Source organism: Alnus glutinosa, chromosome 4 (assembly GCF_958979055.1).
Source record: "Alnus glutinosa chromosome 4, dhAlnGlut1.1, whole genome shotgun sequence".
NCBI classification, from domain to species: domain Eukaryota; kingdom Viridiplantae; phylum Streptophyta; class Magnoliopsida; order Fagales; family Betulaceae; genus Alnus; species Alnus glutinosa.
In genome coordinates, this window is record NC_084889.1 from 8,360,859 (window position 1) to 8,503,745 (window position 142,887).

The 142,887-nt window shown below is 35.4% G+C and overlaps 13 protein-coding genes, 1 non-coding gene and 1 pseudogene across 15 annotated transcripts; 4 read left to right on the forward strand and 11 right to left on the reverse strand.

The window, feature by feature from the left end:
• Nucleotides 1–1,075: 1,075 nt before the first annotated feature.
• LOC133866639 (gamma carbonic anhydrase 1, mitochondrial) lies at nt 1,076–5,893 on the reverse strand. The gene is made up of 5 exons (XM_062303230.1): nt 5,618–5,893; nt 3,617–3,760; nt 2,846–2,971; nt 2,608–2,759; nt 1,076–1,732 (listed from the first exon to the last, which is right to left on the reverse strand). The coding sequence occupies exons 1-5, from the start codon at nt 5,730–5,732 to the stop codon at nt 1,448–1,450; spliced, it is 822 nt and encodes a 273-aa protein (XP_062159214.1). The 5' UTR covers nt 5,733–5,893; the 3' UTR covers nt 1,076–1,447.
• Nucleotides 5,894–8,299: 2,406 nt separating this feature from the next.
• On the forward strand, nt 8,300–12,172 carry LOC133867272 (protein RER1B-like). Its single transcript, XM_062303992.1, has 4 exons — nt 8,300–8,517; nt 9,207–9,578; nt 11,357–11,537; nt 11,676–12,172. Exons 2-4 carry the CDS (start codon nt 9,229–9,231, stop codon nt 11,724–11,726), a joined length of 582 nt encoding a protein of 193 aa, XP_062159976.1. The 5' UTR covers nt 8,300–8,517; nt 9,207–9,228; the 3' UTR covers nt 11,727–12,172.
• Nucleotides 12,173–12,848: 676 nt separating this feature from the next.
• LOC133866760 (phenylcoumaran benzylic ether reductase Betv6-like) lies at nt 12,849–15,912 on the reverse strand. Its single transcript, XM_062303391.1, has 5 exons — nt 15,677–15,912; nt 15,455–15,589; nt 13,798–14,035; nt 13,470–13,673; nt 12,849–13,284 (listed from the first exon to the last, which is right to left on the reverse strand). Exons 1-5 carry the CDS (start codon nt 15,857–15,859, stop codon nt 13,058–13,060), a joined length of 987 nt encoding a protein of 328 aa, XP_062159375.1. The 5' UTR covers nt 15,860–15,912; the 3' UTR covers nt 12,849–13,057.
• Nucleotides 15,913–20,331: 4,419 nt separating this feature from the next.
• Nucleotides 20,332–21,352, forward strand: LOC133867263 (uncharacterized). The gene is made up of 2 exons (XM_062303984.1): nt 20,332–20,538; nt 20,685–21,352. Exons 1-2 carry the CDS (start codon nt 20,427–20,429, stop codon nt 20,933–20,935), a joined length of 363 nt encoding a protein of 120 aa, XP_062159968.1. The 5' UTR covers nt 20,332–20,426; the 3' UTR covers nt 20,936–21,352.
• Nucleotides 21,353–34,207: 12,855 nt separating this feature from the next.
• On the reverse strand, nt 34,208–36,513 carry LOC133865886 (phenylcoumaran benzylic ether reductase Betv6-like). Its single transcript, XM_062302395.1, has 5 exons — nt 36,255–36,513; nt 35,988–36,122; nt 35,509–35,746; nt 34,770–34,973; nt 34,208–34,599 (listed from the first exon to the last, which is right to left on the reverse strand). The coding sequence occupies exons 1-5, from the start codon at nt 36,435–36,437 to the stop codon at nt 34,433–34,435; spliced, it is 927 nt and encodes a 308-aa protein (XP_062158379.1). The 5' UTR covers nt 36,438–36,513; the 3' UTR covers nt 34,208–34,432.
• A 5,295-nt stretch (nt 36,514–41,808) lies between these two features.
• Nucleotides 41,809–66,827, reverse strand: LOC133866098 (phenylcoumaran benzylic ether reductase Betv6-like). Its single transcript, XM_062302656.1, has 4 exons — nt 66,681–66,827; nt 62,984–63,044; nt 62,605–62,808; nt 41,809–42,119 (listed from the first exon to the last, which is right to left on the reverse strand). Exons 1-4 carry the CDS (start codon nt 66,825–66,827, stop codon nt 41,950–41,952), a joined length of 582 nt encoding a protein of 193 aa, XP_062158640.1. The 3' UTR covers nt 41,809–41,949.
• On the reverse strand, nt 46,252–49,568 carry LOC133866574 (phenylcoumaran benzylic ether reductase Betv6). The gene is made up of 5 exons (XM_062303134.1): nt 49,301–49,568; nt 49,060–49,194; nt 47,264–47,501; nt 46,748–46,951; nt 46,252–46,586 (listed from the first exon to the last, which is right to left on the reverse strand). The coding sequence occupies exons 1-5, from the start codon at nt 49,481–49,483 to the stop codon at nt 46,420–46,422; spliced, it is 927 nt and encodes a 308-aa protein (XP_062159118.1). The 5' UTR covers nt 49,484–49,568; the 3' UTR covers nt 46,252–46,419.
• A 1,373-nt stretch (nt 66,828–68,200) lies between the features above and the next one.
• LOC133865885 (phenylcoumaran benzylic ether reductase Betv6-like) lies at nt 68,201–71,000 on the reverse strand (annotated as a pseudogene).
• A 5,948-nt stretch (nt 71,001–76,948) lies between these two features.
• Nucleotides 76,949–78,156, reverse strand: LOC133866613 (uncharacterized). Its single transcript, XM_062303193.1, has 4 exons — nt 78,002–78,156; nt 77,807–77,910; nt 77,581–77,711; nt 76,949–77,287 (listed from the first exon to the last, which is right to left on the reverse strand). The coding sequence occupies exons 1-4, from the start codon at nt 78,051–78,053 to the stop codon at nt 77,152–77,154; spliced, it is 423 nt and encodes a 140-aa protein (XP_062159177.1). The 5' UTR covers nt 78,054–78,156; the 3' UTR covers nt 76,949–77,151.
• Nucleotides 78,157–79,421: 1,265 nt separating this feature from the next.
• On the reverse strand, nt 79,422–82,736 carry LOC133867227 (putative pectinesterase 11). The gene is made up of 4 exons (XM_062303942.1): nt 82,288–82,736; nt 81,983–82,171; nt 80,775–81,010; nt 79,422–79,765 (listed from the first exon to the last, which is right to left on the reverse strand). The coding sequence occupies exons 1-4, from the start codon at nt 82,672–82,674 to the stop codon at nt 79,552–79,554; spliced, it is 1,026 nt and encodes a 341-aa protein (XP_062159926.1). The 5' UTR covers nt 82,675–82,736; the 3' UTR covers nt 79,422–79,551.
• Nucleotides 82,737–90,319: 7,583 nt separating this feature from the next.
• Nucleotides 90,320–92,808, forward strand: LOC133865334 (tubby-like F-box protein 5). The gene is made up of 5 exons (XM_062301726.1): nt 90,320–90,724; nt 90,821–90,908; nt 91,683–91,815; nt 91,893–92,173; nt 92,295–92,808. Exons 1-5 carry the CDS (start codon nt 90,395–90,397, stop codon nt 92,603–92,605), a joined length of 1,143 nt encoding a protein of 380 aa, XP_062157710.1. The 5' UTR covers nt 90,320–90,394; the 3' UTR covers nt 92,606–92,808.
• A 1,539-nt stretch (nt 92,809–94,347) lies between these two features.
• On the forward strand, nt 94,348–97,281 carry LOC133865949 (CBS domain-containing protein CBSX3, mitochondrial-like). Its single transcript, XM_062302476.1, has 6 exons — nt 94,348–94,479; nt 95,354–95,632; nt 95,803–95,881; nt 96,774–96,847; nt 96,948–97,008; nt 97,088–97,281. Exons 2-6 carry the CDS (start codon nt 95,363–95,365, stop codon nt 97,228–97,230), a joined length of 627 nt encoding a protein of 208 aa, XP_062158460.1. The 5' UTR covers nt 94,348–94,479; nt 95,354–95,362; the 3' UTR covers nt 97,231–97,281.
• A 62-nt stretch (nt 97,282–97,343) lies between these two features.
• Nucleotides 97,344–101,594, reverse strand: LOC133865948 (pentatricopeptide repeat-containing protein At1g03560, mitochondrial). The gene is made up of 3 exons (XM_062302475.1): nt 101,440–101,594; nt 99,969–101,219; nt 97,344–98,664 (listed from the first exon to the last, which is right to left on the reverse strand). The coding sequence occupies exons 2-3, from the start codon at nt 101,097–101,099 to the stop codon at nt 97,612–97,614; spliced, it is 2,184 nt and encodes a 727-aa protein (XP_062158459.1). The 5' UTR covers nt 101,100–101,219; nt 101,440–101,594; the 3' UTR covers nt 97,344–97,611.
• An 837-nt stretch (nt 101,595–102,431) lies between these two features.
• Nucleotides 102,432–102,505, reverse strand: TRNAN-GUU (transfer RNA asparagine (anticodon GUU)). Its single transcript has one exon. It is a non-coding gene; the product is annotated as a tRNA-Asn (tRNA).
• A 415-nt stretch (nt 102,506–102,920) lies between these two features.
• On the reverse strand, nt 102,921–108,946 carry LOC133865553 (U-box domain-containing protein 5-like). 2 transcript variants are annotated; one of them, XM_062301973.1, is made up of 6 exons: nt 108,705–108,946; nt 108,026–108,101; nt 107,343–107,528; nt 106,577–106,684; nt 104,545–105,686; nt 102,921–103,926 (listed from the first exon to the last, which is right to left on the reverse strand). In XM_062301973.1, exons 2-6 carry the CDS (start codon nt 108,077–108,079, stop codon nt 103,137–103,139), a joined length of 2,280 nt encoding a protein of 759 aa, XP_062157957.1. In that variant the 5' UTR covers nt 108,080–108,101; nt 108,705–108,946; the 3' UTR covers nt 102,921–103,136. The 2 variants fall into 2 exon arrangements, with proteins under 2 accessions (XP_062157957.1, XP_062157958.1); XM_062301974.1 differs by lacking the exon at nt 108,026–108,101.
• Nucleotides 108,947–142,887: the final 33,941 nt, after the last annotated feature.

Sequence of the window (142,887 nt, forward strand, 5' to 3'; positions counted from 1 at the left end):
TATATTTTGAATGAAATTTCTTTTTGTTCACATTAATACCTCACGATATTATTAATATTTTCGTGGACCCTCATTCAAGAAACTCAAAACCAACAACCGATGGTCCAATCTTAGAGAATATCCAACTCGAATTATTGGATGCCACTCCCAGTTAAACACATCATATTGACACCATTGCAAAGAAACAGACAGCAAAACAAAAAAGCTAATTAAAAAAACCAGAAGAACACTGCGTAAGAAAAGACGAAAGATAAAATGTAATCTAGGAAAATTTGAGGCATCAATGATTTTCGATCGACGGAATGTTTCTTTCAGCTGACTCCTCAGCCTTTGCCAAAATCAAGGGTTTATCCATTCAAACAATTGAACAAAAATCAGTCAACAATATGGCGGTAATCAAGTTGAGTATTAAATGTTCAAGCTTAATTTGTTTAATTTTGTTTCGAACACGATCCAAGCTTAAGCTTATCAACAAGTTAGATAATATGTTCAAACTCGATTAATTTATTTTTCGAACTAACTCGAACATGTTTTCGTGCTGCTCAATTAACTTATCCACACACACATAACAACAGGCATATCTACATCAAATCTCACGATTACAATAATCCAAGCTATATCTACCACATTATCTACCACATTAAGAAAGAGATTTTTTTTTTTTAATTTTTTTTTTTAAAATACTTGAGGGGTTCTCATTGTGAAGTTAAAAATAATACTCTAAAAAATAATAAAAATAAAGTCATACGAGTTCCACTCGTTTAATAAATGGGCTTAAATTTTTGTTCAAGTTCAGTTCGTTTATTAAACGAAACAAACCGGAGCTAGGATTATACAAGTCAGACTCAAGTTATTTACGAACGGCTTAGTTCATTTACAATCCTACCAAGACTAGCCCTTCATTATGGGTGGTCAAGTTTGAACCATCTACGACTAAAATTCTATATATAAGGCCTTTCAAAACATAATCTAGAACCAATTAGGGTTTGCAAGCCCACAAGATGGGCAAAGATCATATGCAAAACTACTCAGGGTAGCAACCGATGGTAAGGCTGCATGTAAAGGACAATATGACTACTATCAGAAGAGTACTGCAAAACATTTAACTTCAGGGAGAAAATATTCTCATGTCGTGGCCTAGAATGAGTTGACACTTACAAGTACAGATCAATAAATCATCTGAAGAACAGGTACCTTAGACACAAGGAACACAAACATTTAACATTTGTGCAGCTTATGCCATCAGTTTCACCCAAAGCAGAAGACAGTTTCCAAAAAACTGCAGGAAGACTAGAGCAAAAAGCCAGAAAGAAGCCATAATTCTGCCCTAACACGTCTGGCATTATTGGGAAAGAAAATAATCCCTTTTTTCGTGTATTTGCTCATAACAACAAATATTCCTCGATGGAATTTCAAGCTCCGAGCTGAAGAAAAAACTTGCTAAATCTCATTTTTGAGGAGCCTTTGGCGCTTTATCTTGTAGGATGTTATCTGGAAGAATAAGTTCAGGGGGAGTTTCACGAACAACACCCAGCATTGAGTCATACTCCTCATCCCGATGAGCAAACTTCTTGCGGAGAACCTTCTCAAACTCAATCTCATCAAATGGCTTTGCATTCTCAGCAGCATGGACCTGTGCAAGGTTCGAATAATTGGTGGATGACTGGGAAATAAAGGCTATCTCTTCGTCAGTGAGCTTTCTCAGGAATTTTGCTGGATTGCCTCCCCATACCTGTGATTCATATTAAGTAAGCATTCACTAATCATTTTTGTCAAAGTTAAGCATCTGTTCCTAATGCAATAATTCAGAGCTGTGTATAGAATCACAAAAAAGAAAGGACTAAATTGGCCTTATGGTGTTACATATCAAATCCCAACCATGGGAATCATTAAGGAATCAATTGAAGACACAAAACAGAGATTTTTTTTTTCTTTTTTCTTTTTTTAATTTTGCCACTATGTGAAAATCAAGGGAGTCTATAGCCTAATTAGAGTGACAGTAAGAGAAGAGAGCAACAAAAGGAATAGGAGGATAAAGAAACCTTATTTCTTTTTAACCTATCATGCCATTTTCAGACCTAACAGAAGTTTATAAACCTCAAGAAACCCCCTTATTTCGACATTATGACACCATCTAATGAATGGGCCATTAGATATTTTGGACCAGTGTGGGGTCTACCATCAACATCACATTTACGGTCACCATGAGCACAGAATCCAACTCTGCCGCATGCCATTGTTGTGCTTTTGGATACTGAAACTATAATGTTACTATGGTAATAACTTATCAAAAAAAAAAATTGTTAGTATGGTAATAATCCCATTCCAGCTAGTGCAAAACACTTACCTGCTCATCTTTAGAAAATATGCTGATTAATCTGCTGTGGCACAAGGATTATTCTGAACAGTCTGAGCACAGACTCACCATCCTACTTATTTGCTTATGTTGATCAGCAATGAGACCATTTGTTGACACGTTACCACTAAACTTTTAATTATAAATTTATATACCTCTAAGTTACTTCAAGTATACTTGCATATGACATATAAACTCCCTTTCAAATAAATTGGTAGATTCAAGAGAGATAAGAGTATCAGCAGACGTACCTCACCAGAGGGGATCCTCGTATTCTGTCTCACAAGGGCTCCAGCAGCAACCATAGCATTTTTCTCAACTACAACACCATCAAGGAGTATTGCTCCCATACCAACAAAGGCCTCATCCTCAACAGTACAGCCATGTATAACAGCACTATGACCTGCCATGTTCAAATTTCCACTTTAATCCAGAAAAGAATGGAACCAAATTTCACATCATGCATATTATCACCAGCATATCACTCACCTACAGTAACATTGTCCCCAATGATAGTAGGTAAGACCTTCCCGCTTAGGTTAGACTTCGCCACATGCACCAGGGAGTTGTCTTGTATGTTAGTTCCAGATCCAACACTGATGCTGTTCACATCACCTACGCTCAGATTTTTAAGGATTATTACCAAATAAGAAAAAATGCAGTTTGCATCCAGCTAAAGAATGAGACTTGAAGAAGAGCTAGCAACTCCCCCATAATTGGGTTTCGAGAAGTGGAGGAAGGCTGCTGATTTGGGCAACCCTCAATGACAAGAAGGAGAAATCCCTTTAGAATAAGGTACTAAACAGTCCAGATAACTCCACCTAATCCTTCACAAGTAGTTAATCTGAGTAAAGACTCATCCACGACTTACTTCTGATGGATGTACTCCCCATCAAAAACATTATGGTCAACATAGTACATGCTTGAGAGAACAGTCCAAAACCAAAGAGCTAAATGAAGGTTATAATATTTCTGGAGAAAATACAACCAAGTAGCAAAAAGAACTCATAGTTTGCCATACTAGGTGGCAATATGCTATAATTCCACTGTCATGGAACAAAAATGAGGTGCCTCAGTCTTGCATAGTGCTTTTTATTAATCGGGCATTCAATCCCCTCATTCAGACAATCAAACAGTGTATTGGCTCAGTAAAAAAGAAAAAGAAAAAGATGACATAAAAAGGACATCTTTGAAAAAAATAGAAAGGAAGTCCAATTTCATAGTCATACACCACATAATTTATATATAAAAGTATCTTACCTCTCAAGACACATCCATACCAAATCGATGATGCTCTTCCAACTTGAACATCCCCAATGATAGAAGCACTAGGGGCCACAAATGCATCCTTGTCAACCACAGGAGCTTTATCAAATATGTTCATGAGAGTTCTATGCCTAGACACTACAGAGAAATTACAATCAATACTTTGTTGTATGGCAGAAATAAAGCAAAAGAAGTACAGCCAAAAATTCCATATGTAAGTCATAACAAAGCCGTGACATAAATCATATCAAAATTAAGGACAAAGATTTCCTCCAAACTGGGTTGGAGGAACTTCCTCTAAATCAGACCATAAAAATGCCTCAGCTGCATACATCATTGCACTTTCACTTGACACCTATCGTAATGATAAACTGCCCATCTCACCGTGACATTTTCTTGAATTCTCAAAACTTCTGTTGCTCCACATACTTTTTTAATAAAAACAAATTTCAACTTTGTCCTTGCTATTAAAAACATGTGCATTCCACATGCTCAAGAGACACGTGGCGTTTTTATAAACAAGGTTTGAGGAAGTTCCTTCAACCCAGTGTGCAGGAAAACTCTATCCTAAAATTAAAATATGAATGGAGAAGAAAATGACGCAGCCCATTTACACAAATTTCTGCAAGGAAAACAAGAACAATAATTCCTTTTATGCAATTCTAAAGCGCACAAGAAAACAAGATGAACCAAGTAAACAAACTATTAGAAGCATAGGGGATGTTTGGATGTGCGATTTTTTTTGTTTTGTTTTGTTTTGTTTTGTATTCTTTTAACTTTTTCAAAATTACAGATACCGAGGAAAAAAAGTAGAACCATTATGTTTGAAATGATGTTTAGGTAATAGTTGTTTTTGAAAAAAATGGAGAAGAATTGAGTTGGGAACGGTTCCATAATTACCCAGTCGTAGGATGGGATTTTGCTCAGGTACTCTACAAATAAAGGACAACTACTCGATTTAGAACCTAAATGATCAGCTGAGAACAAAATGCTTCAAATAATCTTATTTCAATATTTTCTTTCCCAATTGATTAGATTTGCACCTAGGACATAACCCACCCACCCCACCCCATCCCTATCCCTTCACTACATGAGCCAATGCCCAAGAGGCAATTCTAATTCAAGGTACATTGGCATCTATAAATGTTAAATCATTTAAATTTTTGGGATAAGTAATGATTTAATATGATAGCAAAATAGAGGTCCTAAGTTCCAATCCCAACTCCACAGTTTAACCCTCTACTTATCCCAAAACCTTAAGCTAATATGGTATCATAGCATAGCTCCTACGTTCAAACCTAACTCCACAATTTAACCCTTCATTTTAGTTAAATATTTTGCGTGTTCAGCTTTACTTATTGAGAGGAAGTTTGAGCCCACACGTGAGGGAATGTGTTAAAATATGAATTAAATGATTAAATTTATCATTTCCTGTAAGCTTAAGCTTTTGGAACAACTAATAATTTAAGAACAAGTATTCAATCACTCTTCCACTAAACATGAATGTGCTAAAGCATCAACACATCTAAAAGCTTGTGTTCCAAAGTATGCAGCTAACAATAAGTTAAAAATTTACAGGCCCTTTAGAATCATTTACAAGTCCTTCCTTCCATATCTTAGAGGTTCTTTCAATATGTTACGACTTAAACCATACTCGCTAATTATGAACATCACATCAAATCCACATTATGCACATGAAATTTCCTACACTAATACTAGTTCGTATACATAACACATTCTGAGATGCACTTTCTTCCTCATGCCTTCAGCTCAATGATGAAAAACACAGTACCTTTCCTCTATGTTTCAATTCGTAATTTTCAGCTTAATTTAGTTCAAAATAGCCCAAAAAATAATAATCAAAGACTTGCAAAGCAATAGCAATTCACAGAACCGATCTAATTAGAGAGGGAAAAAAAACCGAAAATGAAAATCCAAAATGAAAATGGATTTTGAGAATAAGAGATCGAGAGGGTTAGAGGGAAGGGCATTTACGCTGCTCTTGGAAGTAGTAGTTGCCTTGGAGGCGGCAGCCGAGGCGATCAATGGCCTGGCCGGTCTCGCGAATCCAGAATCCGACGGTGAATATCGCTCTTCCCAGGGTCCCCATCTTGCTTCGCTTTCGATCGGTGATAGCTTGGTTTGGTCTTCAAGGCCTAACTGTAAGAGGCTGAACTCGCTGGGGTTTTGGGGCTTTTATTGAAGCTTCAGCTCTCTCCGTTTGTGTGTGAGATGGAGAGCGAAGGTGGAGCGAGAAATGATACTGAAGCAGTAGGGTAGAATATCCCAGATTTTAAGACGGAAACGTCGTCGTTTTCTCATCCTAAGTTTTCGTGAATCCGTTGCGCGACGAAAAGTATTTTGAAGGCAAAAAATTTTTATAGTGCGAATAGGCAAAACAAAAGAGAGATAAAGTTCCTAGAGAGAGAGTTTTTTACCAGTATGATGTTCGCGGGGAAGGGAGACTTCTACGCCTCCCTTCCCTGGTGGTGGTGCCTCCTAGCCTTTTAAGCTATGGAGTTTTTTGTTCCTTTATGGTGTGTACTATTGGAGGGGTAGTTTTCTCCCAATCATTAGGGCTGTGGAGCTTTAATTTTCCGAGTCTTTACTGGGCTCTGGAGTTTGTGTTGGTTTTGGTTAGTTTTTCTTCTTATTCTTCTCGTTTTCTTTGACAAGAGTTTCATCTTAAGGCGTCCGGTGGAGAGTTTTGTTATCGTTCGTATCGCTGGTGGAGCGTTTTTGGGCTTAATATGCTTAGCTATTTTGATGCTAGATCTACGCTTATCTATCGGCTTCTGAGAGACATGCGCCACTCATGTGGGTCCACCGGTGTTTTCTGGTTCTACCGTTGTTTGTTTCGGCCGTGGGGATCATCGGTGACCGGCGCGTGATCGTCACACGCCAAGGAAGTCTTCTCTTTGAGCAGCGCGTGGAGGTCTCGCTCCGCCATTTTTCGCCCTGCAAAGGCGGTGCCCGGGCATAGGGTGGCTGATTTGTTGTTTGGCAGCTCCGGGGGAGGCGCGTGTTGTACACGCGCCGGTCTTCGGTGATGACAGTGCCCCCCTTCCGACGACTTGGGTTGATTTTCTGTTAGATGTGTTTGTGTATTCTCCAGTTGCTATGTACAGTTTTGCTTATGTGTGGCTCAAATTTTACTGGAATTTTCTTTGTTAGGGGGGCTTATTTGTAATTTTTGTAGAATTTGAGATTCTGCATAGGTAGCTGTTTTTTAAGGGTGTGTTTAGGATTGCAATTTCGTAGACAATAAATGTGATTTTAAACCAAATCGCAGAACATAAATCGTTTGGGAACTGCGTTTTTAAAAATTGGATTTGAAAACGCAGAAAATCTGCTTTTTCAAATTGCAAATAAGATGATACTTTTTTAAAAACGCAGAATTTTAAAGGTAAATTCGCGATTTTAAAGGCTAAATTATGATTTTGCCAAACGCTTAACTGCGTTTTTAAAAATTACTTTTTTCAAATCGCACATTTTAAAATCATTATTTTAAATCGCACTTTTTGAAATCGCAAACTCAAACGGACCCTAAGTCAGTTTCTTCTGGCTTAAGAGTATGGGGGGTATGTCCCTTATTTCTTAAGATGTAAGCCTGTGGGCTTTTAGAATTTATAATAGCACATGCTATTAGTTAAAAAAAAAAAAAAAAGAAAAAAAAAAAAAAAAAACAAAAAAAAAAAAAAAAGAAGAAGTATTTTGCAGGCTAAGGTGTCAGTTTTCGCGGCGACTTTTCTTGCCGCTATTAGTGTCAAATAAATTTTTAAACTCGTATCCTCAAAATGCTTCACTTTGATGCCTTCCCTTTGGGTTCATTAGAAGGTAAATTTTTATTTTTTTGTTTTATGTGATTTTTTGTAGTGTAGAAATTTAAATTTTAAATAGTATAATTCATGTGGAAATTAAGATGCGAACATTAAATGTCTTAATTATCAATCACAATTACCTTTTTCTTTTTTCTTTCAAGCTTCAATAGAGAAACATAAGTTAAGTTGAGAAATAATAAGAGAGAGAAAGTAAAGCAAATAAAATCAAACACGATTTAATAAATATTTATATAGAAAAATATAGTTGGTGTAATTTCCTTTTGGAATAAAGAGAATAATTTTAGAATTGTTGTTTGTTATTTTTCTTTTGTCCACGAAGGAGAGACATAAGTAATATTAGAAATTTTGAGAGGGATTTTTTGCTTCGAAAATGAGAGGGATTTTCACAAAAAAAAAAAAAAAAAAAAAAAAAAAAAAAAAAAGCAATGGGAAACAAAAATAAAAGAAGAGCTTTCTAATCGTAAGAATCTCGATCTAAAATTTTAGGCATACAGTCAACCAATTAAGTTTCATATTGTATAATGTATAAGTAATCTCGAATATCGTCTTTATCGGGAAGTGAACATAACTCAAATATAAATTTTAAATTTTAAAAACCCATGTAGTTATAAATGTTTTGAGCTATTAGAATTTGCACCAAGTGTGAATTTTCTGGGAAAAATATATATATATATATATATATATATATATATATATATATATATATATATATAAAACTTTTCAAATTTTTTTCACATAATTTGCATATAAATTTGCTGAGAAAACAAAATCAGAAAGAAATTTACAGCGTCGGCTGGAGTATATATTTCATCAAAACGGCACAAAAGAAGCCCGTTTTGAGTTTGCGGGAGAGACCGTGCGTTTTAGAGCAAAACGCAATACACATGAGAACCTTAACCTGCCACAGCGAGTTCGTCGTTTGACTAGTTTCTTTGAAAAGTTGAAGCAAATCGCTTGGAGATCCCATCGATCATCCCCTCACTATTCACAAAAAGTATCTCACCGGATCGATTATACAGTTCTTTAAAGCCTAATTTCACGGTTTTCTTGAAGGTGAGTTTTTCTCTCTGTTTTCACACATTTTCTTGTTTTTTTTTTTGGCTGTCTTTGATGTCTTACAAACAAAAACTTAAAATTTACAGTATTCCTTGTTTTACCCATGTTTTAATTAATTAATCTTGTTTGGGATTTTACTTTGTGATCTATCTGGTCTTGGTCACAGATTTTTTGAAATATTAAAGGGTTTACAGTTATATATAAGGTAACTATATCTCAGGAATAAGAATATAGTGTTTGATGTTTTTGGACAGTTTCTTTTTAGGTTATGTCGGAGGTTATAAGTAATATAATGTTTTGATTTTACGGCTTCGGCTTATCTTTATTGTATATTTTATGTGTGAAATCAATTGGGATTTGAGTTTTTAGCTGTTCTTTTGTTTTGAATCTTCTGTTGCCCAATTTCAAAGCCAATATGCTGTTTGGTTGCTGAGGAAAAAGGACTACACAACGATTGTGAATTAACCAGTCCTGGGTGCTGTTAAAATTGTTCACACATGGCCCAAAAAACTAAAACAAGTAGTAGAATTAACTTCACTTGATTGCCAAAACAAATGCTAGCATCAGATCCGAAATAGTGCCTTAGACTTGTACTTTCCTTCATTAACTCAGTAATTAATCGGGATTTTCGTTGCACACCTTTTGGTCATTGCAGTTGCTATAATTTATTGCTTTTGGATCTGCAGGGGATTTAGGGACTAATAACTCATGGAAGGAGTTGGGGGTGATGCTGCGTCTGCGGCGGTGCCTCTTGCCAAGTGGAGAAATGGTTTTGTGAGGACATTTCAGCACTATTTGGATCGGTCCACCCCTCACCCGGTCCAGCGATGGCTGGGAACTCTTGCCGCTGCCACGATTTATTTGTTGCGGGTTTATTATGCCCAGGGATTTTACATTGTATCATATGGCCTAGGAATTTACATCTTGAATTTGTTGATTGGATTTTTGTCGCCTAAGGTTGATCCAGAGCTTGAAGTCTTGGATGGGCCTTCATTGCCAACGAGAGGCTCGGATGAGTTCAGGCCATTTGTTCGCCGCCTTCCTGAGTTTAAGTTCTGGTAATCTAAGAATTCCTCTTCTGGAGACTAGTTTTGTGAATCGTTTCACTCTATTTGTTGCATTATCTTAAAGTATTTGGTAGCTGATTCTCAACTGGTTATATGATTGAGGGCGACAAACAAGCAATAGTATGTGATTAAACCTCTCCTTTTCAACTACACTATATTAGGGTTTGCTTAGGATGGAGGAGTTCTGTCCACTGCATTTCTTTCTATTCCGGTAAATACTTTTAAGCAAAATTTATAGGACTTGTATTTGATTGAACTATACCATTTTTATGGAGTTTAATTACCTATTACATTTAAGACCATAATTTTTTTATTTATATATTTTCCGTTGAGTTGTACACCTTTTCTTGCTTTTATTTTAGGAGGAAGGTCATCCATTTAAATCTTGGAAGCTTGAATATCAAAAGTTAATTTCCTGTCTAACTCTTGGAAGCCTAGGACCATTTTACCAGTAGTTATTTCTCAATCAATTTCACCGTCTCAATGGTGAGGGGTGTGTATGATCATGTTATGTTGAACCATCATCTTGTCATGTTTATCCTTTTGTTTGCTTTTATTAGTGTGGATATCTTGCAAGATGCAACACTAGAACCAGGGTAGAGGAATCGACTCAACTAACTTTGTTTTGCAATGTAAGTCAGTTGAGTGACAATATTGCAAAGTGAACTTGTATTAGTGGGTTGGTCTTTTCAGCCATTTAAGGATTTTACTTAGACAATAATTATGAGAAGTTTTGAGGAGAGGAATTTCTGTTTTATAATCAAAGAGAGTAAATGGTGGGTTTTCATACCAATAAAATTGTTAAATATGAGCAATTTGAAATTACCAAAGACGTCACAATCAATTTATTTTTCTTAGTAAAGCTGCTACTGTGGAAACAGTTAGTTCCGATCAGAAAGATAGAGCATGTTCTAGTCATGGTGGGTTGGATGTGGCCTGGGTCCACCTGTTTTTCGTTATTATCACCTGTGTACATGACTCATTGTGGAAGATATTTTTGAAATCATATGGTGTTGAATGATTAGAGTGGAGCAAAAATTTGAAGTCTGCAGTGCTCTTCACATTCTGCATTATGGGAAGTGTGATCAATAGAGAACATAGTTTTTGGTAAAAGTTCTGCATATCCCAGTTCGTTTTGAACTGTGGTGTGGAATTGGACTCTATGGAACATATGATGGAATCAACACTACTTGATTGTACATTAATAGTTTTTAGTCCCAACTACAAGTGCATCACTGCAAAAGTATCCAACTCATGGTAATTGGTTAATCAGAAGTTCTATTACTAACTTCATATCAGCTATAGCTGTTGTCGTTAGCAATTGTTGGTTCTTTCTTAAATCTTTTTGCAGGTACTTCTGGTGTCTATATTGCATACATAATCCTTTATTCTTAAATTTGAGACATTTGGGCATAGGAACAAGTAGTTGCACTTGTTGGAAACTCCTTTTAATCTCATGCTCACTGGAACTACTTCTAAAACTATCTTTGGTATGCAGCCTGTTATATAGCCATATATCTTTTTCATCATTATATGGTTTAAACTGAATGTTTGGCATGGACTACGGAAAGACCAAACAGAGACTGTGAGAAGAGACATGGTGGAACCGACTTCTTGTGTAGTTGAGATAAGGCTTTTGTTAAGAGTCGTCATTGTGTGCTTCCCTTCCCCTATTTGTCTGGCATATCTTTTTAATAGGAGAGTGGATTTCTGTGAGTTCTAGTAGAGGCTCAAAATTTGATTTTTTTCTCTTCGTTTTATGCTTTCAGGTATTCTATCACAAAGGCTTTCTGTGTGGCTTTTCTGATGACCTTCTTTTCTGTATTTGATGTACCTGTTTTCTGGCCCATACTGCTCTGCTATTGGATTGTGCTGTTTGTCCTCACAATGAAGCGCCAAATCACGCACATGATTAAGTATAGATATGTCCCATTCAGCATCGGAAAGCAGGTGAGAGCTTTGCCTTCTTCCATCCTGAATGTGTACTCTTGGTTCTCAAAATATGTGTTGCAGTTGGCAACTTTTTGTTCTTCTCAAGGGCCTCTGCAGTGAAATTTTGTAACTTGTCTCCTTGGTTTTTTTTGACAGAAGTATACGGGGAAGAAGTCTGCTGCGAGTAGCAGTGGCAGAGTGGACTGAAGCTTTGGGATATCCCCTTTAGGATGAGGGCGGAAAAAATGCAGCCTTGCAACTTTGATGCTGCTTGGGTTTTTCTTGGGTGGAACACATGTTTCATGCCAAAGCCACCTCCAAAGTTCACACATATGTTGAAGAGTCGACTTTGTTTATGAGCAACTGTTGCTTGCATGACTGGGGATTTTCACATTTTTTTTATTTCTTTATTTTCTTTTTTCTTGATATGCTATTATGCTGTATTTTATGAGGAATTAAATCTGAAAAATGATGAGCCTCTTTTTTTTTTTTTTTTTTTTTTTTTTTTGAGCAGTCAAAATGTCTGAACTCGAAGGGCAATTCCACTATTATATGGTTCCTGGAATCATCATAGGCCAAGTCTGATAGGATTCGTATCCTCTGTATGCACGTTATCATATACCTTTCATTTATATAAACTGATTCTGCGCAAAGTGGTCACATTTGTTTGTTTTTTTTAAAATAAATAAATAAATAAATAAATCATTGCAAAGCAGGCTGTACGGATACTAACTTGGGCATGAGATGCCAGATGGATGTCCAATCATACGTCAAAACAATATGACAGCCCTAGTAGTTTTGAATTCTATAATGATCGTTGTGTTCCTTAAATATGGCCAGCTACTGTACGTGTTCTTTGTCCTGTTCTCTCTGCCCCTGTTTCACTTGTATTAAAACTCTCAAACGTACACCCCATCAAGGTGCATAACTTTCTCCAACAAATGATGGAAAGAACCTTTGTGTTGATATTCCTCTTCTGGGCCGTCCTCACCATCATCACTCCCACACTTCGTCGATCTCCTCTCAGATAATTCTAAACTCAACTTGAATTCAAATAGTAAGAGATACTGTGAGAGAGAGACACAGAGAGTTTAATTTTCTGGTGAAGATTTTTAATATTCGGTGTTGGTAATTCCTCTACTATGCCGTGTTGTCATCCGAAGATTTTTTCTTTTTTTTCTTGTGTTTTTCTCTTACAATTAAGAAGATATATATTTGACATTCAGAATATATTGAAGGAAAAGATAATCAAATAGAAAAATAAAAGGAATATCAGAATAATAAAGTAAAGATAAAAAATTTTATGTGGTTCGGTCTATAACCTTCGTCTACAAGATAAAACCCTTTTTCACTTTTATTCTTTGATTATTTTACAATACAAAAAACTCATATTTATAAGAGAATTTATATAAATAAATATGATAATCAAATCTGATCAAACGTACAATATCATATTAATATATATAGCAGGTAGACATACTCCTTACTGTGAATGATCACATTTATTGGAATGAGAAAAATGCACGGCTTATTGTAAATTATGGTTCATTACAATATCCAAAGAGAGCAGGTACAGACAGTCCTTTTTCCATGAAGTCACCGACAAATGGGTCGAGGTATTCGTCCACAGTGGTGTAATTGAAATCTGGGTACAACTCCGAAGCCTCCACACCAAATGATGCCTCTATCTCAAAGCTTGTTTCGTCTCCCTTCACAAACACTGAGTGGATTATTGATAATATCGCATTCACTGGAAATTCTGACTCTGCATGCAACAAAACATCGATCTTATTAGCCATTGCTAATAATCATTCAAACTTGTGATTAACCTCTCGGGTTTGGTCTAATTATGTTATATTAATCACTCTTTAGTTTATTTTATCATCAAGAAATTTAATTTGTTGTAGGATCCTTGGGATTCAAGAAATTAAGATTAATTTTCCCACTAACCTTTGATGTCCTTCAAAATGTTCTCCTCTGAGACATGGATTTTCTCAAGGGTTTTTCCAATCTTCTTCTCCCAGAGGGCAACAAGCTCATTGAGTGAGTAAATGTTTTTGGGAGTCCTGAGGTAGAGTATCTTGTTCAATGTTCTTGGGTCATCTACCGCTCTAATCGTATAGCTTCCTATGTCCTCTTCCTTGTTAAAAATTGCTGCCCCAAAAAGAAAAAAGAAAAAAAAATCTTATCAATATTGCATAATAAGTTCAAAATAAGTCCGATCGATCTCCGGATCGTGCTTAAAAAAGAATTAAAATGAATGTAATTAATAAGTTACCCTTGGCATTTCCATCTCCGAAGATTATGACTTTGTCTCTTGGAGGAGCCCTAGCTCCTGGCTGTGCCAATGTAGGGAGAAAATAGCCGGCGAAGAGGTTGGATGTCACATAAGTGTAGGGGATCCCTTCAGCCTCAATGGTGCGGCGGATCTTTGCCTTTGTTGCAAATGCAGTCTTTGCTGGCCCAATAGCATGCACGCGGTCCACGTCATTTCCGAATTCCGACGGAAAGAATCTCTGAACAATTTTGTCACAGAAAAAACTCATAGATTTGGTGCATTTGAAAACTATGGTTAAATCATTTGTTGTCTTAAAAAATATTATATTTAATTTTTTTTTGAACTAATTATTAATATTTTAATATTCTTCTCAAAGTGTGTGCATGACTAAATTTTTCAACACATAAAATATTTATCTGAAAAAAAAATATATATATGAAATCAAGATTCGAACTCATCATTACAAGCTATTACTTTGAAATAATATAAACCAGTACTAGTAGTACTAGTCTCAACTTTAAGAAGCTTAATTAAGTCCCAAATTACTAAGCGTGCTGGGCTAAAAATCTTATATATATTGGCTATATTCTAGGAGAAATTGAACTATTTTCTTCAATTATAACTTCGACTAATTATTATAGGGTGTAACTTAGAGAGGACTATCGTTTTTCTATGCATGTATTAATTTATCATTAGGTAAAACTTAACTATATATATAAAAGATTATGGAAAAAATACATTTTAGTCTCTCAAACTATCACATTTTTTGCACTTACACTACCGACTTTTAAAAAGTGGCACTTTGTTAAACTACTTTTCTTAAACTACCACTCCGTTACAAAATGGCCACTCCGGAACAGGATCCTATCCATTTGAAATGGAGAAAATCTAAATTTGTTTGAGGGGTTTTAGGGTTAAAATAGATGAAAAATTGATTATGTACATGTCACGTGACTTATTTGGTGTTTTTTTTTTGAAAAATTGGTATGGTTGTTGTTAGTCACACTATTCTTGACATGGTTGATCCATTAAAAAAAAAAAAAAAAACTAAAATAAACCAAACTTTTTTTAAAAATAAAAAGAAAAAAAAAAAAAAAAAAAAAAACTAAGGGGTTAATGTCAGCCACCTCCAAAATGAACAAGGGGCGGTGATCTAACTACTCCCAAATCTGTAGGGTGTCCACCCCCATAATACAAAAACAGTGGCCGAAGTTTTTTGGTTTTTTTTTTAATATATAATTTTAAGGGTATTTTGTAAAGAAAAACACCAAATCAGTCGTATGTGACACACGTGACGAGTTTTTGTAACATAGTGTTAGTTTGAGGTCCGTATAAATAATAAAAGTAATAATAGCTTAGAAGGCCAACGTGTATTCTCCGAAATGATTATAGAGTACAATAATTGTAAATTTTTTATTTTTTTTAATAATAAAAAATCCTTTAAAACAGAGAGCCACTTTATATATCATTTTTGTCGGGTAAACTCTGAACAGTAGATTTAAACCTTAAACTTGATGAAGATGTCATTAAGACAAAGATGTACTCTTACGAATTAAGCAAACCCGGCCAGTTTATAATTACAATTTTTGAAGTCATTAATTAATTTTCTTTTCTGATGAGAGGATGTCAGGATTTGAGTAAAGTTAAGAGACGCAACCTTAACATTACCGGCTTCTTTAATGGCAGCAATGATCTTGACCTGATCTCCGAACTGCAGGCGGCCTACCGTCGATATCACCACGTCCACCTGCTTAATCGCCTTTACCAAACTCCCATGGTCATGGAGATCTCCCTGCGACACGTTACGGCACTCTCATACAAACAGAAACCAACAACACAATCATATATAAAACAGACAGAAACTGGTGTACGTACGTACATGGAGCAAAGTGACGCCTAGGTTCTTGAAATTCTCAACGAGCTTTCCCTTAACAGGGTCGGAGCGAGTGCTCTCTCTGATCAAAGCAAAGGTAGGATGGCCAGCCTTTGCGCTTGCCGCCACTATGAATTTTCCAATGTAGCCTGTCCCTCCGATGATCAGAATCCTGCTTTTCTGAGCCATTGCAACTTTTTGGCAAAAAGAGAAATTTTCCACGTGCTTGTGGTGGAGACAAGGGAATGCGAAAGTGTTGAATGATTCATTGGAGCCGTCGGGAGCACTATTTATATATAGAAGGGAGGGATGTGAAGTTACTATAATGTGCTGCAGGGTTAATTGGAACAAAATTGATTCATTCATAAATTTTAGTGGGACCGTAACCAGCCGACTCGATAAATTTTGAGGCATAAAGTGGCAAGTTTAAGTGAGACTACGTTTTTATATTTAAATATTAATTAAATTAATTTTTTTTAATATTTATATTATTATTTTTTTATTTAAATGTCAATTAATTAGAGCATTTTCTTCTATTTGTAAAATGTAGTTTAAAACTTTTTTTTAATAACTTAACAGATATAGAATAACTTATCACTTTATTTAAAGACATGAAATATTAATAAGATTTAAAGAAAGATAAAAAGAAAAATAGAAATAAGTTATATATATAAAGATTGATGTATAATAAAACATAATGTGGGAAAAAAATTGTTGGACATTAAAGACTCACCGATGGTGTAATTCTATATATTATTATGCACAACGCAAACAATGAGAATTTATGCACTTGGAAAACTTTTTATATTTTTTTGAACATTCAATTCAAATAAACATTGGAGAAAAAATTATGCACGTTGGACTAATTTCATGAATGTAAAAATAGGGCTTTTAAAAATAGTAAATAAGTGGGACTTTTCCAGAATTTATGTATATTTTTTCTGAATGTGAATAATGAGACTTTCAATTAGTAATTACTTTTACCAGAATTGAGGGCCAAATTATTTATTAAATTTCCTACAAACCAATTTGTAGGAAATTTCTGTCCATTATTAAGTAGGGGCCTTAGTTAAAGAGTATTTTATTAAATTTTTACCATATTAGAGCCTTAAAATTAATGCTTTTTTGAGCCTTACTTTTTTTAAAAAAAAAATATAAAAATTTATTATATAATTATTAGTTAGAGACCTTATTTAATTGGGAGCCTTAAACGACCGCCTACGTCACTTAAGGCTCTAGCCGCCATAGTATGTGGAAACAAATCATGGATGCATATGCTTTTAAACGTGATTTAAAATCTTCAATTCATGTGTGAACAAATTAAAAGGGCACGTTGGTTAATATTTCCTTCTTTTTAACGTGGAATTTAACTATAGAGTGAACCTGGCCTGCATGTAAAAGGTCCTAATCATGGTGCCCGGAATATTTTAATTCCTTGCTAGACTGGATTCACGTTTTATTTTTTATTTTTTCTGCTGAAGTGGGGTTCAGGCCAGGGTGAGGTATATATAAGTTTAACTCCGACATTTTTCTCATATATATATTTTCGAATTTAGGAAAGGGAAAATTATAAAGGTGGGTCTTTCCCACTATTATATATACTACATGGAAATGGTCTTTAGTGACCACTTTTTTAGCGACAACCTAAATTTCGTTCTAATAATTGTTTATCAGCAATGACAATTTGTGGTCGATACTAATGCCACACAAAAATTTAATATCAATCGTCTCTAATATTATGTGAGAAGTGGTCTATTTAGCAAGTTGATGTGCTCTAAAATTATTACTGCGGGGGGGGTCTTTGAAGCGGTCCAACCTTGAAAAAATTGGAACTGTTGTCGAATATTGTCTTTAATGATAGGAGCGAAATTTCGACAGAGAAAGTTTTGGCTTTATTGATAGCCAGAATAATAATAATGAGTGAATTTCCTTCTAAATGGATGGTCTATCATGAAACAACTCATTTAGTGAAACAGGTTGGACCCACAATTCTGACATGATCTATTTAAAAAAGTAAGTGACACAACACGGGCCGTTTGGCATAATATTTGATATACTCACATAAAAGGAGCAGTATTTTAATGTGTACCTTGATGGAAACGATATGGTATTTCAAACTCCAATTAAACGAAGAAAGTATTACGTTATATGTTTTATCTGTCTCTTAAACATGTTTTAGAGCATTTTCAATAATAATAGTCAAAATAACTATTAAGAAAGTACAACTCTCTACTTTAGCTACTATTTCTTCTATATTCTCTCTAACAAATTCTCTATTCTACTATTTACTTGCATTTAAATATTATTTATTATTCTTTTTTTTATTATATTTTTGCCAACACTCAATGAAAGAGAAAATATTGAATTTCCACACATTCTTTGAGCTGCACAGTACAACTGTTGCAGTAGTTCAATATTCTAACAAAATTACACAATTTATGAAAGCAAAGCAACCAAAAACAAAGCAATTGATTTTTTATTTTTAAAAAAAGGCAACAAAAACAACAATGGAAAAAGGAAAACATATCAACTAGCAACATATACTAAGACAAATAATTCTTAAGATTGACCATACAATTGCCACATGTGCTTGATAAGGTTAATTGGATTGCAGCTGAGAATGAGTTTGACCGTCTCTAATGTTCACATGCCTTTCAATGAACTCCAAATATCCAAGAGTATGCTCGTGAAAAATTTATACATAGAGAGTTTCATCGATTTGTTCATATTCAATGTCACAACTATTGTCAGTATTTCGTTCGTTTTCAATAATCATATTATGCATTATTATACACGCTTTTATAGATAATCTTCACTATTCATTCTATAAGGAAAGTAGCCACTTTGCATCATCTGCTGGATTAAAAAAAAAAACTTGATAATAGTCAAATTTGACTATTTTGAGGCATTTGACAAACTTGCTAGAGAAGCTCTTACAAATCTAAACAAACCCCACAATGCTTTGGACCTCCCTCGATCTCCCTCTATCGCAATATCACAAAAATTACAGCCTTGAATTTATGCCCCACTGAATTTTGGTAACCGCAACCTTTTATGGCCTTATCGGATGTCGAGATCCTTACCAAAACTACTAGGGCGGAGCTAGAAATTTTCTGGGGGGAGGTCCGAACCTAAATATATATATAGTCCCTCTATATGTGGTCGCATGTAAAATAAAAGCAGACAAGTCTTAAACTTAATTTCATACTAAGTCATAAGTTATAAGTATTGTATATAAAAGTTACATGTCCATAAAATTATCTTTAAAAATAATTTTTCTTACGAATAAAAAAGTGTTCTTGTTTGCTATAGACATATTCAATTGAGCTTGCATATACCAAGTTAGAATTCCTAGGACAAGAGAAGCCTGGGGTTGGAGGAGGCTGAATAGAAACTTAATCTTACATATCCCCCCTTCCCTTATGTTGTTTGAAAGGCATTCTTCACATCAAGTTGAAATAAGGGCCACTTTTAATTTTGATTGCAGCCGAGGCAAGAATGCCACGAATGGTGGTCATTTTAGCAACCCGAGGCAAATGTTTTCCCTATCTTTAAAGGGGTTCGACTCAATATTCTTGAAGGAATCCTTTAGTACTAATCTAGCTTTATATCTCTCTACCAAGCCATCTACTTTATGCTTGATCTTGTAAATCCACTTGCAGTCAATGGCTTGTTTCCCTGCAGGCAATGAGATTAAGTCTTGTTCTTTTTTTCCTGGGCATTGATTTCTCAATATAAATAAATTAAATCCCCCCAAAAAATTTACTCTATTAGTAAAAACTAGATTACGTTAGTAGAATAGAAGATGAGTTTCTAACAAATCATTTGTTGGGGCCATCATATGATTAACCCTTAAAGAATAATTTTTTTTTCAAGGGTTTTTAAATTTTTTGGGGGTTCCATGGACCTCCCACCCTCTAAGTGCCTCCGCCCTGAACACAGCATTCATATAATCACCACAATTTTCAAGCCGTTATATTCGTGTCAAATTTGTGAGTCATGTTAAAAATTGACAGTTTTACTTTTTAATAATGAAAGCGTTAATTCTCACATTCCTTCTCATTTTTTCTTCCAGGGCCGGTTAGATCGATCCGCCCTGTAGTCCTCTTCGTCGTTTATTGCTAAAAGAAAAACACAATAAATAAATAAATAAATGAGGATTTACGATGTTTGCGGGATCCTTGGGACACAAGTGGGACAAAACAAGAGATGATAGCTGCTAAGGGAATGAACGCTCTGCATAATCATATATATACATACACACATAAATTCTTTTGGGCTATTGGCTAATTAATATGATTTTTTCTTTTTCTTTTTCTTAATTTTCTCCTGAGCAGCTTACACGAACTGAGTAGGTTATGAGTCCTATTCTATGCAGATTTGTTATATATAAATATATATATATATTACTTGTAGTTAACTACCAATTTCATCTGCTAAATGGGAAATAATAATCAAATTATGGACCAAGTATAAATGACAGATGGATGTCCAATCAGAGATCTAAACTACATAACAACCCTCCACCAACTGAACAACCAAAATCACAAGTTTAGTTGTTATATACTTGACTTTGCTCATGTAACGATTAAAAAAATAAAAACAGAGTAATACTTCTGAATTTTATACTAACAATGTTCCTTAAACATGGCCAGCTAATGTGTTCCAAGTACTCTGCTCTCTCTCTCTCTCTCTCTCTGTTACTTGTATTAAAAACTCTCAACACTCCATCAAAGAGCATTAGTTTTCCAAATTTATGATGGAAAGAACCTTCGTGTTGATATTCGTCTTCTGGGCCGTCCTCACAATCGTCACGCCCACACTTATTCTCCTGTCAGAGAATTCTAAACTCGATTTGGCTACAAATGGTAAGAGATATACTGAGAGATGGGAAAATTTTACATTTGCTTTGATATTTTGTAGATTTTGTGTACGTATTCGGTGGGGGTGGTTCCTCTACCATGCCTTGTTATTATGAGAAAAGTATTGACATCTTCTGGGTCAAATTTTGCAGGTGAGAAACGTGAAGGAATGAAGGCTAGGAGCATGATGGGATACACAGAAAAACATCCAGCTGGAACAACACCAATAGCTCTACCACTAACGGAGGCACCGGCACCGGCACCGGCACCAGCACCGACACTAAATCCAGCTTTGAAGGCTAGAAAAGCTATCTTGACACGATTTTTTCTAAGGAGCACCGACAGTACTGGTGATGATCATGAGAGTAAAGTGAGCCTAAGAACACGCCCATACCTGATATAAGCTAGTAAGCTACCTTTGGAGTTTGGAGACACAGCTTTCTGGGTTGTAAATATGTAGCCGTCAGTATAGAGAAAAAGAAGAAGAAGCGTTCCATTGCTTTCCGAGAGAAGGTTTTTTGTCATTTTCAAAAACAGAGAAAAAAATAAAAATAAAAAGTTCCTTTCTTTTTGTAAGAGAAAATGTTGTGGGGGTTGTTTGTATATGTACATTGGTCGCTCGAACGAACAGAGAAATATTGGAAAATGGAAGATTCTGTTGTATTTATACACAGCTTGTTTCTTAAAGACAACAAAGAATTTGAAGTCCGGTTTTGTCCCCTTGCAAGTGGTTCGATTTGCTGAGAGAAGGCTGGGTTCCTATGTTTGAGATCCCCTGGAATTTGTTCAATCTCAACCGTTTGTTTGTAACAAACGGCTAGGAACGATCGATCCACGTCAGCAATATCAGAAAGAACCAAAGCCAAAAACAAACAAAAAAAAAAATTGTCCCTCAATCCTAATCGTTCTGGGCAGTTATGGCCACCTTCACCTTGTTATTTTGTGGTCGGCCACCCCGTAGTTGACCAACCCCCAAAACATGTTGGAAGCGGTTGAATTGTCCCAAAAAGCATATTTTGAGGATGAACAATCACCCCCGCAATGTTTTGTGTAGAGTTTGACAACCCACTACAAAAAAAAAATTGAGGATTTAGTAATGTGTAAATTTTCGTGGGTTACTAGCATTAGTAACGTGCTAACAATTCACACGTTACTAAAAACTTTAGTACCTTGCTAATTTTAACATGTTACTAATTAGTAACGTGCTAAAATTAGCATGTTACTAAATTTGGTACGTTACTAAAGTAGTAGTCCTAAAATTTTACACGTTACTACATTAGTAACGTGCATATTTTTGCACGTAATTAAATAGTAACGTGCTAAAATTTGCATATTACTAAATATTATGTCAATATAATTTTTTTAAAAAAATAATAAATTCTAAATAATAAGTAACCTAACTAATTTTGCACGTTACTAAAATAGTAACATGCAAAATTCTTGCATGTTACTAAGTTGGTATGATTTTTTTTTTTTAAAAAAATAATTCTAAATTTTAAATTATTAATGATGTGTCAAATTTAACACCTCACTAAATAATAATGATCGATCATGATCTACCATGATTGATCGGAAGATCTATCGATCCTATTGATCTATTATGATTTATCATGATTGATCGGATGATTTACCATGATTGATCGGATGATCTATTGATCCTATTGATCTATCATGATCTATCGATGATATTGATCTATCATAATCGATCGGATGATCTACCATGATTGATCGGAAGATCTATCGATCTTATTGATCTATCATTATTGATTGGATGATCTATCAATCATATTGATCTATCATGATGGATCAAATGATCTATCGATCCTATTGATCTATCATTATCGATCGGATGATCTATCGATCCTATTGATCTATCATGATCGATCGAATGATCTATCGATCCTATTGATCTATCATTATCGATCGGATGATCTATCGATCCTATTGATCTATCATGATCGATCGAATGATCTATCGATCCTATTGATCTATCATTATCGATCGGATGATCTATCGATCCTATTGATCTATCATGATCGATTGGATGATCTACCATGAATGATCAGATGATCTATCTATCCTATTGATCTATCATGATCGATCGTTTGATCTATTGATCCTATTGATTTATCATGATCAATCGTTTGATCTATTGATCATATTGATCTACCATGATCGATCGGATGATCTATCGATCCTATTGATATATCATGATTGATCGGATGATCTATCGATCATGATAGAGTTTGATCGACCAGACTTGACAAAGTGAAGGTTCGATCAAACGTCTGATCGATCCTAGTTTAGTAGACTGATCGATCGTGATAGAATAATATGATCGATAGACCATCCGATCAATCATAGTGGATTAATTAGTCCGATCGATCTTGATAGAGTTGGATCAATCATACTTGACACAATAATTATTCGATCGAACATGCGATTGATCTTACTAAGTACTAGTCCGATTGATCGAACCTATTGCATTAGTCTGATCGATCATGACAGGATCATAGGATCGATAGAATATATGTCACTAATTAATGACGAGTCAAATGTAAACCGTCACTAATTCTTTCACTTTTTTTTTGTTTTCTTCCTTCTTTAGTTACAAAAACACCTCAAATTGGAGCTGTTTTTGTTAAAACACCTCCAAATTAAGCAATTTTTTTTTTTTTTTAAAAAAAAAACTGAAAATAAAAATAAAATAAAATAAAGAAGCTAAAAAGACAATGTAATGGAACTAATTACCCCTCCCCACTTAGGAAAAAACCGACTCCTTTCTCTCTCTCTCCCAACTCCCCAACAAAGAGAGAGCCCCTCCAATGAGTTTGTTTCGCCCAGAAGGGGGAGGTTTCTTGCCTTCTTCTCCGAGTGCTCATGCCTCCCCTAAGTCTTTAGGGCTAGGGTGGTTTTTGTTCCCCCGTGGGCTTGTTTCCAGGGGTGAATGGTCGTTTTCTCCAAGCTTTTCTAGTTTTTGGAGGTTTTGTTCTTCCCGGTTTTTGAACCGGTGGAGGTTGTTGGTTTGTTTCTTTGGTTCTTTTTCTGTTGTCTCTTTGTGCAGGCAGAGCTTTTTCTGGTGTTGGGGTTGATTTCACCTTGTTTTGTGTGATTTTTGGAATGGTTTTGAGTCAAAATTTTCGGATTTAGATCTACGTTTCTCTCGCCATTATTGCACATCACAGGCCTCACCATTGGTTTCACCGGCGTCCTCCGAGTCCCCCGACGTTTGGCATGTCTCTCACCGCCTTCTCATCATCTGCGCGTGGTGTTCACACGCCTAGGTCCTCCCTGGCACGTGACGGCCTCGCGCCACTCTCCTACCTTCCACTCCCCCGTCTGACAGTGGTTTTTGGACGATCTAGTTTTTCCTGTTGGCGGCTCCCCCCTCCCCTCACCGGGCCTCTGTTTGGTGGTTTTTCATTTGTTTTTGTTTTTGTTCTTTAGATGTAGTTTTTTTGTTTATTTGTTAGTTAAGATCTACAGGCTGCCTTGTAGATGCTTGGATATTATTGTACTTTTTCGCTTTATAGTGTAGATCGGCCCTCTTTTATTTTTAGTAGGGGTGCTTATTTGTTTAGAGTGGCTTCCAATATATGTTCTTGTAATCTTTGGGTGTTTTTTAGGTAGTTTGCTCCCAAATCAAAATTTAGTTCTGATTTTATGTTTAGGGAGTCGTTGTATTCCTTAAATGTTGTAATTGGACCCTTTGGGTTTGTTGTTTGAATGAAAGCAGATAATTTGTGTGTGTGTGTGTGTGTGTGTTTTTTTTTTTTTTTTTTTTGTAAATATATTTACACCCAAACAAACAATATTTATAAATATATTTACATATATAAAATAAATTGAAATTAATTTTTTTAGTAACATGCTAATTTAGCACATCACTAAATTAGTAACGTGTTAAATTTTGCTACATCACTAATTAATTAATTAATTAATAATATACTTATTTTAAATAAAAAGCATTTAGTAATGTGCCAAATGTGGCACGTTACTAATGCAATGAAATTTTTGACTCCGCGTCCCTAAAAGGTAGTTCAATCGGCTAGGGACTACGCCTCATGAAGCGGAGGTTACTAGTTCGAATCTCCTTTCTCTCTCTTATGTGGACATGTCAAAAAAAAAAAAATTGACCCCGCAGGTGCCGCGAATTTGTCCAGCGTGGACTTTTTTTTTTTTTTTTTTTTATTAAAACACCTCTCTCTCTCGCACACACCACAGAAAAAAGCAAAGCATTCTCTCTCTTCCACACACAAATCCACAAGGGGAAAGGCAAAGCCCAAACACATCAAAGTCCCTGGATCTAACAGCTAGGTGGGACTCGCCCGTTCTTGATCCAAAGGCAAGTAATAATATCTCTGCCCTCCTCCAACTTAATCTTACATTAAAAATATTCTTTCCAAATTCCTTTTCTTTTTTTTCTTTTTTTGAAAAAAAAGAATACCAATTGATTTGTTTTTTCAGTGGCATTCAAGAGGAATCCTTCCCTGACGAAAGGAGAGATTGACGCTTACTGGAGAGCAAAGAAGAAAAAAGATGAGGAAGAACACTTTGGAGCCACTTCTAATCTCCCAGATTATATTAAGGTTTGCACAAAATTTTACATTCGTGATTTTTTGATTCATCGAAAAGCCATTCCTATGTTTAGGTCCCAACTAAGCAGAATTCGTATACTAAAAAAGGTATTAAACAAAACTCAGAACCAAAAAAGAAAAGAAAAAAATCATTAAATATACCAAAAAAAAATAAAGATTTCTAAGGAAAGCGAATCGGAGGAAGAAAACTATACCGATTGTACCAGAAATTTCCAGGCATCAAAAAGAATAAACGAGCTCTCTGAACAGCAACGTTTAGGAGAATTGATTTTTAAGTCAAACAAAGCTCACAGGGTGGTTCAACTTTTCAAGAACCCCATTACGGATTGAATTGTACACGCACTAAGGTTTATTGGTTTTGGATTATGGTTGATTTTTGTTTTGTTGTGGGTTTATAGAATTGGAGGTGGCGTTGAACAGTTTTTTTTATTCATTTTCATTTCTCCATTTTTTTCTTTACGCTTTTCTTCTTACGTTTTCTCATTTTCTTCTTACAGTTTCGCCGATGGTTGTTATGTGCATGTTAGTCTGAAGCTGGAATTCTAGGGAGTTCGTGTGTAGTGCAATAGGAGACATGTGGAGTTGATCTAATTCACCATGGGAAATGTGTGGGATTGCATAAGTACAAGCTAGAAGCCTAGAAGACAGCTGGGTGCCATCTTATGTTATTTAAAGTACACATCTGTGTTTCTTTTATGTGTTCTGTTATTAGGATGTTAATGTCCTGTTATTTGGTTTTCTCCATGAACTATTATTTCCCTAAAAGGATGCTGCCATTTGCCATCTTCTCCTAAAGAAGTGGAACGTGGTTACAACAGGTGGTTTAGTGGTGTTTAAGGTAGTTGTGTGCGTAGCAATAGGTGGGCTGTTATGCATAAGTACAAGCTAGAAGCCTAGAAGACAGCTGGGTGCCATCTTATGTTATTTAAAGTACACGTGTGTGTTTCTTTTATGTGTTCTGTTATTTGGATGTTAATGTCCTGTTATTTGGTTTTCTCCATGAACTATTATTTCCCTAAAAGGATGCTGCCATTTGCCATATTCTCCTAAAGAAGTGGAACGTGGTTACAACAGGTGGTTTAGTGGTGTTTAAGGTAGTTGTGTGCGTAGCAATAGGTGGGCTGTTATGCACGTTTGTTCTAGGAATGTTTCTGTTGTAATTCAACTAGTATTTAACTAGCAGTTGTGATCAATGAAAAGGCATCAGAAGAATTTCAAACCAAAAAGGAGGCTTGACCCCTCGAAGTGTCAATTTATCCAGTTCTTTCTATTATTTTACGAGAGCTTCTACACATCCCCCCATTATCACCCTTTTATAATAAAAATCAATTTTTTTAAGGAAAAGAGGGTGATAAGGGGGGGATGATGGGAGGATCTTTAGCATTTCCCTTATTTTACATACCTTGCAATTTAGGCTCATAACAAGTGGTTTTAGAGCCGCGTTCTTATGACTATGGTGGATGGGACTCGCTTTGCTCAACTATCTAAGACTGTAGCAGCTAACAAACAAGAAACATCAGGCAATTCAGAAACTCAACCTATAGAGCTCTTAAACAACCTAGTGGAACAAGTAAGTACCTTAGCAAGTAATTTTGCTTTCTTTAGCCAAAAGAATAGCCAAAGCACCAAAACTCCAGAGGGTCCAAATGGGGAGGGCAGAGGAGAGAAAAGTAAGGATAGCAGTGGAGGAGAGAATAACAATGGCAGGGAAGAGAAGGGAAAGGAGAAAGAGGGGGAAAATAGTGGAGAGAATAGTTATGTTGAGAAAGAAGGGGTAGTTCATACCCGACCACTTAAGTTAGATTTCCCTAGGTTTGATGTACTGAACCAAACAACTGGATCCTTAACGCCCAATAGTTTTATTCCTACAACAACACCCTAGAAAGCCAGAAGGTATCTGTAGTTGCCTTTCACATGGAAGGAAGAGCTCTCACATGGTATCATTGGTTGATAGATGCTAGATATGCAGGAGGATGGGAGGATTTTGTCAGTGCTCTTAGAACCAGATTTTCTCCTTCCGCATTTGATGATCCTGTAGGGGCTTTTACCAAGCTCAAACAGACATCAAACGTAGAGGACTACCAAACCCAGTTTGAAATCCTTTCCAACAAAATCCAAGGCCTTAGTGAAGAGTTCAAAGTTAGCACATTCTTGAGTGGACTGAGGGAGGAGGTTAGAATCGTTGTCACCATGCTAAAACCTAAGGATTTAACCACTGCCTTTGGGCTAGCTAGGTTGCAGGAAGAGGAGGTTAAGTTAAGAAGTAAGGGATACAAATATTCGGCCTGGGGAACCAATTCTCAGGGGTATACCAATCTAGCATCCACCCCAAACCCACCTAGAATCACTACCCCTAGCCAATCAAACACCAGCAGCCTTACCCCTTCATATAACCCCAACTGAAGGACTAGTATCCCCATTAAGCGGCTGACCCCAGCTCAGATGCAGGAGAGGAGAGAAAATGGATTATGCTACAACTGCGATGAGAAATTCTAACCGGGCCATAGGTGCAGCCGACCAAGGTTGTTTTTGTTGGAAGGAGTAACACTGGAAGAATATGAAGAAACAAGAGTAGAGGAAGTGGTGTAGGAGGAGGAAGTTGAAGTTGAGAGTCAAGAAGCCGAGCTGTTAGGCATTTCCTTGCATGCCTTGGCCGGAGCATTGGCACCTCGAACAATGAGGTTGATGGGAAAAATAGGAGGGCATCAAGTGGTGATTCTCATTGACACAGGAAGCACCCACAGCTTTGTGGACCAGCACCTAGCTAAGAGAATTCACCTTCCTGCCGAGGAGAGGAACCAGTTATCAGTGATGGTGGCTAATGGAGAAAAGGTCCCCTGCCCAGGCTGCTGTGTAGCTATCATCTTCAGCCTACAAGGACAATAATTTCAAGCCAATCTGCATCTTTTGACTCTTGGAGGCTGTGACATGGTGCTAGGAGTTGATTGGTTGAGTACCTTGGGTCCTATCTTGTGGGACTTCATTAAACTCACCATGAAATTCAAACACCATACCCAAGAGGTCACCTTGGAAGGGCTGAACCGGTCTACAACTCATTTGGAGGTGGGAGAGGAATTACCAAAGCAGGCAGGAGCTGAACATAAGGGCATTTGGCTGCAACTCTTAGGAGCAGAACCTCTAAGGGTCCAGAAATTGCAACACCCGGCAATAGCTGAATTGTTGGATGGATTTGAAGGGGTTTTTCAGGAACCAACTGGACTACCTCCCAATAAAAGTTTTGATCACCGAATTCAGTTGACAGAAGGAGTTTTGCCCACCTGTGTCAGGCCCTTTAGGTACCCTTATTATCAAAAGGAAGAGATTGAGAAGTTGTTGAAAGAGATGTTGTCAACAGAGATTATCAGAGCTAGTCAGAGCCCCTATTCTTGACCAGTTTTGCTAGTAAGGAAGGCTGATGGGAGCTGGTGGTTATGTGTCGATTACAGGGCACTCAACAAGAACACTATCAAAGATAAGTACCCTATACCTAATATGGATGAGTTATTAGATGAATTACATGGGTCAGTCATATTCTCTAAGCTAGATTTGAGGTCTGGTTTCCACCAAATTAGAATGCATGCTGAGGATGTCCCAAAAATAGCCGTTAGGACTCGTGAAGGGCATTATGAGTTCTTAGTCATGCCTTTTAGGCTGACTAATGCCCCTTCAACTTTCCAAGGCCTTATGAATGATGTTTTCAGATCCTACCTAAGGAAGTGTGTTTTAGTGTTTTTTGATGACATCTTAGTCTATAGTAAGAGTCTTCAAGATCACTTAAAACACTTGAAGGTAGTTCTAGGATTACTCCAACAGCATCAGTTGTATGCCAAACTTTCAAAATGTCACTTTGGTTGTCATGAGGTAGAATACCTAGGCCATGTTATATCTGAAGAAGGGGTAAAAGCTGATCCTTCAAAGATTGAAGCCATGCTTAACTGGCCAGTGCCTAGCAATATCAAGGCCCTAAGGGGATTCCTGGGGTTAATCGGGTATTATAGAAAATTTGTGAAGGGATATGGAGGAATAGCTTCTCCACTGACTAGCTTATTAGAGAAGGATTCCTTTAAGTGGAGTGACAATGCAAAGTTGGCATTTAACTCCCTTAAGAAAGCCATGACTACTCATTTGGTTCTAGGCCTACCCGAATTTTCCAAGCCCTTCATCATAGAGTGTGATGCATCTGAGGGAGGGATAGGAGTTATTCTGATGCAATCCGAACAACCTCTGGCTTATCTTAGTCAAGGGCTGAAGGGTAAAAGTTTGAGTCTATTTACTTATGAGAAGGATTTATTGGCCTTGGTTATGGCTATCAGGTAGTGGACACATTATCTGTTAGGGCATACTTCTAAGGTGAGGACTAACCAATAGGCTCTAAAGTATTTGCTGGAACAAAGGTTTGGTACCCCTGCTCAACAAAAGTGGGTATCCAAGCTCCTAGGATTTGATTTCACGGTTGAGTACAAGAAGGGAAGGGAAAACCGAGCTGCAGATGCACTGTCCTGGAAGGATTGGCCAGAAGAAAATCAGGAAGCAATTCCAGGTGCAGGTGAGCCAGAGGAGCTGAATTTGACCACTAACAAGGAGGTTACTACCATACACAATCAGGCTATTAGCACATTCCAACCATCTTGGACCAGGGAGCTTATCAGCAACTATGCCAAAGACCAGCAGCTTCAGGAGTTAATTACGCAGTTCCAGAAAGGGGAACTGGATCCAAAGAAGTACCAATTTCACCAGGGACTTCTTTTCTATAAGGCACGGATCCACTTGGGCAACTTGAAGGCCTTCCAGCAGCAGGTCCTGCAACAATTTCATAGTCACCCATTAGCAGGGCACATGGGAGCTCAAAAGGCCTACTCTAGACTCGAGAAAGAGTTCTACTGGCCTGGTATGAGGTAAGAAGTCAAGAGGTTTGTCAAGGAATGCGAGGCCTGCCAGCGCAATAAAACAGAAAATCTCCACCCTGCAGGATTGTTGCAACCATTACCAATTCCAGAGCAAAATTGGACTGAGGTGAGTATGGACTTTATTGAAGGCTTACCCAATTCTCAAGGGAAGGATGTTGTACTGGTTGTGGTTGACAGGTTAAGCAAGTATGTCCATTTCACACCTTTGAGCCATCCCTACTCCGCAGCTTCTGTAGCTCAAGCTTTCGTAGATCATATTTTTAAGCTCCATGGATTGCCCAAGTCCATTGTCAGTGACCGAGATCCTGTGTTCACCAGCCTTTTCTGGAAGGAATTGTTCCGAGTTACAGGGACCAAATTGTTGATGAGCTCAGCCTACCACCCCCAGACCGATGGCCAGACAGAGATTATGAACAAAGGACTGGAGGCCTACTTGAGAAGTTTCACAGGAGATTGTCCTCGTGGTTGGTTGAAATGGCTATCCTTAGCCGAGTGGGCCTACAACACTTCCGTGCATACCTCCACCAAAATAAGTCCCTTTGAAGCAGTCTACGGCTTCCCACCTCCTCGTCTCATGCCATTTGAAGCTGGAACCACAAAGGTGCAGGCCATGGAAAAAGAACTAAAAAGCAGGGAGTTTATTCTCAAACTCTTCAAAGAAAACATCCAAGACGCTCAGTCCAGAATGAAAACATTTTGCGGATAAATCTAGAGCCTTCCGAGAATTTGCAGTAGGTGATTGGGTCTTCCTCCGACTGCTCCCTTACCGTTAGATGTCGGTCTCCCTCCGCCGGAATCTCAAGTTGTCGCCACGTTACTATGGTCCGTTTCAGGTAACCCAGAAAATAGGTACTGTGGCTTACAAGCTTGATCTCCCTGCCAGCTCCAGAATTTACCCTATCTTCCATGTTTCGCACCTTAATAAGAAATTGGGTGATCACATCACACCCCTGCCGGAGTTGCCGATTCTCACCTCTGAAGGAACCCTGGCTCCCGAACTTGAGCCGGTGCTGGACAGACGTTTGAAGAAGAAAGGAAAACGAGCAGGATCTGAGTTGCTGATCCAATGGAAAGGGACTACCGAACAGGATGCTACTTGGGAAGACTTGGAGGATTTGCGGAGGATTTTCCCTGACCTTGTGGGCAAGGTCTTCTGAATAGGGGAGCCATGTTATGTGCATGTTAGTCTGAAGCTGGAATTCTAGGGAGTTCGTGTGTAGTTCAACAGGAGACATGTGGAGTTGATCTAATTCACCATGGGACATGTGTGGGATTGCATAAGTACAAGCTAGAAGCCTGAAAGACAGCTGGGTGCCATCTTATGTTATTTAAAGTACACGTGTGTGTTTCTTTTATGTGTTATGTTATTTGGATGTTGGTGTCCTGTTATTTGGTTTTCTGCATGAACTATTATTTCCCTAAAAGGATGCTGTCATTTGCCATCTTCTCCTAAAGAAGTGGAACATGGTTATAGCAAGTGGTTTAGTGGTGTTTAAAGTAGTTGTGTGCGCAGCAATAGGTGGGCTGTTATGCACGTTTGTTCAAGGAATGTTTCTGTTGTAATTCAACTAGTATTTAACTAGTAGTTGTGATCAATGAAAAGGCATCAGAAGAGTTTCAAACCAAAAAGGAGGCTTGACCCCTCGAAGTGTCAATTTATCCAATTCTTTATATTATTTTACATACCTTGCAATTCAGGCTCATAACAATGGTTTTGTCTCCAGTGTCTTGGGTCTTTGTCTCAGTGTCTTGGGTCTTTAGATAGGTCTCCGGTGATTGGGTCTGTCATCTTCGGCTTCGTTGCTGGCGACCACCCGGCTTCCTCACTCGACTTCCCGTTGGTTTCAATGGCAGTAGACAAGCTTCTTCTTTTTTTAAAAAAAAAAAAAAATTTACATAATTTTTTTTTTTTTTTTTTTTTAAATAAAAAAAATTAAATTTTTATTTTCATTAAATAATTTTAATAACGTGTAAAAGTGTTGGACGTTACTGAAGTTAATAACGTGTTAATTTTGATACATTACTAATTTAGTAACGTGCAAAAGTTTGCATGTTAGTAAAATTAGTGACATGCAACACTTTTGCGCGTTACTAAATAGTAACATGGTGACAATTTCCATGTTACTAAAATGATATTACTAACTGAGGGATTAGGAACTTGAGAATCACGCCATTGATTTCACATTACTATAGTTTACTAACGTGCAAAGCCTTTTGCACGTTAGTAAACCCAGGTTACTAAATCCAAGAATTTTTGTAGTGACCCCCGGCCTGTTTTTAAAGTGTTGGACCACTCCCAGTCTCCCAACATGTTTTGTAGTGATTCATTTTCTTTCTTTTACTTCTAGAGATGTGCTATATATTATTCTCTACTAACGTGACATTGTCAATCCACATTTAGATCAATTTTAATTTTTTAAAAAAAATTTCAATAGTGAATTGACAATGTTACATCAGCGGATATGAATGAAAAAAAGACAAGAGAATATAAAGTAGCATTTCTCTTAGTTTTAATAAGCTTCTTTCAAGGCATAGTGAATACTAAATAGACAGTATTAGACAGTATTGAAATACCTTCTCTAAGGCTCCTGTCATAACAAGACCAAGTCAAGCTTTTGGCCAGTTCGATCTCGTGTAAAAGATAGAAAGTGTTTGAAAGAGAATGGAAAAACAATGTTTCTTGCTATATTTCTCAATAAATTTTATGAATACACAAGGAGCATTATATACAGGTTCTATTACATATGGATAGCTAGGACAGCTAGACAATTCCACAGAATGAGAAATTGGCAATTACACAGCTACTCGACAGATTAGTCATTAGTGTATTCCTATGATCTGGTTTCCAAGCAAGGAAGAGTTCCCTTTCCTGATTGCATTGAATGGGATCTCTTGTGATACTTTCCTTCTCCAAGACTTGATGTGCACAATGCTTTGCTGTCAAATGGTCAAACCTCTGTTTACTGCATTGAGCATCATACCAGAAATATTATATGTTGCCTTATCTGATGCAGAATCACTGGGATGTGTTGGTATTGTAGAATCATGGTTATATGTTGCCTTGTATATCTGAATGCAGGATCACGTGGACATGTTGGTATTGCAAAATCATGACTTGCTGGTTTGGGAGACATTGATGAATCGACATTAATTCAGTGGGTTACCATCCTTAACAAAAGATGTCCTCAATTTAATTCCATAAGATAGAATGAACCATCCTTTTTCATATTTTGCAAATATTTTTCTGAGACAAATATTTCAGCTGTCCACGTACAACTTGTTACCCTCTGTTTTCATTTCTTGTTGTATCGGATGTCCTCGGAGGTACAGCCATTTTATCGAGCTTTAGAATAATTGGCTTGAGTTCAAACTTGGTTCTATAGTTTATCTCATATGTTTTAGTTAAATATTATACATGTTAAGACCCATTTGTTGAGGAAGAGTTTGAGCTCAACTTTTAAAACAATTGGTGATTAACAGCGAAAAACTAGAATACATTTTAACTTCCGAGGCTGCAAGCCAAAGCCACCCTGCATTCCACAATGGCCATTTTAGCTTCGAAGGTGTAACAGACCCGATTCTGTTACTGAGATTCAACACAGAAAGTAAGGGAAAATGAGGAAGAAGGAAGAAGAATTGAAGATGAAAGAATGCACTTTTATTGAAAGAGCCAATTAATTCGAGATGGCTAGTCTCCATAACCTTGGCATTCGAGGTGCCAATTAGAGCCTCCTGAGTTCCAAAGAACCAATTACAATCAGAATACCGAAACTCATCCCTTTCCCTCCTATTTATACAATACAAGAAAGTAACTAACATAACGGCTACAACTAATCAGAACTACTAACAGCCGTAAACTATTAACAGACTATAACTGCCACGCGTGGAAGCCTTCTTACTCCAGCTTATATCTTCTCTTCATGCCACATATCAGATAAGCCTTGTCCTCATGCATGCCACGCATCACATGCATACTGCCACCTCTTCCTTTCATCCAACTAATGGACTGTTACAGAAGGCCATAAATATCTGCTGCAAATCCAAAGATCCGTTCGTGTAATAGGTTTTTAATTGATCGAACCAACCTCTCTTGTCATTTTTGTTAGAATATAGGGCTTCTATATTAGTTTTCATAATCTTAATTCAAGGTTAAACATTTGAAACAATTGGTAATTTAACACTTTTTATTATTGATGTAAGAAGATATATGAGAGCTGGAATACATGTACCAAGAGAAATGCAGAGGAGTATGAGTAAAAAGGTTGCAAGCATGAAGCATAGATATTGGATTGAGAAAAGGTACAAGCACTCCTCTGATAAAGTTACTCACAGCAACTAAGTTTATTTATGATAATTATAATATAAACGAGCTGGCATGCTTGGGGTTTCATTTTCTCAAACAAACTGGTGAAGGTATTCTTCAACTGTGGTGTACTTGACATCTGGGTATAGCTCGGAGGCCACCACTCCAAAGGATGCCTCAATCTCAAAGTTGGCCTGATCCCCCTTCACAAAGACTGAGTGGTAGATTGCTAATATCACGTTCATTGGAATTGGAGACTCTGCAACAAAGTATCAGGATTCAAAATTATGTTGACTTCATTTGTCTTTTGTTTTCTGTTCTAAAAATAAAAATATTAACAAACAACTCAAAACATAAAACAATCAAAATCAGAACACTTTTTTAGATAAACTGTATTAGCTAGAAATCAGGAAGGGTTTTCCCACTGACCTTGGATGTCCTTCAAAATTTTCTCCTCTGGAACATAGATTTTCTCGAGGGTTTTGCCGATCTTTTTCTCCCAAAGGGCAACAAGCTCATTGTATGAGTAAATGTTCTTGGGAGGCCTGAGGTAGACTATCTTATTCAGTGTTCTTGGGTCATCCACAGCTCTGATGGTGTAGGTTCCTATGTCGTCTTCCGCGTTAAAAATAGCTGCAAGAAAAGAAAAAAAAAAGAAAAAGAAAAAGAATCAAACAGTCACATTTTTCACCACATCTACAACTGGGCTCATTGCTCAATTTCACCTCCTCAAACCTCGCACAAAGTACAAATAGAAAGGATTCATTTTACACTCTAAAATTTACATCTAATTAACCTGGTATATGGTGTTAATTTTAATTGACATGATAATGTATTTACCATGGGACAATAAATGCACTCAGGGACGGAGTTACATTGGGGCTTGAGGGGGTTGGCCCAAGCCACCATGTTTTACTTAAAAAATAAATTAAAAATTAAAAATTAAAATTTTACCTCTAAAAGTTTTTTTCTTTTAGTTTTGCCCCCCAATTATTATTATTTTTTTTTCAATTTTGCCCTCAAAATCCCAAACTAGCTCTACCCGGCCCTAAATGCACCGTTAGACCAAAGAATTAATGGATCTCCCCATTTCAATGATCGTCTTCCTAATGCAAAATGCTCAAAAGAAGAACTGAGAGCGTAAAAGAAATGAATTAATGTTAGTTACCCTTGGCAGTTCCATTTCCGAAAATAATGACTTTCTCTCTAGGGGGAGCTGTGAGTTCTGGCTGTGCCAACGTAGGGAGAAAATATCCAGCGAAGCAGTTGTTTACCACGTAAGTGTAGGGGATGCCTTCAGCCTCAATCTTGCGGCGGAGTTCAGCCTTGGTAGCAAATACACTCTTTGCTGGCTCAACAGCATGCACACGGTCCACGTCGTTTCCGAATTCCGAAGGGAAGAATCTCTGCATAATACCCACCAAAAATATTACTCACGTCACGCAAATATCATATAATCAGAAACTTTTCCGTAGAATTTTTTTCATTTCTCTTCCCCATTGTCTAGAACCTCTCTCTCTCTCTCTCTCTCTCTCTCTCTCTATATATATATATATATATTTGGCTAGTTTATCAAATATGGTCAGTCAATAAAAGAAAAATAATAAACAAATAGGCCAAAGTTTGAGTTGTTTAAAGACAACCAACCTTAACATTACCAGCCTCTTGAATAGCGGCAATAATATTGACCTGATCTGCTACCTGCAAGGTGCCTACCGTCGATATCACCACGTCCACATGTTTAAACGCCTTTACCAAACTCGCATGGTCATAGAGATCTCCCTGAAAAATGCCCACATTAATTCACACCATGGTACTCTCTCTAACGAGCAGAGCAAACTTTCCGATGTAACCGCCAACCGGCAAAACACAAAACACAAACACAGGCATACATGCAGAAATTGATGCACGTACATGGAGCAAAGTGACGCCTAAGCTCTTGAAGTTCTCGACGATTTTTCCCTTAACCAGATCAGAGACCGTACTCTCTCTGACCAGAGCAAAGGTGGGGTGGCCGGACTTTGCACTTGCTTCCACGATGAATTTTCCGATAGAGCCGGTGCATCCGATGATCAAAATCTTGCTTTTCTGAGTCATCTTGAAATTTTTGGCAAAAAGTTAGAGAATTATCCAACAAATTGTAGGGGAGACGAGGAAAGGTGAAGAAGCTCTGTTCTAGCTGAACCATGAAGCGGTGGGGAGCATTATTAATAGATTAAAGGAGTGCTGTAAAGTTACTATAATGGCCTTCTGGTTGGGACAAAATTGCTTGCCCCCTTAACAAAGTTACAAATACAATATATATATATATATATATATATATAGGGAGTGATCTTTACACTTACACTACACAACAATGACACAACACCAAGGCACAATGAAGTGGTGTAAAGTTACTATAATGGCCTTCTGGTTGGGACAAAATTGCTTGCCCCCTTAACAAAGTTACAAATACAATATATATATATCTAGGATTTGATTCTTGTACAACACCAATACAACAACTGTACAACAACCCTTCACATGAGGATGGGTCCCACATACTGGGACCCACCCTCATGTGAGAGATTGTTGTACGGTTGTTGTATTGGTGTTGTAAATCTAACATTTTCCTATATATATATAGGAGGAGTGATCTTTACACTCATACTACACAACAATGACACAACACCAAGGCACAATGGAGTTGTGTCATTATTGTGTAGTGTGAGTGTTTTAATCATTTCTCTATATATAGTAATGTTAATTATAACGACTTTTATCTCACTTCGCTTACGTGTATTACAAATTAGTCGTTAGATTTGTCCTTATTAAAAAAATAAATTAATAAATAGTTAATTGGTAAACTCAAATAAAAGTTTCATGCATAATAATTTAATAAAGACTTCTTTTTTTTTTTAAGATACGGGAAACAAAATTACAAGAAAGAAAAAACACTAGGGTTGGGCAACCCAAAATTAAAACTAAGAACGAAAGTACGCAGGAGCAATGCTTTCGAAGATGCTAGCCCAATAGTTTGAGACACGGATGCCACAAAATTGGGGTCACCAATAAATGTGATATTTAGAGTGTATTGAGTCACGAGGACCTAAATACCATTACATGGGTGAACAGGGAGAAAAATATCCATCAAAATAACCCAGAAAAACATAAAAAGAAAAGGAAAAACAATAACATAAACAACACAAACACAGAACATCAGCAACTGGTGAATGGCCGAACAGATGATTTGAGGCACGGATGTCAAAAAAGCTACAGAGATGGCTGGAAGAAAGTGTTCTACCACAAAGAACCAACTGTTGCATGGGTTAAGGCGGGACATGGTCTCACGGCCCGGCCAACACGAAAAATGGTCACGTACGTACGTACGTAACATATATTAAATTAAATATCTCATAAACCTGCAAATGAGCATGGCAATGAGGTCAGCAACCATCAAATTAAATTATTTAGTGATACATATAGAAACAGGTAGAACTTTTAGACGTAATCAAATACGAATGCATCCATCACCGTCAATGTGGACCATTGTTACAATTAAATTACTGAGAGATGAAGAAATCAACCTTATTTTATTTTGTCAATAACCGTATTTGAAATCTTAATAAATCATGCATGCATGTAGGGGTGAGCAAAAATCCGTAAATTCGCCCCAATCCGCACCCCCTGCCCCTAAAATTGCGGTTTTTGATTTTTTTTTTTTACGGGTACGGGTTGGATTTTAACCAACCCGTGCGGGGCGGGGCGGGGCGCGGGTTTAATCTTTTTTTTTTCCCGGGATCCCCGCCCCGGCCCGCCCCTCCCCTCATATATTTTCCTTTTTTTCTAGATTCTTCTTCTTCTCTTCTTCCTTCTTTTTCTCTTCTTCTTCACAGATTCACAACCACCGTCTCATATATTTTCTTTTTCTTCTAGATTTTTCTTCTTCTTCTTGCACCATTCTTCTTCTCTTCTTCCTTATTTTTCTCTTATTCTTCACAGATTCACAGCCCCCCCCTCTCATATATTTTCTTTTTCTTTTTCTCCCAGATTTTTCTTCTTCTTCCTGCACCATTCTTCTTCCTTATTTTTCTCTTCTTCTTCACAAATTCTCAGCCCCCCTCTCATATATTTTCTTTTTCTTTTTCTTCCAGATTTTTTTTCTTCTTTCTGCACCATTCTTCTTCTCTTCTTCTTCACAGAATCACCCCCCCTCTCATATATTTTCTTTTCTTTTTCTTCCTGCACCATTTTTTTTTTTTTTTTTTTTTTTTTTTTTTTGTTTAGGTGTTCTACACCCGTGGGGATCCCCGCCCCTCAACCCCGCCCCATCCCCACCCGCCCCGTGTGGGTGCATGGGGATTTTTACGGGTTGCGGGTTTCCCAAAGGAAACCCGCACCCCTGCGGGGCGGGGCCAAAAAAAGGGCATCCCCGCCCCCCCCCGCCCCATGCTCAGCCCTACATGCATGTATATGCCAAGAGGATGGTGTATGTTAGTTTCACCCAATGCTACGTATGGGCTTGTCGATGACGGCAATTGAGCTTGAGAATTTGTAATAATTCAAGAAAAAAAGTTAGGCCCATCTACGTTATCATCTCATACGGACTAGTCAATTTGAAACTTCTTTAGAATTTTTTATAAAGCCTAGTTTCACCTAACAACTAGGCAATGTAGAACTTAGCACTCATAACTATCTTTATAAACTACCGATTCTATGTGGTCGGGCTACTCCCCATCAACCCAATGTTGGACATGGGTGTTACAACTCACATATCAAAGGTCTAAAAAAGTAAGAGAAATACTAAAAATTACATTTTTATCCTACAACTATACTACAATCCTGACGTAATAGTCTCAACTATACCACATTATATAGCATTGTAAGATAAAATTATAGTTTTTCTAGCATTATTCAAAAAGTAATACTAGACCTATACTTGATTTATAATTTTTTTTATAACTTGTTGGCAAATTTTAGTACATGATTAAAGTATGCCGGTCACTAAAACTAATTTTAACACCTTTCAATCACATTCTAACAAGTATGAACAAATTTTAAAAGAGTTGTAATTATGAGTTTAACATTAACATTTTTTATTGAAATATATTTTAAGAGGATTAGCATCTGATGCGAATTCACTAGTAACAAAACGTATATAGAAAATGATAAATCGGCTACTTTGAGAGAGTATTGACCTTCAAAACACAGTAAACTGTATTATAAAACAATAATCAACTCATCATTTTCTTATTAATAGTTCCCTTTTAAATAAAGAAACAATATATTACCGATTACATAAGAGACCAATTACTCTAATAAGAAAAGAATCTAAATTAGAGATCTATTCCTTATTATACTATAAAATAATTAGAGATTTACTCTTTATTAGTCTCTAACTTAATTCCCAAGAAAATATTACATCAGCATTGCGGAAAGTTCATAAATCAAGATCGACTAATTTTATTTGGGCCTTGATACCTACACAATAATACTATAACAACTTCACAACACTCCTTCACACCCCCTCATATGGGGTGGGGTCCAGTGTGTGGGGCCCACCTCATGTGAAGGGGTGTTGACTTAGGGATGTAATCGAGCCGAGCCGAGTCGAGTTCGAAGATTTCAAGACTGGCTCGTTTATGAGTCGAGCCTAAATAGTCGAGCTCGAATTCGAGCCGAGCTATAAATTACATGTTCAAGCTCGGCTCGTTTAAAACTCGGGCAAGCTCGAGTTCGTTGAAAATGACATTCGAGCCGAGCCGGGTTACTAGACAAGCTCGGCTCAACTAGAGCTCGATGTAAACTATTAAATTTTTCAATGAGTGATCAAAGCAAAATTCAAGCCCAAGTTTATGAACAACCTCTATGCATTTATTAATAACATAAATATATAATATGTAAGTATATAAGGCATATTATAAAATATATTATATAACTATAGTTTATAAGTAACAAATTAATAATATGTTATTATATATAACTACAGAGTATAAACAATGGTATATGTATAATGTGAACAAATAGTAAGTCTAATATATTCTATATAACTAAGTAACTATAATATAAATATAATATATAACTATTGTTAACCATGTGTGATGTGATATATGTGTTTATATATATATGCTAACTATTTAATATTGTTATATTGTTATATACTAACTATTAATAACTTAATATGTTAATTTAACATACTAAATATTGTTATCAAAGTATTATAATTAATATGTAATACTATATATATTATACTATGTTTACTATTTACTAATATATATGTAAGATATGAACGAGCTAACGAGTCGAACTAACGAGTCGGGCGAGCGATCCGGTCGAGCTTTAAACGAGTTGAGCTCGCGAGCCCCTATCGAGTTTTGTCGAGCGAGTCGGGTATGTATCACTTACTAATCGAGCGGGTTTCAACAGTAACGATCGAGTTTCTACAGTATCGAGCTCGAGTTCGGATCGGGCTAAACCGAGCGGGTATCGAGCGAGCTGTCGAACGGACTGACTTATTTACATATCTAGGTGTTGTACAATTATTGTGGTGTTGTTGTAAATTTATCATTTATCATTTTATTTTAAGAGGCCAGGTTTGGGTATCAATTTTTTGTTAACGTACAATATCTCTATGTAGCGGGGAAGAAACCAAAACCATAGTCGGTGGGTCTAATTTTTCTGGCATATTCGCTTGATCCATTTGACCATATATATTAAATACTTTATTTATTTTCTAGGAAAAAATTAATATTTTAATTGATAGTATTGACGCCAAGGTCTGTGACCTAAGGCTGTATCAAATTTGTTTATTTTTTTTTTTTACTTTTTATAGATACATTAGAACTAATTACAACAAGAAATAAAAAATACAGTGGGCTTGGGCAACCCAAAAATAAACCTAAGAACATAAGAACGCGGAGACAATGTTTTCGAAGATGCGGGCCCTTTAACTCGAGGCATGGATGCTACAAAGCCGGAGTCACTATTAAAGGTGATTTGACAAGTGTATTGAGTCACAAGGACCCAAATATAAAAATAGGGGTAAACATAGGGAGAGGGATACAGCCAAAAAGCCCAGAAATATATTAAAAAATAAAAAATCACAAACAACAGCACTTGTATAGGTTGGGTGGGAGCCGTTCCTGGAGGCGCGTGAGAACCACGCGTCGCCCAAGGGTGGCCTCTCAACAACAAGGAGAACTAGAATCATTTGGAGCCGCCGGGGGCTGAAGCGGATGGTGGAGGAGGAGGCAAGCGTGAGCTTCACGTGCCGGTTGTTAAGAAGAGCGCTCAGGCGCATGGGAAGCACGCGCCGACATCCAGGTAGCAATGGATGTGGAGAAGACCACCGGCAAACTCCTGAGACTTCAAAGAATCCGTTGCCGACATCCAGGCGGCGATTGAAAATTGATAATTTAACACTTTATTATTGATGTAAGAAGATATATGAGAGCTGGAATACATGTACCAAGAGAAATGAAGAGGAGTATGACTAAAAAGGTTGCAAGCATGAAGCATAGATATTGGATTGAGAAAAGGTACAAACACTCCTCTTATAAAGTTACAACAACTAAGATTATTTATGATAATGATAATATAAACAAGCTGGCATGCTTGGGGGTTCATTTTCTCAAACAAACTGGTGAAGGTATTCTTCCACTGTGGTGTATTTGACATCTGGGTATATATAGCTCGTAGGCCTCCACTCCAAAGGATGCCTAATCTCGAAGTTGGTCTGATCCCCCTCTACAAAGACTGAGTGGTAGATTGCTAATATCATGTTCATTGGAATTGGAGACTCTGCAACAAAGTATCAAGATTCAAAATCATGTCGAGTACTTCATTTGTCTTTTGTTTTATGTTCTTAAAAATAAAAACATTAACAAACAACGCAAAACACAAAACAGTTAAAATCAGAACACTTTTTTAGATTAACTGTATTAATAGCTAGAAATCAGGAAGGGTTTTCGCACTTACCTTGGATGTCCTTCAAAATTTTCTCCTCTGGAACATAGATTTTCTCAAGGGTTTAGCCAATCTTTTTCTCCCAAAGGGCAACAAGCTCATTGTATGAGTAAATGTTCTTGGGAGGCCCGAGGTAGACTATCTTATTCAGTGTTCTTGGGTCATCCACAGCTCTGATCGTGTAGGTTCCTATGTCGTCTTCCGCGTTAAAAATAGCTGCAAGTAAAAAAAAACACAAACAAACAGTGACACATTAATTTTTCACCATATTTACAACTGATCTCATTGATCAATTTCACCTCCTCAAACCTCTTACAAAGTACAAATAGAAAGGATCTAAAATTTACATCTAACCTGGTATACGGTGTTAATTTTAAATGACGTAACAATATATTTTTCATGTGACAATAAATGCATTTAGGGACAGAGTTACATTGGGGCTTGGCCCTCCAAAGCTACCATGTTTTTCCTATAAAAAATTTAAAAATTAAAATTTTATCCCTAAAGTTTTTATTTCTTTTAATTTTGTCCCTCAATTTTGTTTTTCAATTTTGCCACCCAAATCCTGAATTAATGGATCTCCCCATTTCACTGATCGTCTTTCTAATGCAAAATGCTCAAAAGAAGAACTGCTCGGGAGCGTAAAAGAAATTAAATGAATGTTAGTTATCCTTGGCATTTCCATCTCCGAAGATCATGACTTTCTCTCTAGGGGGAGCGGTGAGTTTTGGCTGGGCCAACGTAACGAGATAAAATCCAGCGAAGCAGTTGTTTGCCACGTTAGTGTAGGGGATGCCTTCAGCCTCGATCTTGCGGCGGATTTCAGCCTTGGCACCAAAAACTACACTCTTTGCTGGCTCAACAGCATGCACACGGTCCACGTCGTTTCCGAATTCCGATGGGAAGAACCTCTGCATAATACCCCACCGAAAATATTACTCACGTTACGCAAATATCATATAATCACAAACTTTTCCATAGAGTTTTTTTTCATTTATCAAATATGCTCAGTCAATAAAAAAAAAAATAATAAACAAATAGGCCAAAGTTTGAGCAGTGTAAAGACAACCAACCTTAACATTACCAGCCTCTTTAATGGCGGCAATAATATTGACCTGATCTGCTAGCTGCAAGGTGCCTACAGTCGAGATCACCACGTCCACATGTTTAATCGCCTTTACCAAACTCGCATGGTCATAGAGATCTCCCTGAAAAATTCCCACATTAATTCACACCATCGTACTCTCTCTGACGACCGGAGCAAACTTTCCGATGTAACCGCCATCCGGCAAAACACAAAACACAAACAGAAATTGATGCACGTACATGGAGCAAAGTGACGCCTAAGCTCTTGAAGTTCTCGACGAGTTTTCCCTTTACGGGATCAGAGACCGTACTCTCTCTGACCAGAACAAAGGTGGTCACATTTGTGTTATCATCTAAAAAAGATTAATTAATTTAAAATTTTTTTAGAATTTTTTATAAAGTCTAATATAATTATATAGTAATTTGGCAAAATGAGACTTAGCACTCATGACTATTTTATAAACCGCCTATTCCATGTGGGCTACTCCTCGTCTTCTCAATGTGGAACATGGGTGTTTTTTATTTTATTTTTTATTTTTATGTCTTACATAGGTGTTAAGAAATGCTAAAAATCACATTTTTACTCTAATTTTTCTGGCATATTTGCTTGATCCATTTGACATATATATTAAATACTTTATTTATTTTCTAGGAAAAAATTAATAATTTAATTGATAGTATTGACGCCAAGGTCCGTGACCTAAGGATGTATCAATATTTGAATTGATAGTATTGACCCCATGGTCTGGTGACCCATGGTATGAGTTTGTTCGTTGACCCACGAGTTAGAGACTCTCAATTTTTTCTTTTTTATTAAATAAACAAAAAATTAATGAAGGCATTTTTGTCATTTTTAAGGCATATGTAATGATTGAGGGGGGACCGTCCCCCTCACCCATTTTTAATAAAAAATTTAATTTTTTTTATTAAAAAGGGAGTGAGAAGGGACGGTTAAAAGTCTCTCCTCAATCATTTCTCGTAATGATTTAATGTCAAACCTTAATGGAATGAGATATTTCGTCAAATTAGAAGTTTAATAGTTGAAATTGAAAGTTTTTAAATTTAAGGGATAATTTCAAAATGGATAATGATTTTTTACTAACCGTATCCGCATATACGGATGCGGATACGGTTAGTAGAAATCATCCCCAATTGTCTTAGGTGTGGCTTGGCCACCCCTGTTTAGCCTGGGGGTGGGTTTAGTCACTCTAGACTAGCGGGTCTGAGGTGGCTTGCCACCACTAAGGACCAACCCTTAAAAAAAAAAAATTACTTTGGCCTTTTGAGGGTGGCCAAACCACTCTAAGGGTCATGGGATTGGGTTCGGCCACCCAGACCGGCCGATCTGATGTGGCTGAACCCACCCTCATGACCCTTGGGGGTGGCCGAGCCACCCCCAAAAGGCTAGAGGATTTTTTTTTTTTTTTTGGTTTGATGGTTGGCCCTTTGGGGTGGTTCAGCCACCCCTAAGGGCCATGAGGGTGGAGACCGATCGATTTGGGGTGGCCGAACCCATCTTCAAGTTAATCGGGGGTGGCTGAAACCACCCACAAGGTTGTCACCCCCAATAATTTTCTCATAATTTTTTTTTTTTTTTTCATTTTTTGTTTAGTGAAAAAGGTAATTTTTTAATAATTTTTTCGTCTACGTGGCAATAAAAGCATGGGTATCACTTGTGATACACCTCCACATAGGATTCGAGACATGTGTCAATATTTTGGTGGGGGTGACGTGGCCTGCCGTTAAAAATTTGGATGGAATCCAAACAAAAGTACCAATTGGGTTTTTTCATAAAGACAAGGTACCTGTCGTGACACTTTTCGAAACCGGGTCTGTTATTTGATTTTGATCCAAACCATAAGTACCTGTGGAGCATTTAACCCTATATGTAGTATGTATAACTTTGAACGACAACGGCCCTTTATATATTGGAATATAAGAGATCCATTAAAAAAAAAATGAATAACATTAATTTACCATATAACATATGGGTTGCCATGGTTTCATTGTGATATGATGACAAAGAATTTTCTTATTTCAAGTAAAATGTAAATGAGTTATTTTATGATTAAAATTTTATTTTGTTCTATCTAACGGTGTATATTCATCACTTGTATTCATCACATGAGATTTAACATATTCATCACTTGACATCATATAAATCGAATAATCGATAGATGAAGTATAATAAAATTTTGATGATAAAATAATTCTTCTCTATTTGACTTAAAATAGAAAGAATCTTATTCAATGATTCTATTCTTCTCGTCAAATTGTTATTCCTCAAGCTAATAAAAAGCAACCAAATGAATTCCATTACAATTTCACGGGAATAGCGATTCAAGTTTCAAGCGTTAATCCGGATCCCAAACGTGCTAGATCACTTACCTCACACAGAAGACCTCTCTCTCTCTCTCTCTCTCTCTCTCTTTATGGGCCCTTTTGGGCCCAAATAGAGAGATGCTCAATTGGAAATTAAGTTTTTTGAATTTTCTCTACATTTAAAAAATAAAATTTAAAAATCTACTGCTAATGCTCTGGCCATACAACTTGTTAGCCCTAGTGAAATTTATTAAGGCCGCAAGCCAAAACCATCTCGCATTCCACAATGGCCATTTTAGCCTCGAAGGCCAAAAATCTCTCTTGCAAATTCAAAGATCCGTTCGTATCATAGGTTTTTAATTGATTAAACCGACCTCTCTTGTCCTTTTTGTTAGAAAATAGGGTTTCTATATTAGTTTCATACTCTCCTTATATCTATCTCAAGCTTAAACTTTTGAAACAAATTATAATTAAACACTTTATTTTATTGATGTAAGAAGATATATGAGAGCTGGAATGCATGTGCCAAGAGAGATGCAGAGGAGTACGAGTAAAAAGGTTGCAAGCATGAACGCATATATATATATATATATATATATATTAGATTGAGAAAAGGTACAATTACAAACACTCACTCGCATAAAGTCCCTCGCAGCAACTAGGATTATTTATGATAATAATAATATAAACAAGCTGGCATGCATGGGGCCATGGGGGGTTCATTTGCTCAAACAAACTGTTGAAGGTATTCTTCCACTGTCGTGTACTTGACATCTGGGTATAGCTCGGAGGCTTCTACTCCAAAAGATGCCTCAATCTCGAAGTTGGTGTGGTCTCCCTTCACAAAGACTGAGTGGTTGATTGCTAATATCACGTTGATTGGAATTGGGGCCTCTGCAACAAATTATCAAGATTAAAAAAATGTTTGTCTGTTGTTTTCTCTTCTTAAAACCAAGACATTAACAAACAATTCAAAACACAAAACAGTTAAAATCATAATACTTTTTTTAGATCAATTGTATTGGCTAGAAATCAGGAAGGGTTTTCCCACTGACCTTGGATGTCCTTCAAAATTTTCTCCTCTGAGACATAGGTTTTCTCAAGGGTTTTGCCAATCTTTTTCTCCCAAAGGGCAACAAGCTCATTGAATGAGTAAATGTTCTTGGGAGGCCTGAGGTAGACTATTTTATTCAGTGTCCTTGGGTCATCCACAGTTCTGATCGTGTAGGTTCCTATGTCGTCTTCCTTGTTAAAAATAGCTGCAAGGAAAAAAAAAATCAAACCGTGACACATTTTTCACCGCATTTACTACTGCCTCGGCTCATTCAATTTCACCTCTTCAAACCTCTCGCAAAGTGTGAAATTTCCAATTTCAGCAAATAGAGAGAATTCATTTTACTTTTGTTGTATCTAACTGGGAATATGGTATCAGTTTCAAATGACGTGGCAATATATTCATCATGTGACAACATATGCACCGTTAGATTAATTTGAACCATAAAACAGATCCGCTCTAGTTCACTGATCCTCTTCCTAATACAAAATGCTCAAAAGAAATAAATGATAGTTACCCTTGACATGTCCATCTCCGAAGATAGTGATTTTATCTCTAGGAGGAGAAGTGAGTCCTGGCTGTGCCAACGTAGGGAGAAAATATCCGGCGAAGTAGTTGGATGACACGTAAGTGTAGGGGATGCCTTCAGCCTCAATCTTGCGGCGGATTTCAACCTTGGTAGCAAATGCAGTCTTTGCTGGCTCAACAGCATGCACACGGTCCACGTCGTTTCCGAACTCCGAAGGGAAGAATCTCTGCATAACAGCCCACCGAAAATATTACTAAAATAACGCAAATATCATATCAAAGAAATTCAAGATTTATATCATATAATCAGACCTTATGAAAGTGATCCAAAGCAATTATCTTTGGGGCGGTTGACATATCTAGATTCCCACTAATTTATTGACCGAGTAGATAGGCAGGTTTCTTGATATCTACTACGACATATGAGTTACATAAAGACTTACATTTATCGCTACAATTATTAGCAATTCTGAAAGCAAAATTATTAGAAATTTAAGATTGACCACCCCTCAAATGATAAATCGAGAGGCCTCAATTCTTGAAATTGCAAGACCTTACAATTGTGAAGAATGGCATGTGCTCATGCCATGCCTCAATCCTCAGATCACCACCCTTTCTACAAAACAAGTCTTTTTTTTCTTAAACCGCCATATATCTTTTTGGCTCTGTTTGTTAATATTTTTTTATATGATGCTTTTTGTTTTTTTTTTTTTTTAAAAAAAAAACATATTAATATGATATAAAAGTAAAAATAATTTTGAGTATTTTGTGAATAATTTGTGTTTTGAACTTTTCATTAATGTTTTCATTTTTTTAGAAAAAAAGAACAAATTAATTAAAATATGTTATAAAACAAAGCCAAAAACTGGATGTGCTCATCATGACAGAGCTCCACCAAATTGGAGTTGGTGCGGTGGGTGTAGACGTGACATCTGGTGTGGGGGCACCGGCATCGGACGGATTCTTCACGCCAAAACTGGATGTATTTTCCTTCTTTTAAGTCATAGTGGAGGTGGGGTCCAAACGGAAATTTTCACCCGTCCTCATCAGTTATTATTCATTATGCTGGGAATTTCTATACAAGTGTGTTGGTCAGGAAAAATCATGGAGATTGCATATGTTGCAAGCCTATGATATTTTGGAAATTTTAAAAAATTTTACAAAATATTCTAGCGAGGGTAAAAATGAAAAAAATTGAAAGATTAATACTTTAATTGATATTTTTTAAAGTTTGAATACTTAATTACAAAAGTAAAGAAAAATAAAACTTAAATGACACAAGAATTTTTTAAGAAAAAAAAATTAAAAAATTACAAAAATTTAAGTATGTCAGAATTTAACGGAATTTAAAAAATACTCGTGCTCGAATGTTAAACAAAAAGAGTTCAAAAAAATATAAAATTATTTTGAGAGTTTCGATAAAGTTTAACGAAAAATTTTATCGAGCGATTGAAATTAAAAAATAAATATTCTAAATTAACACTTTAAAAAAATTAACTTGTTAATTACAAAAAAATTATGAAACATCAAGAATTATCTTTATAAGTGAAATTTTTTCTAAATTTAGTTCGGCATGACTATATTTTTATACAGTTAGATATATCAAAACGAAATTTTGATCATCTATGGGAAAGAGTGGGGAGCATGAAGTACAATTATTACTCCTAGAGGCTAGAACCTATAATTTATTTATTTATTGGCAAGTTAATCAAATATGTTCGGTCAATAAAAAATAATAATAATAAAACAAATAGGCCAAAGTTGGAGCAGTTTAAAAACACCAACCTTAACGTTACCAGCCTCTTTAATGGCGGCAATAATCTTGACCTGATCAGCTAACTGTAGGTGGCCTACCGTCGATATCACCACGTCCACATGCTTAATCGCCTTTACCAAACTCGCATGGTCGTAGAGATCTCCCTGTAAAAAAAACCCACATTAATTCACACCATCACACTCTCTTTGACCGGAGCAAATTTTAGCCGGCAAAACACAAAACACAAACACAGAAAATTGATGTACGTACATGGAGCAAAGTAACGCCTAAGCTCTTGAAGTGCTCGACGAGTTTTCCCTTAACGGGATCAGAGACCGTACTCTCTCTGACCAGAGCAAAGGTGGGATGGCCAGACTTTGCACTTGCTTCCACGATGAATTTTCCGATGTAGCCGGTGCCTCCGATGAACAAAATCTTGCTTTTGTGAGCCATCTTGAAACTTTTGGCAGAAGGAGAATAATTATCCAACAAATGGTGAAGGGGACAAGGAAATGTGAAGCTCTGTTCTGATACCTGAAGCAGGGGGAGCACTATTTATGGATGAAAGGAGTGTGTAAAGTTACTATAATAGCCTTCTTGTTGGTACAAAATTGATTGGCCCCTTAAACAAATACCAAATAGTGATGTTATCATGTTACGCCCACGATTATCTCAAAAGTGATATTACAAAATTAGTTCTTAGATTTGTGTTTGATTAATAATAATAAAAAAAAATTACAAATATCCTCCTTTAACTATTACGCAATTATTAATATGCCCTCCAAATTAATAACCGTATCAATGTCCTTCTTCAAACTAAAACATGTTAATGCTTCTCAAAGACCAATTAAAAGACAAAAATAACCTTATAAATTCAAAAAATTTAAAACTAAAAAATAAAATAAAAAATGATTTTTTTTTTAAAAAAAATAAAAATTAAAAATACTAAAAAAGAATGTAAATTTTAAAAAGAATAACTGAAAATTATATAAACAAAATTAAAAAAACAAAGGATTTTTTAGTTTTTTTTTAAATATTAACTTTTTGTTATTTTAGAATTTTTTAATGATTTTTTAGTTTTTTTTAAAATATTAATATTTTTATGAAGGGTATTTTTGTCATTAGAGAACACATTGACATTTTTTAGTAGTTTAGGGGGAGATTGACACAATTAATAGTTTGAGGGAACATTGACAATACGGTGATAGTTTGAGAGAATTATGTGTATTTTTCAAAAAAAAAAAAAAAAAAACATACAAATGTCAATTGACAATGTCTTATCAATAAAATTAGATAAAAGTTTGGTATAAGTCATTACTCTTAGTCAATACCAAAAATGCTTTGAGCATAACAATATATATTATAATCTTTTAAAAATAACTAACGTAACAGTTTACGTGACACTCTTAAACTAAAATTAAATTTAATTATTAACATATGAAGTGTCGCATAAATCTGTAAATTGGCATGATAATCATGTAAGTAACCATCAAATTTAATTATTTAGTGACAACCAAATAGGAATGGATCAATCACCTTCAATTTGGACCGTTGTAATTATTGGAGATAAGAAATTAATTGTTATTTAGTATTTTGTCAAAACATTATTTTTGAAAACTTAATGTGGGAGCAAAGGGTTGGATAAGCTGTCCTTTTCTCTCGGAGGAATTTGATCGTATGAATAGGCAGTTGTAATCCACCCTAATTAGTTCCATGCTAAAGGGGGAGGGGTTAGGTAAAGGATAAGACTTTTTAGTGCCCCTATATTTCTGATCATTCAAGTAGGTGCCCTCCCAGCGAACATATATTGACCGATTTAATAGGTCATTTTATTTTATTTTTCTTTATTCGGAGCGATTGAATAGGTCTTCTAGAAATGTATATGCATGATGAACCTGGTCGTTTTCATGGTGGGGTTCATTGCGTTTCTACGTTTGGTGGGGAGGGGGGGAACCTAGCCGTTTATGTGGCAAGGTTCATTGATGGCTTAAAGAAAATTACATTAAAGACCTCGCTGTTAAACTGCGACAGGTAGCATATAGGACAAGATGAATTATTTTCATACTTTATTTCTTTTGAAAAATCATGGTAGGTTAAGTCTTCTTTTTAGTCTTTTTCTACGATTTACCGCGGCTTACTCTATCTAAACGTTATCATGATAGCACCTACCCGTTAAAATTGACACAAAAATGGTTTAAACGGCAAAAAACTGCGTGCGCGCTCTAAACCAATTGAATTTTGTTCTAAAAGCTTCTTAAAGTTTGACATATATTTAGTAAGTTTTCTTTTCTTTTTTATGCTAACTTTGTGAATACTACCTATTTTTTTTTGGCATAGATGCCAATTATAGGTCATTAAAGTTTTAATTTTATGAGATATAATACATTGCAACCCAACAATACAACTCCTGACTATTTTTGCCCACGTGATAATTTTTATTTTGACTTTTTTTATTTTTTTTTTAGAGAAAAAGAAAAACCTTAAAGCTAATTAGGGGACCATCTTGCCACATGGGTAAGGCCGTAAGGTGATTAAGAATTGTGTTTTGAGGTGACAAAAGACCATATCTCTAATCTTATTTCCTATCTCATGTACAAAGTACTGAAAAGAAATCTACTATCTCATAGGCACCGTGTAACAAAAAAATGTGTGCTAGAATTAATATATTTTTATAATCTATTTCTTTAATTATCTCATATATTGAAATATATTTTATAATACGCGTAAAGCATAATTTTGCATAAATGCTTAAAAATTTAATCATAAATCAATTGCTAGGAAATATGTTTTTAAATATTTATATCCAATTTTCTAGATAAATATTATGATTTCGACTTGACAAAGATCACATTCATTATTGTAAAAGCAATGGTACTTTTCACTTTTATTTATCACACTCATTTCACACAGATCGACATAATGTGTTTTAAAAAGTGACTTTCCTTTTCTTCAAGTAATTTACATGAAAAATTACTTAAAACACAACACATTAACCAACATAAAATGAATATGAAGAATAGCATTACTCAATCTTAATGTAAAGTCATTCACAAGGTGTATAACATGTACTTATCATGTTAGATGAGCTCAAGTACTCTTAAGGAAAGTTTTATAGACATAGATTTCTTTCACTTTCATGTCCAAAAAGAAAGGGACATGAGAAATTATATAAGAGCGGTGAGAGGGGGCTCTCTTGTCTGAGCAGTGAGTCCACCTAGGACTAAGATTTCCTAGAATTTCAAAGAAATTATAGATTTTAAAATTATGAAATTCAAACCATTCATTGCATTAAACGGTTTAGAAAATGCCACATATTAAAAATGTGGTATGTTACGGATAAGAATTGATAGAGTATATTCTCTTTATATTGTATAAAAGTTTTAAACCAAAAATTGTCTTTTAGTTTTACGAAGAAGAAAAAGAATCTCTGCAAAAGTTAAGCAGCAACCATTTGAAAATAAATTTTTTTTGACTGTCTCGATAATATGTCACATTTTTAATAAATAGATAACATTTTTTTCAAGTTGTTCGATATAAGGAGCGGCATGAATTTCATAACTTTGGAATCGAAAATTTGTTAGAAATTGTAAAAAATTCTTATCTGCCCAATCTAGTGAACCCCTGCTCGAACCTCTCACAAATTCCGACCCAAAGAAAAAGAAACAGGAATAATAACATGAATTATTAATTATAGAAAATCCCGACCCCAGTTTGATGGGTCGGCCAAGAGGTAGCAGAATTACTAAAAGAAAGTGGGGTCTCTCTATCTATAATCTATTTTTGAAGGAGGAGACACCATGATTTTAGTGTAGAACTCAAGAAATCGTGATTATCTTTTATCTCCTGCAATTGAGTGCTTGGAAAAGAAGTCATGAAAGGAAAAAAGCAGAGATGATAAGAAGAAGAATAAAGTGCATTCAAGGTTCTCAATTTTTATTATTATTATTATTATTATTATTATTATTATTTTTAACTTCATCATATCATATTTTTATTATAAATTTACTAATTTTAAATTTTTATTGTCATATAAACATTTCAAAGGGCTACAACTTTTAATTTGACGATAATTTTTCAATTCTAATGTTTACTAGATTAAAACGGATTATCAATAAAAGTTTGAAAATATGGTACAGAAAGTCGTCTTGATGTTCGTTGAACATTCACTCGGGCGACTTTGCAAAAGGGCTATTTTTGTAATTTTATTTAGAACTGTGCTCCTAACTTTTTAATTAAGCAGAATTAAGAACGGTTTGGCCACCAAAGTTCATGTTATTTTCTTAGTTTATTAATAAGAATACCCTAGAGTGGGTTTTCTTCAATTTTCCTTCAAAAAAAAAAATTAGAGTTTTATAGGATTTATAAGATGATTGTGAATTGCTGTACTTGCAGATTTTGCTTCTGACTATGCCACGCCGCATCAAAATCCTAACAAAATATTGAGATGATGGTAAAATAGTGAGAACGTACAATATTCTTGCAATTAGAGAAAAGTACGTACAATATATATATATCATTTAAATAAAGGTATAATAGACAGATTTATTATCCATCAATTGGAATGATTGACAAAGAAGTTGAACATTAATTGGGTCTATTTGGATTTGCATAATTTAAAAATAGAAATTTTAAAGCATATAATTTAAAAACACAATTAAATGTTTGAAAAAAATTAAAATTACTTTATCTACGATTTAAAAATGTAAATTCGTCTACATTTTAAAACTGCACTTTTAATATATGAAATTGCAATACCAAATTGACTCTTAGGATCTAATTGGTAGTGGCAACTGGCAAAAAAAAAAAAAAAATTACAAAATTGAGTTGATCATGAATCACGATGAAGTGAGAGGGTAGTGGACTTCTATCGTGGCCTGGCATTTAGTGGAAATGAGCCCATTAATTGTTTGAATTGTTTAGAGAGCACCTTATCTCTGAATGTTTAATCGAATTTTGGATTACCTGGGCTTAGTTCGAACTCAATTCATTTAATTATTACATTGTCCGCAGGCTATTCACCGGTGAAAGACTTTGCAGGGAAGATGAGAGAATATTAGAGGAGTTCATCGTGGCTAGATCCGTCAGTTAGTGTATATGGAGAGAATTTTAGCAGAGTTTTGTTAAGGCAAAATGGGCGTATTGGAGTACTGAGTGCACTATCTTTCTTTCTATAGGTCGTCGTCCCGTCCTCCTTTTTTAGGGTTTTAACAATTACTGCCAATCATTTGTTATTGGCGTGAAGATTTCATTCCTAAATTTGTTGGGAAGGGATATATGCATGACATGGGTAGGCGGTTCACCAAGAATCAGTTGTTGAGCGCTGAAGCATAGCATGGGTGCACTTGGACAGTTGGATCATAGCCTGTTGATTATCTGAGCTTTGGGCCGCCAGACCTTCTCAACATTTCAATAGGTGAGTAATTCTATCCGTCTAACTAATGTCCAACTTATGTCCAACTTTGCCGATGTGGCACCTTGCCACGTCATCCATCATTTAAAAAAAAAAAAAAAATTCAAAATAAGCGTGAAAACGATTTCAGTATACCCATTTCGTCATTTTCCCCCCAAATCTCTTCCTCCCTCTCTCCCTCTCTCCATCTCCTCCCTCAACCCATCTACCGCCACCCACGACCACCACCACCGTCGAACACCCACGAGCCCGCCATCGATACGGACGTACAGCAGCATCTCCCAATCTCCGGCCATTTGCTTCATCTCGACCAGTGGTCCAGCTCCATCTCCATCTCCGGATCTCCGGCCAGCTCCACTGTGCGTTCTCCATCTCCGGTTCGGCTCTGACGATCCGACAACCCAACCACCGAACCGCCACGAGCAACCCCAGCCGAACCACCACCACCGCCGACGAGCCCATCCACCTTATGGTTTTCTTAGTTTTTTTTTTTCGGTTATTCCTTTTGATTTTCTCTCCAGATCCAGTTTTTTAGTTGTTTTTGGGTGAGATATCATATGTTTGCATTGCTTATCTTGTTTTCTGGTTTTTCCTTTTTGGGTATGAATCTGCTAGTCCTATTTTCCATGAGGCTTTTCTCTATTTATTTAATGTATCATCTAGTTACGATGGGTCTGATTGAAATCAGCTTTGATATCTTAAATTTTTCTTCCTAAAAGCTGATATGATTTATGTGGCTCTAATGTTGTTGGGCATATGCAGATATTAGTTCAAAAAATATATTTCAAATATAGCTGGCCGGTGAACATTCACTGTGTTAGCCCGATTATTCATGGAAGTTTGTTCTCTTATTTCCTTTGTTGATGGTGCTTGCTCATTCAGTCATTTGCTTCTCTTATTCACTGTGTCATTCTCTTATTTCCTCTGTTGATGGGCAGTCCAATTGTTTGACAAAATTACACGCAGGGACATTTATTCTGAAATTGGTCATTATCACGTAGGGACATTTATCTGTATGTGATCAAAGCATTTTACTATGTCCTGTTGCTCCCTTGAAACGGTTGTACTTTTCTGATGGTTATCCTCAAATGTTAATCCAAAAAACTAACCACAAGCGCTGAAGTTCTTATGGAAGCTTACTTTCTGTAACTTGATTATTACTTCTTACTGTTGCTACCTAGAAACGGCTGTACTTTTATGATAGTTCTCCTCAAATGTTAATCCAAAAAGCTAACCACAAGCGCTGAAGTTCTTATGGAAATTTACTTTCTGGCATAACAGGTCTTGCCTATGTCCCTGAGCACTCACTGAAGATGAATGCAACTTCCAGCATTTCCACAGTGATTGTTTAGGATTGAACTATTTTAATTTCCATTTTTACCACATTATTTTGAGCAGGGAAAAGAAGTTTGATGTGTTAATTACCCATTAAACCAGCATTAAGCTTGTCTTGCCATCCAGAAAAGTTGCACCAAAACATGTTTACCTCTCTCGAGTGAAGTTGGTGTAGTCATGTCAATTTGTTTTAGAAATTTAGCTTCACGTTATGTATTGTAAACTATGATCTTGAGAATGGTAGTTATATTTTCTAGGGAGCTTGGAATCACATGCTTTATTTGTTAATTTGAAATCATTTTTTTAGGCCAATTTTACGTCGTCCAATTTGAATTTGATAGTCCAGTAATTGCCTAATTGGCTTGTTGATGTGGCTTTGTGCAGGAAAAGTAGAATTTGGAAGATGCCTTGGATTCTGGGGGCAGTGTTATTTTCTAAAGTTAAAAGAGTGGTGGTGGGAGTTATGCATAAGCCTGTAGCTGGAGATTCATACAAATATAAAGGACTTCGGCTAATGTTATTTTTGAGTATTTTATGGTCATCTCACTTTTTGGATTAAGCCTGTAGCTGTTGCCTTGCGGCCTCCCATTAAGTCATCACACTTTTTATCTACTTTTGCAAAATTGAATGTTTTTAAGTTGATGCTGAACTTTATAAAGAAGGCACTAGAAAAGAATGCTAAATGTCTTGTTTGAGATCAATGACAGACCATGGAGATACCTGTCTTTTAAAATTTTTATTTTGCTCTTATTAGGTGTATCATGTGAAGCACAACTCTTTGGGCATGTAGATTCTTAAAGTATTTCTTTCCAAAATGGCTTGAATAAAATGTGGAAGTCCTAATCTATGGCTTAAAATTGAATCAAAAATTTCTGTCACTACTCGATATCTGGTCAACTTGACCTAATCCCTTTGATAACACATTAGAATAACAAATCAACTGATTTTTTTAATTTTTTGGTAGAAATTCAGAACAGCATTTTCACATAAGAGTAGAAACCAAAATCGATATAAATTTGCATCATTTCATTGTTGCTAAGATGCTTGGCATATTTTAAGTAAATTAACCAGGCAAAAAGATTTATATCTCCCTCGAATTGTCAACCTAGAGAAAGATAATATCCAAGAAATAAAGCCAATTTTGAAAAGCATGATTTTTTTTTTAACTCTTCTTATCACATTGCACAAAAAGATAAAGGACACATTCTACCTATCCTCGCAAAATAGAGATCCATGCACATACAGTTGTCCTTTGTTGACTTAACAATTGTGTTTGAAGCCTTCAGTTAAAGGCTAGTACCCTAATTACATCTCAAGATGAAACATCATATCTCAGATCTTGGAATCTCTTCGGTACGCTTGACATGTATTTCTCAGCCTATGCATCCTCGAAGGAATCTGGGGTACACCTTATAACTGAGACTGCTGTAGCATGGTGCAAAGCTCTAGCAGCTTCATCTGAAAAATTAGAATTAAAACTTAGCAACCTAGAAAGCAAATAGAAAATAATAGTTATGGTACCACTTTTAGTATATCCTATATATAGCAGTAACTGAAATCCTGAAGCTAATCTTAAAACCAAAACTCCAAACTGTCTTGGATGATAAGTTTGCCCTTATTCACACAAAGCACTAGCCATTTTCACATTCCATGGTTAAAGCGTCTTACCCTTCTTAATATTTGTATTAAATATTGTTAACAAGCATTAGTTACTGTCCATTTTCACAAGCATTGTTTCCAAAAAAAGAAACTTCTTACCTATATACTGTTTACAAGCATTAGTACCGTCTATTACACGCAACTTTATATGCTTCTTATCGTTCTTGCAATTGACATCATTATCTTCTGACTCTACATCATATACAATTTCATTTCCAAATATATCAAAACGAATAAAACAAAGTTAAAATGAAACAACTATGAATAATATCATTAACTAATATTTGAAGCAAGATTAAAGGAATAATGAAACGCCTAACATACCATTTTGAGAGTCAATTTCAAGGGGCAAAACATTATCAATTGGAAGTTGTGTCAACGAATGATCATCTTCGCATGTATTCCCCAATACCAACGGTGACAAGTCCATCTATGAGTTAGCAACGATGAAATTAAACCAAAATGAAAGCCATATTATATAAATGAAGATAATCAATTGTATATGTTTATTACTGCCTATTTAACAACCAATCCTTCAGTTTAGAGTCAACCACACATACACCAAATCCTCTTCCCAATATAGAGTTTCATCAATCAAATGGACTCACCATACCCAACAAACAGAACCCATAACACAAAGCCAACAAAACTTCAAAACAAACTCGACCCCTCATCATTCACCTCATTCATAATAAAACCATCATGATCATTCGCATTCTTTGGTTGGTCAGAAACTAGATGAAACCCTGTGATGTCACTTTAGATGAACAAAAGATAATTGAACAAATAAATGGCGATTTAAAAAAAAATATATTGGAAAACACAAAAAAAAAAAAAAAAAAAAAAAGTAAAGGAGAAAAAGAGGACGAATAACAGGCAAGATAATAGAGGACGAATAACAGGCAAGAGAAAAAGTAAAGGAGAAAAAGAAAAGGACCTCAATCTCTAATTTGTTGCTTCACTTGAAATTAGTTATAAATTCCTTTGTAAAGTTACAAAAAAAAAATAGTTAACTAGTCCCATATCCTTTCACTTATCTGCATAATCAGCTAATCCATTCTCGCTCTTCTGAACAAGTTGAAGTACTTGTTAATATTGTAGAGGCTTTTCTGCTTTTTCTTTTCATGGGAATGGGAGTTTACATTATGAAAAGTCAGTTATAGTGTAAAGTTACTTCTTTGTAAACAATTTGCTATATAATTCTCGTACTATCTTTTATTGATTGTATTTAGAAAAAAGAAACTATTAGTCTAATACCTTTTTGTTCATTCTGAAGTATGTGGGAGAGACAGGATGTTACTTTGAAGTTTACCGGAATGATGAAATAACAGTGGAGGACTTGAAAAGGTAAGGACTGATATTGTTGTTTGCTTATCTACATGATGGTATTTTGGGCCGTGAACAATTTATATGGAGCATATCTCACTTAGCATGTCTTGTGTAATTTTTCTAAGGAGCATAATCATATCCGTTACTCTCTCTGCCATTTTTATAGGATGAATCCCAGAGGAATCCTGATATCCCCAGGGCCAGGTAAGAGTTTTTTGGATGTGTTGTTTTTAACTGCAGACAGTAAATGCCTAGTAAACAGGGGAAAGAAAGGAACTATTTTGTAGGAAATTTTTCTTTTCTTTTTCCTGGGTTTTCCAGTCAAGCAAACAGAAAATGACGATTACAACGAACCTAATTGTCTGATCTTTTCCAACGATGAGAGTGTTACCTGGAGATGGAGAACAAACGGTGGAGCTTCACGGAGATCCGGAGATGGAGATGGAGCTGGACCCACCGCACCGGTCGAGATGGAGATGGAGCTGGATCCGGAGATGGAGCCGACGTGCTGCTGTACGTTCGTACTGATGGAGGGCTCGTGGGTGTTCGACGGTGGTGGTGGTCGTGGGTGGCGGTAGATGGGGTTGAGGGAGGAAGAGATTTGGGGGGAAAATGGGTTTGGGGGGAAAATGGTGAAATGGGTATAGGTATACTGAAATCGTTTTCACGCTGATTTTGAAATTTTTTTTTTTTTTTTTTAAATGATGGCTGACGTGGCGTGGTGCCACGTCAGCAGAGTTGGACATAAGTTAGACATTAGTTAGACGGCTAGAATTACTCTCAATAGGTGGCCAATGGAACCACGTCCAATTGGACGACACCACCTCTTCGTCATAGCGCAAAGGTGGTCAAGGTCGAGCTCTGTGGGACACTGTAATGCCCCTCATAAATTTAATATCAATATTTTATAAAATTAAAATGAATTAGAATTAACCCAATTACTCTTAATTAATTTTCAACAAAATATATATTCTTTTAAAATTTGTTATTCACCTCGAATAATCACTATCTTAATTGGAACGTTCGAAGAAACCCTAGCACGAACGTTCGATAACCATCACCAGAACGTTCAATGGTTGCCCTCCCTAACGCAGCCCTTATTCTTATCCTCTTTGAGAATGTTCGACGCTCCTGATGAACGTTCGACGTGTTGTTTTTACAAATTTTTGAAGTACGATACAAACATTCGAACGTGTCTGAAAGATAAAATCATACTCACCCAATCTTATTCACTCGAACCACTCTTCTTCCCCTATAAATACAGCATCTCCCCTACGTCTCTGTCACTGCATTTGCAATCTTATAAATATAGTCCCTTCCCTAGTAAATTTATTAACCAAAACCAAGTTCTTTTGAATTTTTTAGGAAGTAGAGATTTTAAGGAGAAATTTTGACTATGAGATGGCATAGAAGCAAGACCAGTGTGTGATATTTGCAAACCTTGCACATTACCAACTCTGATTTGATTAATGCCTTATGCCCGTATACTCAGCTGCATGAATGTTGAGGTTGGAGATAGATACCATTCGTCAAGTGATGGGTGGAGCTCATATTATGACACCCTGAGGGATCAAAAGCCACATGAAGGGCACTAAAATAAACAGCTGGACCCTGAGAACGACCTTAAATATAAATGATTAAATCGATTGTAGTACTTAACAATAGAATGACCCACCTTACCACAAATTTGGCACACAGGCCGATTCCTGGAATTAGAATGAGAGAATTGACTGCTGTAAGGAGAACAACCTTCTCCCATGTCCAGCATGAGAAGAACCACGCGAACCACATGAGTTGTTGATGGAGGATGAGGGGTGACGTTAGGCCACATGGACGCTGGAAGAAGATAGATCCAAAGAAATACTGTGGAACTTGTTAAGGAATTTCCCGCCAGAAATCGAAATGGTAGAGAGATGAGCTGGAGTCTACAGCTACGAGCAGAGCTATTTGAATGAAGTGGGAGACTTCTCTCTAATCAATATTTTTGTCTTATTAATCGATAATCATACGCCGCCGATCAGAGAAAGTAGGGATGAGCCGGCATAAACGCCTGGGTTCACGGGCTCAAATTAATTAAGAAAAGGAAAGGCATCTTCAGGTAATAAATGTTGACGTGAAGGATATCTAAGAGGGGTAGACATATAAAAGGTTTTTCTGATATAAAAAGGAGGTATCTTCTTCTTCTAAATATATATGCACTTCTTCTTTCCAACGAGACTTCTTCACCAATTCTAACTTGATCGTTGGAGGAGGCGTTGCCGGGACACCCCGACGACCCCTTTTGTTTTGCAGAAAACTTGAAGAACCCTTACTTGATTCTCACCAACCTTGTGGGCTGCGATACACCGTGTCAACCCGGAATTTCAAGTCATCAACTCCAGAAATTTTGTTAACAGAACTCAATCCGCTACTCATGGGTCAAAAGATGCCAATAAAGATCGTCCCAATAAATAAGGTCAATATGAGTGGTGATAGATCGAAGTGACTAATGGGTCATAATCGGTACTCAACCTAGCGAAGAAGTAGGAGACAACTTCTGACTCCTTGATTGGCTCATTTATGGCTGCTAACATATGAGCTAAGGTCTGGGCCTTTTGAAAGTAATCAGCGAGGAAGCACCCTTCTTAAGGGTAGCAAGTTGATACCGGGTCTGCATGATGCAGGCTTTAGATTGAAAGGAGAAAATTTTCTCTAATGTAATCCAGACATCATGAGAACAGTCCACATGGACAAAAATAGCTTCACTCTAGATATGGTAGACATGATGGCACTCAATATGAGTTTGTTTTGGTAAAACCAAGTTTGATAGTCAGGATTAAGATTGGGAACTAAAATAGGGGAATAAGAGGTGCCAGAGGTATTGGATGAAGAAATAGACTCTGGAGGACACGAAATAGAACCATCAACATGCATGCCCAAAAAGCTGATATCCTTCAAGGAATGAGACCATCAAAAAATGCCAGAGTAAATAATTGTCACGACTCACGGGATAGTTTGAGACTGATATGGTGATTGACAGCGGCAAGTGGGGTGAGGCTAGAACCAGAGGTGAGAGTGGAAGAGTTTGATTGTGTGAAAGCCATGGAGACAAATGACATGAGTCTTACTAGGCTCTGATATCATATATATAATGACAACAATGTTATTGTGGTGTAAGAAGTCCACTTGAACAATGGGTGTCTATTTATATTTATAGAAGATTTACAAAGCTACAAATATAAATACAAAACGTTACAAACGTTGGAAAGTAAATGCTAAAAGCTAATCGTTACACAGCTTACAAACCTTTCATCATTCACTCTCTAACGTTGCAGAGTAAATGCTATAGAATTAAAGAGAAAGATTTATAGAGGAAATGCTATTGTACGTTATGTATCTTCAGATGTCTCAATAATGCAGAGGAGTATTGAGTAAAAAGGTTGCAAACAAGAAGCTAGCTAGCATATATATTGGGTTGAGAAAAGGTAGAAACACTCCTGGCATAAAGTCACCCACACCAACTAAGATTATTTATGATAGTAATATAAACGAGTTGGCATGGATGCATGGGGTTCATTTTCTCAAACAAACTGGTGAAGGTATTCTTCCACTGCGGTGTATTTGACATCTGGGTATAGCTCGGAAGCCTCCACTCCAAAGGATGCCTCAATCTCGAAGTTGGTGTGGTCTCCCATCACTAAGACTGAGTGGTAGATTGCTAATATCACGTTCATTGGAATTGGGGACTCTGCAATGAAGTATCAGGATTAACAAACAATTCAAAACACAAAACAGTCAAAATCATAACACTTTTTAAGATCAACTGTATTAATTAGATATCAGGAAGGGTTTTTCCACTGACCTTGGATGTCCTTCAAAATTTTCTCCTCTGGAACATAGATTTTCTTAAGGGTTTTGCCAATCTTTTTCTCCCAAAGGGCAACAAGCTCATTGTATGAGTAAATGTTCTTGGGAGGCCTGAGGTAGACTATCTTATTCAATGTTCTTGGGTCATCCACCGCTTTGATCGTGTAGGTTCCTATGTCGTATTCTGTGTTAAAAATAGCTGCAAGGAAAAAAAAAAAAAAAAAATCAAACAATGATAACATGTTCATTATGTGGCAACAAAAACGTGTTAGACCATAAAATGGATCCACTCCATTTCACTAATCCTCTTCCTAACGCAAAATGCTCAAAAGAATTGGTGGAGATCGAGCTTAAAAGAGATGAATGTTGGTTACCCTTGACATTCCCATCTCCGAAGATAGTGACTTTCTCTCTAGGAGGAGCGGTGACTCCTGGCTGTGCCAACACAAGTTAGGCCAGTTCCAGGTAGTGGAAAAGATATTGCTGCCAAAAATCAGGTACTTTCTGGGTCTTGTTTTAGTTATTCTATTAAGATTGCTGTGGATTTATATGAGAGAAATTTTGTTCTTATTATTTGCTAATTCTTGGAATGGTTAGTTTTTTGGGAATAGATATATATATATATATTTTATGTATTTAATGCCGCTTTCGGTTGAAAACGACATTAAATTTAATGCTGTTTTAAACTGTTAGAGGTATTAAATTTTATGTCATTTTAAACAGATCAAAATTCCTTCAAAATCTTTTTAAATTTGAAATTCTCAAATTTTTTAGTCTTGACCGTTCATTAGAAAACTTGCTACAATTTTTGGGAGGAGAATCCCAAACATTTGGACCTCTCCCTCTCCCCTCTCTCTCTTTGTTCTTCTCGCCGGATAATTTCTCTCGACGGAATTTCTACAAGATCTCCCCGGAAAATCTCTCTCGACAGAATCCCTCTCTCCCCAGAAAATCTTGTAAACTGTGCTGAAAGTGCCAATAATGAGTTTATTCGAATACTTCAAAGTCGCTTTTACAACGGCGTCAAGATCTATTGCTTGTCTGAGATTTTCAACAAAGACATTTTCCTTCGATTATCGTTGGTCAGTTATTGGCTAGCTCCGTCATCTTCAACCCCTGTGGCTTTGGTTGCTTTTTGTTGTCTCTCTCTTAACATAAACAGCAGAACAACTACAGTTACTGATACAAAAACTGCCAAACCAGCTGAACCAATAACAGCTAATGCCTCTTCTCGTATAAATTAATGCCGGTTACGTCCTAAGCGGCGTTAAATTGTTAAGCAAGTCTCCACGTAAGATCGATAATGCAACAGATATAACGTACATATACATGCAGCAGATATTCAAACACATCCAATAAGCTTGGCCAATTCTTATAAATCAGTATAAGAATGTCTCATATATCTAATAACGTATGAGAATCATATAAATTTTTAATAATATTTATAAAAATAAAAAATACATTTCACTTTATTAAACTGATTTGTTTTGTAAGAATTTATTACTAGCCATTTGTAATTAGTTTTTCTCCATGCAAAAATGGGCGGAGCATAACGATCTTTAGTTATTATAATCTCTTACAAATTAACATATTAATTTACATTACGTTGTTACGATATTTAAAATTTTATTTAATTATTTAATTATTAACCTATTAAACCTTACGAAAATTTATAAATCGACATCATAATCACATCGGTAATCATTAAATTTAAATATTTAGTGATCCAATTAAATATATAAAAAAATAAAAAATTGAGTACTTTTAGGCGCCATCAAAGACGAATGGATCCATCACCATCAATGCAGACAATAAGGGGGAAGGGGGAACCTAGCCGTTAATATGACAAGGTTCATTGATGTCAGTCCAATGGAACGCAAGTCTTTCTTCTCCTTCAAAGTTCAAAGTCAAAATGTTATAAGATTGGCTTATTAAAGAAAGTCACCTAAAGACCTCATTAATTGTTAAACTGCGACAGGTAGCGTATAGGACAAGATGAATTATTTTCATATTTTATTGCTTTTGAAAAATATTTTCAGGATCGGAACTCGATATAAAGATTAATACCATATACTATATAAACATTTCAAAAATATTTTACAAAATTAGAGTAACAAGGTTTAGTAGCCTTTTTTTTCTTTTCTTTTTTTCCTTTTTTTTTTTTTTTTTTTTTTTTTTTTTTTTTTTTTTTTAACAATAACTGCTAGAACCTATCACATACGTAAATTTTGTGATACATATGTTAGATGTTTGTGTGCATGATACGTAGCATTATTTACATATCAAATGTCTAAAAAAGTAAGAGAAATCATAAAAATCACATTTTTTTTTTTTTTTCACGACTATCACATAATACTAATGTAGTACTCTCAACTAGAGGTGTACAAACGAGGTGGTTATTAACCGCTAATAATCGTAAACAACTGCTAATCGAATAATCGAAAAATTGGGCCAGTTGAGATTACCGATTATCTGGTTTTAATTAGGGGTTCTTCAGGCTACCCCCGAACCCTGAGGGTAGTTTATTAATAAGAATATTTTTTCTTCATACCACCCCCAAAGGCATCTAGGGGTGGCCATATGCTTTTGGGGGTGATTGCCCTTTTTTTCTTTTCAAAATTTTTTTTTCTTCTTAAAAAAAATAATAATATTTTTTTAAGTTTTATTTATTTATGTTTTTATAGATTTGTATTTTTTTATTAAGATTGACAAGTGTCGCCATCTTATTGGTGTTGATGTTATACTTAACGAAATCTGTCAAAATTTTTAACAGAATTTGACTCCAATGAACGATTTGTAAATTAAGTCAACCACAAAGATTTCTAAATTAATTTTGATACCAAAGAGAGTGATTTGTAATTTAGACTAACCACAAAAACTAATAGTGCAATTTTTTCAAAACAATATTATAAAATTGAGTTAATGAATGACGATGAAGTGAGAGAGTAGTGGACCTCTATCGTGGCATTTAGTGGAAATGAGCCCATTATTTAAATTGTTTAGAGAGCATCTTATCTTTGAATGTTTAATCTAATTTTGGATTACATAGCATAGTTTATCCTTATTCTATGTATCTTTTTTTTTTTTTTTTTGACATGTCCACACAAGAGGGGGAAGGGGGGAATCGAACTAGTGACCTCCGCTTCATGAGGCGCAATCTCCAGCCAATTGAACTATGTATCTCTCATCCTACCAACTCGACATACCTGTTACCTGATATGATGATTATGATTGGGGTGTGATAAGTCTTGAATTATTCGATTCAAGACCCATTAACTTGCATTTGTTATACCTAGTTCTTGTTGTATATATAACATTTTGTTGTGGTTTATTGTTTTGTCTTATTTTCAGGTCTTAATTGAAATCTAATTCAAAACACTTGAATTAGACCTGAAAATACATCAAGGGCAATTTGGTCATTTCCAGAGTTCAAGGCTGATCCTGAAAAGATAAAAATCGTCCAAGGCATTTCGATCGATCGATTATTTGTACAACTAATAATTCGATCGATCGACTTTCTGTCAACTCAACTTCGATCGGTCCAGATGCGATCGATCGATTCTCAGAGCACAAAATTTTCGATCGATCGACTTCGTATCTTCCAGAAGGTCAAGATATTTCCAAATCTTTGTGCGATCCAAATTAAAAGTTGGGTTTAATGGACAGAAATGGACGGCGACCAGCACTGTTTGTGCGGCTAGAATTAATCATTGATGAGTCCCTTGATTTTTTAACCAAAATCAAGTTCTTTTGAATTTTAGGGACTTGAAATAGAGATTTTAAGGAGAAATTTTGACTATGAGATCAAATAGAAGCAAGACCATTGTGTGATATTTGCAACCTTGCCCATTACCAACTCTGACTTGATCAATGCCTTATGCCCGTATACTCATCCGCACGAATGTTTAGGTTGGAGAGACCATTTGTCAAGTGATGGGTGGAGCTTGTATCATGATACCAAAAGGAATCAAAAGCCACATGAGGGGAATTAAAATAAGCAACTGGACTCTGAGAATCACCTTAAAATGAATGATTAAATCGGTTGTAGTACTTCACAACAGAATGACCCACCTTACCACAAATTTGGCACACAGACCAATTGCTGGAATTAGAATGAGAGAATTGATTGTTGTGAGGAGAACAACCTTCTCCCACGTCCAACATGAGAAGAACCACGTGAGTTATTGTTGGAGGATGAGGGGTGACGTTAGGCCACATGGACGCTGGAAGAAGACAGATCCAAAGCAATATTGTGGAGCTCAATCCGCTGCTCATGGGTCAAAAGATGCCCATAAAGATTGTCCAGTGAAATAGGGTAAATACGAGTGGTGAAAAAAGTGACCAATGGGTCATATATAATCGATACTCAACCTAGCCAAAAAGTAGGAAACAACTTCAAACTCCTTGAGAGGCTCATCTATACATGGCAACTAGGGATGTACAAACGAACATTTATAACCACTTTAAAACTGCTAACTGCCTATAACCGTATAACTGCTTTCAAAAGCGATTATAAATAACCGCTAACCGCATAGGCAGAGGCGATTAGAGGGTTTAGGAAAAGTGGTTAATAACTGCTAACCGCTTATATATATATAATTTTGGATTTGTAATGCTTGGGTTTTGGATTTGTTTGTATTTAGTTATTCGGATTTATTATGTTTTAGATTTGGATTTTGGATTTAAAACCTGCACTAAAACTCGCCCAAAAGTGGCCAAAACCAGCTTAAAACTAGTCCAAAACCCAAATTGAAAAGCTATTATACAACCGCCGGTTATCTACACAGTAACCCCTAACGGGCGGTAAAATGCAATAACTGCCTTGGTAGTTAGCAATTAGTGGTTTTACCCAATAACCATTGGTTATAATTGTGTGTACACCCCTAATGGCAACTAACGTATGAGCTAAGGTCTGAGGAATAGAGGAAGCACCCTTCTTGAGAGTAGCAAAAATTGATACCGGGTCTGCATGATGCGAGCTTTAGATTGAGAGGAGAACGCTTTCTACAATGTAATCCAGACATCACAAGAAGAGTCCACATGGACAATAATAGCTTAAGTCTAGAGATGATAGACATAATGGCACTCATAATGAGTTTAATTGTCTTGGTGAAACCAAGTTTTGATAGTTAGGATTATGATTGGGAACTAAAATGGCGAAATAAGAGGTGTTAGAGGTACCAGATGAACAAATAAACTTTGGATGACAAGAAATAGGACCATCCACATGCATGCCCAAAAAGTTGTTGTCCTTCAAGGAATTAATGGGACCATAAAAAAACACTAGAGTAAATAATTGTCCCAATTAACTGACGGGATAGTTTGAGAGTGATATGGTTATTGACAGTGCCAAGTGGGGTGGGGCTAGAACTAGAGGTGAGACTTGAGAGTGGAAGAGTTTGATTGTGTGGAAGCCATGGAGAATATGACATGGCACTGATGTGGCATTTGGGACAGGTGTCGACTTTTAAAGGGTGTTTAGTGGCATTGACATGGACAACCCTTAGTATTTGGACGAAAATACTATATCTGTCTTTAACCAAAACCAAGGTAGTATCTGTAATACGAAATGAATCACATGGAACAAAAAATAAAAGAGTTATACCATAGGAGGTGTTCACTATTTAACCCATATATTTATAGAAGATTTACATACGAACAAATATAAATATAAATCGTTACAAACATTAGAAAAAGTAAATGCTAAAAGCTAATCGTTACACAGCTTACAAACCTTTCATCATTCACTCTCTAACGTTGCAGAGTAAATGCCATAGATTGTTAGAGTAAATGCTATAGAATTAAAGAGAAACATTTATAAACGAGCTAGCTGGCATGGATGCATGGGGTTCATTTTCTCAAACAAACTGTTGAAGGTATTCTTCCACTGTGGTGTATCTGACATCTGGGTATAGCTCAGAGGCCTCCACTCCAAAGGATGCGTCAATCTCGAAGTTGGTGTGGTCTCCCTTCACTAAGACTGAGTGGTAGATTGCTAATATCAGGTTCGTTGGAATTGGAGACTCTGCAACAAAGTGTCAGGATTAACAAATACTTCAAAACACAAAACGGTCAAAATCAGAACATTTTTTTAGGTCAACTGTATTAACTAGAAATCAGGAAGGGTTTTCCCACTGACCTTGGATGTCCTTCAAAAGTTTCTCCTCTGGAACATAGATTTTCTTAAGGGTTTTGCCAATCTTTTTCTCCCAAAGGGCAACAAGCTCATTGAATGAGTAAATGTTCTTGGGAGGCCTGAGGTAGACTATCTTATTCAGTGTTCTTGGGTCATCCACAGCTCTGATCGTGTAGGTTCCTATGTCGTGTTCCGCGTTAAAAATAGCTGCAAGGAAAGAAAAAAAAAAAAAAAAAATCAAACAGTGACACATTTTTCACCACATCTACAACTGGGCTCATTGATCAATTATTTCACCTCCTCAAACCTCTCACAAAGTGCAAATATAGAGAATTCATTTCACAGTCTAAGAATTGTTCTGTTACATCTAACCGGATATATGGTGTCAATTTTAAATGACTTGACAACCCACATATTCACTATGTGGCAACAAATGGATCCAGTAATCCATTTCACTGATCCTCTTCCTAATGCAAAATGCTCAAAAGAATTGGTGGAGAGCTTAAAAGAGATAAATGTTAGTTACCCTTGGCATTTCCATCTCCGTAGATAGTGACTCTCTCTAGGAGGAGTAGTGACTTTCTCTATAGGAGGAGCAGTGACTCCTGGCCGTGCCATTGCAAACGTAGGGAGAAAATGTCCAGCGAACCAGTTGGATGCCACGTAAGTGTAGGGAATTCCTGCGGCCTCAATCTTGCGGCGGATTTCAACCCTGGTATCAAATGCAACCTTTGCTGGCCCAACAGCATGCACACGTTCCACGTCGTTAGTGAATTCCGAAGGGAAGAATTTCTGCATAATTATAATAACCCATCGAAAATATTTCTCCCGTTACGCAAATATCATATAATCAGAAACATTTCCATAGATTTTTTTTCTTTTTTCATTTCTCTTCCCCATTGTGTAGAACTTATATATATATATTTTTGGCTAGTTTATCAAATATGCTCGGTCAATAAAAATAAGGGTTAAATACTCTTATGGTCCTTAAATTTTGGAAACTTTATTTTTTAGTCCATGAATTTCAATTTGCATCACAGGCGATACCTCAGTTTTTGAAATGATCAAATTAGTACCTCGGTTAACTTTTTCGTTCAAAAACTAACAGCCTGCCATGTGTCACGTGACTCTATATAAAAAAATTAATATATATATATATATATATTAAAAATTAAAAATTAAAAATAAATATAAAAAAACAAGGAGGTGGCTGAGCCACCCCCTTGGTTGGTTTGGGGTGGCCAAACCACCCCTTGACCAAAAAAAAAATTCAAGATCGGTTTTGGCCCTTGGGGGTGGCTGGACCACCCCCAAGAGCCACAGGGGGTGGTTTGGCCACCACCAGGTCGGCCCGTCTAGGGGTGGTCGAACCACCCCCGTGGCCCTTCAAAGGCCAAACCCACCAAATTTTATTTTTTCCGTTTTGCCCTTAAGGTGGCCGAACCACCCCCATAGGCCACAAGGGTGGTTCGGTGGCTTCGGCGGCTTCGGCCACCCCCAAGGGCCAGACCCTCTAAATTTTATTTTTCCCGTTTTGTCCTTGGGGTGGCCGAACCACCCTTATACATCATTTCTCAAAATTGATGTATTATCTGTAATGCAAATTGAAACTCAAGAATTAAAAAATAAACCTTCCAAAATTCAAGGATTAAAAAGGTGTTTAACCCTAAAAATAATAATAATAAACAAATAAGCCAAAGTTTGAGTAGTTTAAAGAATCCAACCTTAACATTACCAGCCTCTTTAATGGCGGCAATAATCTTGTCCTGATCTTCTGCCTGTGGGTGGCCTACTGCCGATATCACCACGTCCACCTGCTTAATCGCCTTTACCAAACTCGCATGGTCATAGAGATCTCCCTGAAAAAAGCCCATATTAATTCACACCATCAGTCCATCACACTCTCTCTGACCAGATCGATTTAACCATCAAACCGGCAAAACACAAAACACAGGCACAGGCCGAGGTGCAGAAATTGATGCGCGTACGTGGAGCAAAGTGACGCCTAAGCTCTTGAAGTTCTGGACGAGTTTTCCCTTAATGGGATCAGAGACCGTACTCTCTCTGACCAGAGGAAAAGTGGGATGGCCAGCCTTTGCACTTGCTTCCACGATGAATTTTCCGAGGAAGCCGGTGCTTCCGATGATCAAAATCTTGCTTTTCTGAGCCATCTTGAAACCTTTGGCAAAAAAAGAGAATTATCCAACAAATGTTGTGGGAGACAAGGAAAGGTGAAGAAGCAGTGGGGATCGAGCACTATTTATGGATGACATGAGTGGACCGAGTGGTATAAAGTTACTATAATGGCCTTTTAATTGGTTGGGACAAAATTGCTTTCCCCCTTGACAATGGACATAAATTGCTATTATATACATGCAACACATATTCAAACACATCGATCTAATAAGGGGGAGGGGGGAACCTAGCCGTTAATATGACAAGGTTCATTGATGTCAGACCAATGGAACGCAAGTCTTTCTTCTCCTTAAAAGTTCAAAGTTCAAAGTCAAACTTTTATAAGATGAATTATTTTCATATTTTATTGCTTTTGAAAAATATTTTCAAGATTAAATATAAAGACTATAATATTATTTACTATACAAACATTTTAAAAATATTTTACAAAATTAGCGTGACAAAGTTTAGTGGACAATTTTTTATTTTTTATTTTTTTATATATTTTTTTTTAAACAATGGCTACTAGAACCGATTATATTTGATGAATGTTTTACATTTTTATCTCACAACTATTCTATAATATTGATGTAGTAGTCTCAATCAACCTTGAATTTCTTAATTTTTTTTTTTTAATAATAATTGGTCTAAGGGTGTGTTAGGATTACCACATCAGCATTACGAGATAATTCTGAAATAAAAATATGGTTTTTAATATTATTCAAAAAGTAATGCTAGACCTATAATTGATCAATAATTTTTTTACAAAATTTGTTAACAAATGTTAGTATATGATTAAAGTCACGACGGCCACTAAAAATAATTTCTTCTTGATCTAAATTTTATTTTTGTATAATTTTTTCTTAGAAAATAAATAAAGTATTTAATATATATATATATACGGTCAATTAATGGATCAAGTGGAGATTAGACCCACCGACTCTGGTTAGATATTGTTAATTACCATATCAAAACTGATTATCAACAGAAGTTTAAAAATATGATACACAAAGTTCCCTTGATGTTCGCTCAAGCAAACTTGGGACTCGTTGCATGTGGAACAGAGACTCCGCTCAACCTTCATTCCAACGACTTTGTAATAAGACTATTTATGTAATTTATTCAAGACTGTGTTCCTGACTTTTTGATTAAGCAGGTCGAATAAAAACAGCTTGACTGCCAAAGTTCATGTTATTTTCTTGAGAAGTGATTCCCGTACATCACATGTACAATAAGTGTACAACACCTCTCTCACATGGGGTGGGCCCTATAGTATGTGGGATCCACCCCATGTAAGAGGGGTGTTGTACACTTGTTGTACATGTGATGTACATTTATCATTTTCCTATTTTCTTAGTTTATTAATAAGAATATTGTTTCTTCATGCCACCTGCAATGGCGTATGGTGGTGGCGTGCGGCCACCCTAAGGGCTGGGGTGGCCTTCGATGCCTTTGCGGGTAGCTACCCTAGCTTTTGTCCTTTTCAATTTTTGTTTTTTTTTTAAATATAATTTTTTTAAGCTTTATTTATTTATATTTTTAATAGATTTATATTTTTTTTTATTAAGATCGATACGTGTCGCCATCTTATTGGGGCTAACATAACACTTAACGAAATCTGTCAAAATTTTTAACAAGATTTGGCTTCAGGGAACAATTTGTAAATTAAGCAAACCATATAAATCTTCAAATTAATTTTGATAGCAAATTGAATAATTTAAAATTTAAGGTAATCACAAATATCAATGATGCAATTTTTTCATAAAAATAATATTACAAAATTGAGTTCATGTACGTTACATGTATGTTATAGCACGTGAGAATTACTTTTTTTATTTTTATTTTTTATAGCATTAATAAGATCAAAAACATGTATTTCTTATATGTTTTAAAAATATATATCACTTTATTATACTAATTTGTTTTGAAATAATTTGTTACAAATTAGTTTATAACTAATTTTTCTCCATACAAAAAAAGGTGGGAGCATAACGATTTTTTTAATATAATCTATTTATGTTACATTGTTACGTCATTTAAAATCAAATTTAATTATTTAATTATTAACATATTAAATGTCACAAATTGACATTATAATCACGTCACCAACCATCAAATATAAATATTTAGTAATCCATATATATATATATATATATATATATATATATATATATATATATATATATATATATATAAATAAAAAAAATGGAGTACTTTTAGGCGCCATCAAATACGAATGGATCCATTACCATCAATGTGGACTATAAGGGGGAGGTGGAACCTTGCCGTTAATATGACAAGGTTCTCTTTAAAGTTCAAAGTTCAAAGTCAAACTGTTATAAGATTGGCTTAAAGAAAGTCACCTAAAGACCTGCATATAAGAAAAGATGAATTATTTTCATATTTTATTGCTTTTGGAAAATATATATTTTCAGGACTCATTATAGAGACTAATACTATATACTATACAAACATTTTAAAAATATTTTCCAAAATCAGTGTGACAAGGTCTAGTAGTCATTGATTTTTTAATTTTTTTTAAAAAAGAAATTAAAATAAAAAAACAATAATTGTGTTATTGGGTGGCAAAAATATCATTTTTTTTTATTCAATTATATTATCGGTTGAGATTTTTTGGGCCTTGCGAGTTGCGATGAGCTAGAGCAGTCAAAATTTCAATTAGAATTTAAAGGGATAGCAATAAATTTGGATCTCAACTGCCAATTGGATCATTTGCAAAAGACATAGATTGCTTTAACATTCAATACTAATAACATATAATTTATTCCAAACGTTAAAAAGATAGAAATTATGCTACACAAGTCCAACGTTCAAAATAAAACGGGACAAAAAATTAAATGCTAAGAAGATATAAAGTTTTCAAAATATTTTATTCAATTATAAACTCATTTCTTTGTAAGTTTCAATTATTATTATTTTTTTTTCTCTCTATTTCCCTATTCAAGTCTTATTCAAATTTGAATTATTCTCTCTTTCTACAATTCATTATTTTTTAACAACCCACTGCACTAAAATCATTCTAATTGCTATAGCGGATGAGTGATAAAAAGAAAAGAAAAGTTAGTTATCAAAAACTCAATCAATTACAAGCATTAATTTTTTTTTTTATTTAATTTCAGGAAAAAAAATTACTATTAAGAAGAACAAATTTATCTTTCCTTCTGTAGGTTGAAAGTGTTATATAATTTTATGCTAAAGATTAAAGTGAATTCGAAATAATTTTTTTGACAAATCAGGTTTTTATTGTTCTATTTTTTAAATTTATTTTATTGATAAAATCCTACCTAAGAATTAAAAATGTCACAAGAAATATTAAATGGATTAGTCATTTTATCAATTGAAAATGAAATGTTAAAAAAATTTGAATATAAAAATTTAATCAATAATTTTGTATCCCAAAAAAGCGAGAAGAATAATTTTTAGGTTAAATACCTTTTTGTCTATTGAGTTTTAACAACTTTATTTTTTTCTCACCTTGGTTTCACTTTCGATCATAGGCGGTACCTCGCTTATAGGCATATACCTAAATAGTACCTTTGTCCATCTGTTGTCAAGCAAACTAACGAAATTCAACTTCAAACCAATTAAAACTTGAAATGCGTCACATACATCATTAAAAAAAATACAAAATAAAAACTTAAATTAAAAAATCAAGAAAAAATAATTTTAAAAACTATTAAAAAAAAGGGGGTGGCTCGAGCCACATTTTTTTTTTTCTAAACCCTAAATAAAAATATAAAATTAAACTTAATCACATTTAATTAAAAAAAAAAAAAAAAAAGAGCTTTACTTGAACTGTCGTCTTAGGTCTCCAAATATATCAAGTTAGCACTGGATATGACGATTATGGCGCCATTTTGCTTAAGGTGGGCTCAACTCAATTCATTTAGTTAGTACATTGATTGCACGCTATTCGCTAATGAGGGAGTTTGCAAAGAAGAGATGTTAGAGGAGTTTGTTATGACTGAATCTATCGGTTAGTAATGTGAGACACGTTACATGTATATCTTTTGTATATCTCCCATTCATTTTTTTTTTTCTAAATCAACCATTGAATCTGTATGACTTACATGTGAATTCTTATGGATCCTATAAATATAATGGTTAATTTATATATATATAAAAAAAATAAAAAATAAAAAAAGAAGAAGAAGATGAATAAGAGATATACAAGAAATATAAAATATTAAGTTGTCTTCTTTTTATTGGTCCTCGTTCCACCCTTCTTTTTTAGGGTTTTAAGCATTACTGCCAATAATATTCTTTTTACTGGCGTGAAGATCTCATTCCTAAATTTGTTAGGAAGAGATGCATATCATGGGTAGGCAATTCGTCAAGAATCAGTTGTTGAGCGCTGCATCTCAGCAAGGGTGGACTTGGACCCTTGTTGATTATCTGGGTTTTGGGCCCATCAGACCTTCTGGGCTTTTTCGTAGGTGGCCAATGGAAGCCTGTCCAATTGGGCGACGCCACCTCTTCTTAATTCGGAGCACAAAGGTTGTCCAGGCCGAGCTCTGCGGGGACACAAAGTGGGTCCTCTTGTGGTGGGCCTGCTGTTGCTCGAATTTGGCGTCGCTAGAGAGCTTGAGCTTTGACATATGTTGCCTGAGCTCGGCTTGACCGACTTTGAGCTCTTGGATTTTTCTCAAAAGCTCCTCTAATGGTGGGTTCCCATTTGAGATTTGGGACTCCCCCTCTTTGTCACAAGGGAAAAAAGTGACGAGAGAGAGAGAGAGAGAGTTTTTTTGTGTAAACATGATTTTTTTATTATTATTATTATTTTTGAAAAAACCTTAGGCCTTGGAGGGCCTAGTGGCTCTGCCCCTGGTACATTCCACTACTAAAAAGTTGAATTACAAGTAAACAAAAAGCCGACAGAAGTGAACTCTCAAAGAACAAACTCAAATAGAATAAACAGTGATGAAATTGTAAACATAAAATAAGCAATGAGCCCAATAATGATATAAGGAATCATAAAAGACTTAAAAAACCTCTAAATATCGGTCAAAAGCCAAAGAAAGAGACCGTATAAATCGACTACATCAGCAAAATAGAGGACACAACTAACATCATAACTGTTATAAGACTTTCTAACCATACCCGAATCCTAAAAAGGGACACGAATAAATAAAAGACCCTTGCAATACCCTTCAACCCTATCCGTTCCTATTCCCTTTCTAAGTAATCACAGCAACCACATAAAAGAGAGGGAGGCACGGTAAGGGTTTGAAAGAAAAAGAGTTGAGTCTTGTTTGACGTTAATTCTTTTTCAATTTAAATTTATCTTAAAAATGATTTATAATATTATATCTTATTCCCTCAATTTATCTCATTTCTTAGAGGAAATAGTTATTCCTAAAGCTAATAAAGTAACCAAACGAATTCCATTACAATTTCACGGGAATTGTGATCCAAATTTCAACCTTTAATCCGGGTACCAAACATGCTAGAACACTTACCTCACACAGAAGGCCTCCCTCTCTCTTTCTTTATGGGCCCATAACCAAAACAAATTTAGGGCCCAAATAGAGAGATGGTCAATTAGTTACTGACCAGACCATTGACTGACCCAATAGAATCAACTTGGTTTGATTGCTGATCCCTTTGCTCGGTAGTCACTACAAAATAATTTTCTTTATTTTATTTTTTTTAAAAAAAAGAATTAAAAATTAAAAAATTGAAGTTACTTTTTACTTCAATACTTAAATAAATTCTACAATAATTTTCACCATCAGTTTAAATATTTTTTCAATTCACCAAGATTTAAGGAATGAAATTTAAGAAGTCTCCAATTAGTGCCCTAGCCATACTAACATATCCGGTCCAATTACCCGTCACCGAAAGTGTCATAATTTATAAATACTTATCGAATTAGCCATTAAAATTTAGGTTATCAGACACTTATCACAACAGTCACTAAAATATAAACCTCCAACCTAAGCTTTTAAAAAAAATGTAATATTTTTTGAACATTTTTGTTTTGGATTAAAAATTGTAATATTAATAGTTGTAATCCCAACAGTACAAAGGCATAACCATTCCTAAGAAAATAGATTTACAATCGTCTCTTCCTATACAAGACTGTAAAACGAAATTAATTAAACAGCTATATATATATATACACAAACATTAATCAAAGCTTTAATTATGGTCGAACAACATATCACATAAGGACAATATATATTCTGAATTTTGAACTTTTGGGAAATATTAGGTAAGAACTCCATCAATGCCTCTTGATTTCGATGGGGCCAAGCTAGCCACGTGGAACTGCGAGGTGTAAGTGTTGGAAGCACCTTCTTCATGAGGTGTCTCGTTCAGAAACGCCCAGTTGCTCCTAGTCCACCTTCAATCACAGGGTAAGTAAAATATTTTTTAGGTATTAAAGGAAAATAAATGTTAAAAAGTAGGTAAATAAAAAAAATTATTTTCAAAATTTTTAGCTATCAAAATACATATTCCTTTCTTTTAATTTATATATAGATGAGAGAATTGCTCAGGAAAATATATATATATAAGTGAGAGCAGAAAATGGGGGGTTTAAAAGATGTCTGCCATATTCTAATTCTATATAAAATTAATTATATATTAATTTTCATGTGAATAATATATTAAAATTAATTATAAGTTAAACTTTACCATCCAGTTTTCTTCTTGATTTTCTCCGGTTTTGCTTCGGTTTCCATGTCCGTGAAATCCTCCTTTATATTGCGTAAAGGTGCGGATTTCGACCTCTCAAACTTTTCCTGAGAGTCTCCAGATGTTCTTTCCTGTCATATTCATCGAGAATTCATGCATTTAGTCTTTTCATTCTATTAAAAATGTACGTGAAAATCACGAGCATAAAACTTTCATTTGTGCAAACCTTTGAAGTTTCTTCAGAGTGTTCTTCCTCATCTTCTTTCTTGTTTGCTCTCCAGTAAGCGTCAATCTCTCCTTTCGTCAGTGAAGAATTTCTCTTGAATGCCGCTGAAAAAACAAATTAAATCACTTGGAATTCTTTAAATAAAAAAAGAAGAGAAAGATTAAATTGGAGGAGGGCTGTGATCGATATTATTACCTGCCTTTGGATCAAGAACGGGCGAGTCCCATCCTGCTGTTAGAGAACCCATTTTTGCTCAAAAACGTACTTATCAAGTAATTAATATTTTGAACCAAATAATATTGGACGTCTCTTATATAGTGCTGGTGGTGGGGGCTTCCTAATCTTTTACTTGTTCTTATCCCCCCGGCCCCCAATGAATTTTGGTTCTCTGGAAAAGACTAGAATCCAATAGGCCCAACTTTTGACTTTTAGCCATGTTTTGGGATAAGGCTGATCATCTGAATATGACAAGCTACACTAACTTTTAGTACATTAACAATGTAGCAGCCCACAGATTTACGCAATGGTTTTAGGGTTTTATAGTTTATATGATGAAAACAAAGTTTCCTTCTAAATTTGAAGATTTGCCATTAAAATACAAGGTTTTTATATATATTTTTAAAGGACATAAATTTCCTACAAACTGATTTGTAAGAAATTTCATACAATCCACATATAAGATTGACACGTGAAAAACACATATTTTTTTATTAATTTTTTTTCTTCCAAAAATTAGATCCCAAATGATGTGTCACAATCTCTTATGATCTATTATTTTAAAAAATATGTCACAATCTTATCGTTTGGAAACTAACTTTTAGGAAGAAAAAAAAAATTAATTAGATGTCTAGCATTTTTCATTAAAAAAGCATGTGAAAAACACATGCTATTAAAACAACATGTATTTCTCATGCTAATCTTATATGTGGGTTGTATGAAATTTCCTACAAACTGGTTTGCAGGAAATTTCTGTCCCATTTTTAATAAGATCATTGACATTTATCTTTAGAATATGTAATTTTCACGCAAATTTTTATCTAAAAATGATACAAATTAACTACAAACAAATTGGTATGGAGCTAATTTTTACAAATCAATATAATAAAGTGACATATATCCCTTAGTATGTACTTCTCACACGTTTTAAGAACACGTCACTTTATTAAATTGATTTGTAAAGATTAGCTATATATATCAATTTGTAATTAATTTGTGTCATTTAAAAACACACATGAGAATGAATTATATTTTCTAAAAATATATGTTAATTTAATAGAGATTTTTTGTTGTTTTCTTTTTAAAATATTGAGGCGTCACCTTAACGTGGACGTACGTGTCAAGACTTCGGTGAGTCAAAAGGGGTATGTAAAGATTTTACTTGTTCCTATCTCTTTTCTATAACTTTTAGTCTAAATTTAAATATCTAATTTAATTTAAAATAATGACTATATGGTTGTTAAACTAAAAATATACATAAAGTTAGATATCTCTGCAGCTAGCCTTCTATGTTCTCTTATCTCTTCTTCTTCCTGATCACCGATATCCAGCTAAGAATAGGAAACAACATTTAATATTTAATAAAACAACTTTTTTTTTTTAAATTAATATTCCGAAAAGATAAAATAATTGTTTACAAATAAATGAGGAAATAATGTGTAAGATAAAAAGAACACGTACAGCTAGCGGAGTTCATCAAAGTAAAATTAAACAATTACAAAGAATATATATATATATAGTAGCTTAATTTAGTAATTTCCATTAACATCGGTGTTGTTAGAAATGGCAGGAGAGGGTTCTCTGAAACTGGTTGGCGCGGGTCTAATCCAACTTTTGCCATTAATCAAGTCCTTGGACAAGAAGGGTGCAGCTTCTTGGATCGTGAGGTTGTGAGACCATTCGACCCTTTTCGATCCAACGGCTCCAGCTCCATAATTTTTGTATTCCCCATAGTATGCCGTACTGTATGTAGAAAAACGAGAGCACGTCGATCACATTGATTCACATACGTACATATATTTTGAACACATGCATGTCAATTTTTTCTTTTTTAAAAAAAGGAGTACTGATATTTAATGAATAATGCTAGACGTCCTTAAAAATAATATAACTTTTAAAATTATTGTTAATCAAAATTTAATAGTGATTAATTACAAATCTAATGATTATTTGAAAAGTTATATCAATTTTAAAGGGAAATAAGGAGGGACGTTTAACATTACTCCTATTTAGTAGCTAGTTTGTAATACCATGGCCATACAACTTGATAGTGTGGTAGTGGAAAAAAAAAAAAAAAAAAAATTAAATGAGATATGATACGTTTATAATCTCTATAATTCTAACAATTTTTTTTTTAAAAATTAATCATTGAATATGTAAGATTCACATGTATGCAAACATATCTAATTGTTAGTTTGAAAAAAAGTTGTTAGGGTTTTTGTGAGGGCCAAAACCCTCACAATTTTTTTTTTTTTCTTTTTTCTCTTTGGCCGTCCTTTTTTTTTTTAAAAAAAAAAAAAGGTTTTAATTTTTTTTTTTAATTTTTTTTTAATTTTTTTTTTAATTTTAAATATTGGACGGAAAAATAAACAGATGTACCAAATTCGTCTTTTTCCAAAACTCAGGTATCATCTGTGATGTGAATTGAAACTAAAATACCAAAAAATAAAATTTTTAAACCACATATACCAAATATGTATTTAACAAAAAAAATATATTAAAATGTTGGATACATAAGCATTGTAATGTAATTGTTGTGCAGCTAACATATCTCAAAGGCATATAAAACCATTAAATTAACCATTATTATAAATAAATTAAAAAAAAAAAAATGCTTATAAACATTGTCATGTTGGTTCGATTGTATGAAAGTGAAAGATATGATAGTTAAATATTTAAAATTATATATATATATATATATATATATATATATATATATATAAATCCAACTTAAAAGAAAACTTTTGTTTACCGTTGTTTGGACGAGTCTCCCCAGTCATCCCAACCCTGGGGAAGTACTACCCCTGACATGTAAGTAAAGGCAAAGACGACCCTAGAATAGGCACCCCATGGCCTTCCGAGGATGGTAGTTTTCACGCCGGTGATCTTGCAACCCAAGAAGGCGAAGCCGGTGTTCTCCGCAGGCGACTCCCTACGTTGGGCCGTGATAGCTCCAGTTCCTTCCGACAGTGAGTGCAAGTGGCATTTCTGCATTAATCCAATCACAATTCGCACCCGCATAATATCAAACTACAATACAAGTCTAATTACGTACGTGTGACCATTTATTAATTATAATGAAGCAAATTCTGACCAAAACAAATTTGACAATTAGCCGCAAGCAATGAACAAAAGCCTTACTTAATGGTTTGGTTCCTGAAATCTAATATTATATCTAATATTTTTTTTTCTGGCATTTACGTTCATATATAAGAATGTGATGCCTTAAAATTTGGACTATAATTTTCATGTTTGCATTGGGAATAGTTAAAAATTTGATAAGATTTAATGGAATATGTGATTCTCATGTTATTCTTGCCAAAATATCCATATATTTTTCTCTTCAAGTGCATAAAGGCCGTTAATACAAAATTATTTAAAAATTAAACAAAAATTGATTGAAAAAAACTACATATAAATCGTGGTTCTTCTTTCATTTCTCGATCAATATATAAATTTACCCACGACCTTAATACATGCATGATGTTAAAAAGATCGAAAATGATCCTAAACCAATATTTGTGCGTGGAATGATAATTAAATTTTACATGCCAATTAATAAAAATGAATTTGGCTTAATTCAGTCCCGTTAAGGTTAGAATTGGACTAAATAGAATTAGAACGTACACATGTCTCATAACAGAAAATAAGGGACACAAGTCTCAATCCCGATGATCTAGTCCCGAGCCGAATCCAATAAAAATGTATAAATTGATAAGAGTAATGCTACACATCATCCCATTGTCCTCTTTTTGTCACCCCAAAATTGATGTGGCTCTTAAAATCGCCATTGGATCAAAATCCAATGGTAATCTATCATAAATCCAATGGTAATTTTAAGAGTCACATCAACTTTGGGGTGACAAAAGGAGGACAAAGGGATGATGTGTAGCATTACTCAATTGATAATCATGACCTAAAATATATAGGTAGCCTTATTATGTAAATTGAAAGTGTTACCTCAAAGAGAGAAGCAGCATCTCCACAAATAAAGTCAGTATCTCCTTCTATATAACAACTTCTGTAGTAATGCCTTCCAGTATCATCGAGTAGGGTATCCTGATGAGACAGGATTCTGCAACCATAGAATGCTGCCCTATCTCCCGAAACCCTTAATGCAACAGCTTTGGCACCGGACCCATATGTATTCTGTAAATGATCGATCATGTGTACGTATATATATATATAATTAGATGGACAAGACAAGACAACCTTAAAGTTCTGAAAACAACAAAAGCATGAACATATATATACATAATATATACCTGGATGGTGAGGAATCGTGCAACAAAATCGGAAGCCAACACAGTAAACGTTGGAGATACATATATCTCCCCGCTCTCCTTCCATGTTATTATCGTCTGACTGACGTTTGTGCCGCTTAGTGTTATGAAAGGCTTGTCGGCCGGCACAACAATCTTTTCTCTGTAAATTCCAGGCTTAACCCAAATGTATACAAGCTCCGAGTTGTTGGACGGCACAGCATTAATGGCGTCTTGTATTTTCCGATAGTCTCCCTTGCCGGACTGATCAACCCTTATCAGAAGGGCTGTATTCATCTGGGTTGGATCGGGGTCTGCTCTAGAAATGGCTATGAGAGCACATAAAGCTACAACAAAGAAGTCGATCAAATTACCGCGCTTAATCATCATATTGCAAAAAGATTAATGCTATATCACGAATGCAGTTTACTAATTATTATAAATAAACTGCTGTTATTGTCACGAGGGTAAGAAAAAGGAATGAAGATGGATTTTCTTTTATATCGCGAGCCCCAGTGAATGCCAACCAAGATGGGCCGTTTTCTTGACATGGAAGTATGATATCACCTTCAAGTAAGCGTGTGGACGCCATGACAGAAAGAGAGAGAGAGAGAGAGAGAGGGAGATTAGGTTTGTTGCCCTAGATAGAAGGAGACGCAAGGCCAGGGGAGATTTCGGATTTGTGCTTTAGACAGACGAAACAAATGTTTGACAAACGTGCGAGGTTTTTGTTTTGTTTTGGAGAAGACTATGGAATATAGCTTAAGATACACAAGTATGACACGAAGGTTTTTTTTTTTTTTTTTTTTTTAATTATTATTATTATTATTATTATTGTTTAATTTTTGTTAACTGGCCCATTACGTTAAACAGCGGGGTTGACCACGTGGTTCACGTATCACGTTAACCAGCCACTAAGGATGGACCCCGCCCGGACACAAGGCACGCCACCTCAAACCCGGATTTATCGAGAGAGTTCACGGACAACGTCTTCAAAACTAAAATAAACTGACAATTACTTAGTTATAATTCTGATTCAGAAGAAACAAAATTAATTATTATTTAAAACATATAAATATATTTATTTAATTGTGTTTTATAATTTTTCAGATTTTGAAATATCTAAATGTTTATGATCAATATATTAACTACAAGTATATATTTTATAAAATTAAAGTATATAAAGAATGTCTATATATTCATCAACACATGAGCTTAAATAACAAATCCAAATATAGATAATTTGATTACTTAATAGTAAATTGATCGAGAAAATAAATCCTTGTGAAAGTTTGAAAACATATCTATATACCAAACACAAATAACATTTTGATTTTTTTTTTTTTTTTTTTGTACTTTCTAAATAAATATCCTAAGATTAAATATTTTTTGTATTTGTGTTTTCATGAGGGAGAAACTAAATGACAAAAAGGAAATATAGTTTACCAAGTGGAAGAGATGTTATAGATCGATTGGAAAAAAGGGAAGGGGGAGAGGCCTAGGGGGGACTACACATATAAGTTTACAATTTTTATGTGTTTTGGAAAGGAGAACTAAATAAAAAATAATAATTAATCTACCTGGGTGGGATACTATTTTGGAGTAATGTTATATATAACAAGTATTATATAATCTTAACGTGACTGTTTCTATCATCCATTTATTTATTAACAAGGACCATTCAAATCTTTGAGAGGTGAGGAGCCGGCCCTAGAGAGAAAAAGAAGAAACTAGCGGCTAGGAGTTCGGGGTGGGGATGGGGGAGGTTTCACGCCTCCCTCCCCCAGTGGTGTTTCCCTCCTCGCCCTTTCAGGATGAGAGAGGTTTTTTGTTCCTCATTGGCTAGATCCAATAGAGATTTGGTGCCTTCCAGCCTTTAGGGCTGTAGAGTTTTTCTTTCCCTGAGTTAGATCCGGTGGTGGTTGATGCTCCCTGGCAAAAGACTTTACGGGATTTGGGTTGGAGAGCGATTTTTTGGTGTGTCTCTGGCAGGGTGTTCTGACCTGATTTTTCTTTGTTTTGGTTTATTTCTTTGGAGTTAGATATGCTCACTTCGACTAGTTTTTCCAAGACACGCGCCTCTCCACGGTGGCCATCAGTTTCTTCCGATCCAATAGCCTCCAACCGTAGCCGTGCCGGGTCTTCACGTTCGGCGCATGGCCTACATGCGCCAGGGAGGTCACTCCCTAAACCGACGCGTGTGGGTTATGGCTTGTCTTCTAGGGCATGTATGGTGGTTCTTCGGTGGTTCCGGGGTCTTCCGGCAAATTTCTACTGCAGAGGAGATCACCGATGGCGACGCGTATTCTACATGCGCCGATGCCAGCAACGACGCTTCCCAATGCTAGTCCCCTTTTTTGCTTCTGTTTTGGGTTGTTTTTGTTGTTTATTCTTGTCTTTTCGCAGTTTGCCTATGTAATGTTTAAATGTTATTGGACTATTTGGTGGCTTAAGTGCTAAATCTGCCCTCTTTTATTTGTTGATTGTGCTTAAATGTAAAGAGTGGCTCAGTGCTGTCCCTGTAATAGTTATGTATTGCTTTGGTTGCTGTTCAAGTCAGATTTATCTAACTTTGGGTGTAGGGGTCTTGTACCTTTTGTTTTTGTCCTTGCCCTGAAGCTTTATTCACAGAAATATATGATAACACATATTATTTGTTAAAAAAAAAAAAAAAAAAAAAAAAAAAAAGAAAAGAAAAGAAGAAGGACGATTCAAGAGTTAGTTGAGATTGTCATGTCAGTATTGCATATAGTTGTGGGATAAAAAAAAGAAAAAAAGAAAAAAAAAATACTTTCTATCATTACTTATTATTTTGAATTAAAGGGCCTAAGCCTTTTAATTTATATAAAATATTTTTTTGACAAGCTAGGTTGGCAATTGCCCCCAAATAATGCTACACACATTCTCACTTTTTCTCACTTATTTCCTCACACCCTTATGTAGCTTACGTGGCTTTTAAAATTACCATTGAATTTGTGATGGATCTTTACTGAGTTTTAATCTAATTGTAGTTTTAAAAGCAACATATGGGTATGGGAAACGGAAAGTTTGTGTAGCATTACTCATTGTCCTCCCCTCATGCACCCTCCTCTGGCTCTGCTAGTGGCATGGAGAAAAATTGAAATGTGTTTTAAATACATGCGAGAGTTACATATTTTTTAAACACATAATAATTTGTTTAATAGATTGAGTTATATGAAATACCTCGACCACACCTAATTTAGAGAAATTTTTTATTTAAAATAAAGTCATATAAAAGCAAGGTCATATATGGGCCTAGACGTGGTTTGGATTATTCACCATGTCTTTGCTTTGGATTATCCAACGGCCTGTTTAGGCTCGCTGCTCTAGCTAGCAAGGGCAAAGTTTTGTATTTCAAGGCTGAGTTAAATCCTGAGCGTCGGTTGAGTTGGGGCTGGAAACATGAATATATGAATACTAGATGCAATTAGGGGTGTTCAAAATGCGATATGCACTTAATATTTTACAAAAAAATCTTATTAACTGATGTGGCTTGCAGCTTATTCATTAGAAATGATCAAAATAATTAATAAAAAGAAATACTATGAATACTAATGAATAAGCTCTACATCATCTTAGTAAAGTTCCATTTATAAAAGTTTAAATATATATAACATTTCTCTTTTAAAATTTATGTTGTTTGGCCGATTGCTTGGGTTACAGATAAATTTTTAACTTTAACACCAGTCGGGTGGATATCATATTCACTATCTAAACATATCCGAGCGGATAGCAGAATATGGGTAATTGGAGGCGGACAACGCCTACCCATATATATAACAAAATAGTTGTCTTGTTGGGACTTTATTTCTGCGTGTATCCACCCGTATTTGCAAATTCCACATGTCCTAAATGTGGGTCCAATGGTTACTAAAATTCACCTTGTGCAAAGTGCGGACGTAAAAAAAGGGTATTGTCCTCCTATAAAGTACAGTTTACACCCCCAAAATGCATCCTTCCCTCAAATGAGTACTGCCCAACCGTCCAATTTCCATAAAATAGATGATAAGAGAAAGGTTTTTTTTTTTTTTTTTTTCACCTTATATTTTTAAAGTAATTTTAAATACTCAACTTAAATCTCCGGTGCTAGCAAGAGAGCTTTTGATTATTAAGTCAATAAAGGATTCTAGTGGGAGGTTAAATAATGAAAAAATGTCAAGCTTGTTTGGTAACCCAACCAAACAATTTCAATTTTCATTTCACTTCTCCCAAAAAAATCAAATCAAAAACATTCCAACTTTTTTACACTTTTTACATCACATCAATAATTTTTTATTACTATTCAAATAAAAAAACTCACTACAAAACAAAACTTTTTCACTTTTCTATAAAACATTCTCAAATTCTATATCACATCAATCATTTATTACTACTATTCAAATAAAACATCCATTTCCCACAACTTACCAAACAGCTCCGTTATGTTTTTTATGCAAGATTCCTTTGAAGGTGTTATCCGTTAGAAATTGTTCGATTGTTGGACACGTAGTAGTGTTCTTTTAGACTTTTATGGGCCTTTCCATTTGGTTAAACATTTTTATTGAGTGGGCCTATTTGTTAATTGGGCGAATAGGCTATTTATTTCCATTCTAGTTGTCCACCATTTTCGCAACCGACCAATCTAGTTACTCAAGTATTAGGAATCTGATTTTGGTTGCAAGTCTGAATTAATCTTAATTGGACAAATAATTCTCTATTTATTTCAACGTAAAATGTTTTTGAAAAATTGTTTTGAGCATTCTATGGTGTTTAGTAAGGGTGAAAATAATGGTCAACGGAAATCATTTTCAATTTGATTGTAAAAGCTTCTTTAAATTTTGAAAAATGATTTTTAGTTTTTAAAACCGTAAACCGTTTTCTGAATTTAAACTTTTTTTTTTTTTTTTGAAGAAAAATTACTGATCTCATTAAAATGTGAAATCAACCAGAGCATAAAAGCTATATAACATCAGAGATAAAAACTCTGAAACAATAATATGAAAAATAAAGTCAGGCGTACATTCAATCCAAGAGCGACTTAACACCTATTGAACTCCTACTTGTGCCAATGTGTGGGCCGCCCTATTTCCTTGTCGTTTAATATGACAAATCATCCACCACTGAAATCCCTTTAAAATATTTCGAATATCATCTATAACAAAACCAATCCTGCTCCAATTAACTCCCGACCACAAGTAAGGAATCACCCTCTAGCACAATCGAAGAAAAACCTTTGTCTCTACAAAACTCCACCGTGTGTAGCGCTGCAAGAGCTTCCCCAACCACCGGATCAGCCATTAAAAATTCTACATGGCAAGATGCAACTTGTAAATTACCACTGGAATCTCTAATAACACACCCATAACCCAGCTTTCCATTTTTCATGTCAACTGCAATATCCCAGTTGGCTTTAACAACACCAACAGGAGGGGAACTCCACTTCACCATTAAAGGCTCTAGCAACCCATTCAGGGGCTCCCTTCCAACGAGAACAAGATTCTGGGCAGTCCTGTATTGCGTCATCAGAGTTGTAGCCGTTCCAATCACTTCGTTTGGGTGAGAAAAATTTCCACCATGCACAACATCATTCCTCCTAAACCTCCTAGTAATCTCAGCAAATAATTCAACTTCCTTAGGTTCAAAACGGGCAAATATAAAATCCAAAATTTCCACAAAGGAGTTACCAGTATTGGACCATTTTTGAACCTGTCTACCGCAAAAACATTCTTGCTTGTTTGTGAGATTCCACCGTTGCCGAACATTGGAGTTTGTTGGTAGCCCAAATCTACTGTCGAAGGTTCCGAATTTTGGTATCTGATTGTCGGAATCCAACGAGTATTGATCGCCGGAATCTTGCCGGTGACAAAATCTGGCAACGTCCGGCCGCCGTCGCTTAATTCTGGCATATTGGAATCTGGCCAAACTTGCCGGATTTCGACAATTCTAACCGGAATATGGCAAGAAAACAATAGGAATCTGACCAAATTGGCCTGATTTCTACTGTTTTGGCTGAGATCTGGCCAGAGAACAGCTGTTCTAGCGAGAATTTGGCAGTATTGGCCGGAATTTGGTTTGCCGAAATCTGGAGACGGCGGTCAGATTCCGGCAGCAGTTGCTGGATTCCATTTTCATCGTTAATGATTTTTTCGTACGAGCCAAACGCCAAAAAATATTTTTTTGTAAACAATAATTTCGTCAAAAAAATTTTACAACAAAAATTATTTTACATAAAAACAAACTGAGAATAAAGTCTCGATAATTCTCTTGCTGTGTATCATCCAAATTACTTGATATCCGGTCTCCTCTTAAGTAGGAAATGGCAGGAATCGGAATTCGAATCCAAATCCGAATTCGAATCGGATTCAAAACATGCATGTCTGAACTTGGATTTAGGGGGGGATTCATTAATTGTCAGATATTGAGGTAGTCTCAACTGTTTTGGACCCAACCAAGTAGGAAAATTCCAACAACGAACGAGTGAAGGGTGGATCTTTAATTGACACACCCTTGCAGGCACTGAGAAGCCACGTGTGTTGCCGAATATGTCGTCCACGTGAAGCTACATGGAATATTAGCCTATTAAGAGGAGTGACCAAGTATCTAAAAAAAAAAAAAAAAAGTGCTTTGGACAGCACTAGGTTTTATCAACACGTGACGTGACGAACATGGAACCCGGAAAGTTCTTGACAGCCGTGTCCGTGTCAGAGAAGTTGCCAGCATGAGTGACACTTGCACGTGCCGCTCTCTAGATTTTTATCACATTATTGCCTCGCTCAAGGCCACACTCTCCCCCTTCTCTCTCTCTCTCTCTCTCTCTTCTTCTTTTTTTTTTTTTAATTATTTAATTATGTAATTAATTGTTCGGTAAAACTGCAGTTAAACTATTAAAATTATAGTTTAAATTTTAAAATAATACATTTTTAAAAAAAATACAACCTTCGTACAAATTGAAAATACATTTTTTTTCAACGTTTTTAAACAACTTTTATAAAATAATACAATTTCTGCAATTTAATTTAAAACTACATTCAATAAACACACTCTTAATTATAAGTATTTCCTCAGCTTTAGGTTAATCTTAGTAGGATTTGGCTTAAGTGCTCTAAAAAAATTTATGTATATATATTATAATTTTTTTAGCAGTTTAAATTTAATTTTAATCATATTATTAATGGATTACTTCACAAAAAAGTATCGAATTATACGCCGTTTTGAAATAAAGGTATTAAATTAGCAAGAGAAATGCTAGACATCTAAACACTTTTTTCCAGAATTTGGTTCCAAACTGATGTGTCACAATTCTATGAGATTGTGGCACACTTTCCAAAATGATAGATCGCATGGAATTATGACACATCAATTTGGAACCAAATTCTGGAACAAAGTGTTTGGATGTCTAGCATTCCTCAATTAGCAAACGTCTCAAACTGGGGCATCTAAGTTTCCAAACGATTCACTTAAGGGTACTCCGTTAGGATTTGCTGTTAAATCCTGCAAAAATTTTCAAAATATTCACGTGTTTATTTTTTTTTTAAAAAAAAAAATTATAAAAATTTTCATAGATTCAGGCATGTGTATTTTTGTAAATTCTGTTAAATTCTGAACAACACTTAGATCTTAGTATTTTTTTTTTCCTAAAAAAAATAGGGGTATTTTGGTTACTCTTTTAGAATTTAACAATAAATCCTAACGTAGTATCCTTATGTGAGTCGTTTGAAAACTTGAATACCTCAGTTTGAAACATTTGTTTGTTCAGTACTTTTATCTTTAAATGAGGAATAATTCGATACTTTTTTGTAAAGTTATTCCTATTATTAAAAAAAGTAAAATTTAAAAAATAATTAGTATTGTCTAATCAGCTCAATGATATGAATTGAAATGGGATATAGCATATAGTAATTCTCTTTCTTAATTTTTTTAAAAAAATTCACATAATATATACATAATATTGTTTATTTTATTTTATTTTATTTTGTAGTTCATATTTATTCTGATCATTAATAGCATCTTCATCTTTGTATATGTTCCCGAGAGAACTGACCTCAATCATCTTCTGTGATTCGTACAAAAACTAACCACCCAGAGCTTTAGGTCCAGCAGATCATTCACTATGGACATATCAAGAAGAAGACACACGCATCAATACCATGGAAAGTCCCATGTTGCAGCAGAATGTGGGACGACTCTGTTTTCGACGTGTTCATCCTCTGCCTCGGCGACGGCATCATTGGTTCAGCAAAGGCGCCGGTGGGCGAACATGCCACCTGAGCTGCTTCATGATATAATCCAACGCGTGGAAGCGAGCCAGACCACCTGGCCTACCCGCAGGGACGTTGTCGCTTGTGCGTTGGTTTGCCGGTCATGGAGGAAGATCACCAAGGAGATCGTCAAGACTCCCGAGCAATGTAGGTCGCTCACCTTCCCTATCTCACTCAAGCAGGTAATTTTCTTCTTCCTCTTTCGAATTCCTCATTTGTTCTTCTTGTATTCTACTATATACCCACTAAAAGTTGTTGTTTTCTTGAATATATTCTAGCCGGGGCCAAGAGACGCTCCAATCCAGTGCTTTATTAGAAGGGAAAGGGCGACTTCTACCTTTCATCTGTATCTTGGTCTGAGCCCTGGTAAATACTCCTATGCTTTCTTGGTTTTTTTGTTCAGGACTTGAAATGGGTGTCTGAATCTACGGATTTCCAGGATTGTTGGTGTGTTTCCTTTCCTGATTGGGTTTTCCCTATTCAACTTTTGAATAGGGAAAATAACAGCATCATTCTTGTTGCTATGCTCTGGAGGTCACTTGCTCAGCGCTGTATTATTACTTCCAGTGCAGTACTTCTTAAGCTCTGTTATAAACGTTGCCCTGGCGCTGGAAACTAGGGCGCGTGCAAAGTAGGAATTGGTTGATTTGTGTGGCGTTGTGTAGATCCGCCAACGAGCTTTCGATTGATGTGGTCACAAGCTTGATAGGATTTTCGGAAGAGAAGAATTCGAGGCAAAAGATTATTGAACGGTGGTGAGGAATCCCGAGAGGGAGACCGCTGGAAAGAGGAAGAAAACAAGAATCTACAGGGTTGTTAGGGATCAGACACTGGTGTTAGTGCTGTGATAGCACGAAAAAACTAAAAATAAAATGAAAATTTAATAGAAAAGCGAAAGAACAAAGATTTACGGATGATTCAGTGTTAAATACTAATGTCCACAGCTAGGAAAGAGCTCAAAAGAGATCGATCGTATTTAGTGTACAAGGCTTTATTTATAGGGCTTACAAATGAGTAATCTAATTCTAATTCAATCACTTCACTAGTTCACTTGGAGTAATCTAATCCCTATTTATGGTTTGGATTTCTATCTTCAACCTCTGATATATGCTTCACTTTTTCTTTTCAATTGATGTACAGCTCTGTTTGGGGGTACGAGTAAATTGTTGTTGGCAGCAAGAAAGATCAGAAGGGCAACAAGTACAGATTTTGTGATATCCTTGGTGGCAGATGATTTCTCTCGAGCAAGCAATACCTATGTTGGAAAGCTGAGGTAGGCTTTTACCTGAGTTGAGTTGGATCCTTACCTTTTTTGCTGCAATGAAATTGCTCAGCAAATGTGTTGAACAGGTCTAATTTCTTGGGAACCAAGTTTACCGTCTATGACAGTCAGCCTCGACAGGACACATCAATCCAACCAAATTGTAAGTCGCATAGAAGAATCTACCCAAAACAGTTGTCTCCAAGGGTATCTGTTTGTAACTACAGTGTGGCCACCATTTCTTATGAGCTCAACGTTTTCCGTACCAGAGGTCCAAGGAGAATGCAATGCACCATTCACTCAATCCCCATCTCTGCAATTCAAGAAGGTGGCACTGCCCCTACTCCAATGGAGTTCACGAATTTCCATGGTGAGCAATGCTCTTCATTTTCTATTTCAAAAGGAAAGAAGCCACTTGTTGAGACATTTAATTTAATCATTTAAGCTTAAGCGAATGGATGGATTTAATCATTTAATTTAAATTCTAACAGAATCAACCCCAAGCACAAGCGATCATCCTCTGATTCTGAAAAACAAAGCTCCTAGATGGCATGAGCAGCTGCAGTGTTGGTGCCTAAATTTCAAAGGACGTGTTACAGTAGCCTCCGTGAAGAATTTCCTGCTGGTGGCAGCTGCAGAGCCTTACCAGTATGTTTCAGTGACAGAACAGGATAAAGTAATTCTACAATTTGGTAAAATTGGGAAAGACATTTTTACCATGGATTACCGATATCCTCTCTCTGCCTTCCAAGCCTTCGCAATCTGCTTGAGCAGCTTTGACACTAAACCGGCTTGTGAATGATCAGTTTCCTTCTTCTTCTTCTTCTTCTTCTTTTCACAGTGGCCTATTATCATGCTAGTCTTCCCTGAAGTTAATTGTAAATATTCTCTAAAGGAAGAACCTTAGGTTTTACCTTATTGGCGATAACTGCAAAAATATTTAGCTGTAGAAAGGTAGCTCTATGTCTCTGTCCCCAAACATGTAACTTGATCACTTGTAGGGAACGTTATTTGTGAAATTGCATTAACTCAGATATAGTTATTTAGACTCGTTTGTTTAGGCATAAAATGTTTTTTTTTTTGAAAAAAATTGGCTATTTGTTGCTGGTTATTAACAACCTTAAAAATAGTTTGAAAAGTATTTTTCTGGTATTTGGTTACGAAAATCACCAAATATTAACCTATATATATAAGTCATAAGAGACTGTTGTGAATTGAATTTATGAAAAATTTCAATATTGTACCGGTTCGAAACATTACAATAATTTTAGAAACATTAATTTTTGGAATTTTTCGTTGAAGCCAGGGGCGTAGCCAGCATTTGAGATTTGTGGGGCAAAATTGAAAAAAAAATAAAATTAAGAGGGTAAAACTAAAAAAAAAAAAAAAATAGAGTCAAGCCCCCATAGCTCCACGCTTGGTTGAACCCATAAGCTTTCAAACTAAACCACTTCGAGGAAGCTAGAAACGCCCAGCGAGAGAGAGAGAGAGAGAGAGAGATTCGTGTACCCGTTGTGAGGAATGACGAAATGCTCCGGAGAAGCTCCAAATGGTATCGGGACAAGAGAAGGTGGAGAATATTTTTCTTGAGGGGATAGCAATGTCTCGGACAAAAGTAAAGCACAGAGAGAGAGAGAGAGAGAGAGAGAGAGAGAGAGAGAGAGGTGTCACTGGTGTGGCCGAGCTGATATATATTATAGCAAATGCAGACCACCTTTGTGGTTGCCACAGCCTTGGTCACCAAAATTCCCACCTTGCATAATATAAAACGAATTCTTGACCACCGCCATCCATTTTGCTGTTGCTGGTTCAATTAATGAGACTGGAAGCAGCACTTTTTAAGCTGATATATATGATATGCCATAGAGGAGGTCGAAATATCAGATTTATTGAAGAGATTGCAAGCGATGAATAGTAGATTTTTCTCCATCATATATGTCATTTTCTATTTTATTAATCATAAAAAGCATCACAACAATACCCTTAAAAAATATTACACACAAAAAAAAATAAAAAATAAAAAATAAAAAATAAAAAATAAAAATAAAAATTGGCCAAATAAATGACTCGGTCCAATGGCTTATTGACATGTAGGCCAAGAAAGAGGTTGGCAAAAATAACGGTTTAAATTAAATGATGGGTTGTTTGGAGAAACTCCTGCTGCGACGGCAAGAAAGCTTGGTAGCCATAATAGAAAAGATTGCACTGAAATCAACTGGCCGCTTCAATGCCCAACGAGAGAGATGCCCTGCGATTGATGCTCAAGGGACATCAGATTTGAATCTAATTAACAATCTCCCTAGAGCCCAACTCAATATGTGAAAGGTCCAGAAGAAATCAGGCAAACATGAACAAAAAGTTGAAAAGAAAGGCAAACATGGGAAGCAAGCTTTCCACATAATGTAAACCTGTAGAAGCAACGTGACAGAGAGGTTAAACATCTGAGAGAAGTTGAAGTAAACTAAACTTCTCCTTCCGGCTTCCTTAACACACTCTTCCAAGAAAAGAACTTAACAAAAAAAAGGGATTTTCAAAGAGATTAGGGCAAGATATTCTTGTGCCATTTTCTTTGAAAATGGCGTCCATGGATGAGTTACATATACCTTTGCCTTTTCAGAGCATTAGGACAGCTTAATTCCAACTGGTTTCCCCATCTTTCCTTCTCTGCAGCCTAAGGTATGTTACCGTTTCATTCTCTTTCAATTCAACTTCACAAGTCTTAACATCATAACATGGAATTACACCATTCTTGTCAAAGTTCTTCCAAAACTATTGCCACCCACCTCGCATTCACAAATTTTCAAAAGATTTTGTTGAATTAATACCATGATCAAAAGACCCCCCTTTATTCCCAAAGCAATAGAGGACGGCATCTTTGTATAGGTCCCTGTCAATGGTCTTCTTGATGCATGGTAGAAGGGCTATGACAGGGACGAAATTAAGATTTCTTATTTGGAGAGGTCAACTTAATTTTCAGAGGGTCAAGCTTAATTTTGAAATCCTGTCATCTAATTCTCATGGACAATCTCAATAGATATAAAATCAAGGTGAAATTTCACTTAACCTTTTCAAGTTTTATCACATTTGTAATTACCCTCCTAAACATTACAAAATTTCTTATTTTTTTTTTATTTAATTTTTTCAATTTCACGCATTGTTAGGATTTTCTGATAAATTCTAACATATGGGTGTCAAAATTTCCAAAATACCCTTACTTTTTTTAGGAAAAAATTGCAATGATTTAGGCATTGGTCATGATTTAACGAAATTTACTAAAATACCTAGGCTTTGAATCTTTGGATTTTTATTTTTTTTAAGCAGGGATATTTTAAGAATTTTGATAAAATTTAATAAAAAATCCTCACTGAGGGGTGAAATTAAAAAAATATATATTAAAAGATAGATACACTAAATTGAAAATTTTTTAAGTTTAAAGAGGTAATTACAAAAGCGACAACAGTTAAAAGGGTTAAGTGAAGTTTCGTTCGAATCAAACATAAAAAAAAATAAGGCCAATTGGCAACAAATTAACATCATTTTCGATGAACAGAGCGTGAAAATGCAAGGAATAATCGTGAGAGCAGTGCGATCTTGCCAGGAAACACTCAAGGCTGCAACTTTGCAACACTTGCATGGGGGAGAAGCAAGTAAAGCTGTAAAGATATTTCCACTTTTCGGACGCGTCAGCTCCTCAAGATCTCCACTCGTGCAGCTCAAAGGGTTGGAGAATGTTTCAGTGGCGGAGGTGCTTATGACAAAGGGAGGAGAAAAAACTGGTTCCTGGCTCTGGTGTCGCACTGATGATGCCGTCATTGATGCAGTAAAAAATGTCAGTCTCAGTAACATTTCACTAGTGTGAAAACTTGCTTTACATCCATTATTGTTAGAATATATGATTAGATTTACCCAAAAGATAGAAGATGATGATAATTGATATGATTACAATCATATATTCTAATTAACATGTATTGTACAAAACTCGTCTTCATTATTTCACAGATGGCTGAAAATAATATTGGGTCATTAGTGGTACTAAAGCCAGGAGATGAACATCTTGCTGGAATCATCACCGAGAGAGGTAATTTTATTTATTTATTTTATTTTTTTACGTTTTCATTTACGCCTCCAAACTTTCAGGAGTAATATTGGGACACTGAACTACCATCGAGTGTCAAATTATGCACATTTTCATTCTATGCACAAAATGCGGTTGAGATTATTAAAAAATTAACCAAAAAGAGGGAAAAACTAAAAATACCAAAATAGGGTGGCCTTTTTCATATTGGCTCTCTTACCTTCTTCTTTTTTTTCATTTTTTTTTTAGTAACTTCAAGGTTATTTTGGGTAGAAAAATGCAAAAGTGTTTAATTTGGCATGCAATGGTAGTTCAAGGGGCAGATGCTACTTTTTTAAGTTTGGAAGCGTAAATAAAAATGTAGTGATAGTTTAGAAGGCTAAAGTGTACTCTCCTCTCTCCCCCACTTTTTTTTTTTCTTTCCTAATTCACGAAGAGAGGTAATTGATTATGAATGTATACTTTATTATATATTGGTTCACTTGAAATGCTAATACAATTCATATAAAAAAAGAAAGATCAAAATTTTTCGAAATTCGCTGCTCAAATTGCACGCAATTTAGGTAGCCTCACAGAAAGAGCAAGTGAACCCTGCACTTTGAGCTGCCGTGTACAGGTAAGTCCCACACTTGCCCTTACTATAATAGCTTCCCCAACTGCATGCAATTCGAACAGCATATTTTAGAAGATCATGATTCAAAAAATGAGGTCATGCACCACACAAGTTAGGATTACCAATATGCTGCTTATTATCAACAAGCCATTTACATATTGAAATTCAAGACCAAATAAATACATTACAAACTTGGGACATTCTCCTGACTGTCAATCAACACCTGAAAATTGTTTTACTCTGACTATTAAATTGTTGATGGTGGAACGAACGAGCAAGCAGACTACACGAGGAAAATAATCGCAGAGGGAAGATCACCCATATACACAAGAGTCGGAGAAATTATGACTGATAAGGTTATTTCAGGCTTTCCTTTTTGTATTTGATCTCCATGGAACACTAGAATCAGCTATATTATTTCTTTTTAAAGCTGCCTCAAATGTTTACCTTCAACAGGACAAACTAATAACGGTAACATCTGATACCAACATTCTTCAAGCAATGCAGCTTATGACAGGTGATGGAGATGCAGAAAATCGAATATGGGAAAAAAAGTTGAAAAGGGGAACTAATGAGAGAGTTCTTGATGTTTGCAGAAAATCGAATACGGCATGTTCCAGTCATAGATGGGAGGATAGTTGGCATGATCTCCATTGTAGACGTTGTAAGAGCAGTAGTGGAGCAGCAAAGTGGAGAGCTGAAGCAACTGAGCGAGTTCATTAGAGGAGACTACTATTAGAATCTAAGGAAATTGGATAATTGACAGCATAGTGATGCACTGCCACTACTTTAAAATTAGATGTTGTGACGAAAGGATTCTAAACTGTACACCAAACATGTAACCCCAAGAAAAACAAAAAAGTTCCAAAGTCTATGTTCATTGTATTGTAGTCCAAAAAAACAAGGGGATAGAAAAAATGCATTACACCATTTGGGCAAAACTAACAACTGAAATATGGTGAGATGATTGAGTTGTTTGAGAGCTTAAACTAAAACCCATTATGTATTACATCTGCTGGGAATGCAGTGTGTTATGGACTCCTATAGGGCTACAGAACAATCTCATTGTTGATCTCATGCAACCAAGAACTTTCAGAAGCAGTCCCAAAATACCGACAAACTATCTCATTGAAGGTCTATTGCGGCTAAAAGCTTGAGATGCCATCAGGGCCATCTTAAGAGGCTCTGACGCAGAAAAACCCTGGGCCTCCATTAGCCCATGGACCCTTCTAGCATCCTGCACAAACCCACCAGCTATAAGCCCATTTATAATCCTCTCAAACTCATCTGGTTCCAGTTGCTCTTTCTTGGTCTCCAGAACACCCAGAGCTTGAAGCGCCTTTTTCTCTTCTCCAGCCCTTGAGTACATGTCGCAAAGGCTAACATGAACCTTAAAAGGAGGGGCCTCACCCTGCTCAGCAATCTTGCCCAATACCTGCTCAGCCTCATTAACCAGCTGCAACTTACCTAACCAATCCACAAGAACAGTATAAGTAGCAACTCCAGGCTCGAAGCCATCCTTCTCAAGCTGCAACAAAAGATTTAGGGCCTTATCCAATAAATTCTTCTTCCCGTATGCTGCAATCATGCTAGCAGTGCACCTGTCATCAGGCCTGTGACCAACTCTTATCATGTAGTCAAAGTTGCTCCTTGCCTGATCAGGGTCGCCAGCTTGCCCATATGCCTCGACAAGCAATGTACAAGACTCCAAACTTGGCTGTAAACCTGCAAATTGCATAGTGGTTGCAATTCGTCCTGCTCCGCCAACATCCCCACGAAGAGCAAATGAACGAAGCAATGCCATGTAAATTTCATGCGTGGGATTGATGTCTCTTGCCTCCATCTCTCTCATCAGTGACTCACCCAGCTTGGGTTGGCCTGCATTTACATACGCCATGATCATCGAGTAGTAAACCTGCAAGTCTGGTTGGAAACCCTGGCTCCTCAAACTTTCAAATGCCTCTTTTGCACGGTCAACATTGCCTGCCTTGCTGTACATGTGAACCAAAACTGTGGCAGTTAAAATATCAGGCACTATACCATTTTCATTCATCTTCTTAAGAATTCTCTCAGCATCTTCTAAACGGTTCTCTTTGGCATGGGCATCAATAAGCTTCGAGTAGTCACGGATGTTTGTTTGGAAAGACTCTTCAGCCAGTACAAGTTCTGTTACCTACAAAACAAATCATTTGAAATCAACCAATGAAGACAGCAAATTGAATAGCAGCCAGAATAACTGAACTCAACAATTAGAAAGATATCCAGGTGCAAATGCATGTTCCTAGACTTTTACAACTGGCACGTAGAAGCTTACATCCAACATTAAATGATGGTTGTCTGCTGAACCAACAGTCTAAGGAAAAATGGACAAGAAGTCAAACATATATAATGCATCACAAGAAAAATATAAAAATAAAAAATAAAATAAAATAAAAAGAGCCCAAGATAAATAAATAAATCAAAGCATTTGGCTCTGGTAAGATTAGCAATTGTTCTCTCAAGTTATTGAAATGTTCATCATGAGCATATACTGATTTCCGCTTGACATCCGAATCTTGTTTCCAATGCAATGGATTTCCATGCTTCTATGGATCCATTGCTTCAAATTCTTCTCATACTAATAATTAATAAGAATGAAAGATGACACCAAACAAATGATCCAATTATTCTGGAGAAATTATTCGCTAATTCTATGAGAAGCAGCTTGATTAACAACCAATTGCTTCAAGTACATAACTCTCTTCGCAAGAACCAAAATGTCCAGCAACCATGGAAGTATATTTCTTTTTGTGAAGCAAAAACAAAACAGTCACTGGGCTCCAAGCATTTTAACATAGCAAAACAAACCGGAAACACACCAAATATAACAAAATATTAACAGGAGCACGTAATATGACCCTCTCAGAAAAAAGAGTATGAATAATTTTCGAAGACAACATTCCAAGTCTCATTCATCTGGAAGAAGTTTGTATAAAATAAAATCAACAAATAAAACTTGGAAAAAGAAATATATATCCTAGAAACCATCTTCCCGCTCAAAGAGATACAAAGAACCTCAAAAAACACTACGTCATACTGTATAGTCATCCAAGTGCCTTTTCCTCCGCACTGCAACACCATTGGAGTAAATACCTCCAACAAACACAATGAGATTAGTGCTGATGGTGTGTGTCATGTGTTTGAGCGGAAAAGAAGGACAACAATCATGTGGACTAGAAGCTACTGATGATGGAAGCTAATATGCAACCTTCGGTTAAAAAAAAAAAAAAAACCCACCAAATTATGTGTTCATCAACAGCTTATTTGAAAGATCTACGTAGATGTGCATTTTATAAGCTTTTGAAAGATATTGCAAAAAAAATATCATTTGCTTTACACCATTTAAATTCCAACCTAGCAAAAACAAAAAGAATGATCTAGAAACTGATATTGCCAATGGTGAAACAATATGCTTAGAAGGAAAATAGTAAGGTGTACCTTCAAATATAAACGAATATTCTGCTCTTTCAATCTGTCCAGCAATGTGATCCAGTCAATCCTGCTTGGTTGAAGAAGTTCTACCCATTCGGCCAACACAGGAGACGGGTCATCCTCCCCATTCAATGAGAGAATCCTCTCATTTACCAATTTGCATTTCCCAGATATTGGCTTTGGTTCCTGAGGCCAAATGAGCTCTCCTCTCTCATGAATTTTATCAGCCACCTCAGCCCACTTTGGATCAGAGAGGTCAAGACCATAAATCTTGTACCTTATCTTCCCTTGTCTCTTAGGAAGAGTAACAACCTTAGGCTTCTCCTCAGCCACAAAAGCCTCATTATCCATTGTTTCAGCTTGTTTTTCCCCTGCTTTCTCCTCTCTTTCTTCGGCTCGCGCTTCTTCTTTCATGCGCTCCAAACCATCATAAAACTCCTTTTCCTCCATTTTTTCACGAGCCCATTTGAATCTAAGCTCTCTCAGCATATCCCCACAAATACCAATTTCCCCAGCAAACCTGCACATTTCCTTGACTTCTTCAGATTGCAAGAACCCCTTCATCTTTTCCTTCTGCTTCTCCTTTTTCATATCATCCAAAACCCTATTACTCACTTCCCAAACTGTTTTCCACAAATCCTCACTAAAATCCTGTGAAGGAGTGGCCATTGCAGCACCAAGCATCTCCTCAAGACCACCCTTTTCCATCTCGGATGCAACTTTCCCAACAATGATCAAAAGCATTCCATCAATTGTCTGCTTATCACAGTCTGGATAAACTTGAGAGAGCTTCCCACGCATTATCCAGACAAACCGAGACAAGAACTCATTCATGGTCCCATCCTCCTCCTCCTCAGATTCCTCAGAATTGAGTTTGGGTTCACCAACCGAGTTGCTCATTTTAGTTCCACTGGTACAGTGGATGTATCTACTGAAGCAAGGATCGGGTTTTGGGCAATTAGGGTTTTGGGGAGGTTTATTGCCATGAATGTTTGGTGAATGAAATGGATGAGATATTGGGTCGGTAATGGTGGCAACATTTCTGTAAATATAGTGATGGTACGGAGATGGTAATTTCCCATTGACTCTTGATAGATTGTTGATTGTTTGCCTACAAACTAACTGCCTCAAGTTCATGTTTCACAGAGAGAAAACTTTTCGACGATCAAAAGCAAAGTTTCAACGCCAACAAATCTACTACACCCACAAAGACTTAGCAGCTGACATGTGATAATTACCACTTGCAAGCCTAAATGCCTTGGGACAAGAAATTATAGAAAAAATTAAAAAAAAATACAGAAAATTAAAACTGATGACCAATGAGAATGTGAAAAAATTTCCCTAGAAAAGAAACCCATTTTCCAGCATTTTCTTTTCACTTTCCCGAGAACCAATCACACCAAGCATCGAGCTTGTAGAGACGAAAGAAACAGAGGACAAGAGAGAGATGCGGAAGAAGCCAAGACTAGAGCTTTACCTGCAGCGACGACCGTGGATAGCCGGCAAGCGCTCGACGGACGGCCAAGATTTGAGAGCTGAGTGTGGTGGGCAAGAGCTAGGGCTTCTTCTTAGTAGAATCAGCCCGACGAGTTACTACCTTAGCACACTCCACTCACGTGATGGAAGAATTTAGGAAAATTGGTCTTTCGTTTTTTTTTTTTGGGAAAACTTTTTAGAGAATTTTTTTGTGTTTTTTTTTAAAAAAATAAAAAATAAAAAAATTGTATTTTGATCTTATATAAAAGTGAAAAGTGAAAGTGGTATTAAGTATTTTGTTAGTGTATTATATTTTGAATTGTCTATTAATGATTTTTTTTTTTTCTTTTAGAAAACAAATCAACTTGTTTAATTCATTATCAAATCATTATTTTTGTCACCATTAAAAGTTTGGGAAAAATATATTTTAGCCCCTCAAACTATCACTATTTCTTCGGATGGCCCCCCAAACTACCAATGCTTAGATTCTAACTCCTCAAACTACTACTTTCTGATTTTTTGGTCCCATCCGTCCATTTATGCCGTTAATTCTAAACATAATTTTGAAAATACCCCTCCTACACTTTGAAATTCTCACGGTTAAGGGAGGGATATTTTCAAGTTTTTGGTCAATTTCTGTTAGAATTAACGGCATAAATAGACGGATAGGGCCAAAAAATCAAAAAGTAGTAGTTTAGGAGGTTAATATATATTTTTCCCTAAAAGTTTTAACAAAATGTCATGTCTAACCCAATAGTATTGTGACACGGATAAACCGAGGAACCCTTCCGCACCAAACCTCTTGTCAATTTTTTTTATTTTTTTTATTTTTATCATCATATTAATGAGACATTTTTCAATAATGTGACATTTACACATGTCGCAACACTGTTAGTTATGACATGGTATTCTGTAAAAAGAAGAAAAAAGAAGAAAAAAAAAGAAAAAAAATTACAAAAGTTTAAAGAATAAAGAACCTCTCTTGAATGGAACCGCTAGAGGAAGGGCTCGAACCTTCGACCTTGTGGTTAACAGCCACACGCTCTAGCCAACTGAGCTACTCCAGCACGCAATGACATTAAAAAGGTTGTCATAAATAAATTAGTATAAAATATTTTTGAAATCCTATTTTAATCAACAAAATATGTCAGTGCAAAAGGCGAAGGTTGAGGATACATGGACTACTGCGAGAACAAAAAGACAAACACAATACACACGTGCATTGCTTATTCGAGCTAAAAATGTAAATTTTATAGAACAAAGGCAACCTTTTAATACACTTTACAAGGAAATTAAACCTATGCATTTTTGTACTATTAACCTTAAACAACACTACAACAGCACAAGACCAAAGAATTAGAATAGTGGGTCAAAAACTTGAACAACACTACAACAGCACAAGACCAAAGAATTAGAATAGTGGGTCAAAAACTTGCTGCTCGCTATACGGATATCTACGCTCCTAATATTTAAGTATAAGAGTAATGTTAAAAGTCATATTTTTATTGTATAACTATCTTACAATACTGACGTGTCAGTCTAAACTGACGATATTGATAAATGGTTGAAGAAGTTGGAGTGAACCATTTATCAGCAAATAATGAGACGTTTATCGATGCTGAAACTCACCCACCAACTCCCATGAGCATGTATGACAGATAACTAGATAAGCAAGGTTGGAGAGAGGCACAAAAGCTATCATGTCCTCCTTGTCCTGTGTTTTGAATGAAGCTGACGGCTGGGTATAGAATGCAGTGACATCTTCTTTCCAAGGAACCGAAATGGCTTAAAAGATGATTTTCTTTCTTTATGGTGGTTGACAGACTCACGTGAGATGTCTAGGTCCAAACCAGCTTTAGGAATTGAACATTCTGAACCATCATCTTTGATACTTTCCAAGATCTGGAGCAATTCAGAAGCAATCGCTTTCACTCTGTAATTCCCGTTGAGAGAAAAATAGGCTAGAGATTGTATGATGGTCTCGCTCAGGACCAGTTGAAAACACTCAGCACCCTCGTGTCGACATAGGGAAAGAACAAAATCTGCCGCATGCTCTTGTTCCTCCTCTATTCCAGTTTCAAGTAGTTTGGCAATGGCACTAATACATGAACTAGTTTCAGCAATTGCAATCCTGACCTCCTTAGTAGCGCATAAGTTTTTCATAATCTTAATGCAAAACCGTGCGAGTTTTTGATCACCCAAAAACGGAACCAGCTTTGGAATGCAGTTCAAATATACAAAATGATGTCCAATTTCACCATTGCATGACAAATTATAAAGTATCTTCAAGGCAATTCTATGAAGTGCCCTGTTCTGGGTATCAAGGACTTTTAGAATGGCGGGAAGAACACCAGATGCCACCATCATAGACTTGAAATGGGGTTGGTAAGACAAAACTTCCATGATAGCAAGGGCTTCTTCAGTAATATCAGAATTCAGATATGATGCCAACACATAAATCCCATCTTCATCAAAGGATGGCATTTCACTTCCGCATGAAACAACAGAGAGTTCATTAGATAGGATCTAGTGATTTCTCCAGCACCAGAATATGGCAAACAATTTGATGCAGCAGAGCATTTTTTTTTTTTTTTTTTTAAAAGATTCTCCCTTCTACTTCATTCTTAGTTTCTATTGCTGTGCTGAATCACAATACTTTTGCTCATATATTAATAACTATTCTTTTACGTAAAAAATAAGAATTCATTATATATAGTTTGAATTCGTTAATACTTCTAAAAATGTTCAGTAAATCCATCTACAGTTTTTTTTTAATATTATTCACAAAGCTAAATGACTTTAAAGACACCAAACATGCATTAAATCCTGTGTAAGTTGTCACTGAATATTCTTCTTAATGAGTTGATTATATCATCTTTATCTAATTATCATAGTTCTTTTGGTTGATGTGAAATTATATGTTTGTATGATTTGTGTACTATCATGTATTATACTCTCCATATAATTTGTGTACTACCATGCATTGTAACCTGCATCCATTTTCAATTTTGTTTACAAATTTACTCATTGTAAGCAAAACGTTTAAACCTCAAGACTCAAGAACGTTCTGTGGGGGGAAAAAATGCCATTCCAAAAAAATTCTTACCTGTTTTCATTCAAAATTGCCAACAGCACCTCTGCTCCATCTCTCCGAGCTTTTACATCACTTGGTTCCCATGCATCCTTCAAAAATTTAATCAATGGTTTGATGCAACTATTGGAAATTTCATTGGGACATGATTGGTTATTGTCTTGCAGTTGGTCTTTCACATCCCCCACTGTCTTGCACTGGGATCCCCATGAAAGTTCCGAAAGTCTGGAAAGAGAGGCTAACATATTGTCATAACAATCTGCAGAATGGTGAAATCTTTGAGGCTCTGCATTCATCTGGCTGAGCCTATAACCAGAGCTTCCATCACTCTTGTCATCTGACATTTCTGAACCGTAATTGGTTACTGAAGAGCGTAGTGACACATTGCTAATTTGAAGGCACAAGTTATTCATAGAACTACCAAAGCTAGCAATGGAATTGGAAGATTGAGATTTCAGGGAGGAAAGGGAAGCAAGGCTTGCTTCTAAACAAGGGTCAGGAATAGTAACTCCCAGCTCGGAAGACCATTTTGATATGAGGCTCTTCATTGCAGAGTTTGGATTCACGTACACGTTGTCCAGCTTCATATGAGTTATTGGGCATGTCTTGTTGCCCTCATTAAACCACTTCTCTATCCAAAATCGTTCAAATGTCTTCCCAGAAGCGATAATTACTGGATCGTACATCAGTCTCATAGAGATGGGGCATTTGAATTCCTCAGGAAGTTCAGGTGCACCAGAGTCATCAGCTCGAGTCTCATCTAATGCATTTTCAGCATGTTGTTCAGGGTCAATCGATTGATAGGATGACTTATCATGCTGCACAAGGGTGCTAGCATTCCAGCCTTGTCCAATTATTTCCCCATACTTCCTCAAAAGATAAAAGAGGTACTTCAAGATTTTCTGCTTTGGAGGGTCCTTGCCAGAGACTGTGTCAAGTAACCTCCTAATAGATCTTTTCTCCAACAAAACAGCCGAAGGGGATGTAATTTTCAGCTTCAAAGCTGCACGTTGAATAGCCTCAAGTTCTAAATTATTCACAGAATTAGACACAGAAATTTCTTGCTGAATCAGTGCCCGTACAACCTTCCCAGCCTCTTCTTCAGCGGATTCGAGGGGAAACTTTGCACCCCTAAGATCATGAACAATGCCAGATATCTGCAGAGAATGTTCAATTTCAATATTTAGTTATGTAAGGGATTAAAAAGAGTGTCGACCAGAAAAATAACAGAGTACAACTGAAGGCAGAATGTGCAATATAAAAACAAGGTTGTCCAAAACAAAACCAAAATCATTGAAATTAGAATCCCACGCACTGGCAAAAAAAAAAAAAAATGCAGATATAAAAGGAAATTGCAGTTCTTTCAGTAGTGTCCGGCATATAAGTTTATGAAAACAAAAAGGATCCTTTCAAACAACATTCAGGACTAATTATTCCACTTCTTACTGCATGGGAAATGGGAGCCTGTCTGCCCTCACAATATTTGACTCGTATCCATCAGTTGCATATTTAGTGACATTCTCTTGACGCCTTCCAAGGTATATAGTTTAACCAACTCAAGACTTTAATTGTTAATTCCATACAACATGGTTTACCAGGAAAAAGTTGATTTAGAGGGGGACTGCACTACTGTTAAGGCATGGAATGATTTCCAAATAGATTTCTTCTTTCCCTATATATATTTTCATCATGCACAGCTACTATCATGAATCTACGCCTGCATGATAATCTTCACAATGGGAACCAGGAATCCAGTATTCTTGACTTACTGAACTCCCCAGAATATTTGATTTGATAAATTTCTTTTGATCTGAAAAAAAGGACAAAGATTTTGGGCCACCATGAAAGCATAAAAAACAACAACATAGAACTAACAATAGGAACAAGTTGATAACTACATGAAATAAGCGTAAAACTTCAAGGGATGTCACATAACAAGAGAAGGCATGAAGAAAGGACATAAAAGCTACAGAGTCACGGAAATATAAACACATCAAATTTGAAAACCTTTGAATTGCACACCACATATATAATTTAAATTGCAAACCTTTGCAGCCAACAATGTTGGTACCATACTTTGAATTTGAGTCAAACATAACCCCAAAGTGTTTTGTATTTTTTCACATCTCAAAACGAAACGCTCTGCTATAATTACCTGAAAATATTATACTGAACACATTAGATAATGAAGAATGATGCAAAATAAAGTCGTGAGAAATAATCTTTAAAAAATTGATAATAATGCATACATGTAAAATTGAAAAGTCATTAACTCTGTTAACATGGTAAATGTACATTTAAGATCACATGTTTTCATTTCCGAAGACATAATGTAGAACAGTAGTTACAATGAGGCAACATAGCAAATTAAAAAGCGCAACCTATTATTAACATTGGCTTACAGACAACCTAGTTTTGACACTAAATTTGCTAACACAAAACCTAATATGGTTGATGGGTTTTTTTTTTAGAAAAAAAAAAAAAACAAAACACATAAAAGGGTAAACTGACACCAAAACTACAAATAGGGTTCGAATTGCATTGAGTTAATGTTTACGGGGGTAAGTGGAACATTGGTGACAGTTTATGGGGTGGAAGTGTAATTTATCCTTAAAAATGCAATCTCCATTTATAATTGATTGGCTGTATTAATTCTAAGAGCAACATTTGGAGAGTATGAGACATTTACTTTTCCTACTCATATTACAAATGGAAGCTTGCACATTAACGGACAAAAGATTGTATGGATCCAGATATTTCTCTTTCAAAAATGCCAATTATATTTAATTTGTATCTATAAGCAAAATGTGTACCAGGTAAAGTTTACTAGACTCTGAGCACTGCTGGATAAGTGCTTTTGCTTTATCCATTGTGCGTTGTAATGAGCAAAATGCCTGTATTCCTGATGTGCTTCTTGGTCGGGCAGACTCAATGGCTGAAAATATTTCTGAGAGTCTATCAATAAATTTCTTGAGCTCTAGACACATCAAACGATGAACCTGCATCCAATGTAATATAGTCTTAAAGTTGTACAATAACAGGAGAACTTTGAAATAAATCAAGTTAAAAGATTAAAATGAGATAACCATCAAGCCTTAAGATCACCATATGGTCCAAAAATATGATCTACAACAACTTTAATACATTCTATAAATGGCTGCTAGCTTAGAATCAAACCTCTGTGAACTGATGTCAAATTCCAGAAAGACTAGTTGGTGGCAAGAAAGGGGCATACTGTGAACTCTAGCCCAGAGCCCTCCAACAGGGTTGCAAAAGGGTCATTAAAGAAAAGCTTAACATTGTGAACGACTTATAGTTCGGCATAGACGAGCTCTATTTTTTGGTCCAGTCATGAAAGAAGTCTAGATCTAAGGCCACATCAAATAACTGTTTCTTTCCTTCATTAATTAGAGTGGAATTGAAACCTACGCCTACCTCAACCGAACCCCTTCACCAGTTGAGACAAAGCCTCAAGTGGCAAGAAATGAATGTTTACCTTAATGGTACAATAATATGTAAGCTCCACAATTTCAGCACCATTGTTCTCCATCTAATAATACAGTGACCTTAATCTGCAAATTGGTATAAGAAATTGATCGTTTAAACTGAGTGCTTGTTACAGAATTTAACAAATCCAACAGTTTAGGATATTTACAATAGCTACAATATCAAACTAAATAAAATAGCAAGACGTAACTCAGACAGCAAGAAACAGTAAAAAGACGAAACCAACTGCCCTGGTTGCAGACCCAAAAGAAGAAAGATTTTTTTTTTTTTTTTTTAGAGAAAAAAAAAATTGTTTTTTATGGGTGGGGGGGCGTTGTGATCCTTGTAAACTTAGCTCATCCCTTCCAATTGAGCTTTGGTTACACGAATGCTTAATAAAGCTACGTGTGAAATGATTTCCATACTTCAGTTGCCATATTGACTGAAAAAGAGAGCTCTTTTACCATAACAAAAGTCGCAACAAGTCAATGATTTACTTTATTCAATCACAGAGAACTGCGGCTCCTACCGTTCTCACAAAATGGGCATAGAAAGAGCAATAAAATTGTCATACCAATATCAACATGCATTCACAATCTCATATTAAACAAGCTATAAGGAGGAGTACGAGAGCCAGTTTGTTATGCAGAGATTCTAATAGAGCAAAATACGGGTGAAAATAATCTGACCCAGCCGCTCAAATGGCAGATATGCTGCTACCAACGAAGAAATTACATGGCCTACACAGTTGAGTTTCAGTAAAAAGGACGCCGAAATCACTTTAGTTGGAGGCGTTATACTCAAGGATCGAGTAGCAGAGAAAGCAGAGTTTGTGAAAAGAACCATTGAAGGGAAACTAGTAAAGCTCATACACTGAAGGACATGGTCGTTTCTCTTCTGGGATTCAGAGCAAAGAAAAGTCTTTGCAGAGTTGTGTGTTAAATCCAAAAAGAGAAACAATAATTATGGCGACAGGCTACGTCTCCCTGCCTGTATAATGACATTTTCGGAGCAAAATGTTTTTATGGAAAAAAGGAAAATGCTAGGAACGCTACAATTTTACCGTTATTTCTTTACAAACTTAAAACTTATTACGTGACAACTTACGATCAATGTATGTGATTCATAGTCATTAACTAATTAAATTTTTATTTAATTGTTTTATCAATTACGAATTATTATGTCAATTTATAAAACAAAAAAAATTATAATACCTAACAGCGCATATATATATATATATATATATATATATATATATATATATATATATATATATAAAGACCACGTCAAGGCGGCAATGGTCTCGTACCATTAGCATTCTCAGCAGCTTTCTAACCATTTTTTTTAAAATATAGGAAATAAAACTATTTTTTACTTTCCTATCAAAAAATACTCCATCGTAGCTTCCTTTCATTTTTTCTTATATTATTAAAATATTATTTTTTTACTTTTACTTTAATTAAAAGTAGGAAAAAAAAGATAAAGTAGGAGAGAGATAATATATTTTTGTGAATAAAAAATTAAATGGAAAGTGAATAGTGTTTTCTCATGCATTGGGAAGCACTATTCATTTCCTAGGGAAACGAAAATTTTAGGGAAGCTGTTGTGAAAGGATTTTTGTAACTTTCTTGAATTTTTTTTTAAAACTTAGAAAACAGACCCCTTTTAAAAAATCTGCTGTGAATGCTCTAATCCGATATAATTGCACAAGACGTTGAAATAAGATAAAAGTAACGAAATTATGAAAAGAAAATCCAGATTAATCAAAGTTCCATTATTCAGGACTAACTGGAATCCGTTTAAAAACTTGAATTGTTAAAAGAGTGTTGTATTGCCAACTTGAATGCTTAACTTTTACTATGTCTTTTCCAAAATGACTTCTCAATTATTAAATAATTAAATTTATTTGTTAAACTTGATTACTTACTCTTTTCAGCACGGGGGATTCACATGAATTGTTTAGTGAATTTGTAAGGAATTGTAGTAATACTTCCTAAATATTTATGTTTATTTTTTTAAAAAAATAAAAATTCTTAATATATTATAATTTTTACTACAATTTTTTACAAACTCACGTGGTGTCATATGAATAAAAAAAAAAATTGACAGATAAATTTAGTAGTTTAAAAGTTAACTTGATAAAAATTAACTTGTGGAGTGTGAAATAAATTTGTAAATTAAGGACTTTTATACTAAAAGTAATAATAACATAACAACACTCGTTAAAAGGAAAATAAATACAGACTTAAAGAATATTATTTTTTAAATTATTATTATTATTATGAATTATCTTTTAGAATTTGTAAAGGAATTGTAACCGTTAAAACCGCTACCCTAACCACATTATATATGTAAAGAATAACTTTTAGAATATGTATAAAAAAATAAAACGACAAAGATAACGTGTCAAAAGTTATTAATCCAAAAAAACGTGTAAGGAAATTGCATAATAATAATAGTCCACGATGGTTGATGCTTTGTAGTTTGTAGTCATCTAAATGTGAATGGGATTGTGGAAGACCGACTTTCATTGAAAGGACCTGAGCCCCACGACTTCGACTCTTGACAAAGAAATGGAGGCCAAGGCCAGGATTCGTCAAACATATTCCACAAGTCTGATTACTCTCGAGTAACCTCCCTGTAGTGGCCGCCATATCTTGGAAGGGGCATTTATTCATTTGTAACTTGCCTAAAGAAAAGGACCCTGCATAATAGTTGTGATTTCTAGAGATATGGAATGAGACCTATGCGATGGGATTCATCATATAGGTCTCATCACATATCTTTACAAAGATGCACAACGATTACATAATTGTTGTATACTAATCAAGTCTCTTTGTCTAAATGTGACATTCACCCACAATCGGATTCTTCTTACCGCCTTTTTGGTGTGGGACGCGTTATTCCTACATCATATTATTTTACAACAATCCTACATCAAGGCATATTGGGTGTTAGATTCATGTATATAGGACTCACATGCATGAGTCTCACACTCTTTCACTACAAAAATACAAGCATTTTGACGCGTGTCTACAGTACCCGTTACTGTAGACACGCGTCCAATTTGACACGTGTCTTTGGAGACACATGTCTAATTGTACAACCGTCACAAATTGACACGTGTATTTAATACACGTGTCAAACTGTTTTTTTTCCAAATATTTTTTTTTTAATTAAATAGAATTTCAACAATTGGACACGCGTATTAAATACACGCGTCCAATTTGACACGTGTATTTAATACACGTGTCCAATTGGACACGTGTATTCAATACACGTGTCAAACTGTTATTTTTTTCCAAATATAATTTTTTTTTAATTAAATAGAATTTCAACAATTGGACACGCGTATTAAATACACGCGTCCAATTTGACACGTGTATTTAATACACGTGTCCAATTGGACACGTGTATTCAATACACGTGTCAAACTGTTATTTTTTTTCCAAATATAATTTTTTTTTTTTATTAAATAGAATTTCAACAATTAGACACGCGTATTAAATACGCGTGTCAAACTGTTATTTTTTTCAAATATATTTTTTTTTATTAAATAGAATTTTAACAATTGGGGACGTGTATTTAAATACACGTCCCGAATTGGGCACGTGTACTGAGTACACGTGCCCAATTGTTTGGCCAGAATATATGTGTTTTCTCCCGGTTATATGTGTTTTTTCCCGCTTATATGTGTGTGTGTGTGTGTATATATATATATATATAATTTTTAAAATTCAAATAATATAATAATATAATAATAGATTAAATATATATATATATATATATATATATATATATATATATAGATCGGAAATGGGTAGCAGAAACCCATTTCCGATCTGATTCTCTCTCTCTCTCTCTCCCTCTCCGTCACAGCCGCGCCGGCCAGCTTCCGGCCACCGCGCATCAGCCCTTCCCGCCGGTGAGACGCCCTCTCTCCACCTTTCTCTGCTCGGTTCTCGGTTCTCGGTTCTCGGTCTCTCTCTCTCTACCTCTCTCTCTCTCCCTCTCTCTCTCTCTCTCTCTCTCCCTCTCCGTCACAGCCGCAGCGGCCAGCTTCCGGCCACCGCGCGTCCGTCCTTCCCGCCGGTGAGCCGCCCTCTCTCCAGCTCTCTCTGCTCGGTTCTCGGTCTCTCTCTCTCTATCTCTCTCTTCCTCTCTATCTCTTTCTCTCTCTCTTCCTCTCTATCTCCTTCTCTCTCTCTCTCTATCTCTCTCTCTCTCTCTCTCTCTCTCTCTCTCTCTCTCTCTCTCTCTCTCTCTCTCTCTCTCTCTCTCTCTCTGTGTGTGTATCTCTCCCTATCTCTCTCTGCCTCTCTCTCAGTATCTCTATGTCTCTCTCTCTACTCTCTCTCTCTCTCTCTCCCTATCTCTCTCTGCCTCCCTCTCTCTCTGGATCTCTACGTCTCTCTCTCTTACCGTTTGTTTTTTTTGTATTTTTGTCGTCGAAAATAATAAAATTTGGAAAAAAAAAAAACAAAAATTTATTAACCCAAATAAATTTAAATAAACAATAACAAAATTAAATTGAAAAAAATTCCAAATTTAAGTTTTAAAAATTCAATTTGGATTTTTTTTTTAAAAAAAAAAAAACGTTTTGACACGTGTATTTCAATACACGTGTCAAAATGTGCAATTAGAGTCTTTCACATCTGACACGCGTAAGACGCGTGTCAAAATACTCGTGGCAAACATTTTGACACGTGTACAGTGCCGTACACGTGTCAAAATGCACGTGGCAATTTGACAAAATTTTTGTAGTGTTTATATATGTCTTGATGTAGGGTAATGTGATGTAGAAAAATCATTTCCCTTTTGGTATTGCTCTTGCTGTTTTGTGAACGCCGGCTAGGGGTTATTTTGTTGTTGTTGTGTTTATGTTATTATTATTATTATTATTATTATTATTTTGTATTTTGTATTTTGTTTGTAGGTGCCAGCTTTCTCCTTGGTTTTATGTGGTTTGATCCAATAGTGGATGCTTTTGCAGTCAGTTTTCGTTCTTCCTCGATGTACATATCCGTTACGGTTTTCAACAGTATCTTTCCCGCGACAACCACTTCGCAGTGGTTATTGCCTTTACCAGTTGGAGCTTGTCATCGAGTACTTTTGTTATTTTTACCGCTTTGTGCGGCCCTAGAAAATACCCGACTCGTTTTATGGTACATCTGGAATCATAGATGAAATCATTGCCTACTATTTTGTGCTTACATGTTTCCATACTGTCTTTTCTATTTGTGCTCTAATTGAAAGAAAAGGTAAACACGTAAGAAAATAAAGATAACAACGGAAATAATAAAATGGAGAAAAGAGATTTTATATGGTTTGATCTGTGATCTAAGTCCACAGGATAAAACCCAATGGCGACATTTTACTCTTATTTCTCTTGATGTTTTTACAATACAATAGACTTATATTTATGAAGGGTTTGGGTAGATAAATATGGTAATCAATCAATGTAATTCGATTACCATCAAATCTGCTACAAATAAATCAATCAGATTTCATTGATTATAATTACAATATATTTCTCAAACCAAATCCCTCAATATGGAGAATATATTCTCTAACACTGTTGAGATGCCCACCCATTTATGGTTGTATGATCCCCGTAACCCTTTTCCCATTTTTTTTTTTTTTTTTTTTAAAAAAAAAACACTTGCCTATATGTGTAAGATTTTAGCTATTTAAAATGTCCTTTTTTTTTTTTTTTTTTTTTTGCATACTCATTTTTCAATACAAATTTCAACAAATTATCCATTTCACTATCTACTTTCTTTAAATATTGTTTTTTTTTTACCCCCATCATTTTCTTCCCCCCTCTTGTCTCTCTCTCCATACCAATTATCGAGTCGCGCGATCTGAAAAAGTAGAATACGCAAGCCTGCAAAACTGCATTTCTCTTCGACTTACAAAGTATTTTCCTTTTATGCTCCGTTTGTTTCGGCGTAAAATGATTTCGATATTTTCAGGTGTTTGATGGGAGCAAAAATAATAGTCAACCGAAAAATTATTTCTGTTTGACCAAAATTGTTTAGTAAATTTCGAAAAATGATTTACGTTTTTTAAAAGCGTAAATCATTTCCCGAAGACGGCAGACGCATTCGACTCTCTTTTAAACGACGCAGACAACTTTCACGTTCAAACAGTCGACCACCACCGAAATCTGGCCACTGCGGAATCCGACAACGTCCAGTCACTATCGCTAGAATATGGCCACCTTCGCCGGAATCTGGTCAGCCCAGATTTCGATGACCAAATTGGTAATATTCCAGCCATCTGGCCGGAATTTGGCCAAAACGACCGGATTTCGACTGCTGGCTTGATGGATTTGGCCAAAACAGTAAGATTCTGGCCAGAAGTGTCGGCTTCCGGTCATTCTGTGCTAGATTCTGGCAGTTTTGGCCGAATTCCGGCAATTTTCCGGAATCCGGCCACTTTCCCTGGAATCTGGCCAACCCAGATTCTGACGAATTTGTCTGAATTTCTGCCTTTATCTCGAATTCTCGCTATAGTAGTCGGAATTCGGTAAGAGGAGCCGGAATCCTGTCGGTCAGTGACGGAATCTCGTCACCGGTGATTTTTATATTATTTTATATTAATATTTATATGTTCTGTATAAAAATTGATTTTTATAGGTTAATATGATTAAATGAAAATATAAAAAATATTTGTGATTTTTTGTACGCACCAAATACCAAAAAATGCTTTCAGTGAAAAACATTTTCTTGACAATTAACTTCCCTAAAACCATTTTACGTCGAAACAAACGAATCATTAAAGAAGAATTATAGTAAAAGGTATAATACCCATCCATTTTTCTTATTGATAACGTAAATAATCTGTCACATGGTTAAACATTACAAGCGATTTACTACAAATAAAAATGAGTGAATTTAATTTTTACACGTTTATATGTGCAAATTAATCTAATTAATTAGCTTAAACAATATAATCTTAACTATATTTAAGCAATTAATAACTATCATACAGTTACAAAAAGGTACAAAAATTTAATTATGATATTTACTTCACATAGGATAAAATAAATTAATCTACGAGCTCATAAATAAGTTCAAAATTGAACATATAAACTGATTTGATGATAATTTCGAGCTCTACTCAAATGTTTACCTTGAATTACTCGTCAAAAAAAATTATAATTTCGAGTTCGGCTTAAGGCACCGGATTGCTACGTGTGGTGTCGTCGCAGATGTCATGGCTTGGTGCAGCGGCCGTAGATCGAGGCCGTCGCAGTGAGACTAAGCCGCAACAAGCAGCTTTGTAAGCTGCAAAGCGAACGAGCTAGCTTCGTGTGGCATCACACCTTCCAAGTATTGTGAGATGGCTTGCACCGGCCACCACATTGGGCCGGATAAAGGCAAGGCTATCACCACATTTAGAAAAGAAAAAGATATAGCGAAAGGGACTCCCCGGCTGGGCCACCGTATGAAGAACAACTGTAGAACAATAACTCTCGGTACAATATAATGGAGGTATTGTTTTTAATCCCTTGTGCATTTTAAATCTACTCATTAGGATTCTAGCACGTGTGGCTGGTGTGGTAGATAAATTAATTATTGGGCTTTACAAAAATAGCCTAAACACTCACAGGTGTGTTACATAAACAAATAGTCCTAATGTTCTCCATCTTGGAGAACAAGAACTTAAGAATCAATTAATTCTCTCCAAAAGTAAACGAAGCAATTGGTTGCTAGTTATAACATATATATATATATATATATATATTGAAAATATAATTAACTCTAGAATCTTTTGGAGAGTAAAAAAAAAAAAAAAAAGAAGGGAGGAGGGGAGGGGGTTTATCAAACAAGGCCATGATGCTTGCCTAAAAGTAGCAAAATACTTGCTTTAGATAAGAAGAAGAAAAGATGTTGGACACAATTTTTGTCTCATATTAGTTAAAAGAGATGTTTGATTTTCATCTTTTGTATATTTCTATACGAGAGATGGGTAAATTTACCTAGATCACACGTGGGTTCTACATATTCAATAATGAATTCACAAAAGAAATAGGCAAAAGATGAACGTGTGATACGTTTCTAATCTAAATATACACAACATGAAGATTTGAGAGAATCCGCTCAAGCATAAGCGGAAAGAATTAAGTATAACACATATCGTCATATCCTCTAATCGAATAAAACCAGGAGTTGATTGAGTTCAATTCCCTAACCTGACAATAATTGAATTTTATGTCCAACATGCATGAGATATTGAGATGGGAGGAAGCTTATTCCATACCCTCCCCCTACCGCAACATTGTGCATTTCTCATTGGTTGGTCAAGGAACGTCCGTACACGTCCACTCCTTATCTTTTCCCTCCTTTTTTTTTTTTTTTTTTTTAAAAAAATTTTTTTTTAATCTTTATTTTTTCATTGGCTACCCAAACATCATTTCACTTTCTACTAGTAGATTACTGTAGATACATTGATAATGATCGTTTCCAAAATGTTGGGGATAAATCCCACTCAACCCGATCCAAAGAGGAGATTCAAAAGTCTAATAAGGTCCAAACAGATAAGAATAATGATCAAATAAGAATAATGATCATATCAGAAGTCTAAGAAGATATCAGATCAGAAGTCTAAGAAGATATCCAATTAGAAGTCTAGTAAAGGATTAAAGTCCGATTAGAACTCGGACAGCAGTTCTAAATCAACAAGGAGCAGGAGTCCTAATCCAGGTTTGACTCCACCTCTATGCCTATAAATAGGCCCATACCCCAGGTATAAACTAAGACTCAATTTTTATGCATAGAGCATTATTTTCTCACAGAAGCTAACTTAGGCATCGGAGCGGGACCCCCGGAAGGGTCCCTAGGTTTTGTTGTTTTGCAGAGTTATTGAGAAGCGTGAAGAACATCAAAGGAACGTGAAGATTCACACCATACCGGAAACTGTACCAACACAAAATTTACTCTGTATTTAAAGATTCCCTCTTATTGCGGTCCTTGCTTTTGCTATCAAATGAGAGTGGACCACCCCCCCTTTCCCCATTAATAGGGAAAAAAAAAGGGGGTCCATTTTGGGATGGTCTAGAGCACACGCCACTAGGGGTGTACAAGCGGTGCGGTTAATAACCGCAAATAACCGCAAACCGGGGATAACCGCTAACCGGGAAAACCGGAAAACCGGAAATAACCGCAACCGGGTAACCGGATAACCGGGTACCCGGTTGCGGTTACCGGTTATTACTCTTTAAAAAACCGGTTAATAACCGGGTAACCGCAACCGGTTTTTATTTTATATATAATTATAATTTTTTTATATATATATATATATATATAATATTATATAATTTATAATACACTAATATATATTATATAATTTATAATACAGATTACAGAGTACAAACTAAAGAGTGAAGAAAGACACTGATTTTAATTTTCACTCTTCAGTTCACTGGGCTCACTGGCCTCATTGGGCTCACTGGCTCAGGGCTGGAGTCTAGCCCTTTGCTCAATCTGGACAGTGGACCACTGGACGCACGCTGCTGAGCTGCTCAACGCCTCACGAGTCACGGCCTCAGGCCCTCAAGTCCTCTCAAGTCTCAACTGCTCAAGACCTCAGGTCCTCAAGTACTAAGTAGCCTGTACTGTAGCAGTGTAGCCCTAATTCCTTCTTCATTTTTCTTCTTCACACCGAGCTCTCTCCAGCCGTCAGCCTTCTTTCCTTCTTCAGCCCACGCCGAGCTCTCTCCAATCTTCAGCTCTTCTTTCCTTCTTCTTTCCTTCTTCTTTCTTTTTCTCTTCCCCAGAATCCCCACGGCCCACAGTGGCCACTGCCTACTGCCCACGCCGTCGCCCACGCCCACGCCCACGCCCACGTCGCCCACTGCCCAGTGCCACGCCGTCCACGTCGCCCAGTGCCACGCCCAGTCGCCCACCGCCGACCACGTGCAGCAACGCCGACCCAAAGGCTGAGCACCGGTGACACAGCAACTCCATCTCCGTCAACCACGAATTTCAAAATTTTTTTCCAACCGTGCCACCTCTCACCTCTCTCTTCCACCGTGCTCCTCCCTCTCCCCCTTTCACCACCCGACGATCCAGGCCACCAAAATACGTAAGGTTTTCTCCATTCTTTTCATTGATTTCTAACACGTGCATTTCACTTCCTCACTTTCATGTTGGTATATGCTGGATAGTAGTGTATCTTCTATATTAGATATCTTCTATATTGGGGTTTTATCATTGCTTGTCGTGTTTAGGTTTTTGTATTATTGTTGAGTCTTGAAATGTGAATATTTGAGGTTTAGTTGAGGGTTTTGCTATTTGGGAATGTTTAGTTTTTGCTCATTAATTGATCTCATGAATAAAGCCACTTAAATGCGTTGCTGCGCTTGGCATTGTTATAACAATATGAGCTGTGAATTTGTGAATTGTTTCTGCTTTTGAAATATGTAAGTCCATTAGGACTGTCTCCAAAGTCAATGTTATTTGTAAACTTTTACAAGAATCATAAAGTTTTCGTGGTCTGTACATACTACATAGGCAAGGCAACAGTTGGTTCTCAGCATCAATATTGTTCACAGCTGTTTATTAAAAAGCCTTCTTTAGAGAGCCCTGAGAACAACTTTGCTGTTTGTGTGAACACCCACAGCGGCAAGTTAAAAATTGCAACAAAAAAAAAAAAAACCGGTTGACCGGTTAATAACCGGTTTAAAATAACCGGAAAACCGGCGGTTTTTACCGGCCGGTTGCGGTTGCGGTTGCGGTTGTTAAAATAGGTAAAACCGGGGACCCCGGTTGCGGTAGCGGTTATGAGCAAATAACCGCTACCGCAACCGCTTGTACACCCCTACACGCCACAAATGAGGCGTGGTCAAAAAAAAAAAAAAACTACAGCACAATTTTATTTTATTTTATTTTTAATTTTTTGTAATTATTTAAATTTAATTTCAAATTTTCAAGAAAAAAAAAAAGGGGTCAAATTAAATCTTAACTATTAAAAAAACTTTCTTTTTGTATGGGGGAGGCATAGAGCTTTTAAGAATCTCAATCTCATAATCGTCTCACATTCAAACTATTTCGTCTTATGTTTTAATTAAATGGGCTGCCTCTCATTTTATTTTTAAAAGCATTATTAGAATCTCCAATTCTTTTTTATATTCAGATCAATAGCGGATTTTTTTTTTTCATTATAACCTTTTTCTCTACTCAATTAAAAAAAGAAAAAGAAAATATACCACCTTAATTGAAAGCCAAACCATAAGAAAGAGGCACAGAAACAAAGGAAAAATGGTTGGTTTTTTTAAAAAAATTAGGAGGAACCAATTGACACAACTTTTAGTGAGGTGGGAGTTGCAATGATAAGGATTTGAAATAAAATTCACAGATTTCGTCTAATTTATACGATGCCTGGCGCATTTACCTGAATTTGTTATCTAATAGTGGGCTTCTCCGACGTGTATCTCAAGCTAAAGTGGGGCATGCACCTTCGCTATTCTTGTCCCACATGTTAGACTACATCAAAATATCAATAATTTAAGTTATATGCATTTGAAGACTATCATTTATTCATAGTTTAAAATTATGACATGACTTAGTCACAGTTGAAGACTGTGACATGGTCACCGTTACCTAACTGTAGTTGGATGTGATATATGTCTTCTCTTACCTTGTTATTCTCTTGCTTCCTACCATCTCAAAGATCACCCTACGGATTTGGGCATTGATCGGAGTGTCCTCTACCGGCATCCTCAGCGAGCCACACATGCTAGATATTCTTTGATTGGACTACCGGTGTGCAGTCAACTGTATCAACACCTATCAAAGATAGCTGGTCAAAAGATTTGGAACCAATTAAATACAGCTCAACATGGTTATATACCATGCTAATTTTACATGTTATTATATCATATTAATTAAATATGTCAATATCAGGGGAAAAGAAAAAATCGGTCAAGATACTGCAATTTGAGTATATATTTATTGGGATTTGATTCTTGTACAACACCAATACAACAACTGTACAACAATTCCTCACATGAGGGTGGGCTCCAGTATGTGGGACCCACCCTCATGTGAGGGATTGTTATACAGTTGTTGTATTGGTGTTGTAAATCTAACATTTTTCATATTTATTATACGAGAATAATGTTATATTGAGGATAAAATTATTTATTAAGAGATAAAGAGGGAGAGGTATAGCCGTATACGAAGACAAACAACAGATTTTTTTTTTCTTTTCTTTTTTTAAGAAGAAAAAAAGTCTGCAACACGAAGCATCTTGTTGAGACAGTTTTTAGTATAGTGGCACAAGTTTTTGTAAAGTCTTTCATTCTCTCCTTGTAAAACAACAAATATCAAAGAACTTCACCGTGGTGCCAACCAAACCCATTCCGATGTCTAAGTAGGTCAGTCTTTTTGGGAAGAATTCATATCGAGTTTATATAATAATAAAATCATCTAAAGAATATCGGGTGGTTAATTTGCCCCTATTAATTTATAAATAGAATTTCAACCGTTCACTCCGAATAAGGTGAAAAATGATTTCTTGATTCCGAGGTTGAAATCTAATTTTCTTTTGTTCTTTTTATAAGAAAAAAAAAAGTCTCCAACACGAAGCACCTTATATTCATTAAAGAAGGCTTACCACATTCATTCAAGTAAGCTATATTCCACAACCTGTAGGAGAAGAGAGAAGTTTTATAATACCAATCTTCTCTATAAACATCAACATGCAACAGCTTGATCGAAAGCCAAATGGCAACTATCATAACAAGAAAGACAATTAACTAAAAGAGCATCATTTTTTAAAATGACAGTTTTTTTCTAAAATAGATAGAAAAAAAATTCATTCATTAATTCAATATATTAAACATAGAGAAAATTGCATCATTAATATATGTGGTTAGCTTAAATTACAAATTGTTTCATATGGTATTAAAATTAATTCACAAATTATTGTGGTTAGCTTAATTTACAAATCGCTCATTAAAGTCAAATTCTTTTAAAAAATAAGATGGTGACATATATCAATTATAATATATATATATAACTTAAAAAAATTATTACTTTTTTTAAAATGTTAATATATTTATATTGCTGGCTCCGAGAAGGATTTGAGAGAATAATACCTGCTGTGAAGAAGCACCCTTGCATCTATAAAAGCATGCAATGGTAATGGGTTCTGCTTCGATCTACAAGATCGATCCAATCATATGGGAGTCCCAACCCCATTTGGATTTTGGACCACTTTCGGCCGCAACCCCAACGTTAACCCCCATGTTAAAGTTCCACCATAGTCAGCCAAGCAAGACCGCCATTCTAGCTAGCTGTTAGCCAAAAAACTGACACAGGTTCTTCTTAAAGAGCAACACCTGTTGACTGAGTCAGCCATGTACGAAACCAGTGACCACCCACAGAGATCGAAACTGTGGAATATATGTTGCTTAGAAGAAGCCGATAAAACACCAATTCCAAGCTCCCTAATTAACCTCTTACCAAATCAAAATAATAATAGTAATCGGTTCCCCCACCGATGACGTACGTACACAGCTGACGGATAGATCGTCTACAGAGAAACCATTACGGCCGGCCCCATACTCGTGAAGAGTGTATTATGTAAATATACACCCGTTTTGGATTAAGGTAGTCTGACAGACCTCCGACATGCCGAAGAAGATTGAATTGCACGAGCAACTTAACATTCATGCACGGCTGCACTGTGCACTACATGATAATAATAATAATGATAAATTAATCTTCTGATTTTTTGTTTTACAATTTCCGATCTTATCTTCAATATCATATATATTATTAGCCCATCATAAAACTTCAAATGAAATGCACTGCAAAAAAATTAGATTTTAGAAACGTGCAAATTTTCGTTGGTTACTAATATTAGTAATGTGCTAACAATTCGCACGTTACTAAAAATTTTAGTAACCTGCTAATTTTAACACATTATTATTTAGTAGCGTGCGAAAATATGCACGTTACTATTTAGTAACGTGTGAAAATTTGCATGTTACTAAATTTGGTAGGTTACTAAAGTAGTAACCCTAAAATTTTGCATGTTACTACACTAGTAACGTGCAAAATTTAGCACATTACTATTTAGTAACGTGCTGAAATTTGTACATTACTAAATATTATGTCAATATAATTTTTTTTAAAATAATAAAATTTTAAATGATTAGTAACCTAACTAATTTTGCACGTTACTAAATTTAGTAACACGCAAATTCTTTGCACGTTATTGAATTAGTAACGTGCAAATTCTTGCACATTACAATAGTAACATGCAAAATTCTTGCATGTTACTAAGTTGGTATAAAAAAATAATTTTAAATTTTAAATTATTAATGACGTGTCAAATTTAACACATCGCTAAATAATAATGATCTATCATGATCGATCATGATCTACCATCTATTGATTTATCATGATCGATCAGATAATTTATCATGATCGATCGGATGATCTATCATGATTGATTAAATGATTTATCATGATTGATTGGATAATCTATCATGATCGATCTGATGATCTATCGATCCTATAGATCAATCATGATCAATTGGATGATTTATCGATTCTATAGATCTATCATGATCAATTGGATGATCTACCATGATTGATCGGATGATCTATCAATCCTATTGATCTATCATGATCGATTGGATGATCTACCATGATCGATCGGATGATCTACCATGATTGATCGGATGATCTATTGATCCTATTGATCTATCATGATCGATCGGATGATCTATCGCTCCTATTGATCTATCATGATCGATCGGATGATCTATCGATCCTATTGATCTATCGTGATCGATGGGATAATCTACCATGATTGATTGGATGATTTATCGATCCTATTTATCTATCATGATCGATCAGATGATCTACCATGATTGATCGGATGATCTATCGATCCTATTGATCTATCATGATCGATCGGATGATTTATCATTGATCGATTAGATGATCTATCATGATTGATCAGATGATTTATCATAATCGATCGGGATAATCTGTCATGATTGATTGGGTAATCTATCGATCCTATTGATTTATCATGATCGATCGGATGATCTATCGATCCTATTGATCTATCATGATCGATCGGATGATCTACCATGATTAATCGGATGATCTATCGATCTTATTGATCTATCATGATCGATCGAATAATCTATCGATCCTATTGATCTATCATGATTGATCGGATGATTTATCATAATCGATCGGATGATCTATCGATCCTATTGATCTATCATGATCGATTGGATGATCTACCATGATTGATTAGATGATCTATCAATCCTATTGATCTATCATGATTGATCGGATGATATATCGATCCTATTGATCTATCATTATCGATCGGATAATTTATCGATCCTATTAATCTATCATGATCGATCGTTTGATTTATCGATCCTATTGATCTACCATGATCAATTGAATGATCTATCGATCGTATTGATCTATCATGATTGATTGGATAATTTATTGATCTTATTGATCTATCATGATCGATCAGATAGTCTACCATGACTGATCGGATGATCTATTGATCCTATTGATCTATCATGATCTATTGATCTTATAGATCTATCATGATTGATCGGATGATCTATCGATCGTGATAGAGTTTGATCAATCATACTTGACACAGTAAAGGTTCAATCGAACGTCCGATCGATCCCAATAAGTATTAGTCCGATCGATCATTACAAGATCATAGGATCGATAAAATATCTGATTGATCAAAGCGTATTGCTCTAATCTGATTGGTAAACCACGAGTAATGTGATATATGTGTGTTTATATATATAACTATTATTTTTATTTTATTTTTGTAAGTAAACTATATTTTGTAGTGAGTTATATACTAGCTATAGGATATATGTTATATAGTAAGTATTAATAGCTAATTAATATGTTAGTTTAACATACTATATAAGGCAAACATGTATTTTTTTCAATAAGACAAAAATATCTATAAATTCGAAAAGAAATAAAATTAAAAAAAATTCACAAAATTAAAATTAAAAAAAAATAAAGGAAAAACGAAAAAAAAATAAAAATCCCAAAATTAACTTAAAATGAAAAAAAAAAAAAAAAACCAATTTTTCCAAAAAAAAACAAATTTAAAAAAAGTTATTTACAAGAAACAAATTAAAAAAATTAAAAAACGAAATAGAATTTTATTTAAAAGAACAAACGAAAAAATAATTAATAATTATGAAAGCAATATTTTTTGGAAAAAAGAAAACAAACGAAAAATAAAAAAAGAAAAACCTGTTTTTTATTTTTTTTTAAAAAAAAAGAAAAAGAAAAATAATTGTTCTTTTTTTAAAAAAAAAAAATTGAAAGTTAAGAATAAATACTAATATATATATATATATATATATATATATATATATATATATATATATATATATATATATATATATATATATATATATATATATATATATATATATATAAGTTAATTAAAAAACAAAAAAGCTCAGAATTGAGCCTTTTGGGGGTCCCGCGCGCACCTCACCCAAAAGTTTAATTTTTTTTTTTTGTTTCTTTTTAAAATTTTAGTAACGTATAAATTTTCTACGTTACTAAATAGTAATGTGGTGACGATTTCCACGTTACTAAAATTATTTTTGTAACTGAAAATCATGTGACTGAAGTAAGGTTACTACGCTTTAGTAACGTGCGGAAGGGTTTTGCACGTTACTAAAATCTAAATTTTTTCTAGTCGTCTACACTCTCGCGAGCGCCACCCCCAAAATGTTCAAAAAAAATTGTATTTTTTTTTTTTCCAGCCTTTTTGGGTCTTTTAAAACACCTTTTTCCAGCCATTTTTTCTCCCCATGTATTCCAAGCTTCCTTGCTTTCTCCCACTAGGTTCTCTCTCTCTCTCTCTCTCTCTCTTGGTTACGCCTTTTGGCTTCTTCTCTTGTTATTTCTCTAGCCTTTTTTTCTCTTTTCTTTTTGTTCCAATTTTTAACAATTATTAACAAATCTGTTTTTGTGATGGGTAACAAATCTAATGGGTTCATAACTGTTTTTATTTCTTTATTTTTGAATATCAACAAGTAAGTCTTTCATTTCTTCTTCTTCTTCCTTCAGCTATATATATTGGGTTTTCTCTTTTTGTTATGGTGTTGAGATATATTTGTGATATTTGTGATATTTGTAATATTTGTGAAACAATATCAGGAATACAGAATGAATTCAAGAGGAGTGCAGCTCTTTACTTGCAGATGGTTGCCTTTTTCTTCTCCAAAAGCTCTTGTTTTCCTCTACCATGATATCTTTCTCTCTCTGTTTCTCTCTGTGTCTATGTAGTGTGTTTGTTCTTATGGGTGAGAGTGTTTAATTCATATTGATTGGGGTTTGCAAAATATGGCATGGAGTGCAGTGGTTTCATGAGAGGTAATTAATGAATATTCTTTAATGGAGTGCAGTGCATTGCTTGAAGCCTTGAATATAGGTTTCAAGATTTTTTGCTTGAAGCCTTGAAAAAATGGTTGGATTGGAGCTGGAGGGAGAGATGATTCGGATAGGGTTAACATTTTTTTTTTTTACATAATTTTAGTAACGTGCTAACACACGTTACTAAAAAAATAATTTTTTTATTTTTATTTTTTATATATATTAGTAACGTTTTTTTTTAAAAAAAATTTAATTTTTAATTTAGTAACGTGCAAAAGTGTTACACGCCACTCCAATTAGCGATGTGATAATTTTATCACGTTACTAATTTTAGTGATGTGCAACACTTTGCACGTTACTAAATTAAAAATTCGTTCAAAGTAAATTATCACGTTACTATGTTTACTGGCGTCTCATTTGCACGTTACTAAAATTATTTTAGTAACTATGGGATTAGGAACATGAAAATCACGCCACTAATTTCACGTTACTACAGTTTACTAACGTGTAAAAGGCTTTTGCACATTAGTAAACCTAGGTTACTAAAATCGAAATTTTTTGTAGTGTTGCTTTCATCCCTCTAATATTGGTAATACTAATAATGCTGTCACAATTTTTTCTTTTTTTTCCTCGCTGTTCTAGAAAAGATTCTTTAAATTTAATCTATTAAATATATAGATTCTTATAAATATATGCTTCAATCTAATAAACTTACCCAATTTGAAGGAAAGTTTTATCCAATTTATTTATCGCCTATATATCGTATTATATGGCACGTTTATATGATGATCTATGTTGGTACAGTTTTCGATATGGTGTGACAACTCGCTCTACAAGATTCTTCATGTTCCACGTTCACTGTAAAACTGATAAAGTTAAGAGAACACTCCAGGGGTTAGCCGACGTTCCTCCTCCAATGTCTAAGTCAGTGTCTGAGTGTATAGTGTATTCAAGCGTAATAATATCAGTCTTCTTTTCATACATGAGGTCTAGGCCTATTTATAGGCTTAGTGATAAGTACATTTATTGCTTTAGGGTTTTGCTTCATTTCTCTCCCTTGAACTAGGAGCGCCCTCAAAGTCTGATATTGACTCGAAATCCTCTATTTTTCAAACCGAGGTTCTTTCCTTAACAGCCTCAAGGCAAGATTCATGGCAACAAATTCGAGATTAATGTCAATCTTAGATTTCTAGAGACGAGGTGCGTTCTGAAATATCTAGGACCGTGTATAACAAATTTCCGGTCCGTTGTGCTAATCATGGGACAGTACCTTCCTGGGGCTCTTGGATATCCGCTCTTGCGGGCTCATATCCGGTGGGCTTTGTGTGACGCCCCACATCGCCTGGGAATGAGGATGTGCTTATATGTATAAATGCACCATTTATGACACAATGCGTTTTAAAGCCGTGATGGCAATGAACCTATCAGAATTCAGCAGTTAAGCGAGCCGCTGCGAGAGCAATCCCAGGATGGGTGACCTCCTGGGAAGTCTGGTATAGGGAGCAAAAAATGGACAATATTGTGTCATTGGGGGTGGGTCGTTACACTTTGAGCCCATATTTTCGCACTGGCTAATGTGGGCTTAGAGACTCATGGTTCCCGACATGGATCGGGCCGAGTGGGATTACTCCTAACTGTCTATGTGTAATATTATTAATAGGACCTAGCTAGCAGCATTGCATACTGTGAATCCCAAATTAAACTACACACGCACGTACCATCACGAGTTTAGCATATTACTCTTACTGTAGATGGATAATCATATGCTCCTCAAAAGAAGGATATTATCATCACAAGTTGCCCATATAAGCAAGGTAAGAAAATCCCTCGGACACACCTAAAAGAAGGCTATTCACATTGTACGTAAGAGCATCGATCTCTAAGTAGGAATACTGAAAATAACTATTGAAAAAATATATTCTTATTTTAACTATTCATTTTTATATATATATATATATCACACTCAACAGATTTTTTATTTTATTTAAATATTATTTTATGTGAAAAAGAGTGTGAGGGAAAAAAATTTCTTTATAGTGTGCATAATAAATAAATAAAAGAATCAAAAAATGGTTCATAATAATCAAATTTAACTATTATTATGAGACATTTGTTTATTGGATATGCTACTCTTGATCGCATCAAATGTTAATAGGTAGACTAAAAAGAATTTTGGGATCTAATCCCCACCAGGCTGTAAATTCTCAAGAAACTCCACTTGCTGGTAGATGATATTCATATAAGCGACAAGAAAAGAAGTTTGGAAAATTCAAAAGAAAGGCAGACGTCCTGGCTTTGGTTGAGAGGCGAATCACATCTTGTCGTAGCCCTAAAAAAGTATTCCCAACAACTTACACGACCTCCCAACCCTCTCCGCCAGTTTATAAGAGGACCAAGCATGCCAATCTCTTCCCCATACCATCCCTTAACTGAGGAGGCTGCATGCCATTCACTTTGTCTCTTTAAATTTCTTTCGCTTTCGTGGGTTCTTTTGTTTTACCAGTACTATATATATACACTTCATCTACGTACGTTAATCCATCGAGCTCCTCCGCCTGAGAGCATTAATGGCATCAAGCCTTTTCAGTTCTTCTCGCGGCTCCAACTCCACTTGGACGCCAAAGCAAAATAAGCAGTTCGAGGAGGCTCTGGCTTTGTATGACAAGGACACTCCAGACCGGTGGCAAAATGTGGCCAAGGCCGTCGGTGGGAAATCTGCCGAGGAAGTAAGAAGGCACTACGAGGTCCTTGTGCAGGACCTCATAAACATAGAATCTGGCCAAGTCCCGCTGCCCAATTACAAGGCCACCGCGGGGAGCAACGGCAGAGGTACGTATTTATGCACTGATCATCATATCTTTTTTCCCATTACTACCACAATGCCATGCATCTCCCACGACGTATATATCCATGTTCACTGAATCTGAATTTTGATGGGTTTATGGGACATTTTCTGGGGAACTTTTATTCCACCCACCATGTTAATTACACATTTTCATGTCTCAGAAAAACATCCAAAAAAGTAACAAGCTAGGATGATATCCCTTCATGCGTCAAGCACGAACTAATTAAACCTCAGCCTTTAACACCTTCTATAATATGACCAGGAAAAAGTATCTACTATGTCATTCTACCTACATGGATTATCACTGCATTACCACCCCACCAATGTCAGCATCAGAAATGATATTCCTGCACGTCTGATTTTTAAATTTACTGTTGAATTTATAACAGATTGATAGGGCAAATAACCGTCCAATTCTTCATTTTCATCCACAACCCCTTTCCTTTTCAGGTACAGTAAACACTTGGGATGACTAAACACCGACCCTTTGCATGCCCCCAAGAAATATCTTAATAGTTTTTAGTTTTTGCTAATTTCGATTGCAATTTTCTATTATGATCTATATCCATACATATTCTTATTGAACTTGGTAAGAGAAGACCCGCATAACATCTAATCCTACCTGTTTTCGGCCACAACCACTGAACCACATGCACATGGTCCTCTATTTTCGAGCTCAGCCCAAACCGACATAAATATTATTTAAAACTAGCCGTTGTTTATAAATGAGGATCATTCTATGACGCAAACACGTACGTTGTTTCCTATCACATTTCACATTCCTCGATCGGTAACGTACACTTCATTAATCCCCAGATCACTTGCACACGACAGTGATCCTTGGATCTAGCTCAAACTTTTGGCAGCCTTTATAGTATCTCAACCCAAAAATAAAAAATTATAATTGTCTTCTACTGTTAGGAAACGGCCGCTGTACGTTTCTTTTTTTTTTTTTAAAAAAAAAAAAAAAAAATTAGTAGATTTTTAAATCTTGTTTCGGTATAAAAACAGTACCTACAAGTTTTATAAGCTTACACATGCCTCATGTGCCCGTAGAGGAGTTCCCTCCGTACTCCACGCGCACTCGCCTTATATGCTCCCTACCACACGCTCTCTCACGCGCCACTTGAATTTTCGGTTGTCCATCCCATGGGCTAACTCATGCCAAAGCCTACTTCCTTATACCTGCCATCCTAACCCAGTTCGGCCCAATTAGGAGCCCATGACCAATCTAGTCAGGAGCCCTTATTGACCGACTTCAGTGGCCTCTTTGGCATAATATCAACGACCATTGTCGGCCCAATTATTTGGCCACTGCATCAATGCCAACGACTATGTTGATGTCAGCCCAGCCCATCGCAAACCATTGTCCAACTCTGGCCCACCAACGGCTACCATCTTACCCTCAATCCGGCCAACTGTCAGCCATCTTATGGCCCTAGCCCACCGCCTGGCCCCGTCATCCACCATTCGACCCAATTCACTGTTGGCCACCATTCGGCTTAAAGTAGAATTCCTAAAATCAAATTGTAACTCAATAATTTTAATTTTACTTAAATATTCAACGTATTGGGCCTCAGTTGCTAGAAAAGTTTGAGTCAACACATTATAGAAGTATTAAAGTATTAATTATGTGATTAAATTCATCAATTTTTTATCTGTTTAAGCTTTTAAAATGAGTGATATTTAATCCAACGATCATTTTCATTAACTTTTTTTTTTTTTTTTTTTGAAATCATTACCTTCCTCTTATTTTTGTCCTTTTTGTAATTAACAAGAATATACGGAGGAAAAGATCCCCTTTGTCTGTCCTCCCCTTATATTCCATAATTTCTTGGGAAAGAAAAAAAGGAAAGAAAATACCAACTTGGTATTTACAATTATATTTTCGATACTTTTTTCTATGAATTAACTAATGCTGATTTTTCTTTTTTATATTGTTTAATTTTCCCTCAGCAGGCTGATGAAGAATCTAAGGCTCTAACGAAGCCAAAGCATAACTCATGTGGATGTGGTCATAAGATCTGTAAAAAGTACGTGGATGTGCCATTAGCAGTAGATGCCTAAAAAAAAAAAAAAAAATGTATTTACCTCCTGATCAATAAACTTGCACTTATGGTAAAGGATTGTGTAATTTGAAGAAATATTGTGATTGTCTCTAAATGCTTCCTCTACATCGAATGTTCAAGCAATAAAGCAACTAAATAATCAGATCACATGGAAATCTATGGGAATAAAGACAATCAATTGAATAATAATCAAATTAGAAGAATACAAGTGCAACCAAATGCACAAATATATCATAATTCAACTGAAAATTTGACATCGTGACTTTATATCGTTCGTTCACTGACCTTTCAAAGTGTTAGAAAAAGTAAACAAAAACAAAAAAACGAAATGCTCATAAGCAACGTTACAACGTCGCTTTCCTTAAAAAATTATTTGATCCCACCATAAAAGTATGCAAAGGGTTACAGCAAATATTTCTCCATGAATACAATAGGTATATTAAAAAAAAAACACCGAAGATAAAAGAAATTTTGTTATCTTTTTATTAAAATTGGACAACAGTTACTTTTGTATTTTGTTGATAACTGGACAACAATTACTTCTGTATTATGGTGAACAACTGCTAATCCAACCGTCAATAACTGTTTAAGTAACAGTCATAAACTGTTATTTTAACAGACACTTAATTCTGACCATTAGATCAAATAACTGTGAATGATTATTTAATAAATCTCAACCGTTAGATCAAATGTGATTTGACCTAACAGTTTATGTTAGTGATGGTCCGATAAATCCAACCACTAGATCTACCTAAAAAGCATCATGTGGTTTAGATCAAGCAACCAGATCGATCGATCATGACCATCCAAAATTGAACAAGTCAATGATTTCCATACTTCAGTTGCCATATTGACTGAAAAAGAGAGCTCTTTTACCATAACAAAAGTCGCAACAAGTCAATGGTTTACTTCATTCAATCACAGAGAACTGCGGCTCCTGCCGTTCTCACAAAATGGGCATAGAAAGAGCAATAAAATTGTCATACCAATATCAACATGCATTCACAATCTCATATTAAACAAGCTATAAGGGGGAGTACGAGAGCCAGGTTGTTCTGCAGAGGAATAATAGAGCAAAATACGGGTGAAAATAATCTGACCCAGCCGCTCAAATGGCAGATATGCTGCTACCAAAGAAGAAATTCCATGGCCTACACAGTTGAGTTTCAGTAAAAAGGACGCCGAAATCACTTTAGTTGGAGGCGTTATACTCAAGGATCGAGTAGCAGAGAAAGCAGAGTTTGTGAAAAGAAGAACCATTGAAGGGAAACTAGTAAAGCTCATACACTGAAGGACATGGTCGTTTCTCTTCTGGGATTCAGAGCAAAGAAAAGTCTTTGCAGAGTTGTGTGTTAAATCCAAAAAGAGAAACAATAATTATGGCGACAGGAAGAAGGGGTCTCTTCGTCTCCCTGCCTGTATAATGACATTTTCGGAGCAAAATGTTTTTACGGAAAAAAAGGAAAATGCTAGGAACGCTACAATTTTACCGTTATTTCTTTACAAACTTAAAACTTACGTGACAACTTACAATCAATGTGTGTGATTCATAGTCATTAACTAATTAAATTATTATTTAATTGTTTTATCAATTACGAATTAATATGTCAATTTATAAAACAAAAAAAATTATAATACCTCATAGCACATATATATAATAAAAAAAAGTAACGATACACATCACATTTTATTCTAAAACTATATCATAACACAGGCGCACCAGTCTCAATTAATTTATTGTTATTATTATTATTATTATTTACAGTTATATATCTTTTGAGGTACATATAGTAAGACTTGATAAGCTAATATTAAACGCGCTTTCAAAAAGTATCATAGGTGATGAGATATAATACGTTTATAATTCTTGTACTTTAAAAAAAAAAAAAAATTGTCTTATTCTCCATAGGTGATACATGTATGATGTATACACTCAATAAAATACATGTATTTTTTTTTTAATTTTTTTTATCTTCTGTTCAATTTTTTAATCGGCATGTCACGTCTAGTTGGTCTTTATCAATACGGCAATGGTCTCGTACCATTATAATCCGTTATAATTGCACAAGACGTTGAAATAAGATAAAAGTAACGAAATTATGAAAAGAAAATCCAGATTAATCAAAGTTCCATTATTCAGGACTAAGGGTTCGTTTGGGTTTGCGATTTCAAAAAGTGCGATTTAAAATAACGATTTTAAAATGTGCGATTTGAAAAAAGTGATTTTTAAAAACGCAGTTAAGTGTTTGGCAAAATTACAGTTTAGCCTTTAAAATCGCGAATTTACCTTTTAAAATTCTGCGTTTTCAAAAAAGCACCATCTTATCTGCGATTTGAAAAAGCAGATTTTCTGCGTTTTCAAATCGCAATTTTTAAAAATGCAGTTCCCAAACGATCTATGTTCTGCGATTTGGTTTAAAATCGCACTTATTGTTTATGAAATCGCAATCCCAAACGCACCCTAACTGGAATCCGTTTAAAAACTTGAATTGTTAAAAGAGTGTTGTATTGCCAACTTGAATGCTTAACTTTTACTATGTCTTTTCCAAAATGACTTCTCAATTATTAAATAATTAAATTTATTTGTTAAACTTGATTACTTACTCTTTTCAGCAAGGGGGATTCACATGAATTGTTTAGTGAATTTGTAAGGAATTGTAGTAATACTTCCTAAATATATATGTTTATTTTTTTAAAAAAATAAAAATTCTTAATATATTATAATTTTTACTACAATTCTTTACAAACTCACGTGGTGTCATATGAATTAAAAAAAAAAAAATTGACAGATAAATTTAGTAGTTTAAAAGTTAACTTGATAAAAATTAACTTGTGGAGTGTGAAATAAATTTGTAAATTAAGGACTTTTATACTAAAAGTAATAATAACATAACGACACTCCTTAAAAAGAAAATAAATACAGACTTAAAGAATATTTTTTTAAAAATTATTATTATTATTATTATGAATTATCTTTTAGAATTTGTAAAGGAATTGTAACCGTTAAAACCGCTACCCTAACCACATTATATACATAAAGAATAACTTTTAGAATATGTATAAAAAAATAAAACGACAAAGATAACGTGTCAAAAGTTATTAATCCAAAAAAACGTGTAAGGAAATTGCATAATAATAATAGTCCACGATGGTTGATGCTTTGTAGTTTGTAGTCATCTAAATGTGAATGGGATTGTGGAAGACCGACTTTCATTGAAAGGACCTGAGCCCCACAACTTCGGCCGTAGACTCTTGACAAAGAAATGGAGACCAAGGATTCGTCAAACATATTCCACAAGTTTGATTACTCTCGAGTAACCTCCCTGTAGTGGCCGCCATATCTTGGAAGGGGCATTTATTCATTTGTAACTTGCCTAAAGAAAAGGACCCTGCATAATAGTTGTGGTTTATAGAGATATGGAGTGGGACTTATATGATGGGATTCATCATATAGGTCTCATCACATGTCTTTACAAAGATGCACAGCGATTACACAATTGTTGTACACCAATCAGGTCTCTTTGTCTAAATGTGACATTCACCCACAATCGGATATCTTCTTACCGCCTTTTTGGTGTGGGACGCATTATTCCTACATCATATTATCTTACAACAATCTTACATCAAAGCATATTGGGTATTAGATTCATATATATAGGATCCACATGCATGAGTCTCACACCCTTTATATATGTCTTGATGTAGGTTAATGTGATGTAGAAAAATCATTTCCCTTTTGGTGTTGCTGTTGCTGTTTTGTGGAGGCCGGCTAGGGGTTATTTTGTTGTTGTTGTGTTTATGTTATTATTATTATTATTATTATTATTTTGTATTTTGTATTTTGTTTGTAGGTTGCCAGCTTTCTCCTTGGTTTTATGTGGTTTGATCCAATAGTGGATGCTTTTGCAGTCAGATTTCGTTCTTCCTCAATGTACATATCCTTTACGGTTTTCAACAGTATCTTTCCCACGACAATCACTTCGCAGTGGTTATTGCCTTTCCCGGTTGGAGCTTGTCATCGAGTACTTTTGTTATTTTTACCGCTTTGTGCGGCCCTAGAAAATACACGACTCATTTTATGGTTCATCTGGAATCATAGATGAAATCATTGCCTACTATTTTGTGCTTGCATGTTTCCATACTGTCTTTTCTGTTTGTGCTCTATTTGAAAGAAAAGGTAAACACGTAGGAAAATAAAGATAACAACGGAAATAATAAAATGGAGAAAAGAGATTTTATGTGGTTTGATCTGTGATCTACGTCCACAGGATAAAACCCAAGGGCGATATTTTACTCTTATTTCTCTTGATGTTTTTACAATACAGTAGACTCCTATTTATAGAAGGGTTTGGGTAGATAAATATGGTAATCAATCAATGTAATTCGATTACCATCAAATCTGCTACAAATAAATCAATCAAATCAATCAGATTTCATTGATTATAATTACAATATATTTCTCAAACCAAATCCCTCAATATATGGAGAGTATATTCTCTAACACTGTTGAGATGCCCACCCATTTATGGTTGTATGATCCCCGTAACCCTTTTCCCATATATATTTTTTTTTTTTTTAAAAAAAAAACACTTGCCTATATGTGTAAGATTTTAGCTATTTAAAATGTCAATTTTTTTCTTCTATTTTGCATACTCATTTTTCAATACAAATTTCAACAAATTATCTATTTCACTATCTACTTTCTTTAAATATATATTTTTTTTTTTACTCATCATTTTCTTCCCCCCTCTTGTCTTTCTCTCCATACCAATTATCGAGTCGCGCGATATGAAAAAGTAGAATACGCAGGCCTGCGAAACCGCATTTCTCTTCGACTTACAAACTTACAAAGTATTTTCCTTTTTTGCTCCGTTTGTTTCGGCGTAAAATGATTTCGGCATTTTCAAGTGTTTGATGAGAGCGAAAATAATAGTCAACCGGAAAATAATTTTTGTTTGACCAAAATTGTTTAGTAAATTTCAAAAAATTATTTACGTTTTTTAAAAGCTAAATCATTTTCCAACGACAGCAGACGCATTCGACCATCTTTTAAACGACCTAGTCAACTTTCACGTTCAAGCAGTCGACCACCACCGAAATCTGGCTGCTGCGGAATCCGACAACGTCCAGTCACTATCGCCAGAAATGGCCACCTTCGCCGGAATTCGGTCAGCCCAAATTTCGGTGACCAAATTGGTAGTATTCTAGCCATTTGGCCGAAATCTGGCCAGAACGGCCGAATTCAAGCCATTGGCCGGACGGATCTGGCCAGAACATCCCGACCAGAACAGCCGGATTTCGGTCTTTCTATGCCGGAATCCAGCCGTTCTGGCGGGATTCCGGCCAGAACTGTCGGCTTCCAGTCATTCTGTGTCTAATTCTGGCAGTTTTGGTCGGATTCAGGCAATTTTCCAAAATCCGGCCACTTTCCCTAGAATCTGGCCCACCCAGATTTCGACGAATACGTCCGAATTTCGGCCTTTATCTCGAGTGTTGGCTATAGTAGTTGGAATTCGGTAAGAGGAGCCAGAATCCTGTCGGTCAGTGACGGAATCTTGTCACTGGTGATTTTTATATTATTTTATATTAATATTTATATGTTCTGTATAAAAATTGATTTTTATAGATTATTATGATTAAATGAAAATATAAAAAATATTTGTGATTTTCTGTACGCACCAAACACCAAAAAATGCTTTCAGCGAAAAACATTTTCTTGACAAATGATTTTCCTAAAACCATTTTACGCCGAAACAAACAAAGCATTAAAGAAGAATCATAGTAAAACGTATATTAATACCGGATCCGGCTTAAGTGCTGTACTTAAAACTACAGCACAATCTGCTGTAAAAAAAATAAAAGGTCCAGATCTAATTTAAGTGAAACCGTGTCGTTTTGTGTCTGAGCTTCATATCAAGAAAATGTCTAACGGTTGACGCCGTAAGAAAAGAAAAGGCACTACCACAGAAACGGCTGAAACACAAAATCAACTTGCAGAGACTACAAACCTGGCTCCAAAAGAGAAACCACCCATGACAACAAAAGCCAATTGAAACAACTCAAGACTCACCTATCTACAAACAAAACAAAAAAACCACCACAGAAACAGAGAGTTAAACCAACAGCTCTTCAGCAATAGGCACAAATAAATATTTTCTTAATTTCTATGAAATCATCCTTTATTCAAAATTTTGGATCTGACTTCTCAAGAAATATTTTTCAAGAGTCGCTCTTTCAGATTTGGAAGTTGATCCATGTCTTAGCTCATTTATATTCCTCCAAATATTATAGACAGAGGAGCTCAAGGTCAACCTACAAAGATTAGCACGTAAATTCCTCTGCTTCAACAGTTCACCCCTAACCTGACAACATCATCCCAAATAACAAGGGGTTTAACAACTTTTCAAATATGGAAGCTTGAACTACATTCAAAAAACAAGAAGTTTGAAAAAAAAGTTACGAGATTGAGAAGCCCTCAAGCACCACCTGGTTTTGTTTACCTAAGAGAGAAACCAAGCAAGAGAGAAAAGGACGGGAGTCACGAGAACTTCGTCAGAGATCAGGTTCAGATTAGAGAGAGAAAGTTTGAGTGAGAGATTTTTATTTTCTTACGGCGTCAGACGTTTGCTTGATATGTTTTAGACTCAAAACGACACAGTTTGACTTAAATTCAATCTGAGCCTTTAATTTTATTACAGCAGATTGTGCTGTAGTTTAACTACAGCACCGAAGCCGGATCCATTAATACCCATCCATTTTCCTTATTCATAACATAAATAATCTGTCACATGGTTAAACATTATAAGCAATTTACTACAAATAAAAATGAGTGAATTTAATTTTTACACGTTTACATGTCCAAATTAATCTATTTAATTAGCTTAAACAATATAATCTTAACTATATTTAAGTAATTAATAACTATCATACATTTACAAAAAGGTACAAAAATTTAATTATGATATTTACTTCACATAGGATAAAATAAATTAATCTACGAGCTCATAAATAAGTTCAAAATTGAACATATAAACTGATTTGATGATAATTTCGAGCTCTACTCAAATGTTTACCTTGAATTACTCGTCAAAAAAAATTATAATTTCAGAGTTCGGCTTAAGGCACCAGATTGCTACGTGTGGTGTCGTCGCAGATGCATGTCATGGCTTGGTGCAGCGGCCGTAGATCGAGGCCGTCGCAGTGAGACTAAGCCGCAACAAGCAGCTAGCTTTGTAAGCTGCAAAGCGAACGAGCTAGCTTCGTGTGGCATCACACCTTCCAAGCATGCATTGTGCTTCATTCATCCATAAACTGCATGTAATCCATTCCAGTTTTAATACAACTTCGATCATCCATTGAATATCCATTGAGTTTCCATTGTTCATTCTTGCAAATTACAAAAATAGCCTAAACACTTACAGGTGTGTTACGTACATAAACAAATAGTCCTAATGTTCTCCATCTTGGAGAACAAGAACTTAAGAACACCTTCTAGATTAATTCTCTCCAAAAGTAAACGAAGCAATTGGTTGCTAGTTATAACATATATATATTTATTGAAAATAGAATTAACTTTAGAATCTTTCATGTATATTATATGTTCACGCTTTACCTTCCCCATAATCTACAAGTGTGTTCTCCTTGTACTCTCGTAGCATCTCCAGCAATGTTATGTATTTTAACTAATCGAAGCACAATTTTTTAGCTCACCTATTACTTTTTCAATACCGGCCCACTTGAATAGATTTTTTATTCTATTCACTATTTTATTTTGTATTTTGCAGTTTTTTTTTTTTTTAAAAAAAAAAAAAAAAACCAATAGAGGAGAGAGAGCAATTAAAAGAAAAAATACGTGAGAATATTTCTTTTTTTTTTTTTAATAGGAATAAAATATGATATAAATTAAGTAAAAAGAAGTTTGAATTCTTTTTATGAAAAAGTGAAAAAGTTTTGTTTTGTAGTGGAATTTGTTATTTGAATAGCAATAAAAAATAATTGATGTGAAATAAAAAGTGAAAAATGAAGAAGGAAAAAAAAAAAAAAAAAAAAAAAAAAAAAAGAGAAGAGGGGGGAGGGGAGGGGGTTTATCAAACAAGGCATAATGCTTGCCTAAAAGTAGCCAATCAAAAAGCAAAATACTTGCTTTAGATAAGAAGAAGAAAAGATGTTGGACGCAATTTTTGTCTCATATTAATTAAAAGAAATTAAATGTTTGATTTTCATCTATTGTATATCTCTATACAAGAGATGGGTAAATCTATCCGGACCACACGTGGGTTCTAAATATTCAATAATGAATTCGCAAAAGAAATAGCCTAAAGATGAACGTGTAATACCTTTCTAATCTAAATATACACAACATGAAGATTTGATAGAATCTGCTCAAGCATAAGCGGAAAGAATTAAGTATAACACATATCGTCATATCCTCTAATCGAATAAAACCAGGAGTTGATTGAGTTCAATTCCCTGACCTGACAATAATTGAATTTTATGTCCAACATGCATGAGATATTGAGATGAGAGGAAGCTTATTCCATACCCTCCCCCACCACAACATTGTGCATTTCTCATTGGTTGGTTAAGGAACGTCCGTACACGTCCACTCCTTATCTTTTCCCTTTTCTTTTTTTTTTTAATTTTTTTTTTAATCTTTATTTTTTCATTGGCTACCCAAACATCATTTCACTTTCTACGTACCAGTAGATACATTGATAAGGATCGTTTCCCAAATTTACTCTGTATTTAAAGATTCCCTCTTATTGCGGTCCTTGCTTTTGCTATCAAATAAGAGTAGACCACCCCCCTTTTCCCCATTAATAAGGGAAGAAAAAAAAAGGGGACCATTTTGGGATGGTCTAGAGCACACGTCACAAATGAGGCGTGGTCAATAAAAAAAAGAAAAAACTACAGCATAATTTATTTATTTTTAATTTTTTGTAATTATTTAAATTTAATATCAAATTTTCAAGAAAAAAAAAAAGAGTCAAATTAAATCTTAACTATTAAAAAAAACTTTCTTTTTGTATGAGGGAGGCAGAGAGCTTTTAAGAATCGCAATCTCATAATTGTCTCACATTCAAACTATCTCGTCTTATGTTTTAATTAAATGGGTTGCTTCTCATTTTATTTTTAAAGGCATTATTAGAATCTCCAATTCTTTTTTATATTCGGATCAATAGCAGATTTTTTTTTTTCATTATAACCTTCTTCTCTACTCAATTAAAAAAAGAAAGAAAGAGAAAAAATACCACCTTAATTGAAAGTCAAACCATAAAAAAGAGGCACAGAAACAAAGGAAAAATAGTTGGTCTTATTTAAAAAATTAGAAGGAACCAATTGACACAACTTTTAGTGAGGTGGGAGTTGCGATGATAAGGATTCGAAATAAAAATTACAGATTTGGTCTAATTTATACGATAACCGGCGCGTTTACCTGAATTTGTCATCTAATAGCGGGCTTCTTCGGCGTGTATCTCAAGCCAAAGTGGGGCATGCACCTTCGCTATTCTTGTCACACGTGTTAGACTACATCAAAAGATCAAGAATTTAAGTTATATGCATTCGAATACTATCATTTATTCACAGTTTAAAATTATGACATGACTTAGCCACAGTTAAAGACTGTGACATAGTCACCGTTACTGAATTGTAGTTGGATGTGATGTCTTTTTTTCCCTTTTTATTCTCTTGCTTCCTATTCTCTCAAAGATCACCCTGCGAATTTGGGCATTGATCGGAGTGTCCTCTACCGGCATCCTCAGCGAGCCACACGTGCTAGATATTCTTTGATTGGACTATCGGTGTGCAGTCAACTATATCAACACCTATCAAAGATAGCTGGTCAAAAGATTTGGAACCAATTAAATACAGCTCAACATGGTTATATACCATGCTAATTTTACATGTTATTATATCATATTAATTAAATATGTCAATATCAGGGGAAAAGAAAAAATCGGTCAAGATACTGCAATTTGAGTATATATTTATTATACGAGAATAATGTTATATTGAGGATAAAATTATTTATTAAGAGACAAGAGGGAGAGGTATAGCCGTATAGGAAGACAAACAACAGATTTTTTTATTTTTATTTTTTTTTCTTTTTTTAGGAAGAAAAAAAGTCTCCAACACGAAGCATCTTGTTGAGACAGTTTTCAGTATTGTGACACAAGTTTTTGTAAAATCTTTCATTCTCTCCCTGTAAAATAACAAATATCAAAGAACCTCACTGGGATGCCAACCAGACCCATTCCGATGTCTAAGTAGGTCAGTCTTTTTGAGAAGAATTCATATTAAGTCTATATAATAATAAAATTATCTAAAGAATATCGGGTGGTTAATTTGCCCCTATTTATAAATGAAATTTCAACCGTTCACTCCAAATAAGGTGAAAAATGATTTCTTGATTCTGAGGTTGAAATCTCATTTTCTTTTTTTCTTTTTATAAGAAAAAAGAAAAAAAAGAAAAAAAAGTCTCCAATACGAAGCACCTTATATTCATTAAAGAAGGCTTACCACATTCATTCAAGTAAGCTATATTCCACAACCTGTAGGAGAAGAGAGAAGTTTTATAATACCAATCTTCTCTATAAACATCAACATGCAACAGCTTGATCGAAAGCCAAATGGCAACTATCATAACAAGAAAGACAATTAACTAAAAGAGCATCATTTTTTAAAATGACAGTTTTTTTCTAAAATAGATAGAAAAAAAATTCATTCATTAATTCAATATATTAAACATAGAGAAAATTGCATCATTAATATATGTGGTTAGCTTAAATTACAGATTGTTTCATATGGTATTAAAATTAATTCACAAATTATTGTGGTTAGCTTAATTTACAAATCGCTCATTAAAGTCAAATTCTTTTAAAAAATAAGATGGTGACATATATCAATTATAATATATATATAACTTAAAAAAATTATTACTTTTTTAAAAATGTTAATATATTTATATTGCTGGCTCCGAGAAGGATTTGAGAGAATAATACCTGCTGTGAAGAAGCACCCTTGCATCTATAAAAGCATGCAATGGTAATGGGTTCTGCTTCTACAAGATCGATCCAATCATATGGGAGTCCCAACCCCATTTGGACCACTTTCGGCCGCAACCCCAACGTTAACCCCCATGTTAAAGTTCCACCATAGTCAGCCAAGCAAGACCGCCATTGTAGCTAGCTGTTAGCCAAAAAACTGACACAGGTTCTTCTTAAAGAGCAACACCTGTTGACTGAGTCAGCCATGTACGAAACCAGTGACCACCCACAGAGATCGAAACTGTGGAATATATGTTGCTTAGAAGAAGCCGATAAAACACCAATTCCAAGCTCCCTAATTAACCTCTTACCAAATCAAAATTATAATAGTAATCGGTTCCCTCACCGATGACGTACGTACACAGCTGACGGATAGATCGTCTACAGAGAAACCATTACGGCCGGCCTCATACTCGTGAAGAGTGTATTATGTATATATACACCCGTTTTGGATTAAGGTAGTCTGACAGACCTCCGACATGCCGAAGAAGATTGAATTGCACGAGCAACTTAACATTCATGCACGGCTGCACTGTGCACTACATGATAATAATAATAATGATAAATCTTCTGATTTTTTGTTTTACAATTTCCGATCTTATCTTCATTATATCATTAGCCCATCATTAAACTTGAAATGAAATGCTTTCATCCCTCTAATATTGGTAATACTAATAATGCTGTCACAATTTTTTCTTTTTTTCCTGACCGTGCTAGAAAAGATTCTTTAAATTCAATCTATTAAATATATAGATTCTTATAAATATATGCTTCAATCTAATAAACTTACCCAATTTAAAGGAAAGTTTTATCCAATTTATTTATTGCCTATATATATATATCATATTATATGGCACGTTAATATGATGATCTATGTTGGTACAATTTTCGATATGGTGTGACAACTCGCTCTACAAAATTCTTCAGGTTCCACGTTCGCTGTAAAACTGATAAAGTTAAGAGAACACTCCAGGGGTTAGCCGACGTTCCTCCTCCGATGTCTAAGTCAGTGTCTGAGTGTATAATGTATTCAAGCGTAATAATATCAGTCTTCTGTTCATACATGAGGTCTAGGCCTATTTATAGGCTGAGTGATAAGTACCTTTATTGCTTTAGGCCTCGTTTGGTTTGCGGAATGTCTATTCCATTAGGAAAAGGAATAACTATTCATGAGAATAGATGAAGGTGGAATGGAATAACTATTCCTATTCTTTTGTTTGGTTGTAACGGTGGAATAGAACATTGCATATGTATTCTTTTGTTTGGTACAATGCAATACATTGGTGAATGGAATCATATTATAATCAAATTTTCTAAAATACCCTTATAATACAAATATAATTTATATTCTTTAGGACATTTTTTTTTCTTTATTTAAGAAACATAAACAATCATACTATGACCTTTTTTGTTTTTTTTTTTCATATGCAATTACGCTACAAAATGATTTATAAGGAAAAAAAAAAAAAAAAAACACACACACACAC

Excerpts from the sequence above, each read along its gene's own strand:
- LOC133866613 (XM_062303193.1), bottom strand. The coding sequence starts at position 78,053 with ATGGGTTCTCTAACAGCAGGATGGGACTCGCCCGTTCTTGATCCAAAG. Across the intron at positions 77,911-78,001 it reads CGTTCTTGATCCAAAGGCAG|CGGCATTCAAGAGAAATTCT; the intron begins GTAATAATATCG and ends TTGTTTTTTCAG. Across the intron at positions 77,288-77,580 it reads ATCAAGAAGAAAACTGGATG|GTGGACTAGGAGCAACTGGG; the intron begins GTAAAGTTTAAC and ends CTGTGATTGAAG.
- LOC133866574 (XM_062303134.1), bottom strand. The coding sequence starts at position 49,483 with ATGGCTCACAAAAGCAAGATTTTGTTCATCGGAGGCACCGGCTACATC. Across the intron at positions 46,952-47,263 it reads CGGAGATGGACATGTCAAGG|CTATTTTTAACAAGGAAGAC; the intron begins GTAACTATCATT and ends TTTTCCTTGCAG. Across the intron at positions 46,587-46,747 it reads AATTTTGAAGGACATCCAAG|AGGCCCCAATTCCAATCAAC; the intron begins GTCAGTGGGAAA and ends AATTTGTTGCAG.
- LOC133866639 (XM_062303230.1), bottom strand. The coding sequence starts at position 5,732 with ATGGGGACCCTGGGAAGAGCGATATTCACCGTCGGATTCTGGATTCGC. Across the intron at positions 3,761-5,617 it reads CTACTACTTCCAAGAGCAGC|TGTCTAGGCATAGAACTCTC; the intron begins GTAAATGCCCTT and ends ATTTCTCTGTAG. Across the intron at positions 2,760-2,845 it reads TGGGGACAATGTTACTGTAG|GTCATAGTGCTGTTATACAT; the intron begins GTGAGTGATATG and ends TGAACATGGCAG.
- LOC133865948 (XM_062302475.1), bottom strand. The coding sequence starts at position 101,099 with ATGAACTTGAGGCAGTTAGTTTGTAGGCAAACAATCAACAATCTATCA. Across the intron at positions 98,665-99,968 it reads ATATTCGTTTATATTTGAAG|GTAACAGAACTTGTACTGGC; the intron begins GTACACCTTACT and ends TTTGTTTTGTAG.
- LOC133867272 (XM_062303992.1), top strand. The coding sequence starts at position 9,229 with ATGGAAGGAGTTGGGGGTGATGCTGCGTCTGCGGCGGTGCCTCTTGCC. Across the intron at positions 9,579-11,356 it reads CTTCCTGAGTTTAAGTTCTG|GTATTCTATCACAAAGGCTT; the intron begins GTAATCTAAGAA and ends TTATGCTTTCAG. Across the intron at positions 11,538-11,675 it reads CATTCAGCATCGGAAAGCAG|AAGTATACGGGGAAGAAGTC; the intron begins GTGAGAGCTTTG and ends TTTTTTTGACAG.
- LOC133865949 (XM_062302476.1), top strand. The coding sequence starts at position 95,363 with ATGCAAGGAATAATCGTGAGAGCAGTGCGATCTTGCCAGGAAACACTC. Across the intron at positions 95,633-95,802 it reads TCATTGATGCAGTAAAAAAT|ATGGCTGAAAATAATATTGG; the intron begins GTCAGTCTCAGT and ends ATTATTTCACAG. Across the intron at positions 97,009-97,087 it reads AGCAATGCAGCTTATGACAG|AAAATCGAATACGGCATGTT; the intron begins GTGATGGAGATG and ends TGATGTTTGCAG.
- LOC133867227 (XM_062303942.1), bottom strand. The coding sequence starts at position 82,674 with ATGATGATTAAGCGCGGTAATTTGATCGACTTCTTTGTTGTAGCTTTA. Across the intron at positions 82,172-82,287 it reads CACGATTCCTCACCATCCAG|AATACATATGGGTCCGGTGC; the intron begins GTATATATTATG and ends GATCATTTACAG. Across the intron at positions 81,011-81,982 it reads ATGCTGCTTCTCTCTTTGAG|AAATGCCACTTGCACTCACT; the intron begins GTAACACTTTCA and ends GGATTAATGCAG.
- LOC133865334 (XM_062301726.1), top strand. The coding sequence starts at position 90,395 with ATGGACATATCAAGAAGAAGACACACGCATCAATACCATGGAAAGTCC. Across the intron at positions 90,909-91,682 it reads GTATCTTGGTCTGAGCCCTG|CTCTGTTTGGGGGTACGAGT; the intron begins GTAAATACTCCT and ends ATTGATGTACAG. Across the intron at positions 91,816-91,892 it reads ACCTATGTTGGAAAGCTGAG|GTCTAATTTCTTGGGAACCA; the intron begins GTAGGCTTTTAC and ends TGTGTTGAACAG.
- LOC133865553 (XM_062301973.1), bottom strand. The coding sequence starts at position 108,079 with ATGGAGAACAATGGTGCTGAAATTGTGGAGCTTACATATTATTGTACC. Across the intron at positions 106,685-107,342 it reads AGTCTAGTAAACTTTACCTG|GTAATTATAGCAGAGCGTTT; the intron begins GTACACATTTTG and ends TAATATTTTCAG. Across the intron at positions 105,687-106,576 it reads CAACATTGTTGGCTGCAAAG|ATATCTGGCATTGTTCATGA; the intron begins GTTTGCAATTTA and ends CATTCTCTGCAG.
- LOC133866098 (XM_062302656.1), bottom strand. The coding sequence starts at position 66,827 with ATGTGGCCTAACGTCACCCCTCATCCTCCAACAATAACTCACGTGGTT. Across the intron at positions 62,809-62,983 it reads CGGAGATGGGAATGTCAAGG|CTATTTTTAACACAGAATAC; the intron begins GTAACCAACATT and ends TTTTCCTTGCAG. Across the intron at positions 42,120-62,604 it reads AATTTTGAAGGACATCCAAG|AGTCTCCAATTCCAATGAAC; the intron begins GTCAGTGGAAAA and ends ACTTTGTTGCAG.
- LOC133867263 (XM_062303984.1), top strand. The coding sequence starts at position 20,427 with ATGATGGAAAGAACCTTCGTGTTGATATTCGTCTTCTGGGCCGTCCTC. Across the intron at positions 20,539-20,684 it reads ACTCGATTTGGCTACAAATG|GTGAGAAACGTGAAGGAATG; the intron begins GTAAGAGATATA and ends CAAATTTTGCAG.
- LOC133866760 (XM_062303391.1), bottom strand. The coding sequence starts at position 15,859 with ATGGCTCAGAAAAGCAGGATTCTGATCATCGGAGGGACAGGCTACATT. Across the intron at positions 14,036-15,454 it reads AAGAAGCCGGTAATGTTAAG|AGATTCTTTCCGTCGGAATT; the intron begins GTTGCGTCTCTT and ends AAAATTGTTCAG. Across the intron at positions 13,285-13,469 it reads CATTTTGAAGGACATCAAAG|AGTCAGAATTTCCAGTGAAT; the intron begins GTTAGTGGGAAA and ends TGTTGCATGCAG.
- LOC133865886 (XM_062302395.1), bottom strand. The coding sequence starts at position 36,437 with ATGACTCAGAAAAGCAAGATTTTGATCATCGGATGCACCGGCTCTATC. Across the intron at positions 35,747-35,987 it reads AAGAGGCTGGTAATGTTAAG|AGATTCTTCCCTTCGGAATT; the intron begins GTTGGTTGTCTT and ends GGTATTATGCAG. Across the intron at positions 34,600-34,769 it reads AATTTTGAAGGACATCCAAG|AGTCTCCAATTCCAATGAAC; the intron begins GTCAGTGGGAAA and ends ACTTTGTTGCAG.